General features: G+C 38.5%; 1 protein-coding gene and 1 pseudogene across 5 annotated transcripts; both read left to right on the forward strand.

Moving 5' to 3' along the window:
- Nucleotides 1-5,863: 5,863 nt before the first annotated feature.
- Nucleotides 5,864-71,490, forward strand: EDEM3 (ER degradation enhancing alpha-mannosidase like protein 3). 5 transcript variants are annotated; one of them, XM_054475158.2, is made up of 21 exons: nt 5,864-6,246; nt 11,146-11,191; nt 22,936-23,036; nt 23,582-23,621; nt 26,043-26,155; nt 27,698-27,851; nt 34,271-34,405; nt 36,810-36,915; nt 40,631-40,728; nt 42,318-42,443; nt 42,641-42,724; nt 44,260-44,343; nt 44,876-45,000; nt 49,284-49,449; nt 50,015-50,169; nt 51,350-51,506; nt 53,554-53,745; nt 55,083-55,248; nt 58,902-59,087; nt 67,511-67,939; nt 68,550-71,490. In XM_054475158.2, the coding sequence occupies exons 1-20, from the start codon at nt 6,089-6,091 to the stop codon at nt 67,918-67,920; spliced, it is 2,802 nt and encodes a 933-aa protein (XP_054331133.1). In that variant the 5' UTR covers nt 5,864-6,088; the 3' UTR covers nt 67,921-67,939; nt 68,550-71,490. The 5 variants fall into 5 exon arrangements, with proteins under 5 accessions (XP_054331133.1, XP_054331156.1, XP_054331171.1 ...); XM_054475181.2 differs by having other exon boundaries at nt 51,353-51,506; XM_054475196.2 differs by having other exon boundaries at nt 51,350-51,449; nt 67,511-71,490.
- LOC129030194 (riboflavin kinase-like) lies at nt 38,188-38,803 on the forward strand (annotated as a pseudogene).
- Nucleotides 71,491-135,152: the final 63,662 nt, after the last annotated feature.

The following is a 135,152-nucleotide window of genomic DNA, read 5'->3' on the forward strand; positions in this document are numbered from 1 at the left end:
CAGAAGTGGGAGGATCGCTTGAGTCCAGGATTTCAAGACCAACCTGGGCAACATAGTGAGACCCTGTCTCTCTTTCTCTCTCTTTTTAAAAAAATAATAATTAAAAAAGAAAAAAAGATTCAGGGCTGAAAATAAAACCAGAGCCATGGATGCTGTTGGAGCAGCTGCACTCACCCTTGAATCCTACTCTCAACAATGACGATGTTTTCTCTTTACCTCATAATCATGATATGGATACCTACTATTTATTGAGTTCCTTCAAACTGTATTAAATATTTTACACATATCATCTCATTATCTTCACAACATCCCTAAAAGGAAGGCATAACAATTAAACCATTTAATGTTTCTAAAAATGCTGTGAGGTAGGTATTATTCTTATTCTCATTTTACAAATGAGGAAACGAAAGCACAAAGAGATTTAGTCATTTGCTTAAGGAAGCCCAGCCAATAATCAGCAGAGCTGTCTCGGAGCCATTGTTCTTGGCCTGAATGGTACCTGTGCAAACTGTTGTTGAATGGCGCTCACCTAAATCCTGTGGCCACACTGTACCAATAAGTGGGAACTATGCTGATAGTGAAATGGGGATTTAAGAGAGGGAACAAACACAAAATGTACTCCCTCGAAGAGCCGTGTGACTTGGTTTTGCTTCTGATACTTGAAGTAAATGGAAAATGGCCACTAAATAAGTGACCCAACCAAATAATCATGACACAGGAGCAAACTTTCTTGCCTGAGAGAGTTGGAGCTAGTGCCAATGAGAGAAATGGGATAATAATCTGAAGCTGAAGTGATTTTGAAGATCTCAAATCAAGATTGAGAGGTGGAAAAAGCCCTGGGGACATCTTTGGGGGAGGTGAATCATCTGAATCTCTCATTCTCTTTCTTAGAATTTGAAAAAGTCAGTCCGACAGCCACGCAGGAAGTCAGTCAAAGACATTCACCGAGTATCTTTGTCATGAGGTGCTCTTTCTAAGGCCTCAAAGTCACTAATTGTGAATACAGAATAATTACTGTCTTTATTTAATGTTTGCAAGATTGGGTTCTCTAGAAGAAAACTGTTCTGTCAATTCTGCACGCTATCAGAGAATAGGAAAAGCAATTTGAAGAATGACAAAATCACCATTCCCAAATTCCATACTAGAGTTTCAGGAGTAATTAGAACTGTAGTACTAAAGAATTCAAATCATTTAGGGGCAACTGCTGTTCTACGACCAGTTTTGCACAGCTGGTTCCAGCTTCCTAGGACTATTTCTGAGCCATAATATTAAAATGGAGTCCCTCCCTGTGTTTTTGAATCCATATGGTTCCACCCAGGGCTCCTATCCCTCCCCAACTTCTGACACATCCAAGCAGGAAAGTGAGCATGCATATTTACATAAGCTACAAGGCTGTGCAAACAGATTGTTAACTGGTTAAAGGGCATTTTAGAAATGGCTGTTATTTCTTACCATTTTTAATGGGTTTTATACATCAAAAATCTTTATATCTTTAAAAGTTCTATCCTTATTCTTCTGATGTGCTTTCCACCAGTCTTTTTCCCTCTGTACAACACTAGGCTCTCTGAATTAACTCTTACGTCCTTTTTATCACTAAGTGTATAGGTTTTAAAATAACGTAAGTGAATTTTTCCTAGTGTTCATAAAGTGCCAATTAGCTAAGAATTTCCATTATTTTCATTACAGGGCTAAATATGTTTTTCTGTTTTGTTTTTGTTTTTGTTTTTGTTTTGAGACAGGGTTTTGCTCTTGTCACCCAGACTAGAGTGCAGACATGATCTTGGCTCACTGCAACCTCCGCCTCCTGGGTTCAAGCGATTCTCCTGCCTCAGCCTCCCGAGTAGCTGGGATTACAGAAGCCTGCCACCACGCCCGGCTAATTTTTGTATTTTTAGTACAGACAGGGTTTCACAATGTTGGCCAGGCTAGTTTCGAACTCCTGACTTCAAGTGATCTGCCCACCTCGGCCTCCCAAAGTGCTGGGATTACAGGTGTGAGCCACTGCACCCAGCAAAAAAAAAAAAAAAAAAAAAGTGTTCTTTTTTGAAATGCATTTTGTGAATATATTTTTCTTTTATTTCCATGGGCTCCACCTTTGATACGTTCTAGAACTTTTTAGGTCACACTAGATTTTCTACTCAAGGTTGCTGAGATCAGTGAAAAATAGACTCAATCATTGGCTAGAAATTGAGTTTCAACAAGGAAAAAAAGATACTTATTATTTAGCAGTTCGAAAAAGAATTATGTTCTGGCTTCCCATTATAATCTTTAAAAATGCAGCATTAACTTGAAAACAAACAAATATTCTAGAAAATGTTAAATATTAAAAGCCAGTACTTCTTCTTTAGTATGTTCTTAATGATAGTTCATAGTCAATTTTGACTTCCTATAAAGGGTTGGAAGATCAGGAAGGTAAAGAAAACTGTGTTATTGCTAATAATCTACTTCAAATTATTGACTTGACTATATTTCCGTATAACTGAATGTCACTGTTTTTCTATTTTATTTGTTCTTAGTTTTCAAATACCGTATGATTGGTGTTGACCTTTAGTTTGTAATGTTCTCTACGCAAGAGCCAAGACCAACTCACAGGTATTTATTTAGCTAACTTCATCACCAAGGCTGCCAAAGAGGATCCAGGATGAAACCAATGTTGGATTGCAGATCTGTCCAAAGAAAGGATAATATTAAATATTGTACAGAAGTGACCTCATGTGTTTTCATAGCATCTATGTAAGTAGATAAAACGACTATATTATTCCCACTTTTTAGATAAGGAAACTGAAAGAATACAGAAACAAGTATATTCAACATTTACTGAGCATCTACAGCAGGAGAGGCACAGTGCTAGATGTTTCAGAATATCCTTATGCTATAGTTTGAGTGTGTCCCCCAGAATTTCTGTGTTGGAAATGTGGTCCCTGGTATGGTGATCTGGGGAGATGGGGCCTTTAAGAGGTGATTAAGAGGGATTAATGCTGCTTTCTCCGGTCTGGGTTACTTCTTGCTAGAGTGGGTTTTTATTCTCTCAGGACTGGATTAGTTACCGCCAGAATGGGTTGTTATGCAGAGAGGCTGCCCCTCATGTTTCACCTCTTTCACACGTGCCTGCTTTTCCACCATGTCATGATGCAGCACGAGGCACTCGTCAGAAGCCAACCAGATGCCGGTGCCAGGTTTTTGGATTTCCCAGTCCAGAATCGTAAGAAATAAATTATTTTCTTTATAAATTACCCTTCTTTATAAATTACCCACTCTCAGGTATTCCATTATAGGTATTCCATTATAGCAACAGAAAACGGACTAAGACAACCTACAAATAAGCTAAAGTCAATACTTTTCATGTGGTTAAAATGTAGTGGGTATGCAGACTGTGAAAAACACAATAACAAAGATACAGAATACCAAGGAGGCACAGAGGGAGGATAACTTCTGCTAACTAGAAGGTTCTGGAAGGGTTTTGTGGAGATGGAATCTGAGCCCAGCCTTAACAGGTGGTGAGTGTTGTACAAAGATGATGGGGTAGCATAGGAGATGGTATGAGCAAAGGCATGGAAAGGATACAGAATAGGAATTATTTAGTTATCACATAGGATTTGAGGGCAGGGCAGACTAGAAGGAAGAAAGAAGGTATTCAGAGGGTTTGCAGATGTTCTTGAATACCAATTCTGACAGCCATGTATAGAGAAGAGTAGGGCAGCAGGGAGATAATCGGTAACTTCAACATTAATGCTGCCAAAGAGAACTAGGATGGAACCAATGTAGGATTGGAGATCCATGCAAAAAAAAAAAAAAAGGATATTAAATATTGTACGGAAATGACTTCATGTGTTTTCACAGCATCCATGTTAGTAGATAAAAGCAAGGATCCCCGAGCCTGGGGCGGTGGACTGGTACCAGTCAGTTGCCTCTCAGGAGCAGCAGGCGAGCAAGCATTACCACCTGAGCTCCACCTCCTGTCAGATCAACTGCGTTAGAGTCTCATAGGAGCATGAACCCTATTGTGCACTGCACATGCGAGGGATCTAGGTTGCACGCTCCTTATGAGACTCTAATGCCTGAAGATCTGAGATGGAACGGTGTCTCCCTCGCCCTGTGGAAAAATTGCCTTCCACGAAAGTGGTCCCTGGTGCCAAAAAAATTGGGGACTACTGGATAAAAGGACCATATTATTCCCACTTTATAGATAAGAAAACTGAAGGAATAAGGAAGCAAGTATATTTAACATTTATTGAGCCACTGCAATAGTTTAGGAGAGAGGTAACGAAAGCTTGAATGGAGCAAAAGTGGGAATAGAAAGAAAGGTAATAATCTGAAAGATAGAAGAGGTAAAATCTATATAATTTGGTAATTAATTGCACGCAGACCACGAAGGCTAAAGATGAGCTGACAATGATTCCGATGCATTAATTTGAATCAGAAAACATCTTACGTTTGAGCTACCCTTGGGCTAGACATTAGGACATTTCTATTAGGGAGGTGGAAATGTGGGTCTAATGATCAGGACAGATATTGATTTAGAAATCAACCACAGAGATATGTTGGCTGAATCCTTATGAGAAGAAATCACCAAGGAATAATTAGAGTACAGAGAGAAAAAGGACAAAAAGAAAACCTTAAGGGAACACCTGTATTTTAATATAAAGTAGCGAGAGAGTGAAGGAAAACGGGTCAGCCAGAGAAGAGGTAAGAGGTAAGAGGTTAAGAGGTAAGAGGTAAGGTGATAAAAGTCAAGGAAGAAACGTTTCCAGAAAGACGGCTGAATGCTGCTTAAAGGACACGTAAGTAATTTACTGTGGTCACAGAGATCACATCCAAGCTCCTAAACTCCGCACCTACCTATTGAATGACCACACTAGAAAAACAATGTGGTTTTTCAAGAGGAACCGACGTGTCATTTTACCAATAGTTAACCTGGGACTCAGTCATCAAAATTCATTACAAGTTCCAATCTCCTTCATTAAACCTTCTTTGCAGCCCACACAGCTCTCCCTACGTTGAGCTTTTGAGACAACTATTATTAATCATGTACGAGGACCCACGTGCTCCTTCATCCTCGTAGTACTGCGCGGTGGTTAAATGCAAGGGCTTCCGAATCAGAGGCTGGATGGATTCTAATCCAGCAGTGTGACGAGCTCTTGTTAACCAACTTTTCTAAGTCTCTGTTTTCTCGTCTGCAAAAGGGGGGTGGTGGTACTTACCCTATCAGAGTTGAGAAGAGTGCATGAGGTGATTGCGAGTAAAAACCTTAGCGCAATGCCTTCAAAGGCTCAATTCATTTTGCTGTTACTGTGTTTTGGAACTTCCCTGAGGGTAGACGACTACTCCAACACTATTCCCTAACGCAGAAGCACTGACCTGGGGACAGTGCGCCTCATTCAGCCAGCTCTCTGGGAAACAACTTTCTGAGGAAGAGAGATAAACAGCTGACGGGTTTCCCGGGACTCCGCAGCCCACCGAGACAGGGTTGACTGCAGAGCGCCGAGGAAAGGGGGAGGTGGGATCCTAGCAACCACCGGCGACCTCGGAGGACCACAAGTCCCAGGGTGCAGCGCGCCTATCCTGGGTAGAAGCGAGAGACGCGGCTCCGAGTCGGCTCGCGGGAGAGCCGGGGAGGAAGCAGTGCACACTGGGACTGGTAGTCCTCAGGCGGCAACTCCGCGGGTCGGAGGCGGGTCGAAGCGAGAGATCCCTTCCCAGTCCCGCCTTTTGTCCACGTCTCACTTCTCCTGGCCAATGCCCTCTCCAGTCGCCGGAGACAGCCCCTCTCCCATGAGGTCTCCATTGGTCCTGAGGCTCTACGGCTTCGGTCCTACCCGGAAGTAACGTTGGGGAGGCGGTTTCCTAGACTACGACACCGGAAAGCTGGGGGAGGCGCTCCGGGATACTGAGGGCGGAGGGCGGTGGCAGCGCTGGCGCTGGGGACCGGCGTGGTGGCTTCGGGAAACAGTTTGGCGCCGGCGGCCGTCCGTGTTACTCCGCATCCCGCCCCGTCTCGGCACGGCTAGCAGCCCGGTGGCCACCAGCGTCCAGCAATGTGTCTCACCGGCCGGGCGTAGCAGCTGCGCGTGCGCGGAACCGCCGGGCCATGAGCGAAGCCGGCGGCCGGGGCTGTGGGTCCCCGATCCCCCAGCGAGCGCGATGGAGCCTAGTGGCGGCGACGGCCGCGTTCTGCCTGGTGTCGGCCACCTCCGTGTGGACGGCGGGGGCCGAGCCCATGAGTAGGGAGGAGAAACAGAAACTTGGGTAAGGGTGCTGGCAGCCTGGGGTGGGTTTCTCGGTGAGGCTGACCACAGGAGGGGTGCCTGTCATTGCGACCTGGTCGCGTAGTGGCCTCTCCTGTCGCGAATGGAACGGCTCTTGCCGCGCGAGAACCCTAGAGGGGTGGACAGGGTCCGGGGAGGTGGGAACCGCCGCCCGCGACCTGACTTCGGGGGAGCTGACGGGGTGTCGCCCTGGCCGCCGGTGACATGTGCAGGCTCCTTGAAGCCAGGCGTGGTGTGTCAACGCGGCTGCCATGTCAGTGGTCCAAGAAGGGGGCTACAGCCCGCATCGCAGCGCGCTGGAGTCCTGCGGTTGGCTGCCTGTCGACCGAGGCATGGTTAGCTTTCTCGCACAAGTGAGCTTCCAGCTGGGAAAATGTTGCTGATCTCACAGTAGTTAAGGAAATGATGTTTACACCTGTTACGGAAAAGGGGGCGTTCATTGGAACTTGAACTTTACACATTTTACTATTTCCTTGCAGTGTTTTCTTGCACTGTATTTTCATAATAGAACAGAATGTTTGGGGGGAAATTATTCAAAAGTCTCAAGTATGCCTATTCAGTAGTTTTTATCCGTCTTGGAAGTGTCGTAAAATTATCAATTCTATTTACACCATTTAATTCAGAGTAATACATACACGAGGTCCTACACATGAATAAGAAAAAAGCGAAGAACCAGTAGGAAATGGGAGAAAGGCATGAACGGTTAAGCTAGAAGAGGAAATGGAAGTGGTAAATAAACATGAAAAGTTACTCAACCTCCATAAACGTAAGAGATGCGGATTAAAACGAGGAGCTAGCTGGTTTTTGCCCATCAGATTAGTAAATATAATACAAAACACAAGGATACAGTTCTGGTTAGTTAAGCAGTAGAAAAAAAAGGCTTAGTGAGAGTGTAAATTGCTGTAACTTATTGGTAGTATCTACTAAAATTTAAATTGTGCACACTCTTTGATTCATCAGTTCTATTTCTGAGAATCTACCCTAAGAAAATAAAAGCACTCTTAATGCAGAGATAGATCCAGCCTGGGCAACAAGAGCGAAACTCTGTCTCGAAAAAAAAAAAAAAAGTGCATTTTGAAAGAACAACTCTTCCTTGGAGGAAATGGTTGAATAGGGTACGTTCATATTATGGAATAATATTGAGACATTAAGAAGAAGGAAGTATGTCACTGGAAGCCTATCCAGAATATATTTCCAAAACAAAAAAAATTGCAAGTTGTAGAATAATATGTATAGTATCATCCCATGTTTTTTTTTTTAAAGAAAAAAAAATGCCTCAGCTCAGAAAAAAGTGGAACGAAGATTATCTCATGGGGTTAGGCTGGAGGGGTGGTGGAACCATCAGGTCTTACTTTATGTACTTTAAATCATTGCAAAGAGTCTTGTATTCGTTTCTAAATAGCAATAAAGATCACTTGATGGAAAAAAGTTGAAGTATCAACCATCAAAATAAAATTACCAGTAAATAAACTCTAATAAGTATCTTACATTTTCTCTCATTATGAATTTAATGTATCATTGATAAGTTTTACCAAATATCTCATTCTGTGAATACTTTACATATGTTATCTCTGTACTCCTTCCTATTTCCCAATGAATGTGATCCACATTTTGCAAATGAGGAAGTTGAGACCCAAGGTTGACTTGTTCAGCCGCAGAGCTAGTGATTGGTAGAGCCAGTATTCAAACCCAAGCCTGTCTGATCCTAGAGCCAGGCTCTCTCCAGTGTGTTGCACGTTCATTAGACTTGGAAGAGAGGTATCAAGTCTGTTAAGAACCACAAGAATCTTATTTGACTATCACTACCCTTTCTCCATTTTTTATTAAAAACTTATTTGTAAAAGAGTCATTGAATAAATCATTTTTGACCAAAATTAGTTTTTAACTGGAAAAGTTCAACCAAATTGGCTTGAAATTTCAGCTCAAATTTTGAGATCATTTATGAAAGTGAAATTACAATTATTTAGGCTTGTTAGATTGCTCTACCCTTGAGTAAGGGTAGGGTAAGAATCTAGAGCTATAAACGACAAATACACAATTATATGACTGCTTTCTCTGGGAATTTTCAGAAAACTGAACTTTGATTCATTAGATTTACCTGTACATTTTTTTAAGCCCAAATAATGATTCATGATAAAAAGCAGAAAATGCCCCACCCCTTTCCCTCCCCACCAACAAACCAAACAGATGATAAAGACTGGAATTGTCATGAATAGTAAGCAATTGCTCAATAACTTATACTTTGTGGAATTACTTAGCTGGTTATATGTAGTCTTATCCTTCATGGAATAAGCTTTTTGGTTTTTAAAATTTTGCAACAGGATATTTTGTTAATGTTATGTTTTCATTAAAGAATGAAGTAGAAAACAATCCAGTTTCTGTAGCACATGGGCAGGAGACGTAACTTTAGAAAAAGCCGACTTGGACTGGCATGATGGCTCATGCCTGTAATCCCAGCACTTTGGGAGGCTGAGGTGGGCGAATCACCTGAGGTCAGGAGTTCAAGACCAGCCTGACCAACATGGAGAAACCCCTTCTCTACTAAAAATACAAAATTAGCCAGGTGTGGTGGCGCATGCCAGTAATCCCAGCTACTCAGGAGGCTGAGGCAGGAAGAATCGCTTGAACCCGGAGGCGAAGGTTGCAGTGAGCCGAGATCGTGCCATTGCACTCCAGCCCGGGCAACAAGAGCAAAACTCTGTCTCAAAAAAAGAGAAAAAGCTGACTTAGAGAAATTACTGAAGAGTGGTGTAATTTTTTAACTGGGTCTGATTTCCAATACATTTTAATCCAGTTTTCGAATAGATAAAACATTATAGAAACTTTTTTTTCTGTTCAATATAGTAATTATTATACCATTCTGTATTTAAATGTGACTTTGTTAGGCTTCTATGTGTAAGTCAGAGAGAGCAATGATATTAAATAGCTCCACTTTGAAATATGTGTTCTAAAATTTGCTCATCATATGCTGCATAAATGTAAGGATTCTCCTTGTATGCAATCATGATTTACTTATAATCTTGAAAATTGAATGCTTGTAAAGTTGAGTTAGCAAGTTAAAGCTTATGTCATTTGTAATATACATGTCTAGGCACTACCATTGCCAATTATAGGAATTTCTACTTCTTGGTAATAATCTCGTATTCCATTTCAGGGAAAGAAAAAAAAAAAGAACTTCCATCTTCCATTCATTGATATGAATTCCTGAAAGGGACATTTTAAACTTTTTTTTTTTCTGCTTAGGACAGGATAAGAGTCTAGAGCTGTAAACCACAAATATAAAAATTATATATATATAAACATATATATGTAAATTTACAAAGAACTAGTGCTTTAGCAAAGTGATGGTAAGGTCCTTTTTTAAATAATGAAGTGTTTTTAAATGATTATTATTCATATGTTGTCAGGACTTAATTTGTTCACAAGTTTGAGTGTACTTGATTTTGCTGGTCTTCATAGTCAGGATCTGGAACTGAGGTCTTTTCTGTTTGCTAGCTCTGTTATTACCAGTATTTCATAATCTGTGATTATAGTTTTAAAAATGACAGTTGCAGTATAACAGGAGGCAAATAAAAATATAGTTAGCAATTTCTTTAACACTTTTTTCAATTCTTGCCATCAGTGATTGGAACTTTGGTAAAAGAAAAGTTAATAGGCTGGGCGTGGTGACTCACACCTGTAATCCCAGCACTTTGGGAGGCTGAGGCGGGTGGATCACCTGAGGTCAGGAGTTCGAGACCAGCCCAGCCAACATGGTAAAACCCTGTCTCTACTGAAAATGCAAAAATTAGCCAGGCATGGTGGCTGACGCCTGTAATCCCAGCTACTCGGGAGGCTGAGGCAGGAGAATCGTTTGAACCTGAGAGGTGAAGGTTGCAGTGAGCCGAGATCGTGCCACTGCACTCTAGCCTAGGTGTGACAGAGTGAGACCCTGTTTCAAAAAAAAAAAAAAAAAAAAGTTAATAAAAAATTGTTAAGCTGTGTTTTCCTTTGCTAATTATTTGGCCTTGTCTAGTCATACCAATAACTTGTACTTTTTCCTGTAGTCCTCAAGTCCCTGAACTTGAGAGTGCTTAATTGAAAGGCTGCTTCCTCAGTCGCAAGCTTACAGGTTTTGATTTAGTAAAATTCTGGTGTAGTGATCAGACATCTCCATTTAAAAAAATGGTTACGGAGATTTTGTGAAACAGAATTCGCCAAAACGCACAACTCTCTTTTTGAGCATTAGTTTTCTCATTTTTGAAGTGAATAATATTTATTTGATTTTTGACAGTTTTTTTTAGAGTAGAGCACATCATAAAAAGTATCTTTTGAAAATGTGACAAACATATTAATAAATATGTACTTAAACTAGGCATTAGTGGTTTATTCAATGTAAGTTCAAAGGCAGAGGCTTCATAAAGCGTTGTTATTTCATGTCACTACACACCCGTGTACCTCTCTCTTAGTAGAACATATAGGGGAAGCAATAAATGGCAATAATAATGGTTCTTTTTAAGGGCTGTCCAGCAAAACCCCTCCTTCAAGACAGATATGTTAAATAATTGTGTTAAGAGGTCATTGTTTTTCTGCATCAGATTTCCTTCTCTGATGATGGCATCTATCATTCATCAGTTTTCTTAGGAAAAATTATAAGATGAATTGTACATAAATTACTAGTAATCATTAAAATTTGGCTCAGCTCTGTGTGGTGAGTTCATGAAAGCTTGTCTGCTAACTGTTGTAGTTTCTGATTCTGTTTATGACCCTTTCTACCTAAATTTTTCTTTTGTTTTTATTGGTATATTTTTTTTATGAGGAAAAATTAACTTTTTGAAAGATAATAAATAGAATATACTTACCTTTTTTTTTTTTTCCATTTCTGCTCTTTTAAAATTAGGAATCAAGTACTGGAAATGTTTGATCATGCTTATGGTAACTATATGGTAAGTAGGAAGCTTATTTTTACCTACCATTTATGTGAGTTGATTATTATGTGAGCACAGTCAACTGGGAATTTTGAAACCTACAATACAATTACATTTTTTAAAAGGAAGTTTTTAAAAAACAGGACAAAAATAGTCTTTCTGGTAGTAGTTTTTAGGGAACCAGTTTATTGAACAGATAAGAATAAATTGAAATTAGATTATGAAACTTCGTTATTTAAATAGCTTCCTTGGATGCCATCAACAATTATCACTGAGTGCTTTATATAGCTAGATATTGTGGATATATACATGAAGAAGATGTTGTCTCTGGTCTTAAGGGAAATTATTATCTTAATTAAAAAAAAATTTACAATATTTATACACTGAAGAAAACCATTGCTTAAAAGAGAAACTATTACTTAGCCTCTGTCCTAATTGTATCCTCATGGACTCTGCACTGAATATATTTTGCTTTCTAGTTTGCTGATTCATATTATTTAAAAATGTTTTAGGGCTCACTTAAGATTGAATAGCAGTTTCAGTTTTACAAGATGAAAAGTTCTGGAGATCTGTTGTGCAACAATGTAGATGAAATAGCTAGCAAATTCTGGAATTCAAAAAAAATTTTGCACATAAATTGTAATTTAAAAAGAGTTTAATCATATTATCCTGAAAATTATCTCTTATAACCTTGTTTTTACATTTTAAAATATGTCAGCAGATTTTCTTCTATGATTACAACCTATAAAATGTAGTTGGGAAAGTTTGGCAGAGGACTAGCTTTAGTTCTGCTTGAAATATTTTTCAACTGATTCTGTGAATCCATTTTTTATCATATATTAACCAAATATCTTCATATACCAACATCATTGTTATCTATGAACATCTAAATCTATATAATTTATGCATTTTTAGTTTTAAAACATGTTTTATATTTGACAATCCTCATTCTCTTTTATATTGTAAATTTGGAGAGAGCATATTTTGAGTTCTTAATGTTTTTAGGATATGATTTTTTTTGGATATATTTCAACATTAAAAACACAGTTTCAAATTTATTTCTCAAGACCTCAGTCATTCCCTTAATGTTCTTTTTTTTTTGAGACAGAGTCTCGCTCTGTCGCCCAGGCTGAGGAGTGTGGTGGCACTATCTTAGCTCACTGCAGCCACCACCTCCCAGGTTCAAGTGATTCTCCTGCCTCAGCCTCCTGAGTAGCTGGGATTACAGGTGTGTGCCACCATGCCTGGCTAATTTTTGTATTTTTGGTAGAGATGGGGTTTCACCATGTTGGCCAGGCTGGTCTCGAACTTCTGACTTCAAGTGATCTGCCTATCTTGGCCTCCTAAAGTGTTGGGATTATAGGTGTGAGCCATTACACCCGTTCTGTTTTTTAATTAATTTTTTTTTGTCACCCATATGTCAACCCTTATTTCTTTCAAAATCATTTATCCCTGGTTAATTCAGTTTGGGCAAAGCATAATTTAACAAGTCTAGGCTGATGATTTTGAGATGGCCAAGTGGATCCATCCTATACCCTCAGACCTTAGCCATCTCATAAATGCATACTCATGAATGCAGTTCCAAAGTTAAATAAAATAGCATATAGCTGAATAAGTTCAGTTTCTCACAATGAATAGGATCATCTCTTTATAAAGCATGGTATCTTTAATATCTTGTTCTTTTTAGGTAGAACAGTTATATCAATGGCAGAAAGTTATATCAATACATTTTTTCTAAGTATAGAGTACACTCAGTAGGTTTGTGACAGTGCAGGTACTGAGGGCAGCTTTCAGAGGACTTTCTGGCCTGTGCCTATTGGGACCTAACTGAGTAACTTTCTGCTACAATTAACTACTTACAAGATTTAAGAGAGAGGGATTTCAGCTTCGAAGACTGGGAACTCCTGAAAGTAACATTGTCTTCTGTATTTCCAGTGGGGCCATACATGTCCACTGTAATATGTATTTTAAAATGTTCAACTATTTTACAATATGAGTGACTCTTGCTGTGTACTTCTTCTATATTCAATCTGTGTGAGGTCTGTAACCCAAGATTTAGTCTAGAATTTACACTTCCTCTTTTCAAGTTCTCAACTAATATGACACAGTTCTAAAATATTAAAGAGAATACAGTTGCCTTGTATTTGTCATTTGAAGTCAGTTGGAAATTTTTTTCCCGTCACTACACTCAGAAATACTTTTAGCTTTCTGTAGGGTAAAAGTGTATAGGTTTTGGAGTTAGAAGGGCTTGAGTTCAAATCCTGTCTCAGCTATTTACAGGTTGGACCCTAAACAGGTTATTTAACCCATCTGAGGAGTGTCTTTCTATGTAAAATGAGAATAATTGCAAAGAGTTATTGTAGACTATAGATTTTTTTTTAAAGAACAGGAACCAATTTCTTCAATTTTTAATACATTCACCTTTTTTATATGTCTTCTGCCTGGTACATAAATGCTTAGCAAATTTTTTTGAAAGAACTGAATTGACTTCTTGCGAAGATGAAGTAAAATAATGTGTATTTTTTTGCATTTGATCATTGTGATATATCTTTGTGTTTTAAATGCAAAGAAATAATAAACTTAATTAAAAATACAAGTTTAAGGTGAATTTCAGGGCCTGTAAGTCGTTTACTTTTTTGTAGTCAGTTGCCTACTATCCTAAAATATAAAATGCCTGGTACATGGCAGGCTTTTAATAAATGTTGAAAGTTTTTCCTCATTTCTCACTAGTTCTTTCTAATACTACTCTCCAGTCTGCTCTACAGTAGAACAATTCGTTTAACCTTCTTGCTTCCCAGGAAAGCAGTGGTGTTTTCCAAAGATAAGCAATATAGTATTATTAAGAGCAAGAACTCTGGACTTGAACAGGACACCCTGAGATGGCTCTGCCACCTCTCATCTGGGTTACAATGGGAAAGTTACCTAGTCTTCCTGAGCCTGTTTCTTCATCTCTGCAAAATGAAGACAATGGTTTGCCTGCCTCACAATGTTGTTAGAAAGATTAAGCAAGTTAATTTAATGAAAGTGCTTAGAACTGATGTCTGGCAAATAGGAAGCATGATGTAAGAATTTACTACTGCTACTGATAACGACTACTACTATCATTATTATTTATTTCCTGCCTAAATTGAAATTGCCCTCCTAAAATCCGCTTAGCCTGTAACTCAGAACTTGTTCTCCAGATAGTACATAGAACTTGCTTAAAGCGCAACGTTCTTTCCTGTTCTTGGCATATGCCCTTTGCATATTATTCTATTAATGCAATAGAAGGTTCTATTAATGCTATTTCTTAATGAAAATGTCCTGCCAGCTTTAGGTAGATTACTACATCTCTGCCATCTCTGGACTTAAATCTAGGGGTTTTTGGGTTTTTAACACTTATTGGCATAACTATTAATATTATAACGACTACATTTGACAAATCTCTAGCCCCAGTCAGGCTGCAGTTTACCCACAGTGAATTGCACAGATGGCTTTCTTGTTTACCAAATAACATGAATTTGATGTTTATCTTAACAGTTCTTGTGTGACCTTATTTAACCCCAGGCCACAGTCACTTTAGGGCTTCTGTTAGCATATTTTGAGTATTTGTGTTCAGTTTAGTTTGCAGATTAATTTGGGTGACAAAATGACATGTATTTGGGCCATCCAAATGTAGAACCTTTTTGGAGCTCCCAGTGTTTTTCCTGTCTGTGTTAGACAACTCAAACTGTTACAAGCAAAAACTATATTCTGGTAAGAGCCGTAAACATTAAAAATAAGCTTGGATAGAGTTGGTAAGCACAGTTTCCTTTAGTAGAATCATACCTAATAACCACTATTAAGCTTGATTTTGTGAAAGCAACAGAATAGTCTTTATTAATCAAACCAAAGGAACTGTTTTAAAGTGAACTTCCTGTGCATTTCTAGATATATGTACATTTTTTTTGGAATGCCTCTCCCCTACCCCCCAATGTTTAAAAAAAATTTTTATTGTTGTAAAATATACATAATATGAAATTTACCATTTTAACCATTTAAGTTTACAGTTTTGTGGCATTAAGTACATTCATATTGTTGTGCATTCATCTCTAGAAATTTTTTCATCTTCCCAGTCTGAAATTCTGTACTCAGTGTTTCTCTTTAATGGTTCATTCATCAGAAACAGTAATTCTGTAAACAAAGTATTTTAGGCATGGTGCTAATGGGAGTGAGGGAGATATAAATTTATATTTACCTCTTTTTGTGGAGACTGTTGTGGGACTATCATCCATGAGTCATTGTTCCTTGGCCTTTGCTTTCAAAACATCCTAAAACCCTACCAAAATTACACAAGAAATTCTATAGTATCCTCTCAAAACATTTTGTAATCACACTCTGATACTCTACATAGAATTTTAATTCAGTAGAACCAGATCGTTCAGCTAATTCATCTTTTTTAGATATAATTTACAGACAATAAAATTTCAAATTAAGTGCACAGTTGTTTTTTGACAATTGTATACAGTTGTTTAACCACCATCACAGTCATGATACAGAACATTTTCATCACCCCAAAAATTTAACTCATAGTTATTTGCAGTAAATTCCTTCTCCTCACCTCTGTCCCCTAGCAACCTTGATTTGTGTTTTGTCACTATACCTTTCTCTTTCCTAGGATTTCGTATAAATGGCATCATACAGTACATAGTCTTTTGATTTACTTTCTTTCATTTAGCATGATGCTTTTGAGATTTATCCATGTTGTTGGAGATATATTGTAATTCCTATTTATTGCTCAGTAGTGTTAGTTGATTTGATAGAACACAATGTTGGAGATATATTGTAATTCTTATTTATTACTCAGTAGTATTAGTTGATTTGATAGAACATAATTTCTTTGTCCATTCACCATTTAATGAGTATTTGACTTATTTTTGGTCTTTGGTTATTATTGTATTAATAAAGCTGCTGTCAACCTGTGAGTGCAAGTTTTTATTTGGGCATACATTTTCATATATTTCCCACCTAGGAATAGGATTACTAGGTCATATGGTAAGTGTAAGTGTAACTTAATAAGAAATGCCAATCTTTTCTAAAATGGCTATAATATTTTGCATTTCCCACCAGCAGTGTATGAGTTTTAATTATTCTGTGCCCTTCCACTTGGTATTTCCAGTCTTACTAATTTCAGCCATTCTGTTGGGTGTATAGTGGTAGTTCATTGTGATTTTAATTTGATTTTTCCTGATGATTAATGACGTTGAAAATTTTCCCATATGCTTATTTGCTATTCATATATATATATATATATATTTGTCATTTGTTCTGTTATTACTGAGTTATAAAAGTTAATATGTTCTGGATATTAGTCCCTTATAAAATATATGCTTTAGATATATTTTCTCCCAGTCTGTGCTTTACATTTTAATTTTCTTAACAGGAACTTTTGAAGCACAAATACTTTAAATTATGATGAAGTCCAGTTTATTATTTTTCTCTTATGATTCATGCCTTTTATAGCCTACCTAAAAAATATTTGCCTAGCCCAATGTCACAAATTTTTTCTTGTTTTTTTTTTCCTAGATGTTCTATAATTTTAGCTTGCTCATTAGATCTATAACCGATTTTGAGTTAATTTTTATATATGATGTGAGGTAAAGGTGGATTTATATATTTTTTTAATGTGGCTGTCTAGTTATTCCAGCACCATTTGTTGAAAATAATATCCTTTCCCTACTGAATTATTTTGAAATATGTGTAAAAAAATTGGTTTATCATATATACATGTGTGTGTTTCTAGACTCTGTATTTTGTTTTGTTGATCTATCTACCCTTATACAAATATCACATTGTCCTGATTATTGTAGTTTAATAGTGGGTCCTGAACTCAGACAGTTTAAGTCTTTCAGCTTTGTTGTTCTTTTTTAAAATTGCTGAAGTTACCAGATCTAGGAGAAAGAGTCAGTTTTTGATGCTGCTTTGACTTGAGTGGTTTAGAGCAGAAGTCTGTTACCTCAAAGCCCTAGTAAATTTAGAGTCTGATATGGAGGGTCTATTATGATTTGTTTTATTTTATTTTATTTTTGCTCTTTCAGCTAGGCACATGTCCTACTTAATTTATATAGGACTCTCTTATCATCTGAGTTTTATTTCTGAGTGATAATTATTAAATGTTTCTCATGGCTCTGAGTCATATCAGTACGAATTACTTATCCCTCAACAATAAACTGTGAAGAGAGAGGAGGTATTACTGTGCCTCAAAAAGCCAGGATGTTTGAAGCTCGATAAGGCTGTTAATTTGCCACGTATGCATTGCTCTGAATTTGTGCAAACTGTCTGTAGTTTGCTTTGTGGTTAACCCAAAGAAAAAGGTGTGGTTGTATTTTTATTCTTAATCTTGAAACAAAGAGACAAAGTATTTTTACACCTGGTTTGAAACTCCCTTATTTGATTATTCTGGGTTGCAATTGCTATTAATATTTTTATTATCTAGATTGATTTCAGGATTTGAATTTAATATTTAATTTAGAGTTTGAATTTATATTAATTTCAGACAGAGGTGTGTGTGTGTGTGTGTGTTACAAAACCCTAAAAAACAGCAGTATGAAGTTTTCTATGCAGTGTTTAAAATAGTTAGGAACTGTTTACAACCTAATTAACATTTGAATGATGTTTTACAAAGATTCTTTCAAAATACGTTAGGAACTTTAAAAAATTTTTGTAGTTCTTCTAAGTGTTGTTTATATGTGTTAAATATAAAACTATAAAGCAATAAAAATGTACATTCTGGGAAATCAGTTCTGTTGGAATTGACACATAAAAGAGTAGTCAGGAATTTGACACATGAAAAGATACATGTAAAAGTAATTAGGGGCTGGGAGTGGTGGCTCACGCCTGTAATCCCAGCACTTTGGGAGGCCGAGGCAGGTGGATCACCTGAGGTCAGGAGTTCAAAACCAGCCTGGCCAACATGGTGAAACCCCGTCTCTTCAAAAAGACAAAATTAGCCGGGTGTGGTGGCACACCTGTAATCCCAACTACTCTTGAGGCTGAGGCAGGAGACTTGTTGCACCTGGGAGGCAGAGGTTGCAGTGAGCTGAGATTGTACCACCACACTCCAGCCTGGGTGAAAGAGTGAGACTCCGTTTCAAAAAAAGTAATTAGGAATTTATGCTGAAATATTATATATAGTATTAAAATTACATGGTATTGAACTCAGAATTTAGTAGCTGTATGTGGATTCTGATGCTATCAAAACATGTGTTGCCTAGAATCCTCTACCCAGGAATGGATCATTACAGAGCACTCAATTTTCTAAATGTCTGAAAGGTTGCCATCTTCAATGCAAAGTATTCTTTAGCCTGCTTTAAAAGTTCCCCCCCGCCCTTCCTGTGTGTATTTTTTCCTTCCCTTTCCTATGTGTTTAGTGTTCCTGGCCACTAGTCTGTATTTTTGCTGCTAATTTGCTATGAGTTTAGAATCTAAATAAGTTGACTGAGAGGCAGTAGGAGAGAGTTGGACATGGAATCAGGAGTTTTTTTGCTGAATTTCAAGAATTAAGAATCGTATGGAAATTCACATAATAAAAACAAGTCATATACAAGATACAAAAGACCACTCTAGTCTTAGAAACTTTGCCATAGCAACACCCAGCAAATGCAAGAAGAGTATAGAACTGTATCTTCAAACTTCTGAAGGAAAAAAAACTGTTCCAGCCATTTTATAACCATTCAAATTTTTCTTCCAATAAGGCAAAAGACAGCCTAACCCAGGAATATCAGAGAACTACAATACCCATGATACTCTTATTTTAAAACAAATAAGCAATAAAATACCTGAGTATATCAGGCAATCAAGAGATGAACAAAGTAAAAACTAGGAAATTGGAGAAGCCTTAGAAAAATGCTGTGCATCAACTCCACTTGAGTTCTAACACTAGCAACTTGGGGAATTACGGTTCCAGGCCAGAATGTAGATGTTATAAACCTTCAAAGTCTTTGTCAAAGCATCAAAACTTTTCTTTCTGCTGGTTATAAATATAAGAGAAATGAAAAAAATAGCAAAACTGTTATTTACTATATGGTAATTAAAAATATTAGAAACATTGAAATTTAAAGTGCTTTCATTTTATTTTTTATTTTTTATTTTTATTTTTTTTGAGACGGAGTCTCACTCTTGTTGCCCAGGCTGGAGTGCAATGGCGAGATCTCAGTGCACTGCAGCCTCTGCCTCCCAGGTTCAAGCAATTCTCCTGCCTCAGCCTCCCAAGTGGCTGGGATTACAGATGCCTGCCACCACACCCAGCTAATTTTTTGTATTTTTAGTAGAGATGGGGTTTCACCATGTTGGTCAGGCTAGTCTCGAGCTCCTGACTTCAGGTGACTCACCCACCTTGGCCTCCCAAAGTGCTGGGATTACAGGCGTGAGCCACCGCACCTGGCCTTATTATTATTATTTTTTAAACAAAAAACTCATTAAGAGTAGTTTAAACAGTGCTTGCCTTGCTGCCTTCTCGTTGTATAACTTCAGTTACAGAGGAGGCATCTTTTCTGTACTTGGTGAATTGGCATACTCCTAAATTTGGATCAGCTTCAAATATTTTGTCCTTTGCTCTTTTAGTGTCACGAAATATCTCTGAGGATTTCTTTAATGGGAAGTTTTTTTGTGGGCATAGCTTTTTCTGTGACATCTTCAACCTTTATGTCACCACCACTTTCTTAATGTATGTCAATAACTTGGCCTTTATTGAGTTTCTGTGGCTGCTTATCTGTAGTCTCTTGAATGGAGAAAGTGTCGACATTCCCTTGGTCAGCTAAAATTTGTTGATAACCTCATTTATGTTCAATTCAAATTTCACTTCGTGTTGTCACCTTTTATTTCTTTGCCAAACTCTCATGTTTGTTGGCTAATTCCCCTTTGATTGTTCATTTTTGTAAACTGTTACGTAGGATTATCACGGGGTGACTAGGAGGCAACATACACTCATCTCTGTGTGAACTGAGTAAACAGAGTGATCATTCACTTGACAGACTTTGAAAGAAGTAATGTGATTGATCGCCGATCATGATGAGCATGTTATTTACGTAGTGATTTGTGGACTAAAGAGCTAGCATCAAAGTTTGTGTTTTATGTAATTACAGTTAATATATCATGATAACTGAAATTTGAACCATGTTGTTGGGTGTTTAACGAAATTGTAGTAATTGAAACTTGTGCATAGTGAGACCATACAAAGTGAGACTCCCTCTAATAACATAACTGACAAAAATCCTATATTGAGGGGGAGAATTATGAGTATGTTCATCCTATTATTCTTGGCACAGGGAATTAGTATTACCTAAAGTTGAAACGTACTTAACACGATTCTAACCTCAAAATATTTCTCATAATTATATTTTATTAATTTTAGAGAAATCTTTCAGAAACTGTCCCTTGGTGAAGGAAATATAAAGATCAGCAGGTCTTTATTGTTTTTATTCTTTTCTGTTAAGACCCGTGGCAAGTAGGTAGAAATATTCTAGTCCAGTTTCACAAAAACAACCACCCAACTTAAAGAGCCTAGCCCTGGCTCATGGCCATGTATGCAGGGCCACCAGCATCAACTCCTATGTCCTTTGGGCATTAACATAACTCCCGCTAAAATCTGTCTTTATTCCTAATCCCCATGTTGTGGTCAGTGCAGCTTTATCTTCTATACTCCACCGTTTAATTTTGGTACTTGAAAATTTCTTATTCTCAAGCTCAACTATGTATTAAAAAATAATTTATAACATTTATTTAGCATTTCATTGTGTTTGTAGTGGGTAGGGAAGGAAGATTCCTCCATGTACTTCATTACCACCTACACCAGAAATGATCTGTCATGGTCATTCTTAAAATAACAAAAATCCCAGTAATCCAAACTATAAAGTACCTATTAATAAATATTAAGAAATATGTGCAACCTATAGGATGAAACTGAATTTATAAAAGAAGATCTGAATTAATACAGTGACCTACTGTATTCTGAGAGGGGAAGACTCAATTGCTAAAGTTATCAATTCTCCCCAAATTCGGTTCTTCCAATTAAAATTTCAGTAAAATTTAAGGAAATGTCAAAGTTCTCCAGAAGAGTAAACTTAATAAAATAATTTTTATATAATAAAATAATGGTTTATTGATTTTAATGATAAAATAATTAAAATTTAATTTTAATTTTTATAATTAATTATTTAAATTATTACTTTTAATTTTAATTAATTAAAATGAATTTTATTAAAATTAAAATAATTTTAATGATAAAATAATTCAAATAATGGTTTTGGAGTAGGAATAGGCAAATAAGTCTGTAGAATGAATAAATACTACAGAAACGTGTTCGTGAAAAGTTTAGAACTAATGAACTCAATATTTCAAGCCACTGGGGAAAGGATGGATTGTTTTAAAAGTAGTATTTAGAAAATTATCTATTTTTGGGGAGCAAATGCAGTTACATTCCTATTTCATATTATAAATGAAAATAGATTCCAGATGGAGTAAATATCTAAATATAAAAAAATTATAACAGTGCTGTTTTCAGAGGCTCAGGGTATCCTTTTAAGCATGCTTGAAAGCCAGAAACCATAAGGTGAAAGCAAGATAAAGTTAAAAGCCAAACAAAAGAGAAAAATGTTTACTGTATGTGACAAACATAATGTATGAGAGTCTCGTTTGGCCAAAAAAAGCAACCAATAGAAAGATGGGCAAAAGATAAACAGACATTTCAAAAAAGAAATAGCAATGGATAATACAAAAAGATGTTTATCCTTATTAGTAATGAATCTTTAGATACCATCTTTTACCTAGGAGATTGGCAAAATGTGAACTATTGATCATTTCCTATGTTAGTGAGAAAGTAATTGAGTGTAGATTGGTGTCCTCAATTTGTAGCATTTACCAAAAATTAGTTATACATACCTTTGACCCTAATGGGTCTATTTTTAGGTATCTGATACATAGAAATACTGGCATATGTTCAAAAGATACATGCACATAGGTGTTTATTGCATCATTGTTTACATAGTAAAAAATTGAAATCAACCTCCATGTTCATCAGTAAAGGGATACTTTGAGGAATGGGCACTGCTAAGGGGATAGACTCTGGAGTCAGGGTACCTGGCTTTGAATTCTGGATCATTTACTAGATGTGTGATCTAGGCTTACTTAACTTCTCTGGGCCTCAGTTTTCTCATCCATGAATTAGAGATAATTGAATCTACTTCAGAGCATTGTGACAATTAAATTAACTGAAATATATAGATAGAATAGCGCTTAGAATATAAGTATTCATTAAATATTAGCTAATGTTATCAGTTTGTAGTTATTAGAATAGAGTACATCTGTAACATTCTAAAAACATGGGAAGAAAACTCCATGATTTAAGTAAACAAATTTTAGAGCAATGTGTGCATATGGCATGAACACCTGTTCGTAAATAAAATTTTAGAATAATATATGTGTATGTATTTGAATGTACGTGGGATAAATCTGGAAGGATAAATGCCAGTCTTATCAGTAGTTAGCTCTAGGAAGTGAGATTGGGGAGGGGAGGGGAAGCAGATTATCAGTTTTTTAAAGAAATTTTTTTGGTATTGTTTGACTTTTTTTCAAGCATGTATTACATTTATAATTAAAGATTTTTTAAAAGATTCCACAGGGTGTAAATTTAGTACAACTTTTGACTAACTTTTATTTTACTTTTTAACTGTGAAAAAGTTATGTTCTCAAAATGATGTGTGCTTTCTCTTATTTTCCTTAGTGACTTATTAAAGTTTTCCTTGCAGGAACATGCTTACCCTGCTGATGAACTCATGCCTTTAACCTGTAGAGGTCGAGTTAGAGGCCAAGAGCCAAGTCGCGGTGACGTTGATGATGCCTTGGGAAAGTGAGTATTAACACGGGGCATGGCATGGCATCTCAGAGTTCTCAAGTCTTAGACTTTTAGAGACAGTTTACATATAATAATATTTCTAGGGATTGGCTAAATTTTAAAGACTGTTTTATGTGTTACATTATGCTCCTTTATTCCCTTCTGTTATCATTTATAAAAGATTAATCAGTTTACATCTTGGATCAGAGAAAAGTTAGTTGTTAAGCTGCATATAACTTAAAATATATGTAACCTTTATGTAACTTTTAAAATGTTTATAAAGTCATTAGCACATTGGACTGTTGATGTTTTAATATTTTCATTTGTTTTCAGAGCTAGTGAATGTTTCTATGCCTCTTGAAGATACGTAGATTCATTGAACATAAATGTAAAGGCTTTTCAGTTTCTTTCAGAGCTTTATAGGTTACATTGTACTATAGATACATGGAAGTACTAATTTATAGAAACTACCAGTCAATAGAATATAGATAAGTCTACTTGTACATTCATAAACTATTTAGGATTCTAACGTTTTATATCTTGTTACACTTGTTTCTTAGATTTTCTCTGACACTGATTGATTCTTTGGACACCCTTGTGGTAGGTTTGACTCTTCTTGGATTTATTTTATTCATGGTATGCACACTTAAGTATTGTGAATATGATCATAACACAGTAAGTATGAAATAGAAGCCTTCAGAATTAAAGATATTCTGATCTTTGCTTCTAAATAAATTTTTACACTGTTGAGTTGATGAGGTCAAATGGAATTATGTAATATAACAGAGATATCCAAATAATTTATGGGAATGTCAGCTTATGTAATGGCACCTTAATTAGGAAGGTCCTTTTTTCCCCTCTTTGGACAAGGAGGTTGAAGCTATTGGAAAAAAGTAACTTTAGAAAACATCATTGATGTTGTTCCATAATGACATGCCAAAATGATATCAAAATTGTTAAATTAGAATCTTTATATTGCTGTGTTCATAAGCCAAAAATTAATTTTTCCCAGCAGTGATTTTTAGCATCAGGTGATGACTTCTTGGTACTCCTTTTCAACCTCGTATAGTACAGAAATTTATTTCTGGTTCAGGACTGTTTGTGATGACAGAGGGAAAGATTGAGTTACAGATGTCATGATTTCTAAATATAGTATCTTTTTAGTTTTTTACTCTTAGATCATTATGGTATGAAAGTAGGCTTTTGTGAGAATTTTCCTTAAGGCATAATTCTCAACTTCCAGTTAATATCCCAAGTGGTGATTAATATTTAAAAAACAAAACAAAAAACCTTTGGGGTGTCAGAAATTTTTTGGAGCTAGGCTTCTCTTCTCAATGTTGTTTTTGTATTCTTCTTTCACTGGAGTATTTTTTTTTTTAAGAACGAAAATTCTCAACTCTAAAAGCAGCTTAGGAGGATCACTTGTGATTTAAAAAAAATAGGTCCTCCTAAGTTATTCTGATTCAGTTGTTGTGGAGTGGGACTGGGCATCCCTTCCAAAGCTCTTTGGTTCAAAAAGATGTTATGGTTGAGAAAAATCACGATTGTTTAGATCTTTTTAGCTAGTCAGGGTTTGAAAGTCACAGCTTCATGTTTCGGAATGGAATATGCAAACTATATTACAGTAACTATGAGAACTATATTACAGTAACTATATTACAGTAACTATGAGAAAGAGAAAATACTGTGTGCCTTGTTTTTGGTTTATTGGCCTTAAAGAAAACATATGGAAGAGTCTGATTACAAGCTAGAAGAGTTCAAGAGGCAAAAATTCCCAGGAGATAAACCCAGGGAGAAGAATTAGATTAACAAAGTGATACTAAAATGTATATGTGTATGGAGGGTGAGGATAGTGGAACAGTTATGTCTCATTCCAAAAGTGATAGATGCACTGTATGTGCCTGCATTTATTGCTGCCCACTTGATGTGGACTTTGAGATTGAGAAGGGAGAGCCGTCAGTTTAAAATCAGTTTTCATATTATGTTTTAGTCAGGACTTACCCTAAATTTTACTTTTACTGAATTTAGGGAGATACTTTTATGGAATGTTTTATAAATTAGAATTTTTACGTATCAAATCAAGTGAAAAAGCACAACAAATTATTATCAAATGAGGAGAGATTAAACAGTTAAGTAAAGGAAAACTACTTTTAATGTACCTAGGCTCTAGGTAACATCTCATGTGCGGCCTTAATTTAGACTGAAAAATCATAGCAGCCTGTGTGATGACAGGGACTACTTTTGCTGCCCATTGCAAGAATCCACGAAGTTTTTAGTTTAGTCAGGATTCTAGATCTGCATGGTTAATAGTTGTAATTATTTTAAGCCCTTAAGTCAGACACTCTACTAAAATCATTTTACATACATTATCTTATTTAAGAAAACAACCCTATAAGAGTAGGTATTTCCTCTTTTTATAGATGAAAGAACAAGCTCAGAAATGGAAGTAAGTTGGCTGAGATAGCAAAGGTAGTGAGTGAAACAACCAGAATTCAAATCAGGGCATGACCATAACATTGTATGACCACAACATTGTATAGCCTCCTTAGTGAACAGGGCATCCATGGAGTGAAGCTAGCAGGGGATGTATAGTTTAGGACCAATTGAACATGCCTTGAAGAAAGTGCTTTCTTCTGAGAATAAAAGCAACTTTTAGAATGTATCTGGTGAATAGGATGGTTTTTAATTTTGTTTTGACTTAGAAACCAAATTCTACTGGAACTCACCTCATGTAGCCTGCCTGGGTCATGAGAACCCAGTTAACAGGTCTGATGATGGTAGCTTCAAAGTCCTCATAATATTTCAGTGTATGCAAAGAAGTGTATAAAGATGCTATATAATTAGATACTTAATTTTTTTAGTTTTAGACATTATTACATTTTTATAATATACTTAGAAATATTATTTGTGTGTGTCACTTTTTAGAGTTTTAAAGTAGACTGATTTTTAATAGCTCATTCTAAGAATGTTTCTCCTTGACTTGGTAGAAAAGAACTTTATTTCATAATTTTCTTCTCCCAGGTATTAAATAAAACTAAAGAATTTGAAGATGCAGTGAGAAAAGTTTTAAGAGATGTTAATTTAGATAACGATGTAGTCGTATCAGTCTTTGAAACAAACATCAGAGTTCTTGGGTAAGTATGAAAGACACTAAAGCTATAATTTTATTTTATTTTTATTTATTTATATATATTTTTTGAGACAGAGTCTTGCTCAGTCACCCAGGCTGGAGTGCAGTGACAATCTTGGCTCACTGCAGCCTCCGCCTCCCGGGTTCAAGCGATTCTCCTGTCTAAGCCTCCTGAGTAGCTGGGACTACAGGTGCATACCACCAAGCCCAGCTAATTTTTGTATTTTTAATAGAGATGGGGTTTCACCCTAATGGCCAGGCTGGTCCCGAATGCCTGACCTTAAGTGATCTGCCTGCCTCGGCCTCCCAGAATGCTGGGATTACAGGCGTGAGCCACCACGCCCAGTCTGTAATTTTAATATCAGAAAAGTTTAGGATATACTGTTTATTTCTTGATGGTAATCATGCAAGAAGTTTCTTGTGTTTAAAAGATGTAAGTTGGAACATTATGAAACACAGAGTCTGTGGCATTACCTTGTATTTAATCACTCGCAGACGTCTCTAGACTCAAAGGTAATATCTGTATGTTGTTAAAAAGGAAATATAGGTTGAACATTAGTCAGCTTCATCACAGGTATTTTCACCAGCTTACGTAGTTTGTTAACCATAGCCAAGCACCTCTTCAGGTAAGCCAAATGAAACTGAATTTATAAGATTACCTCTCAACAAACAGTTTGAAATGCTCTTGGGCCTTTTTTTTTTTTTTTTTGGAGACAGACTCTCACTGTGTTGCCAGGCTGGAGTGCAGTGGTACGATCTTGGCTCACTGCAACCTCCGACTCCCTGGTTCAAGTGATTCTCCTGCCTCAGCCTCCTGAGTAGCTGTGATTACAGGCACCTGCCACCATGCCCAGCTAATTTTTGTATTTTTAGTAGAGACGGGATTTCACCGTGTTGGCCAGGATGGTCTCGATCTCCTGACCTCGTGGTCCACCTGCCTTGGCCTCCCAAAGTGCTGGGATTACAGGCATGAGCCACTGCACCTGGCCAGGATATTTTAAAAAGATGAAATTACAGGATTTATTAGTTCAAGTTTCAATATTATTTAATTTTTATAGTTTTGATTAAATGTTTGTTATTGTAACTCCTCTTTGTCAAAGTGAGTCTACTCTTCAATTAAATATAAGAAATTGTTATGTGGTTTTACACAGAGTTTATTAATCTAGAGCGAGAGGTTTTTATGTTTTAAATAATATTCTAAGTTAAAGACTTCATGGTGATACAACTAAATTTTTAAATTTAAAATTTGTTAAAATATTTGTTAGATTTGTTAAATGTAGTATCTCGGATTTTAAGAAAATTTAAGCTATTTAAGAACGCAAAACACTTCACAACAGGATAGAATATCTAATTTTTAAAAAAATATATTGACTCTGTAATTGTAATGGTTTGCCATAAAATGAACAGCGTTAAGTAAATAATGTTTAAATAATTTTTGTCTTTCCTTAAATATGTTAAATTGTATAAGAAAGTACCCACACCTTTTTACATGGTAACTTCTAATTGTCTATAAGATATGGATAATGTTTCATCTCTGTGATCCTAGGGGTCTTTTGGGTGGGCACTCCCTGGCGATCATGCTGAAAGAAAAAGGTGAATATATGCAGTGGTACAATGATGAACTTCTCCAAATGGCAAAGCAGTTAGGTTACAAACTTTTACCGGCTTTCAACACTACCAGTGGCCTTCCTTATCCAAGAGTAAGTACTTCTGAAAAAATAGAGTCTTTATATACTTTCTTTGCTGTTTTACAAAACAAAGGTTTGTGATCAGAGCCATTGTTCTTCACCAGCTTGAGGCTGAAAAAAAACGCTTCAAAGCTATATAACAAATTTATATTTTCATTTCAATTAACTGATTATACTTCTAAGTTATGTGATAATTAGATTAGTTTAAGCTTTAAAAAAGTTTTATTTCTAATTTCTATGGGTACATGGTAGGTATATATTAATGGGGTACATGAGATATTTTGATACAATCATACAATGCATAATAATCACATCAGGGTAAATGGGGTGGCCATTACCTCTAGCATTTATGATTTCTTTATGTTACAAACATTCCAATTATACTCTTTTAGTTGTTTTAAAATGTATGATACATTTCTGTTGACTGTAATCGCTCTGTTGTGCTATTAAATACTGTATCTTATTCATTCTGTCTAACCTGTTTCTGTACTCATTAACCATCCCCTATTCCCCATCCCCACCACTTACCCTTCCCAGCCTCTGATAACCATTGTTCTACTCTCTAACTCCATGAGATCAATTGTTTTAAATTTTAGCTCCCACAAATGAGTAAGAACATTCAAAATTTGTCTTTCTATGCCTGGCTTATTATTTTTTTTTTTTTGGGGGGATGGAGTCTTGCACTGTCGCCTAGGCTGAAGTGCAGTGGCGCAATCTCGGCTCACTGCAACGTCTGCCTCCTGGGTTCACGCCATTCTCCTGCCTCAGCCTCCCGAGTAGCTGGGACTACAGGCGCCCGCTACCACGCCCGGCTAATTTTTTGTATTTTTAGTAGAGATGGGGTTTCACCGTGTTAGCCAGGATGGTCTTGATCTCCTGACCTTGTGATCCACCTGCCTCAGCCTCCCAAAGTGCTGGGATTACAGGCATGAGCCACCCCGCCCAGGTGCCTGGCTTATTTCATTTAACATACTGTGCTCCACTTCCATCCATGTTGTTGTAAAGGACGGGATCTCATTCTTTTTTGTGGCCAAATAGTATTCCATTGTGTATATGTATAATTTAAGCTTTAATGTGTCATTACCATTACAGATTAGATTATGCTGCAGAAGGAAAAACAGATGCTAGACCAGAACGTGGGCACAGAATTATTTGTGTAGAAGATATAATTGAAGCAGTTAGTATGTAGGTGTTAACTGTCCAAAGGAGAGGACAGAGAGAGAACTCACAGGACAGAGGGAGGGCATGAGGAGGGACAGCCAGTGGAAAGTAAGGTACACAGATTTAAGAGGAGAATCATGAAGTAGTGTAGTGTGCAGTACTATAAAATCCAAAGAAGGGAACTTCGAAAGGAGGAAATGTTCTAGAAAACTTGAGAATTGGGTGCAAACAGAGCCTTGAAGTTGTAGTGAATAAAGAGGAAAGTATTCAAAGTAGGTGAAAGTAAATAGGAATGAACCACTCATTTTAAAATTTCTTCTGTGTTGGTAGTTAAAGGAGAGTTGGCAATAAAGTCAGTTGAAGGAGTTTTATTGGTTTTCCCCTAAGAAAATTTTATATTTAAAGCAGAGGGAAAGAAGCCATTGAAGATGGAAATAGCTCTTCTGATTTATTTCTCGTTCTTTATTAACGCTATTACTCTCTCCCTCTTATCCAGGACAGATACCTCAGCCATTACCAAGCTCTGTCAGTTTTTTTCTTTTCTTATACCTGTCTTACTCTTTCTCTCTTGATTTATGCTTCAGAGCACTTGAAAAACCAGTATCACTGAAATCTAATTTTTGTCAAATTATCTTCAAAAATTTTATGGCTCTTTTTATTGTATTGAGTGTCCCTTAACTTTCAGCATTTTTTGTAGTTTGGCAGTAGACTTTCTGAAATTCTCTCTTATTTCCATATCCCAGTGAAATCATTGTTCCATTTCAGCCAGAACAATCTGTAGTGTCCCCAGAGTCTCTAAGTTTTTTTTTTTTTTTCATTCCATGCCTTTAGGCTTACCATCTCTATCACCTGGCATAACTTCTCTACAAATATAAGTCAAATCAAATAAGGCTAATTTCCTCCATCAAGAAGTCATCCTTGACTGGAGATATAGCATGATATAGGGCAATGCTTTACCTATCAATTTAGTGAGTTGTGCTAGCACTTTTTAAAAATTAAACAGACTAGAATGAAGTCTCTTCTTGTTTAAATTTCTAGTTGATATTTTAAATAGCTCTCTGTAAACATTCTTTTTGTTTGTTTTGAGATAGTCTCCCTCTATCACCCAGGCTGGAGTTCAGTGGTGTGATAATTGCTCACTGCAGCCTCCAACTCCTGGGCTCAAGTGATCCTCCCACCTCAGCCTCCTGTAGTAGCTGAGACTACAGGCACGTGCCACCATGCTCGGCTGATTTTTAAAAAAAATTTTTGTGGAGATGGGGTTCTCACTGTGTTGCCCAGGGTAGTCTCAGACTCCTGGGCTTAAGAGATCCTCCCACCTTGGCCTTCCCTGGACTCACAGATGTGAGCCATTGTGCCTGGCCTCTGTGGACATTCTGATACACATCTTTTTACACATTTTTAATTTCTTCCTTCAGATAAATTACTCGAAGAGGAAGTAATGTCACTGAGTAGGGAATGCTTTTTAAGATATCAGGTACTTGTTGCCCAGTTGCTTTTCAGAAAGATTCTTTTTTACTTCTCAGTGTTGTGTAAAAGTACATGTGTCATTTAACTGTTACTGTATATTATTATTTTGCCAACTTAATGAGGAAAAATTGAATTATATTTTAATATGGATTTCTTTGCTTATTAGTACAGTTAAATTTGTTGATCTTTTTTTACTTAGCATGTTAAAATTAAAAGCAAAGTTTTTTTAAACAATATATAAACATTTATTTAATTCAGTTTACTTTTAGTAAATACTTTTAGTTTTTATTATAAATGGAGGTGTTAGATTTTGAGGAATCTAGCATTTCTTTACTTTTGCCGTAACATGAGAAGCAGGCAAGGAATTAAAACAGAAGATACTATGAGTGTTATGGTAAAACAAAGTAACTTATATTATTTTCTTATACTCTGAAGTGTCAAGAAAATTTTTAAAATGATTTTTTTATAATAGGACAGTAGAAGAAAAATAACTGCTGTCCCATCCTTTCTTATACATGCTTAGTATGCTTTTGCCCATGAAAATTTGTGTAATCAGTCTCTCTTAGATAAGCATATGTAATTGATAGTATTTGCATTAATGGTTTTAACTCAGAAGAATGTACTGTACAGAAATGGTATTGTAAGAGTTAGTGGTCATTTTTTAAACTCATATAAACTTTAGAGCTAGTACGTACTTTGTAATGCCATTTCCTCGAAGTTAATTAAAAGCAACTTGCCAGCTTTTCAGATAAGACCTCATTACGAACGTTGAGTAGATGATTATATCCATAAAATATAAGGTTAATAAGAATTCTATTATGATTTATACATATTTTAAGGATTTTCTAGTGTAGCAAAAAGACAGTGTAAACAAGTTTAGTGTAGGTAATTTATGCCTTTACTTTGCAATAAAAAGATGTCCTTTTTAAAATTGCCTTGTGACTCTCAGGAACACAGAATTAGGAGGAACCAGATTCTAGATTGCCTCATGCTTTATTTTATTCCTACTTTCATCTCTTTTTGTCTTAAACCTCTCAAGAAAGCAGGACAATAAGCTCCTTGTTATTAATTTCTGCAGTAATAGATACTACTACCAGTGCCATCTCTAAACCCAGTCATTTGAGTCCTAGTCAGGAGGACAAGAACCTATCTACCAGCCCCTAGATCAACCAGAGGATCCCGTAAGCAAAAAAAAGCACTGAACCCTTCTTCCCTGATTTGTGGAAATGGTAGTGCCCCTTGGATGCTGAAATGCATCTTGGTTCTGCATTTAAAAGTTCTTTAATACTGGCCGGGCGCAGTGGCTCACACTTGAAATCCCAGCACTTTAGGAGGCCAAGTCGGGCGGATCACGAGGTCAAGAGATCGAGACCATCTTCGCCAACATGGTGAAACCCCATCTCTACTAAACATACAAAAATTAGCTGGATGCAATGGTGTGTGCCTGTAATCCCAGCTACTCGGGAGGCTAAGGCAGGATAATTGCTTGAACCCGGGAGGTGGAGGTTGCGGTGAGCCAAGATCGTGCCACTGCACTCCAGCCGGGTGACAGAGTGAGACTCCATCCCCCCAAAAAATTTAAAAAAAAAGTTGTTTAATACCACTTATCTTCAGGAAGGATACAAGATTTAAATGAACAGATACTATAGATAATTGTGTTAATAAATCGTCCTTTTACAAATTTTATAGCAGTCATCTTGGGGTACAGTTCAATATACAAACATCTTAAGTATTATTGTACTAAAACGTTCATGATTCAAAGTATTTCCATTTTAAGGGAAAAGATACTGAAAGTGGGATAGAGAGATGTTTATTCTTCTCTATTTTGCTTTTGCTTTCTTATGACTACTCTTAGACTTTGTCATTCTTAGCTCTCAACTACTCCCAATTCGGTGTTATTTCCTTTTCTGAAATTCACATTTTAGCACTTGTGGCTTCCATTTGTTTGGCACTTAATTTATGACTTTTCATTGTTAGTTATTTTCTCTATTTATATATCTGTCTTATTTGCTCTGTCTGGATTTTAAGCTCCTTGAGGACAAGGATCTATTCCTTTGTATATTATCATAATATCCCCCACATGGTAGGTAAGTAAGCAATAAATATTGATTAGTTGATTGTAGTAATTAATGAAATTGACCAGAAAATATTTTTCACTGTTGATTCTTGTTGCAAATATTTGTAAAATTATACTTTACCTTAGTGTAATTCATGTGATTCCATCTTTATTTTATTATTAGGTATTGCTTCATTTTAGATTAATTATTCTTAGTATCAGTTTTCAATTTTAGTTCTGTAGATAGGGATACAGGCAGCATAAGGGGGCAGGAGATACTTTTCATTCTTGTTTATGGCGCAGAACTACCTAAAACTAGCTAATCCTACAAAAGTACAAATGGTAGAGATAATTATAAGTTTGGGAGGGTATGGAGGGGTACTGCTAGACTAATAGCACATGAAAATGTCTCAAGTGGTACTTCACAAAGTAAGGTAAATGGCAGTACTGAGAACAACATTAACAGTGATCAAATCCCCATCTCTCACCTACGTTTCACATTTGTTGTTTGTTTTTTTGTTGTTGAGGGGGTGTTTGTTTAGAAATGCCTGGAATCTGTTGATTGGACACTGTTAAGGCACTAGGTATACCTACCAATTGATATTTGCAGATAAGTTGAAATATAAATTTTTTTGAGCTTCTCTTTATATAGAGTTTGAATAATAACTGGACCAAGAGTATACCCGTGATGTTTTATGTTTGATTTTTTTTGTTTATTTATTATTGGCTGAATCCTTGGCATATCCTCCTTTTTTGTTGGTTACTTGGATTGCTGAAAAATATTCTAATTTTAATCAGTGTCTGCCCAGTTTGAGTCTAGTTAATCCAGGTTCATATTGTAGTAGTAAAGGTCTTGCTCTGTCACACAGGCTGGAGTGCTGTGACGCTATCTCGGCTCACTGCAACCTCCGCCTCCCAAGTTCAAAAGATTCATGCCTCAGCCTCCCAGATAGCTGGGATTACAGGCACACGCCACCATGCCTGGCTGATTTTTGTATTTTTAGTTGAGATGGGGTTACGCCATGTTGGCGAGGCTGGTCTCAAACTTCTGGCCTCAAGTGATCCACTCGCCTTGGCCTCACAAAGTGCTGGGATTATGGGCATGAGCTACCGCCCGTGGCCTATTTGGTTGTCTTCCACTTAATAAAGAAATACCCCTTTGAAAAAATTTCCCTTGTGTTGTTAGCCTGCCAGCAAGGTGATACACTCTATGTTTCAAAACTCTTAAAACCCGTAAATGAAATTTTAATTTCCTTTCAAATGTATACCATAACAATCTGTTTTCTCTCTGTGATGAACTAGTTAATATATAATATAGACTGGTTTTTCACAAATTCTAGTCTAACCCTAATTTCTTCTAAGGCTGGTCTACTTCCCTATTCTTGTACTTACTAGTTCAAACTGTCCAGAGAACAAAATTGTTATAAAAGATACCTTCTCTGTGTAATTTCCCTTGGATTATAATCATTTCCCTTGTTTACTCCAAGGGAAGTAATTGAGTTTTGATGTCATTGAGGATGGAATGACATAAAAGCTTACTTACTTCATGAATATTATATGCTTAGAATATATTTCCCTACATGCTAATTGGAAAGTCAAAGAGATCATCAGATTGAATTTCAGTGTTTAGTTATTTTATGAATTATTTTCATGATTTTATACAAAGACTTGATTGAAAAGTAGTTTCTTATCAGAAAGTCATTGTCTTGATAACTGCTAATGACAATTTTCTAACTGTATTCAGATTAATTTAAAGTTTGGCATCAGAAAACCAGAAGCTCGGACAGGAACTGAGACAGATACCTGTACAGCTTGTGCAGGTACCTTGATCCTTGAATTTGCTGCTTTAAGTCGATTCACAGGAGCAACAATATTTGAGGTTTGCTTTTTACGGTCTTTGATATCCTGGGTATTGGGCATAACTACCTTTATATCTTCTTCATTGGTTAAATATTAGGATTATTAGTTGGAGAATTACTGTTATTTTAGTGAACTTTTTGTCTAAATTCCTTTACATGGTTTTTAATTGTCAAAAACCTAGAACATTGTGAGAGAGCTATGTTAAATCCAACTTTGCATTTTGTTCACCAACTATGAAGTATATGTTTAGGTTTAGTCTTAGAATTTTTTTAGCCATATTACTTAAATGAGTTTGATGTTTCCTTGATATCATAAATGTCTTATGAAATACTATGTCCCTGTGTTTTGTTAGACTTCCATATGGTCTATTGCACTTCTGAAAGTTCTGAAACCTTCACTAATCTTCTAAAACACAGTGAAATTTTCATACTTAAGTGTTGATTGAGACTCTAATCTGTAAATTTGTTTACTGCAAGGGAAATGTTATTCATTATCCAAAAGACTTAATATCCCCACATAGTTGTGGACTATCTGTGTCTCTCATTAAAAAACTAATTATTTAAGCATGTCATTGGAGTGCAGTGGTAACACAAAGCACTGTCTTTTTCAAGCATATGACTTAGGTTAATGTTTAAAAATCCAACAAATGGCAAACAGAACAAGCAGAAATAGGGACTGTATAGTAGCATTACAGATACTAGATCTGAATGTAAAGAAAACAAATTGACTTTGTATGTATGTATGCCTTTGAATGTATGTCTGTATGTTCACATGTCTCAAGGACAGATTTATCATGTTTGGTTGGTTAATCTTTTAAACTTAAGTTTTTGCTCTATATCTTGTTCACTAATATTTTCCCTTCATTAAAAAATTTGGACACTTTTGCATACTTTAATAACTACACTCTCAGATATTGATGCAGTTACAGGTGAGGAAAATAAGGCTCAAAGAGTATGAGAGACCTGCACAGCCAGCTGGTAGATGATGCATGGAGTTGGAATTAGAATCCATGTCTTTCTGAATTTGAAACCCATACTCTTTCCAGTGGGCTATTTTATGTTTATTAATAAATCTGTTGAAAGTCATGATTTTTTTAAAAAAAATTCTTGAATATGCAGTAATTTGTTATCAGAGAAGATGCAGTTGACAAAGCATTGATATAATACAGGGTTGGCAAACTACAGTCTGTGAGCAAAGTGCAGCCACTGCCTATTTTTATAAATAAAGCTTTTTTGGAACACAGCCATGCTCAATTGTTTGTTTTTATCTATGCCTACTTTGGTGCTACGGTGACAGAGTTGAGTAATTGTGCCATTTACTGTGTGACCCATAGCACTTAAGATACCTGATTCTTGTCAGAAAAGGTTTGCTGACCCTTGATCTAATACATATAAAGAAATCTGAATTCTCATATTATTTTTTTGTCCTGTAATTCAATTTTAAACTCTAGCTAATCTTGAATTTCACTAGGCCTGTTTTCTTAGCTGTAAAATAAGACTAGGGAAATACAATCTTTTTGAAGTTTCCTGGCTCTGAAATTCTGCCATTTAATTAAAATTATAACCTGCTTTGTGTTTAAGAGAAATCAGCATACTTTGAGTTAAGAATTATAACTATTTTACACTCTGTAATCTACCAAGTGGCAAATGGGTTTAATGACTTTTTCTTTTATAGAAGTCCTTCTGCAGTGCTAAATAGGTTCTTGCTCTGAAATTAATTTAGAAACCTGCCTGTACTTGCCCTTTGCATTTATATTTTGTGACATCTTTTCATCCAAAGCCAAAAATTTGTTCACAACTCATTTTATTTAGTGTCTAGTAGATAAAATAAATGAGAAAAAGAAAAACATGTCATAAGCTTACAAGTTTGTTGTTATCAAATATTTGGTAGCCTAGTTGATTTAATAGCTTTTTACTAATGAACTTGCATACCATTTAAAAAGTAGGATCTGAAATGACTTTCAAAGATAGCATACTACCTTTGAAATTCTCTTCCAGTTTTCTAAATAAGAGTATCTAGGGAGATTTTTACTTTGCATTTAAGTGGTAGAAATTACTTTAACAAGTATATCTAATTATGTAAGCAATTAATATAATTTAATAATACATGTGTGTGAATATGAACTTGTGCTACAAGAGTAGATGAAAGGAAGAAAAAACAAAAAGAGTAGATGAAAGTGAGCCTTCAAAGTGAGCCTTCCTCTGAGTAGTATATTCAGAGTCTTTCCTAACTACACTGATTGGTTGAAAAAGAGCCAAGCTTTGAGTTTTAAGGAAATTTGTTTTATAAATAGTTATCTTAGAAATTTAACCTAATTCTTAAAATATCCTATCAGCCTTTGAGTTTTGTTTGTTTGTTTCCTATTTGCCAAAGATACTTAGTTCTTTAAATATGCATTTATTATTATTTTTTTTTAATTACAGGAATATGCCAGAAAAGCTCTCGATTTTCTCTGGGAAAAAAGACAGCGAAGTAGTAATTTAGTGGGCGTGACTATAAATATTCATACTGGAGATTGGGTACGAAAAGGTACGTAAGTTAGGCTTTTTAAATCAAGCCTTTGCATCCTCAAAATGGTTGGGAAATAAAGAATTTTCATTTGTTAAAATAATCTTTGGGATACTATAAAGCATAGGTTCTCACACGATTGCTGGAATTTTAATTAATTTAGCCAGATTTTCTTTTTTGATGCCAAATGTGACACACACTTCTTCTACATGATTTAGTATTCTATTTCTTAATGGATATAGCATTATAGGTATAGGGTATAGATGAAACGCTATAATTTATTTGAAAACTAGAGAACCAGAGTTCCGCAGCCATCTCACATCAAGGTGTGGTTTAGTAAGAATCTGGGTTTAATAAATTCTTTTTTTTTTCCCTACCTCCAGAAATATAGTAGCTAAGAGCGTAGACTCTGGGGTCATGTTGTTGGATTCAAGCTATGTGATCCTGGGAAACTTATATAACTTCTGTGTGTCTCTCTATTCCATATCTGCAAAGTGGGCATATTAATAGTAATTAGTTGTTCTGTATGAGGATTAAATGAGTTAACCAAAGTAAAGTGCTTAGAACAGTGCCGGGCATGTACTACACTTACTACGAAGTAAGTGCCCAGTAACGAGATGTTAGTCCCTTTGATTAATAATTTTACTTCTGGGAATCTAGTCTGAGGAATAATACAAAACATAGAAAATTATTTGTTCCCAAGATGTTCCCATGCAATTATTTATAAATAGCAGAAAATTGGGTAACAGTCTAAGTAACCATCAGTAAAAAAAGCTAAGAAAATTATTTTACATCAGTGTTGGAATATTGTTATTGAAATAAATCAGAAGCATGGGAAGGAACATGTAACAATGTTATATGAACAAACAGGATATTGAATTGTACAAAGAATGTGATTTTATCTTTATAAAACACCCTGATAAGCATAGAAGAATAGAAATAAACTAGAATATTCTTAATGAAAGCATCTTTTTTATACATTCTCTATTTCTAAAAAGCTTATCTTGTTTATATGTAAAATAAAAGGTAACTGCCTAATTTAAATAAATAAAAATTATAAAATTATTAACTCAAATATATTAAAATTATTACCTTTATTCAGTATTGTATAAAATTTTTCTGTGTCATCTAAATGGTTCCTGAAACAGATCTGAATTGTGGCTTCAGAATTTTGTAATTTTTTTTTTTTTAAACCCACCTCAGACCTCAGGTGCAAGTTAACCATAATTAATTTTGAATTAAGCATAATCATTGTGTTATGACACAACAGTCTTATTAGTGGTTCATGCAAGGCCCATTTTACTTAGTCATTTCAATAATGTAATAAACACCACCTTGTGGATGCACAGACCCAGACACAGCCCATACCCCAGCAGAATGAAGCACCTGCCATACTTCTGCTGAAGCCAAGTAGTGCAGAGCTTTGGCCGTGGCTCCAAGGATCTTGGCATCCCCACAGTTAACTTTCCTGAACATGTAGTAGATAATCTTCCAGGTGATGTATTCACTAGCGTTTATTGTGGTTGGACTAGTGTTGGAAGTGGAGATTGTCCATAAGATGGTGGTGAGCATGGGATGGAATCCACACTACAGGAACACAAAAAAGTCCATGGAAACTCCCATCATGTATATCTTCAAAGAGGGCTTCTATGGGGAAATCCTCAATGTGGCCATTGTTGGCTACCTCAGACCAGAAAAGAACTTTTGACTCTTCAGAGTCAGTTATTTCAGTAATTCAGGATGATACTGAGGAAGCTAAGAAATGACTAGATTTACCAGAACATTTGAAACTCTAGACAATTTCTTCCAAGTTCCTAAAAGCAAAATATTGAATGGCCACTGATGAAAAATCATCTTATGTATTCATTCACTGTTTTCTAGTATTTCACTGCTTATAACTGTCTAGTCTCATCTTGGTTATAGTTTAAAAATAAAATATTTTCCTACGTCTGTGAATTAAATAGTACAGTGTAGTTACCATATCGTACTTCAGCTGTTAAATTAAATTCATTATGTCATAACACTAAAAAGACTCATTTAAAAATGAAGATTTAAAATAACATAATATGTTGATTTAAATGTACCACTAGAAAAATGTTGTGTCTTACAATAGAAATGAAATGTATATAAATATGGGTAAAAAGACGAGTCACTAGCTTGAGATAAGAACTAATATTTTCATGGTAACGTACCAGCATGTATGTGCTCGTATAGCATACACATAAACAGAGAAGGCTTAATGCATTTATAATGCAACTACAAATGCATTAAATAGAAGTTTGATAGTGTATTATAAACCTAAGAAGAAAAATCCAGACTTTGTATTTTTGATATTTTGTGCATCAATATATTGCTACAAACATGAAAACTGAAATTTTTTAAATCATTTCCTTGCAGTCATAGCATTGTACCATCTTCATTTTTGTCTAGAGTTGGTTCAGCTCTTAAGTGGTCTAGACTCCACCTGCCTATCGTTTTTTTTTTACTGGTTAAGACAATAAAATAGGTGGTTTTTGAATCTATAGGTTTCATTTTTGTGTTAGATAACATTTCTTCTTTTTAAGAGTAGATATTATTATTGTTCTTTAATTTTTTCTTGACTTTGGTTCTTTTTTCCTTTTTAGGAAAAAGCAAAGCAAGAGACTTGATCTTTAGATTTCCTCAAGATTTAAGTGAATTTACTATTCATTTATACATACCAATTTCTTAAAGAACACAAGATGCTTATTTTCCACCTAGTGAAACTAAGAGCTAATTAAACTATGAAATAGTTAGAAAATTATTTATTTTAAATATAATTATCTGTTCCAGGACAAATCTAAACTGGTGTAGTCATATATATGCACAATGTAATTTAATGCTAATCTAAGGAGTGCTTATAGCTTGAGGGAAAGGCATAAATAAACATTAAATAATCTATATTGTATGAATTTTTCCTCCTATTAACTGGATGATTTTTGGCTACTTGCATCTTTTGTTTATATTGGCAAAAGTTGAAGTCTTTGGAAAATAAAGAAATTAACATTACAGGTTGCTTTGGGCCCCCTCAAAGAGTATATTACATCATTGTTCACTTTAGCAACAGATTTGGTGGTGATGGAGGGATGGAGTAGAAGTATGTAGAGGTAATTTTGAAGATGATTCATTATAAATCATTTTTTTCTTACCTGCATAAATTAGAATTGATTTTAATAATAATACAAAATATATAGAAAAATGTCTGAAGCTGTTGGAGAAGAGGGAAGTATATGTAATTCAGTTGGATTGTGTTTTACTTTTTGGTATATGAATTTATGGAAGAAAATACCATTTGTGGCTTTTTCGTTTATCACAATTTTGAGTTAGAAATCCTGTACTTGAAAGAAGACTCAATTTTCAGTGGCTTTACGAAGCAAAGTTAAAAACAAACATGGAAAAAGTAAAAACATTTGTGTCTTATTTGCCACTAATTATATTCTCCTTAAGTGGTTGAAAGTTCTTTGATATTTTATTGTTACCCTTGCATGTTGTTAAATAACCATTGGTTTTGAGAATCACGTAGTGTGTTGTTTAGGGGTTAGTTAATTGTGTACATTTTCCAAAGTTTTGTATTGATTATAAGAAGTTACAGTAGTAAGTTATAGTGGTATCATTGTGATTAGTCTGAATGTTTTCAGGCCTTGAAATCTTGACTAAGCAATTTTTTTTTTTTAATTTAACAGTTGTTTAATGAAAAATCACATTTGTGTTTCCATAGATAGTGGAGTTGGAGCAGGGATTGATTCATATTATGAATATCTGTTGAAAGCCTATGTCTTGCTTGGAGATGACAGTTTTCTGGAAAGATTTAACACAGTAAGTTGATACAATTTTATATTTTATAATCAATTTCATTTGAGTCCAGATTTTTATAGAAACTCCATTACCTGAATGACATTGTAAAAATAATTTTTAAAATGTGTAGTGGTTTTGTGTCGGTATTTCCTGATGATGTTGAACAGGGACAGCGTAAAAAGTGATATACATTCCAAAAAATTAGTTGATAAAGTAGTTTTATTTTCACCTTTTATCAGAAACTTTGCAGATCTGCCAATAAGAGATGTAATAGATTTGAGTTTTACCTAATCTTGTTTGTACAAGGATAAGAATTATTGAAATATGTTACTAGTTAGCTTTTTCCTTTGTATTTCAATTCTTTTTGTAATCTTGGAAGTTTGACTTAGTCTTTGATTACACCAAGGATATAGGGCTTTGAAGACCTAGAGAAACTAGTGAGTATTCATTTCAAAAGCAAGTCTTAAGACTGGCTCAGAACCACAAGCATATGTTTTGGGAAAAGTGGGAGGATTATTGAACCCAACTGAATCACCTTTTTAACTGAAGCAAACTGAAATGAATACAGCAAACTCATCAGTTATATCACTATATTCTTACCTACCATTTCTTTGCTCACCTATCAGTTCATCCATGTTGTATGTATGAGACAGTATGACATGGTGATTAAAAGTATGGGAGATGTACTGGTTTAAATCTGATTGTACCACCTACGGGTTTTGTGACTTTGGGCAAGTAGCTAATATTATTTGCCTCTGTTTCTCATCTACAAAATGGGAGTACTAGTACAATTTATAGGGTTATTGGGAGGATTGAGTTTATGCATTCAAAGTGATTAGAGCAGTGCCTTTTACCTATGGCCAGTATTCAATAATAGTGATTAAATAATAGGTAAATTTGCAAAAAAAATTAGTAAAAGTTAATAAGTCATTAATTGAATACTTTATAAAATTATCACATAGATTGTTTATTAGATTATAACAAGAATTTCTTGAGGTGAATGGGGACAAATAACTATTTCTGTTGGCTTGTTATCACAACTCAGCCTTTTGTCAAAGCTGAGAAATATCTAGGAGAAGAAGACAAAAGAAGGGAAAAAGAGTTTTCTAAGACCATAGTAAGCTGAGATAGCAAACCATAAGAGTGGCAGCAGTGATTAGCTGCATTAGTTTAGATAGTAGTGAGTGCCAAAATATTGTTAGCCAAGAAGGGATCAAACTTCCAAGATACAGGAAAAAGCAAATTCTGTAATATAGAAGCTGATAGCTGTATTCCAAGGGGACCTATGAGCATCAGTGGGCCACAAAGACATACTTACCACGGGCTAATGCCACAGGACATAGAGATGTTCAGTTCCGTTTTTCTCAGAAGGTCCTATATTACAGATAGTCTTTAATAGTCTGCATGTGAGTTAGAGGACATAAAGGAGTACATATATATTTTAGAAAGATCTCCATCTAAAATAACTTAAATATTTATATAAATTGGTAATTATTTAGTGAATTTATATATAAATTCTAGTTTACTTTATTCACAGTGCTATTTAATGTGTTTAGAGTAGTACCTCTTTTTTCATCTAACTTTCATGAACACATATTGTGATCTTTTAGCACTATGATGCCATAATGAGGTATATTAGCCAGCCACCTCTTCTACTTGATGTGCATATCCACAAACCAATGCTGAATGCTCGGACTTGGATGGATGCTTTGCTTGCCTTCTTCCCAGGCTTGCAGGTATAAGGAATTCTGTCTTCTTAATATGAATGTAAGATGATGATGTTAATTAGGCGCATTTTGGATCTTTAAAACTGAACTACAAAACATAGTTGCAGTTCAGAATTGTATTTGTATACATTTTTCTGTTTATGTAATGATTAGAGATAAAATCAGCTCATATTTTATTAGGTAATTTTATTGTTGTTGATTTCTAGGTGTTAAAGGGGGATATTAGACCTGCTATTGAAACTCATGAAATGTTATATCAGGTGATTAAAAAACACAATTTTCTACCAGAGGTAAGCAAATAATTTTTGGAATAATCTTACACACACACACATACACACACACACACATACACATATACACTGTAAGTTGCTAATATAAAGGTAGAAAATGGCATCTTCAAGTCTTGTTGGTTCTTTTTATTTTTTTCCTATTAAATAGTTTATTTTTGGTTTGTACAGTATTATATATGTTTTTGCTTTTCTTTGTGTGTTAAGAGAAGTCTGATTTAGGGTAATGCTGACATTTTTAAAATTTTATGTAAAAAAATTCCCAGCTTAGTTCTTCTCAGCTCTTCCTAACTTATGCCATTGTAATATTCTCTCATTCTAACCTTGTATGTACCTACCAGCTAGGGAGATTTTGTCACTTTTTATTTTCTAAAGCTTGTCTTATGAAAACTGTATATATTAGATATACTTTTGTTGTTCACACATGCCCTCTGGAAATGTAGAGAATGCCATCTCTTCCTCATGCTGATTGAGAATTATTCTTCCTGATTTTTATACATCATATTAGTAATAAATATTCTTGCTAGCTTGATATGACAAGATTTTAATAGCATACTTTTTGGCTTTCCAGAAATGTACCATTAAAAATTTCCAAATGTGTGTATGGCCTTGTTCTATCCCCGCTTATTGACTACCCTCTGTGAGATATCTAAGCATTCCACCAACTTAGAAGGGTTCCTAAAGTGTTTGTTTTGGAAAGTATAGTTTTATTAGCCTTCAGGTGAGTAGGACTGTGCATTGTAGAAAATTCATATCCATACAGAATAAACTGAGGTTTCAATTAATACATCTATCACAAATGAAGTTTTTATTTAGCTCCCATAAAAGTTTTTGTTTGCTTTTATTTTTATTTTCTTTTAAAAACCAATTGATTATGTTATTGAATAAATTTCAAATAGACTAATTTTATTTATTTCTAAATAATACTCTGTCTTATTCCACAAAGGATTTGAGGCTGTTAGAAAATATAAGCTAAAATATGAAATATGTATGCTTGCACATTGCTAAGAGAGATTTTAAGTATTCTCACCACAAAAAAAGATAAGTATGTGAGATAATGCATATGTTAATTAGCTTGATTTAGCCATTTCATAGTGTATACATATATCAAAACATCATGTCGTATACCATAAATATATGTCACTTTTATTTGTCGATTTAAAAAATTTAAAAATAAATATGAGAACGAGGGAAGTAATAATTCAGAGGAAAAAGTAGAGGGAAGGATAAAAAGAAAACACAATTATGTTTACCACCAGGACCCATGTAGTGGCATTACTGAGTTTCATTACTGAGTTTTTCTGAGTTTTCTAATAGCCAGAATGATCATTGAAAAAATAATCAATTTAATTGGTAAAAATAGCAGCCTTTGCAAAATGAATTGTTATTTTAAGCAATGAAAATTGATGTTTTATTGATGAAAATGTCATGATTGCTATTTTAATTGCTTTTACCTATTTATATATATTCTATATATTCTAGAACTACTTGTTTATTTAATCACATTTTTTATGCCTTTTGTATGTTGTTTTGTTCAGGCATTTACCACAGATTTCAGAGTACACTGGGCTCAACATCCTTTAAGGCCAGAATTTGCAGAAAGTACCTACTTCTTATATAAAGTAAGAAAATATACCTCATTTTACTTAAAGTTTAGCCTCCATTCTCTGTTGGATCTTTCAGTCTTTCATAATAGTAATTGGGTTTTCAGAGTCCCCTTTTAATATTATAATGATTGGATATATCATGGTTCTTATTCATCTAGTCCATAGAATTATTGAATGATGCAAGAATTGACATGTAAGGTTTTTTTCTTTAAAAAATATTATGTAAACATTTCTTTAAAGAGAAATTTTATGTTCTAGAGCTGCTTTCCAAAGCATGTCTCTTGCCTTTCTTCAGTCAGGCAGCCTTTCTGAGCATTAGAAATTTAAAAACTAAGATTATATAGTTAAATTTTATAATTGTGTATTTAAGAAATTCTGTAAAGCAGATTCATAGCTTTTTTTCAGAACTCAGTTCTATATAATGTGCTTCAGTGCCTGGTACAGTGCCTGGCACCTAGTAGGTACTCAATAAATATTTGGTAAATGAATGGATATGTGGTAATATATAAGCTATATATATGTATACATTTATTCTCCTTTTTAATAGGCTACAGGAGATCCTTACTACCTTGAAGTAGGGAAGACACTTATTGAAAATTTAAATAAATATGCTAGAGTGCCTTGCGGATTTGCTGCCATGAAGGATGTTCGTACTGGAAGTCATGAGGACAGGTAAAACAATTGCTAACATCCCCTTTCCTCAGGGTCTCTCTGAAACAACACAAAATGCAACTACCATTTAGAATTCAAATAAGTTTAATTCTTTTACAAAGGATAGAAACCTTTGTTCCTTGTGTTTACTTTTTTAAACTCTGTTGAATACACTAATTTTAGTTTGTTTGAAAAGTGTATTTTTATCATAGTGCCTGGCATATAGTAGGTGCTCAAATGATTTTTAAATAAATGAATCAATGATTGTTAAATATCAGAACCTTGGTATCAGGACTATCTAAAATGTGGCTTTTTTTCTTCTTTGATAATAGTTTCCTTTTATATTACATAAGACATTAGAAATTACCAAGATGAGGAATGATCTGGAATATGATTTGTGTTCGGCCAAGAATTCCTCCAAAGCTGTGTGTACTCTTACACCGTTGCTGACTTGCAGTGGTGGGAAAGACCAGTGGTGTTTCTGTTTCATTAGACACTGGATAGATGTAGATGGTATGAAGTATTTAAGCTATAAAAAGTGCTCCACATGAAATTCACAAGCATTCTGCTTATTCTAAGATCGCTTGTCTGGTTATCACATCTCTAAATGAATGCTGAAGCTTGTTTGTTCATTTGGTTAGCAAATGTTCATTCCAGAAATATTTACTGAGGCCCCTTATGTGCCAGGGCTCTTACTAGTTTTTGAGGATTAAAGATATGAAGATAAGTCCTTTCTGTCTTTGAATCACTGAAGGCAGGCCAATAAGCAGACTTTTAAAACATTGTATATGTGTTATGAAATATATTAAAGGGGCATGAAGCACAAGTTGGGATGTGATAGTCAATGAAGGGTTCCTGAAGGAGCCTATGTCCTGAAGGATAACCAAGAATTAGAAGAAGAAAGATGTAAAAGAAGTTCCAGACAGTGAGACTGAAGACATGACAAACACAGCACTCATCATCTACCCATAGAGTTGTCCCTTAGTTCTTCACTTAGTGTTCGGATAATGGTTAATTAGGCTTCAAATCTCCATCCCTAACCACAGCTAATGAGAAATGGTTAGGTTCTGGAAGCAGGCATACAAATAATAACAAGAAATAAAAGCAGATACCTTGTGTATTTGCCTGTAACATTTATTGACTGTTTCCTGTACTCCAGACAGTCTTCTAAGCATTTTATGTGTTTAACTAATTTGATCCTTACAACAGCTTTCTGAAGTGTACTATTACAGTCTTCATTTTAAAGGTGAAGAAACCAAGGGAAAGAGAAGTTAAGGAACTTGCCTAAGGTCACACAGTTGGTAAGATTAAGTCAGAATTCTAATCTAGGCAGATTGGCTCTTGACAATGATGTTATACTGGCAATTCATTAAAGAACAATAATTAAGCACCTACTGTATGCCAGCCACTGCACTTAAGTGTAGGGTAGAAAGATAAAATAGAACCAGTCCCTGCACTCCCATGACTTGTAGTTAGTGAATAAGATAGGTGTGTAAAGAAATAATCACAACCATGTGATATGTTCTAAAATACAAAAGAGGTAACAAGTTGAAGAATTACAGAGGAAGACATGATTTACTGTTTAGAGTTCCATTTTTCAAAGTGTAACATCCTTCTTTTTTTCCCCCACCAAATACTCCTTTTATGACATTGTTTCTGGACCTCTTACCACTGACATTGCCCCATTCTGATTACATTCCAGTATATACAATAACTCTTAAAATATCATATCCAGAATTAACCATACTCAAGATGTGTCTGGCACAACAGCACCATAACTGTCTGTATTCAGGCAAAGGGTCACTAATGTTCTATGAGGCTGATGAGTTTCCACCCTCTATCCAGTTGAGGACCTCTGCTTCATTGAGTCACTGTTCCTCAGGGGATTGTTGCGCCTCTCAGATGTATTTAGCCAAACAAAAGGTTGAGAACTACCATTCTTCATCATATTGTGTTATTAGATGTGCTTTAGATTTTTTAGGAGCTTTATTATGTTCAGCTCACAGTGAGCTTGTGACCAACTAGTTTCACATACTTAACTGTATGGTCTGCTGACAAATGAGTGTTCTCCACCCTGCCTTTGAGCAGCCAAGTTTTCTTTTTTTAGTGTAAACTTAGAACTTTTATATTTAACTCAGCAAAATTTCTTTTTTTGTTTTGTTTCTAGATTTTGGTCTAGAGGTTGAATCTCATTAGCTGAACTACCAGTTTTCAGTGATCTATAGTTTAGATAAGCATGCCTTACATTTTTTTCATCCAAACTGTTAGGAAGACCTTTTGGTTGGACCCCAACCAGTGCCTTGTGGCATTGCACTCAAGAGCTTTCAGTTACAGGCTCTTTGCATGTGGTGGTTTATTACCCTATAGATCTAAGCACTATCACTGTCCTCCAGGTTACCATCGTCTACACAGACACAGACATAAACACATACTTTTCACAATGGAAATATCTGTATTTTCCTAATCATAATTACTAAAAAGAATGTAAATGGCAAAAAAATAGGAAAATATTTGCTAAGACACTGTCCCCTAACTGCCTAAGATTACCACTGTTAGCAATTTTATAAAGGCTTCCAGACATTTTTAATGCCTGTGTATTTTTATTTATGTATTTTTATGATTTTAAAATATAAAATAGATCATATGATCTGATGCTCAACTTGCTAGCTTTGCCCAATTCATATTGTAGTTATCTTACCATGCCTTGTTCTTTTCTAAATGTTTACAAATTGTCTGTTCTAGTATTTGCCAGTTATCAGTATCCTGCTCATCTGTCTGCAGTTCTCAAGATAGCATTTGCTCATGTAATAACTGTCAGTCCATCAGAAAAGGTTAAATTATGATAAGCGTATTGCAGATAAACAGGAAAGTGTTTTTATATTGTCTAAAAAGATTAATATCCAAAATGGCTAAACATGTTTTGAAACATTTCAGGTGAGTTTTTGTTCCAAAATAAAAAATCATATATATGTAGGAAAAATGATAGCTGTAGTTTCAATCTCATATGTATGCCAGGTGCTATGCTAAATAATTGACATTTAATATCTCAGTCTTCACACCAGTGTCATGAGTGTATTGTTATATTCCTTTTACAGAAGAATAAACTGAAGCTCATAGTCCTTATATAATAACCCCATGGTGACAGAACTAATTAGTGGAAGATCTTTCTATTTCCAAAGCCCATGTTCTTTACTTCTTTGTTCTACTCCCTCTCCAGCTCATTCTTTAATCACGCTGTTTAAACTTGCATTTAATTTAGTAAACATTTATTGAGTGCCTACTATGTGCCAGGAATTGTGCTTGGCCAGAGGCATGAAATTGTGCAACTTGTCCAGTAAACTAGAAGTTGTTTATTACTGCCAAAACCTATGATGCTTTGGGGAGTAGTGAATTAAATTTGATGTTGCTATGACTCCATCTACCAGCTATGCTTTTTTCCTGACACTTTTAATTTAAACTTTTCTTAAATTGTTAAAACATAACATTAAATCATTTGTAAAAACACATATAGTTTTACTGTCTTTATTTCTCCACATTCCCTTCTTAACAGGTAAATAAATATTTAGAATGTTATAATCGTAGCTCATGTGACTTTGCATTGTACTTTTTTCATGTAACTATTTTTTTCTTTTTTTGAGTCGGAGTCTTGCTCTGTCGCCCAGGCTGGAGTGCAGTGACACTGCACTCGGCTCACTGCAATCTCCATCTCCTGGGTTCAAGTGATTCTCCTGCTGCAGCCTCCTGAGTAGCTGGTATTACAGGTGCCTGGCACCACACCCGGCTAATTTTTGTATTTTTAGTAGAAACGGGGTTTCACCATGTTGGCCAGGAAGTTACATGCAAGTAATTTCTTTACGTTTAAAGCCTTCTTTTTAAATTACTTAAATAGCTACATAATAAATTCCATCAAATTTGTATGACTTTTTCCAGCTCTTTAATTTAGTTGAAGATTCTTATATGATTCTCACTAGTAAAATTTATCAGTTACCTCCCTGCTGTTGATTCTCTGTAGAAGAAATGGAGAATTTTCCCTCATTGAAAGGCATATAGAAAAATCTTGTCTGCATTATTCACAAGATTCAGTGTATCAGTGTGGTAGACAAACTCCTCTGGTCTTTTTCATTAACATGGAATATACTTGGAGTCAAAGTTATTCTGCCCCTGGTAGATTGATACATTCTATAGTTCTTTGAACATCTAAGTTGGTATAGACAGGATTATTAACCTTGACTCTATGGCTTTCATATAGTTGGCATTTAAATTATTTTTATCTACTTATATTTATTTGTGACTTTTTACTTTAGAATGGATTCTTTCTTCTTGGCTGAAATGTTTAAATATCTTTACCTGTTATTTGCTGATAAAGAAGACATTATTTTTGACATAGAAGATTACATCTTTACAACAGAAGCTCATCTGTTACCTCTTTGGCTCTCTACTACAAATCAAAGCATCTCTAAAAAGAACACAGTGAGTTTTTAAATTAAATGTCTTATTCTCTTTTTTATTTCTATATGTTTTATTTTTCCAAGTGAAAAGTAATCCATGACTAGAATTCAATAAATATATGTATGGTAAGAAGAAACTAAATATATACATTTTCTTATTTTTTTTTTCTTTTATTGCATCCTGTATACACTTACATATTTCATTAACTGTTTCCTTTTAAAAATTATGTTGAGTAGGCCAGGCATGGTGGCTCACGCCTGTAGTCCCAGCACTCTGGGAGGCCAAGGTAGGTGGATCACGAGGTCAGGAGATTGAGACCATCCTGGCTAACACGGTGAAACCCCGTCTCTACTAAATATACAAAAAATTAGCCGGGCGTGGTGGTGAGCGCCTGTAGTCCCAGCTACTCGGAAGGCTGAGGCAGGAGAATGGCATGAACCCAGGAGACAGAGCTTACAGTGAGTGGAGATTGCGCCACTGCACTCCAGCCTGGGTGACAGAGTGAGACTCCATCTCAAAAAAAAAAAAAAAATTATGTTAAGTAAAATAATTATTTCTGTTTACATAAAATGTTTTTATCTTGTAGACCTCGGAATATACAGAACTGGATGACAGTAACTTTGATTGGACTTGTCCAAATACTCAGATCCTCTTCCCTAATGACCCATTGTATGCTCAAAGTATTCGTGAGCCCTTGAAAAATGTGGTGGATAAGAGCTGTCCTAGAGGCATCATCAGAGTGTAAGATGTATTATTTTATATTTTCTAATATCAAAGTTGTTTCTTAGTAAATGACAGAGAACTTAGGGAGCATGTATCAACAGCCAAGAAGACATTCGCGTAGGCCGAAAATGTTGAGGTATGTAGCTATCACTGGTTAAAATAAAAATTAGTAGTATAGTTAGATAGTAAAGCTTATTTTGCAGTAATATTTTTTTATTATTTTGGAAACTTTCAATATATATTTTATTTTATGAACTAAAGTAATAATAGTGGGCAGCATGTAACAGTTTTTAACTTCTATAACTCATTTTTCATGGAATAGTTTCACCGAATATTTTCTGGCCGGGCATGGTAGCTCACGCCTGTAATCTGAGGACACTGGGAGGCCGAGGCAGGCGGATCACCTGAGGTCAGGAGTTTGAGACCAGCCTGGCCAACGTAGTGAAACTCTGTCTCTACTAAAAATACAAAAAATTAGCCAGGCATGGTGGCAGGCACCTGTAATCCCAGCTACTCGGGAAGCCGAGGCAGTAGAATCTCTTGAACCCAGGAGGTGGAGGTTGTGGTGAGCCAAGATCACGCCATTGCACTCCAGCCTGGGTGACAAGAGCGAAACTCTGTCTCAAAAAAAAAAAAAATTTCCTTTTGTCTATAGTTTCTGTGTAGTGAAAATACAGGTATTTTGATTGTTTGTTTGGATTTGATTTTTTGAGGGAGTACTTATTCTTGCTTGTTAAAATTGGCTTAATGAGTTCATTTTCTGATGAGTAGTTATGTTAGAAAGGCCATTACAAGGACTTTTTAAAAATTATTTTTACATAAGTGTTATTATTCACTGATGGAAGTATTGATTTGCTTTTAAAATATTGGGAGAAAAATCTGTGTTTTTAAAGGATAACATCAATAGTAACAAATCTCCAAGCAAACTTGTTCTGTACCTTTAAATAGTTATAGTTCTTTTGACTAATACTGCCTTATATAGATAATATACATACTTTTATAACTAGAAAATGTTATATTTTAAAGCTATACCACTTGTTAACCTAAATTATATATAAGAAAATACTTGTTTCTAGTTATTCCAGTTTCACTAGTTCTAAAACTAGCAATTTTGCAAGTAACATTATTTTTATTTGACATGTGTTTTTTGCCAATTCTAACTTATAGTTTTTTAAGCCTTGCCTGTAATTACTTTTAGCAGAGAGGAGAGTTTCAGGAGTGGAGCTAAACCCCCTCTGAGAGCCAGAGATTTCATGGCCACTAACCCTGAGCATTTAGAAATCCTGAAGAAGATGGGGGTGAGTTTGATTCACCTCAAAGATGGGAGAGTCCAGTTGGTCCAACATGCAATCCAAGTAAGACATTGCTACACTAATTAGATACCGTCTCTGCCCTGCTTTCTTTGGTCGCATGAGCTTTAATAAGACAATAGATTTCAACTTTCTAAACACTTTAAATATATTGTTTAAAGTGAGAGAATGAGAATTTTAGGACTTGGAAGTATCTTGGAAAGTCACCTAATTCAACTCCTTTATAGTATAAATCAATTAAATAAATCAGAGATAGGTTGGGTTATTTGCTGAAGTTAATATAATCAAATGCAGGACTCAAATCTAAATTTTCTGTTTCTCAGTCCATTGGCTTTCCCCTGTTACTTTTATTTACAACATAACTTCAAAAGCTAGTAATTAGTTTTAATATTCGTATCTCCATATCTCCATGTTTTACATCATTTTAGTCTCCAAAGAGCTATACTGAATCTTAAGTATTTTGTTTATCATAGGCATTTATTTGTCTGTGCCTAGGAAAAATAACATGTCTGAGGAATTTTTATTGATTTTTACTTTGAAAGTTTTTATAACACGAAGTCTTTAAATTATTTACCTTATTAGTGTATTGACTCTGAGAAAACCACAGTTTGCTGAATAATTTTTAACCTAGAACCATATTCAGGTATCCCTTAATCTCAAATTCAACCCTCCCACAACTTCATCACACCCTCAAGTTTTCATCTTATCCATATTCTTGCCACATCCTTCCTTCTTTTAAGAGTATTCTTCCTTCTTCCTTATATTTTATTTGGCCTCAGTGGGAGTGGCATCTCTTGTGACATTGCTTTTACTTAGTTAGGCTGCCAGTGGCATAATTACCGCCAAGTGGCCTCTTAATCCTTATATGATTTAACTTTTCTGTAACTATTGGCTGAACCCTTCATAAAACATTTTCCCTTCTTGGCTTCCCAGGATATTTCAGAAACAAAGTTCTTTTTCTACTTCACTGTTTATTGCTTTGTAGCTCTCCTTGGCACAACCACTCAATGTAAACAGTTTCCAAGAATCTGGATGATATTCTTTTCTCTATGTACTCTTCTTCAACAGTGTCACCTATTTCTACAAGCTTAGCTATCATCTTTATACATATGACTTCCTAGCTATATATGTGAATCCTGATTCCTAACTTTACTATTAAATTCAACTTTCATCTACCTCTCATACATCTTGCATCTCAATCTCAATCTGTCCAAACTTGAATTATCTCTTCTTGTTTACTGTCTTTCTACCCTCACCTCAACCTATGTTTCCTTCTTTGGCTCTCCATGTCAGTAAAACCTGTCATCATTCTTTAAGTCATCAAAGCTGGAAATTTCAGGATAGGTTTGAACTCTTCTTCTCTCCCAGTTCCTCTTATCCTTTTCCATCCTCTAACTTCTATCATGTCTTGTTGGTTTTTCCTGTAAAGTATCAGGAATCATCTTATTTTTTTCTATTATAGTCATTCTTCAACTTTCCCTCTGTTAAGACTCAAGTGTCATTCTAAATCTTTCCCAGGTACACACAAGCAGAATCAATTGTTCCCTCATCTGTGCCCCTTTTCCACTTTCCCACTTCAGAAGTTTTATCATAGCTAACTTTACATGTCTTTCTCCTCCAGACACAAACTTCTTAAAGGACTGTCTCTCCAATGCCTAGGCAAGTGCTGAGATGGAATAAGTGCTTGACAGATATGTTTTGAATCAAATTGAATCTGGTTGTTCACTATTTCAAGGAGGGAAAGTGTGGGTCAGGTATGAGGTTTATTTCTTCAGAGGGAAAGCCAGTGGGGAAAATAAGCAAAATGAGCATTTGGGCATTTGCTAGAAGTCCAGTTCTCAATCTGAATCGAAAGTGGTTTATAGAATAGCGAAAGTGACATTGATAAAAAATACAGATAAGTTATTTTCAGAAATACTATTTCTGAAAATATTGTTTTTGAGTACAAATAAGGTCATAAATACTTGGTGGTGACCTAAAGTGAAAGAAGAAGTTGTAGAGTAGAATACTGTAGTACAGTGTCTTTAGGAAATCAAAAAACTGGTGGAAGCTTCCAGAAAGGAAGGATAAAATGAATTTGTTTTTTTCATAGGCTGCTAGTTCAATTGACGCTGAAGATGGGTTGAGGTTCATGCAGGAGATGATTGAATTGTCAAGTCAGCAACAAAAAGAACAGCAGCTGCCTCCACGGGCTGTACAAATTGTTTCCCACCCATTTTTTGGCAGGGTAGTATTGACTGCTGGACCAGCTCAGTTTGGGCTGGATCTGTCTAAACATAAAGAGGTATGTATACTTAAAATATAGTTGTTGAAACTGAATTTAAAATATTAAGTATTGCCTTATTTCTTAGTCTCTTCTCTAATTTAGTAGTTTTAATTTATTTTAAAAACTGAATAGTCAATCTCCTGGATTTAAGTAAAGTAAAAGCATGTCTTGAAAACTTTGAGTCATAATTTATGTATATAATATGCTTATAGAATTTTAACTAAAATATTATTCAGGTTCTATTCAATTTCTTGGTCTCTTCTCTAATTTAGTACCTGTAGTTGACCTAAAAATGGTTTTCAGACTTTCTAAGAGCCACTAGAACCTTTCTTTGAACAAAAGTCTAAACCAGGAGCTTAATGTAGAAAACAGCTAAAAGCACAGAAGCTCTGGCTCAAGTGACTGGAGAAAGCCTGGGACCCTGAGGTTCCATTGGGCAAACTTTGAAGATCATTAAGCTAGTCCGTCCTCTATAGTTATAGTTATAACGTAGAAAACAAAGACTTACATAACTAAACAATTCACAAGGTTATCTAACTGATTGCAGAGCTGGGACCAGAGCCCAAGTATCGTGACAATCTAAAGCCAATGCTCTTTTCACTCTGTTACTGCTAATTTAGACTTTTTTCTCATGTGTGTTTTAAACTATGTAGAAGCTATACAGATTGATTGATTCATTCAACTGTTGATTGAGTGCCTAGTATATTCTGTGCACTGCTTGCTGTATCAGTTTACAAAACCAATGAAGATCCATGCCCTTATGGAATTTACATTTTAGTAGAGTGAAGGATATTAAAACATCTTTATAGTAACGTGTTTAAAAAAATTAGTTCCTTGGTGGATTTAATTTTTCTGGTAAAAAGAACTGCTTACAGATTCATATAGATTAAGTCCATTTTTTTCCCCTCTTTCAAAAACTTTTCTTGTTACCAATGATCATTTCAAATTGGTTCCCAGCTATTGTAAATGTAGTGAATCTGCCTACAGGTCCCAACTTTACCGCTTAGTAACATTGTGTTAACATTGTGAGCAAATTACGTAACCTGAGTCTCAATTTCCCCATATGTGAAAGGGAAATGTTATTTGTATTGTTTTGCTCAGGGTCATTATAAATAACAGATTTTGTAGTTTATATAAAAATGTTCTGTAAACTGCAAAGCACACTAGAAATATTGGTTGAGTACTGTGATATGCAAAATGTTTAAAACAAAATTTTATGGTGAATATATGTTAGATATGTTATCATTAGAAAAGAAATGAGTTCTGGTTCTCTTAAAACTCTAGATATTGAGGTTAAATGACTTGATTGCCATTTGAGAAGATTAAAGTATTTAAGTTGCTTTTATTTCTGACAGACAAGAGGATTTGTTGCAAGCAGTAAACCATACAATGGTTGTTCAGAGCTTACTAACCCAGAGGCAGTGATGGGAAAAATCGCATTGATACAAAGAGGACAGTGCATGTTTGCAGAAAAGGCACGCAACATCCAGAATGCTGGAGCCATTGGTGGCATTGTTATTGGTAAGTAATCATGCATGTCGTTGTGTTGACTGAAGGGGAGATAATTTTTAGGATTTTTTTCCTTTTATTTTCTAAAATTTTATCAAAGAGTTTGTCATAGTTTTTTTTTTAACCTCACCTAGACAACATAAAGGATAGGTAATCCAATGACTCTTAATTTCTAGATATCTAACATCTTTTTAAAAGTCTAGATTTGAGTTTCTGTATATTAATGTTAGTGAAAATACTTGGGGTTAGGTGTGAGGGTGGGGTAGGACTGAGTGGTAAAAAAATTCAGTACCATGGATAAGAAAAGGTGCCCATGAGATCCATAACCCCCAAAGGGCAAGAATTACACTGTGCCACCTCCAGTGGGGAGCCATTGAAAATTTCCATTACTCCACAAAGATGCAGGCTTTGGAGGCAGACACATGAGAGTACAATTCCTGGCTCTACCACAAAATTGCAGTGTAACCTTGGCCTAGCTTCAGTTTTTTAATTTGTAGATTAAATAGTAGAATATTTTTTGATTTGATAGTAGAATATTTTTTGAGCTCCAGTGGAAGTGATAATAAATATATTTTAGGTGATTGTAAGGTTTAAAGATAATATATATAAAATTTATTGGCATAATAGCAGACATAGGATAAGTACTACTGTAACAGGGTTTACAGTATTGCTAGCAGATCTTTATCCCCTTGGATCTTTTTCCACTGAAATGACAAATTACCACCTTTAAATCATCTTACCTATATGTCTCAACTAGTGGGTTTTGCTTTTTTATCTTTCATAGACAATCACTTATATCATGATAAACAGGCCATGACTATCAGGGGAAATGTAAATTTTTCTGTTTTAAAGTAAATAGGAGTTTACATTCAGAAAGAACTGAAAGACCTGGGGTCATATGCTGATTGTGAGTTCTTTTGTACAGCTTCTCTCACAGGGAAATTCATTTTGGATTCCCCCCTCCCCCGCCACCCAATAGTTAAGGTAAATTAAAAAAAAATAATTGTTCAGGTAAAACAGAATATTAATGCTTATTATGTTGATCTAATGGATGCATAAATTTTATTAATAAACATTAGGAGAAGTCCTGTTTAATGACTTAAATCAGCAGTTGGCAAACTACAAGACTATAGGCCAAATCCAGCTCATTGCCCATTTTTGTAAATAAAGGTTTTATTGGGACACAGTCATGCCAATTTGTTTGTGTATTGTCTATGACTGCTTTGAACTGCAGTGATGGAGTTGAGTACTTACAGGAGAGAACTGCAAAGCCTGAAATATTTATTCATCATCTAGCCAGTTACAGAAGAGATTTGCAGACCCCTGACTTAAATCATCCTCTTTATCCTTGGGTATTTCCCACACTTAGATTAGTTTTATTGCAGAATTTAGTATATTAACCATCACTATCATTTTGAACATTTCTTAACAAGACTTCAAAATGAAAATGTAAAGTATAAAGTGTAGAATTTATGCATTCATGTTTAAAAATATTTCTTTGTGTAGTATTTTGGTTTTTTATATTTTTCAGTGAAGTCTAATTCTCATGATCTTCTATAGTATGCAATAATTGTCAATTTTTGTTTTGTTTGTTTTGAGATGGAGTCTTGCTCTGTCGCCCAGGCTGGAATGCAGTGGCGTGATCTCGGCTCACTGCAACCTCCATCTCCCAGGTTCAAGCAATTCTCCCTGCCTCAGTCTCCCGAGTAGCTGGGATTACAGGTGCCTGCCACCACGCCTGGCTAATTTTTGTATTTTTTTTTTTCTTTTTAGTAGAGATGGGGTTTCTCCATGTTGGCCAGGCTGGTCTTGAACGCCTGACCTCAGGTGTTCCGCCTGCCTCGGCCTCCCACAGTGCTGGGATTACAGGCGTGAGCCACCGAGCCTGGCCCGTCAAATGTTGTTTTTGGTAGCTATTAGTTGGAAAATGCTATACTGGGTTCTGTGGATAAATAAATAAGAGATGATGATCCTTACTCTCAGAAATTTTTTTTTTTTTTTTTTTTTTTTTTTTGGAGACAGAGTCTTGCTTTGTCACCCAGGCTAGAGTGCAGTGGCATGATCTTGGCTCACTAAAACCTCTACCTCTAGGTTTAAGTAGGTCTTGTGCCTCAGCCTCCTGAGTAGCTGGGATTACAGGCGCGTGCCACCACGCCTGGCTAATTTTTGTATTTTTAGTAGAGAAGGGATATCGCCATGTTGGCCAGGTTGGTCTCAAACTCATGGCCTCAAGTGGTCTGCCTTGGCCTCCAAAAGTGCTGGGATTACAGCCATGAGCCACCGCACCCAGCCAAAAATTTAATTTTTAATGAGAAACTCTTGTGTTGACTTCTTTCTCCTAAGTTTTTTGTTTCTGACAAAGCATTTTGTTTTTATTTGTTTTAATTGTATATAAATGAATAAATTAGGAATTAGCTGTTTTTTGTTGCAAGGGTTAGAAGTACGAATTATCTTAGAAATCATGTGGCTGCAGGAGATAATTACATTGGTTTCAGAAGGGAGGTTTTTTCACTACACAGAAATTGATTATTTTTAACAAATTAAACAGTACAAATACAACTAGGATTCACCAGGTGGTAGAAGTGGGAACTAAAAATCACCAGGATCCATGATAGTGAATGTTTTTCACTTTTCTCTCTGTATCTCTACCTCTGGGTCCTTCTGAACTTTTCTTCCCTGCTTCTCTTTGCAATTCTGCCTCATTTTCCAGCTTCTCACCAGCCTGCTCTCTCTTTGTTCATCAGTTCCAAAATGGCCATTCTAGTTTGCAGCCTCAGCCCCTAAGTCTGTGTCATTCAACTGGACTATAACCCCCGGCTAACTGAAACAGTCTTTCTATGTGCCAGTTCCAGGTCCCCCAGAGAGACTCAGGGTCAGGTAGCCATCTTTGTCTAATCAATTATTACCAAGAGGATGGGTCATACATTCTGCACTTAGCAGGACCTATGAGAGTGAGCACCCTGAGACAGGACAGACAGTTTCTTCTGGGAGACTGGCATGCGAGTTGGAGGTGGTCGTGATTGTCATCTCTAGTAAAACAGCATGTTGCTGGTACTACTGCTATTAATAGTTCTACTACTATTATTTAACCAATGCAAAATAGCAATACTGTTTAGTTTAGCTTGTAGAGGAAGAAGCACTATAGTCATAACTATTCTTTGTGTGCATTATATAAAAAAGAAATGTCCATTTTTAGTTTGGTAAAACAATGTAATCATGCCAGTAGTGGAAATTTTCAACAATAAAATTCATTTATAATTCTGTCACTGTAATCTAAGTCATTGATTTTTTTCATTTCTAGGCTTTTCCATAAGCATATGAAATTTTTATAGTCATAATCATAGAATTCTGTATTCTACTTTTTAAATGGATTATTATTCTGTGTGTCCTATCAAGTAGGTCATTATAATTTACTTATAATGGTATACAGTTGTTTACAATTATAAATAGTAAAATTATTTGCGCATAGGGCTTTTTGCTTCTTTTGAATTATTTCCTTTGGATACATTTCTATGAGAATTAGTGGGTCCAAAAATTATGTTGGTTTTTATGGTTCTTGATGCATAAAATTAATTCTGTCATTGTAAAAAGTCAGTAACAATTAATAGATAGATCTTTTTAATGGCTGGATGTTTTGATGTTCGCTGTATTTATTTTCTGGCTAGATGACAATGAGGGGAGCAGCAGTGATACTGCCCCTCTGTTCCAGATGGCAGGTGATGGAAAGGATACGGATGACATCAAGATCCCCATGCTGTTCTTATTCAGCAAAGAAGGAAGTATCATACTGGATGCCATCCGGGAATATGAGGAGGTAGAAGTGCTCCTTTCTGATAAAGCAAAAGATCGAGGTAAGAGTAAAATACCATTTTTTTTTTATGCAGCTTAGTATTAATTTTGCTAGTTTGATAACAAGAATGAGTCACAAAAAATTTTTTTTGGGGGTTCACTGGGAAAACAAGTAAAACTTTTAGAAGATGATTTCAAAATATATTTTTCTTTTGGAAATAATAATAAAACATTTATTTTGCTTTCTTTTCTGAGTTAGGATGTTTTTAGACATATGTTTTTATGTGTGATTTGTAATTTTTGCCATGAGTCTGTTCAGGTGATAAAAATACAAGAGACTACTTCAGGAAAGCCATTTTAACATCTGGAAATGTTCACCATTTGATTTCACTGATACTACATCTTACATGTCTTTTATAAGGAATAAGAAGACATATATAGAATGTTGTATACAATATCATAGTAGTTGGTCTCAACAGGCCACCTATAATCAAATGACTGCTGTCTTGGTGAAGGCAATAGAAATCTAGCAGCTTCTTCCCAATGAGATCTAAGTTTATCACATGGATATAAGAGTTACAAATGGCTGTTTCTGAAAAACAAGATAGCATGTCTTAATTTATGAGAGTAGATAGTCTTCTGTAGGCCAAAATGTTCGTTAGTAATTTGAAATCTCTTTGAAACCCAAATTACAATATAAATGCAAGGCCTTACTAGTATTCTTACATAGTTTCACACCCAGGGATAGAGGAGAAATGAGGGAATATGAGCCTTCAGATCTTGCTTGGGGTAGCAGTCTTTCCTGTCTGCTGGAGAGACCTGAAGAGAGAGCTAAATTTCTCCCATACCCTTAAATAGATGAAGTTGCGTAATAGTACAGGGTTGTTACATCCCCTGGGGTGTTTGATAGATATGTAGGAAACTGATTCAATTCAATGTGACTTCCAAGTGGGACATTAAAAAAAAATGTTCAGTGATAATCATGCTAGCATAATCATGCCAGCCTAATTTTGTCTTCTTGTATTGCTTTATTCTTCTTTGAGATTCTTTGAAATGTCAATTATTTATGAGCAATGGAGTGAGCAAGTAGGTTGTTTGTATATAACAATGTATAGATGGAAACCGAACAGAATACAAAGGTTTTCTAGTCTTAAATCCTCTGTATACCTGATTTTTTTTTCCTGGGCCCTTTTCTAAACTCAGATCTTCTTGCCTACATATATGCATTTAGGCACATCTAACATAGGCAATTATTATTTCTTGTAACTCTTTATTATTTCATGTAACTCTTTAATGCATTTGCTTTTTTTCCCCCTATTTTGTGCTACCACTGGAATTTCAGCAGCAATATTAAAAGGTAAAATGATTCCAAGCTACATTATTAATAGTAGTAAGTATCTTGCATTAACAAGCCTTAAATTATATACGTATATATGTATTTGTGTGTGTGTGTACACACACACAAGTACCTATATAATTTTGTTTCAGTGGATACCATGATAATATCTTGTGTAACATAATTAGATTATTTTCATATCTAGTCAGCAGTCACATAATTTTTAATTGATCCTGTCATAACAAATTCTAATAATTATACATCCCATATAATAGATGAATTCTATGTGTATGTCCGTACAAGAGTCACTCTAACAAAGGCATTGTTGTTTTAGTATTTATTACTTTGATCACTTTTTATTTGAACACAATGTAAAATATTTAAAGTATTGACTTGTTTTAAAGGCTCGTGTGTATGTATGGTACATGGGTTAGGACTACAGGATTATGGTAAAGCATGTGCTTCCTATACTAGAGAAAGGGTATGAGACATGATTAATTCTACCAGAAAATAAAAATTCTTGGTGAACAGTATCCCCTTAAGGACCTTGCATTAAAAGGGCATTATTTAAAAGATATTTTTTGAAAAGTTTAGTCTATAAATTTATTGAACTGTGATTGTTACAGAGTGATCTTTTGATAAAAGTATTGAAAAGCCCCCTTTTTGTGTAATAGCTCTTTATAGAACTGTACAGCTATATTAATTAGCAACAAGATACAGTCTAATTGTTAATATTTATTAATGTAACAGAAATCAGTGATAATAATGTTACAAAATCAACAAATGTATTCACTTAGGATATCCTAAGAAGCTACACAGTCTGTAGTGGTTATCATTTGTCCTATACCATTACTACATACATCAGTGTTTCTCCCCTGCATCAGAATCAACAGATACACTTGTTAAAAGTGTTGGCTCCTGAGTCCTGCTGCAAATATTCAATCAGACTTTCTGATTCAGACTTTATGATTGGGAATCAGAATCTGAAACTTCAAACGAACATCCCAGGTGATTGTGTTGTAGCTGCTTCCTCAGCTACACTTTGAGAAATATTGAACAAGATTCAGAGAGCACCCCTTTTCTGTCTCTCAGCTATGTGTCAGGCCATATTGTACCATCACGGGTGCTAGTTAACAGATTATATAAGTACACTAAGTAACAACATCCTTAAAATCTGAACAATAAAATGTTCTCCAGATTGCCTTTTCTAGAAATGTCATTCCACAAATACATATTTTTCCGTATGAAGTCACACAATACTGATTAAGAAGTCCTTTTCATATTTAATACAGAAAATAGAAGCCCTTAAAAAGCCTTCACTCCTGTCTTCTTATTCTGATAAGTCCATGCCGTTAGTATAGACATATCTGAAACTGTTCTGCTAGCAGAAATTTTCTGGTCATCTTAATACACATTTAGAAGCCAAAAAGCATTAGCATTTTATCAAGTGATGTTGCTTCCTTAGGTCAAACCTGTGACACTTCTGAAAGTTAAGCTATCCACAGTCTATTGTTGAACAGAATTTTCAATATCATATCTCTCAGTGTTTCATTTTTCCAAAATTTCAGTTTGTAAAGGTACTTAATTATTCCAACCCTGTGCCCACAAACAAAAGGCAATGTTTTGTTACCTTTAGGTCCAAAGTGAAGCAGTTTACAATTAAGAGTAAATTTCCTTTTTTCAATAATATTTCTCACAGGGAAAAAACATCAGCATTTTTAAGTTCCAATACATCGTCATGCTTGCAACTTAGAGTGTAAGCCTATAGTGCCTTAAGGGCTCTAGACAAATGCTTTCAAGCGACTGTATTTGTGTCTATCTGGTAAAGAGCCAGACAGAGAAAATGGAGGAAAGAAAAAAAAAAGGTTCCATCATTTGCAATGCTCTGATTTAAGTCAGGCAGGGTCACTTTTCCTGATTATCCCCCACTGAACTTGGTTGGTGTGAATCTGTTCTACAGCTGAACTGCACACCTTAAGTTGCTGTTGGAAAGGATTTGATTCCTAGGAGAAAAATCTAGTACATATGCAGATGAACTCTACCTGGAGAGAAACATCTGAAACATTCTTCTTAGCAGAATTGATACTTAATCTTCCCTTCTCCATCCAAGACATGTTTTCTCATGCATTTTCACATTTGCACCATCTCTTCCCTTTATCTGGAAGTTCCCTATCAATCGCTTTTCCTCCCCCATGGCCCTTTTCCTCTTGGAGACCATTTAGACCTCCTAAATTTCAAATGCCACCTTCTTTATGAAATTTTTCTTATTCTCCTAGGTAAAATTTAAGGGTGTCCTTTTAATACAGTTCTACTATGATAGTTAAATAGTTCTTTACCTGCTCCTCATCTCTATATTCCTTGCTTTCAGTAAACATTTAATGTACAGATTAATGAATGAATGAATGAATGATTGGTTCTAAAACATCCAATCTCTAAGTCTTTGCCAAGATTCACTTCCTCTTTTTTTATTAAAACATACTGATTTTGTTTCTCTGTATTTTGAGATTTTCTCCATTCTTTCTGTGTTTCTGATGTACCATTCCTGAATTTAATATTGTGGTTGTTATGCTCTTAGGACTTTGATCTCACATACTGGTGAAAACAGGCACCTTAGGATCAAGATTTGTAGCAATGTGGCAGACTTTAACTCTTCTATCTTTTTGTAGTTCTCTAACTGCCATTTTTACTTTCCTGATTGTTGCTTTTATTTCTGGTTCCATAGCTCCTTCAGCTTGCGAAAACCAAAATATTTTCTTTCATGGGCATCTTCTTCAAAGTTCTTCTCTCTGTCTCTGTCTCTCTCTCTCTCTCTGCTTCTCTGCATTTAAATTTAGTTGGCCCCTGGTGACTTTCCTATAGTGCTGCATAGAATAGTTATTGGTATCTTTTTGAAAACTTTATAAAATTAAACTTGTAACAAATTAAACAATCCAGAAGTGTATTAAAAACTTTTAAATAATCTCTCATCTTTCTGAGATAACCAACCAATGTTAGCAGTTTGATGTGTAATCTTTTATATTCTTCTTAGTGCTTTATACATTTCTAAATATATGTATCATTCAGTAACTTGCCTTTTACAGTTAAAGCTATATTAAAGACATTCCTTCAAGCTAGTAGGATAGCATAACTTATTCTTTTGAAAGCTGCATTATGTTTCGTATTATGACTGTACCATAATTTATTTAACCATGTCACCATTAGGTGTCCAAATTATTTCCAGGTTTTTGTTTTGCCACTGTATACAATGATGTAGGTAACATTCTTATACATATCTTCTTAGATACGCATACTTTTTCTAGAATATTGAGATTTACTAAAATGAAACGCTGGCAGAAAGGATATGGGTCTTTTTCATTTTAATGGATGTTGCAAGTTGCATTCCAAAAAAGGTTGTAGCAATTCACATCCCTTCCAGCAAGATATGAGAGTACATGTTTCTTCCTATTTTAGTCAGCATATTTCCCTTTATAGGTATATTTTTTGTTTTTTCTCTTTATGGATTGCCTAGTCATACGTTTTGCATTTTGCCTTCTTTATATAAGATTCTGTGTCTTTTCTAGATATTTTATAGGACCTCTCTGTTTGTGTGTGTGTGCATTTCCTATATTTACATACATACTCATAAAGAAATAGAGGTTCTATAAATTATCTAGAAAAGACACACATATAGGGACAGAGGTTACACACACACACACACACACACAATTTTCCCAACATGTCATCACACAATTTTCCCAACATGTCATCTTTTCACTTTGTTTATGTAACTTTCATAACATTTTTAGGTAATAAGAAATATTAATTCCTTTAAGGCTCCTGGGTCTTCTGTCTCACTTCAGAAGATCACTCCATCCTATTTTTACATAATATTTTCCTAAATTCTTCTGGCATTTTTACCATTTTTTACATTTTGGTCTCTAAATCGTATGGAATTTTAAAATATAAGTTAGGAGTCTTTCCAATTGAGTTGTCAGTTACTAAATACCATTTATGAAGCAAACCACTCATTTCTCCTTCAGTGAAACTACCATCTTTGCTATATATCAAACATTCTTGCATAGTTGGATCTGCTTCTAGACTTACCCTTCTCTTCTACCAATCTGTTTATTCCTGTGCCAATAATAAAACAGTTTGCTGTTTTGAGTACATTTTATTATCTGATAGGGCAACTCTCCCCTCACTGATTCTTAGAATTTCTTGGCTTCTCTTTGACATATGCTGTTCCATAGAAACTTTAAATTAATTGTATCTGGTTCTAAAACGAAAACAAGAAGTACAAATGAGATTCATTTTGAAATTATATAATTGCATACTTTACATATAAATTTGGAAAATGTTAAATATTAAGACTTTTCATTTAAGAATATACCTATAGATTTAATCAAATCTTGTTTTATGTTCTCATTATGATTTTATTTAAGCAATATGGGTCTTATACCTTTTATAATAAATTTAATTCTGTGTTTTGTAGCTTTTATTTTTATTATGAAAAGGTTTAATGGTTATATTTTTAGCTATTGTTACTACAAAGGAGTTATTGGTATTTGCATAGTCTTCTTACCAAATTTTTTTATCAATTCTAATAGTATTTTTTTATTAAAGTTGCTTTGACAGTGTATGATCACAATATGAAAATACAAATAATTTGATCTTTTTCTATATTTACATTGATTATTCTACTTTCTTGTCCGATTACGTCAGCTAGATTTCCAAAATAATATTGTATATGTAACCCTAGGAGAGTTTTTGATCACAAGCACAATCTTCATTACCAGGTAAAACAACCCTACACCTTTTCCTCTCCTTCTAATCTGGAATAATACAATCTACAAAGAAACTTAGAGATTTTTCTTTTTGTTCTCTGTTGAATTTAGGGAACCTAGGATAAATAAGCTGTAAGTAGCCAGCTACCTTCTTTCTTTGGTCTGCACCATTGGTTTCCCTAATTGCCTAATTAAATTGTAGCTTTTTCACAGTTTAGAAGACAGAGATTGTGTGGAACTCCTCAATCCACCCCCCGCTGACCCTCCCCTCCAAAAAAAACCCCTAAGAATGTAAACTTTCAGAGTCAAGTAATCCCACCTAATCAGGGTGAACATATATGCATTGTAGGGGCAGAAAGGGGTGATCCCTTTCCTCCCCATCATAAAGGGTTACAGCTGACACCCCTGGTTAAAAAAAAACAAAAACAACAGGTTAACAACAGAAAAGCATAATAATTTTATTATGTGTACGTGTGTGCACAGGAGCCATACAAAATATGAAAGGGGATAGGTGGTTGAAGCTTAAATACCGTCTTCTTAGGGTAGAGGAATACTAGGGAATGAAGAGGTCCAATGCTCAGACAATGATTGGTAAAGGATTCTCTTTGCATAGTATCTAGAGAAAGTCCCCCAGTTAATCTCTCAGCTGTCCTCAGAAGAACAGAAGAAAGGTCTGTTTGGGTGTGGTGAGGACCCCTAGTCTCTGCTCTTCTCTGATGGCTCATTTTTTTCTCGTTATTTGATGAGAGTCCTAGGGAGGGATTCTTGAGACAATTGCATTTCATTTGGAAAGAAGCTTCCTTAGATAAGAAAATTCCAGAGAGAATCCCCCCAGTTGCTTCAGGAAAGAGGATCAGAGAGATAGGGAGGCAGGGGAAGGTCAGAGACAGACTTTGGTTCTGAGGCTTATTTCTGAGACCTTTCAGTTTTCCAAGCATTCATCATGCTGAAGCACCATATTTTGGGGAATTGTTTTCTGTGCCCCAACGGTACCCACCCACACCTTCCTGCATGTCTACATTTCCTTTGTTTTTTTCTGGTTTTTAAATAAATCCTTTTCCCTCCTTTGACATTATCTTATACTTTAAACCCCAGCTCAAGTGTCACTTTCTGAAGGAACTTTTTGAAGAAACTTCTCAAATCTCCTTACAGTTCTCCCTCTGTATCTGTGGGTTCTGCACCCATGGATTCAACCAATCGTGGATAGGAAATATTCAACAAGAAAAAAGCATCTATATTGAACATACAGAGACTTTTTTTCTTGTCATTAATCTCCAAACAATACAGTATACCAATGATTTGCAAAACATTTACATTGTATTAGGTATTATAAAGTAATCTAGAGATGATTTAAAGTACATGGGAGGATGTGTGTCAGTTATATGCAAATACTGTGTCATTTTACATAAGGGACTTGAGCATCCAACATCCTCATCTCTCTTTCATAACGTGTCACAGTTGAGTTTTCTATTTATTTTCCGTGATTATTTGTATAATATCTTTTTCTCCCGTTGGACTATAAGACCCATAAGAGCAGGTATAGCATTTGGTATTGCTCCTCATTTTATCCCTAGCACTATGCAAATGATGACTTGGAAGATATTCACTGGCCAACTGCATCACAGAGGCAGAGACTGAACAGGATGTAGCATGTAGGCGTCGATGCTATTTAAGCACTTTCTTGTAGGAACCCTAAATAAAATGCCTCTAGTGGTTTCACTGTATATTCATTATAAGAAGTTTAACCCACTCTTCAGCCTTCCAGTGGATTTTACAATGACTGTATCTTATAATTCATAGGCCTAAAATAATAGAATTTTATAAATAATCTCAGTTCTTGTCTTGTGAAAGTATTTCTGATCAGTCACATTAATACCCTTAGTCATTCAAAAAAATCTATGTTATCTGTATCTTTATGACTTACTGAGTAGGAATTTCACTTTTCAAAGGAATATTATTTAAAAATATAGCAATGATATATGCTGTTTAAAATTGATTCTGTTTAATATGTTCTTATGCATAAGCTTTAGGTATCTAATACATTTTAGCCATACATTGCAAATCTCTATATATTTTAATATTATTATTGGTTAGTGTACTTCTTGGCTTACTAATGTCCACTGACGTCAGTCTTAGTTATTGTCATTCCTTCCAATTTGGAAGAACGTTTATTTTCTAACACTGACACATTTTGCACAGTGAATCTATAGGAAAATGTGACTGCATAAAGACAGTCTTCATTTCAGTGCTGATGCTCACCATTCTGCATTAACATGATTCTCTTTCACGTTTTATTTCATCTTCTTGCAAAAACCAATATGCTTTGGAAAGTGTAATAGTACATTTTTTAGAGAAGTAGCATGAGGTTTGTTTCTTTCTCATACAGATCCTGAAATGGAAAATGAAGAACAACCATCCTCTGAAAATGATTCTCAGAATCAGAGTGGTGAACAGATTTCATCAAGTTCTCAGGAGGTTGATTTGGTTGATCAAGAGTCTTCTGAGGAAAATTCTCTAAACTCTCACCCAGAATCATTATCTCTAGCAAATATGGACAATGCTGCAAGCATTTCCCCTTCTGAACAGACTTCTAATCCCACAGAAAACCATGAGACTACAAATCTTAATGGTGAATGTACAGATTTAGATAACCAGCTTCAAGAACAATCAGAAACTGAGGAAGATTCCAATCCTAATGTTAGCTGGGGTAAAAAGGTCCAGCCTATAGACTCCATATTAGCAGACTGGAATGAAGATATAGAAGCATTTGAAATGATGGAGAAGGATGAGCTATGACTTGCTAAACAATCTGTTGGTAGGTATTTAAAAAGAAAAGGTAAACTGTGTGTGGTTAATAGACACCCTAATACTAAGCAGGCTTTCTAATGGGAGGCTTTAAGTATGGTGATGAACAACCACGTTCTGACTGGCGTAGTTATCGTAGGAATCTGGAGCATGCTGTGTTAGAATTGACCTTGTTTAAAACTGTCCCATCAAAAATGGAAATCCACAGTTCCCCCTTCAAATGCAGCACTGCACCACCCTGCAACACCTCAGGCCAGGGAAAGATTACTGAGCATTCCTGCGAACCAGATTTCTGTAGTCTCTGGATAGACAAGAAACAAAATTCATTTAGTAGTGGAGTGGGGAATAGGAGTTTGGATAGCCTTCTAATTAAAGGAAGCTCGCCTTTCTTGGTTTGGGGGTTAGGGGCTCTTTTGGGAAGATGCATCCGAGTATTGTGGCATTCTGATTATGCTGCCTTCACAAAACACTCTAAGTGACCTAAGTGGTTATGAAGCAAATGCATTTATGGTGAAAACAGTCTTTGCTCATCGCTTTCTCTTGTTTCATTTAGTGACAAATGATCAAGATGACTTGATTTTTTTTCCTTCTTAACAATGTCTTTTTTATTTAAACCAAAGGTGAAGCCAGTGTACTTTCTCAGTGAGTTCTCTGCATAAAGACTAATCAGTGGGACCAGGTAAAAAGGTCATATAATACATTGTGGAGATTGCTTACTTAATACTTCTGAAAAATGGAGTAAGGGAGAAACTATAATGTTGCAATATGAACCTCCCATTGGGCCTTCCATAGGGAAAGCTGTGACTACTCTGAAATGGAACCTAGCATTATATCCTTGTAGGGTAGATTATAAATCGTTTCCAGTTCATTTCTCTTAGAGGTGATTACCTCTAGCCATCAGCCTTACTCCATCCCATGTTTGGTATGCAATTTGAGCCACAAGGCTCATATCGCCAACAGCTATATACATTTTGTTCCATTTTTCTGTCTTACAGAGCCATGATAAAACTGTGGTTAGTGATTTAAAATTCCTGGAGTAACTACTGTTTTTCTCCTTTGAAACTTAGGTTTCTAAAGTTGCACCTAAGGAGTCTGTCACATTTTCTGTTGAATCATGGTTTTTGTTTTTGTTTTTAACAGATATTCCTTCTGATACAGACTTGAAAATTAGTCTATGGTGACCTGTGTTTAAAAAAAAAAAAGTACAATACAAGTACATATAGCTATATAGCTTAATGAGAACTCCCCCCCCCCTTTTTTTTTTTTTGGTTGTTGTTGTTGTTGTTGTTGTTGTAGTAGTAGTCTGGTGCTGGCCACATTTAAGTCTTAAAAATTTTTAAATTTTGTTGTTGATGTCTGTAGACAGCCCTGTAGTTGAAATCATGGCTTTATTCATTTTATTTATTTTTTAAACTTGCCTGAATTAGTTCTAAAGGAATATTTAAGAGACGTAATTTTCTTCTCTTTACCATAACATTACACAAAACTTTTTCCTAAAACACGGTTGTGAGGTACTGATGAGCTATAAGTGGAGCTGTTAAAAACAGCAGTGCTGTATTGTAGTTTTGTATATTCGTGTACAGTATGTTTAGATCCCAGGTAAATATATTCTTTTCTGAGAGGATAAATACCTGCATTCAGATATTCCAGGTAAATATAATTGAGTCAGGGAGTAGTAAATCTGATGGAGAATTCACTTTGGGGAGGGGGAAAAAGAATAGTATGCAAGACCGTTATTGGCTTTTAATTAACCAAAATGGACATTTTTAGTCTCTCTGCATGTGAGATTTGGTGTAACAAGATAGAACTATAATATATATATAGTATACGGAAGGATAGATATAGTGCTTTGTTCATTTTAATTGCAAAGCTACCGAAATAGCTGAAGCTTAATTACTTGACTTGCCTTGATTTATAGGACTGGGGCTTGAAGAAAATGAGCAGATGTTCCTCTAAGACATTGATTACAGAAGCCTTATATACATGGATTTGATTTTGTATTTGTAGCTGAAAGTCATTGTTGTCTAAAACTAACTTTTCTAAGTTATCAAAACAACCTAATTTCTTTTCCAACAAGGAGAACTTAATGGCATGAAGGATTGTGTGACACATTGGAAAAGCCAGCTTACTGCCACTCTCTTCCTTTGGCCATTAGAGGGAGGTGTTGCCTTTCATTGACACTTAGAAGCAAATTTTTCACTTGTTTAGAAAAGTAAATCCTTAAAAAAAGAAAAGGAAAAAATTTAACCAATTTTTCTTAATACCCAGAAGGAATTATACTCAATATTTCCCTAGTTAAGAAAAGAGGATATAATGTTCGTCTAAAAAACTCCAACGTTGTAATCAACTCTACATTCATTTACTTACTTGACATACTGCCACAAAGTAGTTTTTGAGTTCATTAAAAATTCCAAAGGCATTAGTTGTTTTTTTTTTTTTTTTTAGTGTTTGGTTTTTTAGTTAACTTCTATAGACATTTTAGTAACTTGCTAAAGATTCAGGGGATTCTATGAAACCCCGAATTTAGAAACATCTGGTCTACCTCAGTTAAATGTTGACTGCTTAGAAATATAGCCGAAGTGATCACCACAGCCATAAAATTGTTTAAGAAAGATTTATGTAATGTTTACAAATCTGGAATCAAGTAAGGATTTTAGCTGAAAGTTAAGAGATATTAGAGCAAGTATTTAATTCAGGTATTTTTAAGTTTTAAAACTTAACCTGTTTACCTACTAAAAATAGCTAGAGTTTTTTTCTGCATATAAAAGTTCAATTGAAATGATATGCCCTTATTTGCAATACTTTTCCCATAAAGTTTTAAGTGTGAAAGAATTGTAATTTACTAGATATGTTTGGTATGGGATATTTTGTTAGGCAAGTTTTCTTGTTTCTTCTTAAATTGCAATAGGCTTCCAAAAAGAGTATAATTGTTTCAGAACAAATTAACTCTTGGCATTATATGTCTCCCTTTTTCTTTACAGTATTAGTAAAATGAAAAATTGTACACTTTCTGATTTTAACTTCACTAATGTAATTACTCTCTCAAGAAGCTTTTAAAATTTAAATTACCATCACACAACCTTTTTATAGTAAAGCCAACATTTGTTCTCTCACCAAACCCCATGCCAAATTCATCATGAAGAGAGCTCAGCATAAGTAATTCAAATACTGCTTATAATTTTAGAGGGGGGTAGAATTTAGTAAATATTCCAGCCGGTCGTTTTATGCACAAGGCTTCAGTCAGAACATAGAAAAAAAAAAACATTCTGTGAATGAAATATTGTATGTTCAGATTTTATAAAAGACATTTTTAAAAGCCCGATTTACAGCCGTATATTTTCTTATGATGTAATTTATGAAAAAGATGTCTGTACTAACAGGTGCTGTAACACTACTGTTGTTGGATTTTATTGTTTGGTGATAAATGTATACAATATTTCTAAGGGAAACTATGTACTGTGATGTAAAAGTCTGGGCAAAATGTATATAATCCTGTATATAATTGTGTATTTGATTATAATTACTGATTGTAAAGATTTAATAAAATATGTAAATATTCCAGTTTAGTTTTAATTTGAATTTTTATAATCACTGTGCATATCTTTATACTTTTATGTCTTGATGTTTATCACTCTGTTTTCCTTTTTTTGTGTGTGTTTTTTAAACTTTCATTTTATCCTCAGGGGAGTGAATTCTGGGGACATTTTAGGCTGTAGAAACCCAAGCTTGTGGACTAAAGTAAGGATTTTGGACTTTGTTCTAAGAAATCACTGAAGGTTTTTCAACAAGTCAGTAGCATGCACAAAGGTAATGCTAAGTGAACAAAACTCTAGAATTGTATATAAATTATGATCCAGCGCTTGCTCACTCTCTCCATACACATATATACATACACATTTTATATATACACACACAAACATATATACAATGACATTGACTCATTTATTCAACAAAGACTAAGCACGTGCGTGCCTTCTGTATGCCAGGCACTATTATAGGACCTGGGGTTGTAGTGGACAAATGGACAAAATGTAGTAAAGAAGATAGAAAATAAAGTAGTAAATAAAAAGGACAATGAGCTTATGAAGAAAAAATTATGGTGAGGGGATAGAGAGTGACGGAAATCATGGAGTGAGTTAAATAGCCAAAATACTAACAGTGCTTATCTTGGATTGTAGGCAATTGCTATTTCCTTATTTGTATATGTCAGTATTTTCGTAAGTTTCCAAAATAAGCATTATGCTTTTAGAAATAAAGTAGTTTAGGTCAGCAAAAGAAGAGAACATGAAAAATACACACAAGGTGGGGCCTGGTGGTGCACACCTATAATCTCGTCTCCTCCTCAAGAAGCTGAGGTTGGGAGGATCACTTGTGCCCAGAACTTTGAGACCAGCCTGGGCAACATAGGAGACCCTGTCTCAAAAACAAAACAAAATCACCCCAGAATCCTCCTATCGTGTGTTTCTGCACGATTCAACCAATTCCATATGTACTGCACACCTACCATGGACATAAGCAGCATTTGGCTGGGACTCAAAACCTTGAGAGGATGTGAGGTTTACCAAGAAGACTGTGTGGAATAGGGAAAACCTTGAGAGGATATGAGGTTTACCAAGAAGACTGTGTGGAATAGGGAAGAGAGATCTAAAATAGAGCCCTGAGATTCCTAGAATCTGGGGACAGCAGAGGAGGAAGGACTTTTGTAGAAGGGAATGAAAAAGAGCAGTTGGAGAAGTGGGAGGAAAACAAGGCTGGAGCAGTGTATAAAAACCAAGAAAGCATTTCAAGGAGGGAGTGGCAAATAGCCTGAAACCCCTAAAAAGTAGTTTCTTGGTTTTAGCAACCTTTTCTGAAGTCCCCTACCCCACTAAATATCCACAGGAGACAGTGGGTACTTGGTGCAGGCAGACTGTTGCTATGGAAGAATGTGTGGCTCCATCTTTTAACATTTGAGAAAAACCAGAAATTCAGGTGAAGTCTTAGTTTAAGACATTGTTCAAGTTAAACAAAATATATGTGACAGCAATGGTCTCCAGTTTGCAACCTCCAAGCTGTCAGATCCCTACCTCCACATGTGTATGTACAAGGAAGACCCCATTCGTTTTTAGAGGATCATTTACCAATTTCCAGTTCCAAATTTATCATATGCACCACAGACCTCTTTCAACTGTTGAGATTTTCATATGTCTTAACGGCCCTGGTGGTGATTAAGTGGCTTTTTAAATGTAGATTATTCATTTAATCAAGTAGGTCAATGGAAAGTGGACATCCATTCACCTTCCTACAATTACTCTTTTTAAAAAATTTTTTTGAGACAGGGTCTCGCTATGTTGCCCAGGCTGGAGTGCAGTGGCTGTTCACAGGTGAGAACATAGTGCACTGCAGCATTGAACTCCTGGCCTTAAGCAGTCCTTCCACATCAGCCTCCCAAGTAACTGGGATTACAGGCACCTGCCACCACGCCTGGCTTCACCTTTCTACATTTTCTAATGTCAATCTTTGAGACCATCTTTAACCTGAGGCAATGAAAGTTTCTCTCTTGAATCCAGTTCAGGTCTTGCTTCCATCAACTGGTCTGGCCAGACTGCTGACTCAGCTTCACCCCACCTTCTTCCTTCTGTGGTTCCTGGTGGCTCACTGTCTCCAGGAGCCCCATCCAAGCCACATACTCCCCTAGGGTGTATCTGTAGGCTTCTGCTCAGCTCAACAGTGGTTCCTTCAAGTTCCAGCAACACCTCAAAGAGGACTGGTCCAGGCCAGCTCTCTAATAAGCTATATGAACACTGGTATCATCCTTGCCGTCCTAATAATAAAAAGAACCAACACTTTTTCTTTTTTTTTTTGAGACAGAGTTTTACTGTGTCATCCAGGCTGGAGTGCAGTGGTGCAATCTCGGGACACTGCAACTTTTGCCTCCCAGGTTCAAGCGGTTCTCCTGCCTCAGCCATCCTAGTAGTTGGGATTACAGGCGTGTGCCACCATAACCAGCTAATTTTTGTATTTTTAGTAGAGATAGGATTTCGCTATGTTGACCAGGTTGCTCTCGAACTCCTGACCTCAAGTGATCTGACCGCCTCAGCCTCCCAAAGTGCTGAGATTACAGGTGTGAGCTATCGCACCTAGTCAGAACCACCACTTTTTGAACCCTCACTAGGCATTAACATATACAGAGTGCTCTACATATGTGATTCCTTATCCATATGGCAACCTTGCAAAATATCTATAATTTCATTTAAGCGGCTTGCCCAAAGCCACAGAGCAAGTTAGATGGGCCTGGGATTTGAACCTGGATTAGCCTGATTTCTGTGGTACAGACTGACTCTCCTAACTATGCACAATTATCTATTTGAACCAACTGTGTATAATATGGCTGCTATGAAGGCTGACTCAGATACCCTTACAAACAACATTTACCTGCCAACCAGCCAGCTACCAAAGGGATCTGGGAGTTGAAGGTACTTAAAGGACCTGCAGTGGTTGTAGTGGACAAATGGACAAAATGTAGTAAAGAAGATAGAAAATAAAGTAAATAAAAAGGACAATGAGTTTATGAAGAAAAAATTATGGTGAGGGGCTAGAGAGTGACTCCCCAAAGGGGTGGGAATAGGAGAAAGGACTGCTTACAGCTTCTGGCCTTATGGTCTCTTGAGTCAGAGGATACTTATCAGACTTCAAAATGGTAGATACAAGAGACAAGTCTTCTTGTTTCCAAGGCAACTACCAATTTCTCTGATCTTTGGCTCCAACATTTAATCATCTGCTGTCACAATGGCCCCACCTAGGAAACATCTACAAACCACGCCAGAAACCCATGTATGTGTTTTACCAGCTTATTATTGGCTTGGGAGCCACTTGAGAAAAAGGAAAAGTTTGGCCTCGTCGCTATTGTCTCACCTCTGCCAGTGTCTAGCTCTTGAAAGGCACTCACTAAGCTCTTGTGGGGTGAACTGAATGAAACACCTGGTTCGGAATGAGTGGATGTTTTCTGTCACTTCCCCAAATCACATTTATCCTGAAAGGGCTAGGATTTGCAATCACAGAAATGTCAAAGAAACGATGTGCCAATTTTGAAGACGGTTGTATAAAGATAGCCCTAAAAATCTTTTTTTATTGGAAGTAAACATTGAAGAGAGCGCAATTCATGTGAGGGTCTCAGAATTTTAGAGCCAAAAGATTTTTTAAATTGTCACGCCATTGATTCTCCTCATTGGACAGAGAAGAAAACAGATGCCAGAGGTGGGAAGTGACTTGACCAAGGTCACACATCTCCAGAACTGATTGTGCTCTTAGGCAGCGTGAAGGTTCTGGCACAGCTGCTTCACAGTCATCCTCAGGCCTTACAGCCTGAGTTTCTCCACTCTATTCAAGTTAACATTCAGCCAGAGGGATAATTACTAACTTCAGAACTTCAGAGCTGCCCCTGAGATGCCTTGGCAAAACTCCAGGGCTCCACTGAATACAGTGTAAAAACTACTGACTTAGATAATGTATTGTTCCTCATTTAAACTTTTAGCACGTTCAAGCAAAAATGTCTTTTAATTCCCTGAAAACTGGCTATTCTGATTAGCAGCCTTTATTCTCTTCCTTTCCTGATGAGTAAACTCATTAATGAAAGAATACATCCTGTACTTTCTTTTGTGTGTTCATCTGAATTAACACAAGTGTGGGCAGAGCTCAAAATGCTGAGACCAAGATACAGATCCTTTGCCGGGTGGGCCCTCTTGTGGATCTCAAAGCCAAGGGTTCCCAAGCTTTGTGGTGATGACAAAAATGGTCCTCTTTAGACCAAAATCACTGAATGTGACATTCTAAATTTGAAATTCTGAGTAAGAGCTACGGGAAAGAATAGTAACCTGTTTATCTCTGTATTGGTAAGGCAATAATGGAAAATTCTAGGCTAACCAAGTGAGAGACATCTCATTTTAAGCCAGTACTTTCTAAACCTCTGTAAGGCTGAGCATGGTGGCTCACACCTGCAATCCCAGCACTTTGGGAGGCCAAGGCGGGCGGATCACCTGAGGCCAGGAGTTCAAGACCAGCCCGGCCGACATGGTGAAACCCTGTCTCTACAAAAATACAAAAATTAGCCGGGCATGGTGGTGGGCACCTGTAATTCCCAGCTACTCAGGAGGCTGAGGCAGGAGAATTGCTTGAACCCGGGAGGCAGAGGTTTCAGTGAGCCGAGATGGCACCACTGCACTCCAGCCTAGGCGACAGGGGTTGTGGGTGGGACAAAAACAAAATCAATCTTCTGCGAAACTCTCTACTATCTTTGTAATAATAATGCTCATTTATTGGCTGTTTACATTTATCAGGTACTTAGAACTTATGGTTTTGTAAGACCTGTGTGAGACAGATACCTTTGTTATTCCCATTTTATTGATGAGAAAACAGGCTTAGCAATGGAGTTTTAACTGAAATCAAAGAAATACGTTGGCTAAATTAAACAGGCAAGTGTGTGAGGGTAGATGCAGGAAAAAGAGAAGGCTCCTGGAGGGTTCTAGTAGTGGTACCAAGAATCTGGGGGAGGGCAATTGACATTTTCTCAACCTTTATTATGCATAACAGAAGTCACATGTATCCCATAAGTATGAAAATATCGTGTATCAATACAAGAAAAAGAGGACAGACCCTGGCGCCAGACTGCTGAGCTTAAAATCCCAGTTCCAGCCCTTACTCTGTATGACCTTGAAATGGGTCTCTCAGTTTCCTTATCTGTGAAGTGGGGATAAAAATAGAACCTGATTCAAAGGATGGCTGTATTCAAAGCAGGTGGCTCACCGCCAAACTGACTGTGAGAATGCAGCACAATTGCTACCATCAGCTATTGTATAAAGTGCCGCATGCAAATATGTTTTCAGTCCCCTCCTCCTACTGTCCCTCCGGATTGCTGTCCTTGAGTTTCACTTGTAAGTTCTGTGTGAATCAGTTCTGGGTGACTGCCTGAGGCAGTTTGGGCTGGGTGATGTATCCTTTGACTTCTGATAGGTCTGGGTAGAGATGCAGGAAGAGTATCTACCTGCTGAAACTGACCTAATTGTCTCAATCTCTCAAAAGACAGCAGAAAAATAGCGCTTGAAACAATAATGAGCTTTCAGAAGCCAGGCGTTTAGGGGGAGAAAAGATCAAGGAGTGGCCTGAATTGCTTACACAACTTTTCTGTGACTGGAGTAAGAAATTGACTCTCAGCACGAGACAAAGTGCACATGAGGGAGGGCACGTCCTCAGGACATCAGCCTGTTCTCGTGGTCACCGTCCTGAGAATCCCCAGGAGTGGGCCAGCCAAGTGGGGATGCCAGCCAGCTCTCCAGCACAGGGCCTCCAGCTGCCTCCCAATAGCGCTGGCAGAGATGGACAAGGCGACAGCCTGGGCGTCCGGCCACAGGAGAACCACCACCATGGAAAGCGTGTGCTTCAGAGTGTGTGGCACACCCAGAGCCCGAGGGACGAGGCTGCAAAGTGCCAGTGTCTTTGTACAATCTCCAAAAACCAGAAAAAGCTCAAAATGGTCAGAGGCTTATGGGAACAGAGGTAAAGAGGACTTTGAATAGAAACGACAATTATTCCAATAAAGTACTGGCTTCACAAGAAAAACAAACAAAACTGCTTTCCTGGGAATTCTAACCTCACCATCAAAAACGGACATTGCACAACTCATCCCTCTGGAACAAGTCGGGAGAGCATCTCCCTGGTGTAGGCTTGGACCACGCAGAGCCTTGTAGATTCAGAGTAGGGCATCATTTTTCCTTGGTTCTTGAGGCCTGCATCTTGTTGTTGCTTCTTTATTTTCTCCCAAATTTTCTCTCTCATGTATAAGAACCAGAATTCCTGAGGCCGTAGATACCAGAGCTTGATTAAAAAGTATTTGATCTTGTAAATGCAGAATTAGTTACTTGCTGTGTGACTTTAGCAAGTTACCTAACTTCTCTGAGACTCGGTTTTCTCCTCTATAGAATGCTAGTTTTGTCTGCCCAATATGCTTTCCTCTTTGTCCTCTGTTACTGAGCCCCACCCCAACGACCACATGAACACCACTGTAGAAATAAAGGCTATCATATACAGTTACTTCGATAGCATCCCTTGCAGTCCTGGGACAGGCTCATTGCTTAATTCTGCCAGTCATGCACATGCCCTGGACTTTGATTTGGAGCTTTGAATTCGTGGCAGGATCACACACAATCTGTTCATAAGAGAGTGGTGGTAGCCACTACATTTGGTCTCCAGAGACACAGAAACAACACCTGGGCCCTGGGAGGCTGGGGAAGAGGTGATGCTGAGAGGTCCATGGCCTGTGTGTGTGTGTGTGTGTGTGTGTTAGAGAGACAGAGACAGAGACACTTGATTCCTACACCCCGTGTTTCCACAGAGAAGGCCCTCCTTAAGGTAAACCCCTGGCTTGCCTTTCCGTCCATCAGTTACCTGATTGGTGAGTTGGGAGCCAGCCTACCTGTCTGTGGAAAACACCCTTCCTGGTACTTTTGACTTTGTAGTGAAAGCAGTCTCAGCCCTGGAGGGGAAGGAGTGTGTGGATGAGGGGAAGCCCGGGTTTTCTTGCTCTGCCAGTGCCGAGGTGGGGGTGAGGGTGTAAATCTGCCTAATGTCCGAATGAGGTGTTAGCACTCCTGTATTAGTCCATAAGTCCATCTGCTTTTTAAAATCTTCATTTTATGTCAGAAGGAAATTTTATATGACCATCGTTAATAGAAAAATGGTCTTTGTAACTTCAAGCACAGAATAATTTTTCAACACACAATTATTTTTTAAAGAACGTATTTTTCCATGTACCACTTAAAAGGATCTTCAGACCAGTGGTATATGAATTTTACTTTGGGAAATACTGTGGTACGCTCTAAATTCCCTGGTTGTTTTTGTGTTTTAACAGAGACAGCCTATTATTTGTCCTGAGGTAAGAAATAATCGACTACATTAAAATGAACCTTAAAGAGTATTTATAGAGTAACATCAAATTAGTAGGTTCTCATGGCAATTATGCAACTTTCACTTTCTCTTGATTACTGTACTTTCTAGTAAGTGTTGAAATCAGGTAGTGTGAGTCCTCCAATTTTGTTATTTTCAGGATTGTTATTTCAAGATTTGTTACTTTCCATCTTGATGCCCCTTTTCAGCCTATTATAGTTCCTTTGCATTTCCATATAAATTTTACAATAGACTTGTCAATTACTTCAAAAAAGCATAGCCAGGCATGGTGGCTTAAGCCTTTAGTTCCAGCTACCAGGGAGACTGAGGGGGGAGGATGGCTTGAAGTTGCAGTGTGCTTTTGATCACAACTCCAACCTCAGTGACAGAGCAAAACCCCATATCTTAAAGAAAAAGAAAATGCCTGATTATATTTTGATAAGAATTGTATTTAATCTAGAACAGACACTTTTTAAAACGTAGCGTCAGCTGGGCATGGTGGCTCATACCTGTAATCCCAGCACTTTGAGAGGCTGAGGTGAGTGGATCACTTGAACTCAAGAGTTTGAGACTAGCCCGGGCAATGTGGCAAACTTTGTCTCTACAAAAAGTACAACAATTAGCCAGGTATGGTTGTGTGCATCTGTGTAGTTCCAGCTACTCAGGAGGTTGAGGTGAGAGAATCACTTGAGCCTGGGGAGGTTGAGGGTTGGACCTAGGGATGGAAATGCTTGTCATAGTGTAAAATATAGGATTATTTGTATGTCTTCTTTTGGGAAATGCTTATTCAGGTCCTTTGCCCATTCTTTAATCAAATTGTTTGTTTTCTTGCTATTGAGCTATTTCAGTGAGCTATATCCTGCAGTGAGCCATGACTGTGCCACTGCACTGCAGCCTGAGTGAAAGAGAAAGACCCTGTCTCAACAAAGAAACAAATAAAAAAATGAGTCATCCATTCAATGAACATGATATGTCCGTTCATTTAATTAGGACTTTAATGTCTCTCAACAATATTTTGAAGCTTCTAATGTAGAGTTTTTGCATATCTTTTGTCATATTTATGATCACATGGAATTGTTTTTAAATTGTATTTTCAAATTATTTGTTGATAATATACAGAGCTATAATTAATTTTTTATATTGACCTATGTCATACAACTTTGTAAATTCACTTATTAGTTCTAGTAACGTTTTTGTAAATTCTTTGGGATTTTCTATGTAAAAAATTGTGCTGTCTGTCAAGAAAAGACTGTTTTACTTTTTCACTTCCAGTCTTTATTGATGACTTTATTTCTCTTTTTGGCTTCATAAAAGAGATGGCTAGGACATCTAGTACAATGTTGAATAGAGGAGGTGAGAGTGAACATTCTTGCCTTATTCATGAAACTAGGGAGAAAGTATTCAATATTTCATTATTATATATGATGTTAATTATACACTTTTCAGAGATGGCCTTTTTCAGGTTAAGTAACTTCTCTATTTCTAATTTGCTGAGAATTTGATCATAAATGGCTATTGAATTTTGTCAAATACTTTGATTCATCTATTGCATAAATTGTGTAGTTTTTCTCCTTTATACTGTTTACCATGGTGAACTACATTCACTGATTTTCAAATATTAAACCAACCTTGTATTCCTGTGTTGAGGGAAGTCAGGGACGCTGAATGGAGGGACTGGCTGGAGGCCAGTCAGAGGAACATAAATTGTGAAGATTTCATCTTAATATGGACATTTATCAGTTCCCAAATAATACTTTTATAATTTCTTATGCCTGGCTTTACTTTAATCTCTTAATCCTGTTATTTTTGTAAGCTGAGGACATATGTCACCTCAGGACCATTGTGATAATTGTGTTAACTGTACAAATTGATTGTAAAACGTGTGTTTGAACAATATGAAATCAGTGCACCTTGAAAAAGAAGAGAATAATAGTGATTTTTAGGGAACAAGGGAAGACAACTATAAGGTCTGACTGCCTGTGGGGTTGGGCAAAAAGAGCCATATTTTTCTTTTTGCAGAGAGCCTATAAATGGATGTGCAAGTAGAAGAGATATCGCTAAATTCTTTTCCTAGCAAGGAATATTAATATTAATACCCTGGGAAAGGAATGCGTTTCTGGGATGAGGTCTATAAACAGCCGCTCTGGGAATGTCTGTCTTGTGCAGTTGAGGTAAGGACTGAGATACGCCCTGGCCTCCTGCAGAACCCTCAGGCTTACTAGGGTGGGGAAAAACTCTGCCCTGGTAAATTTGCAGTCAGACCAGTTCTCTGCTCTCAAACCCTGCTCTCTGTTGTTTAAGATGTTTATCAAGACAATAAATACATGCACTGCTGAGCATAGACCCATATCAGCGGTTCTGCTTTTGCCCTTTGTCCTGTTCCCTCAGAAGCATGTGATCTTTGTTAGACCCTTATTAGTAGTTCTGCTTTTTGCCCTCAGAAGCATGTGATCTTTGTACCTACTCCCTGTTCTTACACCCCCTCCCCTTTTGAAAACCTTAATAAAAACTTGTTGGTCTGAGACTCAGGTGGGCATCACAATCCTACCGATACGTGATGTCACTCCTGGCAGCCCAGCTGTGAAATTCCTCTCTTTGTACTCTCTGTCTTTATTCTCAGCCAGCCGACACTTATGGAAAATAGAAAGAACCTATGCTGAAATATTGGGGGCGAGTTCCCCCAATATTCCTGGGATAAACCTTACTTGGTAATGATGTATTTTGGTTTTTAATATATTGCTGAATTTTAGTCACTAATATTTTTGGTCAGAATTTTTTTGTTAATATTCATATGCGATATGTTTGATTTTCTTTTCTTGTAATATCTTTATCAGTCTTTGGTATTAGGGCTATGCTGGCCTCAAAGCAAGCTGGGAAATGTCTCCTCCTCTATTTTTGGAAAGAATATAAGATTGATGTTATTTCTTCCTTAAATGTTTGATAGAATTGACTAGTGAAGTCATTTGGACCTCGAATTCTTTTTGTGGGAAAGTTTGATAACAAATTCAATTTTTAAAATAGGTAAATGGTTATTCAGATTTCCCATTTCTTTTGTCAGTTTTGGCAAGTTGTGTTTTTCAAGGAATTTGTGCATTTCATTTGAAGTGTTGAATTTATTTATATAAAGTTGCTTATAATAATTTTTTATTATCTTTTTATTGTCATAAAATCTCCAATGATACTCTTCTTTTATTTCCAAAATTGATAGGTTGTGTTTCCTCTCTTTTTCTCATCAGTTTAGCTAGGAATTTAACAATTTTTTCAAAAAACAAATTTTGGCCTTTGTTAATATTTCTTCCTACAGTTTGTTTACTACTTCATTGATTTCTGTTCTTATCTCTATTATTTCCCCCTCTACACCTTTAATTTACTTATATTTTTTTCTTTTTTTTTAAGGTAAGAGCTTTGATTATTGACTTTAAATATTTCTCTCCCAGTTTCCACCTGCTTTTAGTTGATCTCTGTTGCCTTTCAAATAATTGGGTAAAATATTTTGTGGACAGTTTACAATCATTATCTGCAGATAGTCTAATATAAGTCATTCCATTATTGGAACTGGAATTCAGAAGATTTGCCTTTTCTTCTAAGCTTTAAGCTTTAGGCTGGTGTGGTGGCTTATGCCTGCAATCCCAGCACTTTGGGAGGCCGAGGTGATGGATCACCTGAGGTCAGGAGTTCAAGACCAGCCTGGCCAACATGGTGAAATCTTCTCTCTAATAAAAATACAAAAATTAGCCAGGAGTGGTGGCGGGCACCTATAATCCCAGCTACTTTGGAGGCTGAGGCAGGTGAATCACTTGAACCCGGGAGGCAGAGGTTGCAGTGAGCCAAGATCAAACCACTGCACTCCAGCCTGGGAGACAGAGTGAGACTCCGTCTCAAAAAAAAAAATAAAAAGATAAAAAATAAAAATAAAAAATAAAATACAATAAGTTTTAAGCTTTATAAGCTTGGCTAAGTATTCTAATTTGTGTCAACCTCCTCATCTGTAAAGTGGGGGTTATGTAATAACAAATATCTTAGATGATTTTTTGTCATGGAGAGTAAATGAAATAATGCATATGGAAACACTTTTAAAGGAATAACATGATATATAAATTTTATTTGTTTTCATTAATGTGACAAAAAGAATAGCTCCCGTGGCATATGCTTGTATTTCCATTAAAAGTTAAGACACAATACTGAGTCATTTAATTTTCATAGCCTGGCAGGTGAGGAAGATAGTCCTTTATCATCTTCTAAAATATTTTAAGTAACCTTGTAATTATATGCATTCATATTCAATAGATATTGATTAAATGTCTATTACACATATATTAAGCACTTTTATGTGCAATATATTGAAAAAAACTTTTTCAATTTATTTCTCACATAAAAATAGTGCCCTTCAATTTATCAATATATAACAATAACTTAAAATTTTTTCACATCTTTATTCCACTCTTAAAAATCTATCCTAAGTAAATCATCAAAGATGGCACCCATATTTATTGTGCAAACTGCTTATTGCAGGCTTATTCATAATAACAAAATATTGAAACAACCAGAATAAATGTATACAAAGGATTAGTCAAATAAATTATCATGCATATGTAAAATGTAATACAACTCAGCTATTAGAAACATATTTTCAAAGATTATTTTATCATGTGGAAAAATGTATGCAATGTTAAGTTTAAATAAGACTACCGTTTAAATGTCATGATTATACTTTTGTTCAAAAATATGAATTAGAAAAAATACCAAAATGTTAGCACTGATTTTCTCTGGGTAGACACAATTAGAGATGAGTTTTTCTTCACATACTTTGCCAGGGTGCTACATTGTTCACAATTAATGCATAGGTTTTGCTTTTTGTTTTTCCTTTGGACTCCAGACACACTCAGAATTGAATTAATCATAATTGGTAGTTTAATAAGGAGTCTACTCGTTGGTCCATGCATAACCATTATTTATTAATTTGTTTATTATAATACATAATCATAAACCTGTTGATTAATACGAAAGCTAAGACTCACACAAAAGTGGTGGAATATATTTGGATTATATTTACATCTAGCTATGAATTCTCCTTCAGCCCATTCACCACTTTTTTCTACCCAAGGTAAACATCATCCCAAATCTTATCATTCCCTTGTTTTCCTTTTAACGAAGTTGTATCTGTTTGATATATAGTCCTAAAACACTTATTTTTTAATGTTGGTGTTTTTAACTTTAGGGAAGGCAGCATGCTATATATTAACTTCTGGATTGCACTTCTTTTCACTTGATATTGTATTGCTAAGATTCATCCCTACTGATGTATGCAACTGTAGTTCATTTATTCTGATGACTATGTAATGTTCCACTTTGTGAATATATTATTGTTTATTCTGTATTTAGGCTATTTCTGGCTTTTGCTGTTACAAACAGCACTGCTGTAAACATCCTTATACATGTGTCCCAGAGTCCCTTTGTAACAATTCCTTTTGTATATAAACCTAGGCATGAAAATGCTTGTCATAGTGTAAAAGATAGGATTATTTTGAGAATGTCTTCTTTTGAGAAATGCTTATTCAGGTCCTTTGCCTATTCTTTAACCATTTTGTTTGTTTTCTCGCTATTAAGCTATTTCAGTTCCTTATATATTTTGGATATTAACGTCTTATCAGATGTATGGTTTGCAAATATTTTCTTTTTAAAAAATTTACATATAATAATTATACGTATTCATGGGGTACATAGTGATGTTTTCATATATATTTTGTGATCAGATCAGAGTAATTAGCATAGCCATCATCTCAAACATTTATCATTTCTTTGTGTTGGGAACATCCAATATCCTCCTAGCTATTTGAAACTATATAATATATTATTATTATTATTATTAACTCTAGTCATCCTATAGTGGCATAGAACACTGGAAGTTATTCCTCCTAGCTGTAATTTTGTATCCTTTAATAAATGTCTCCCTATCCCCTCCTCCCTCCTATCCTTCCCAGCCTCTAGTATCCTCTGTTCTACATTTTATTTCTATGAGATCAACTTTTTTGAGCTTCCACATGTGAAGACAACAAGTGGTGTTTAACTTTCTGTTCTTGGCTTATTTCATTTAACATAATGTCCTCCAGTTCCACCCATGTCGTTGTGAATGACAGGATTTTATTCTTTTTATGGCTGAATTATGTTCCATTATGTATATATACCACATTTTCTTCATCCATCTGTTGTTGGACACTTAGATTGATTCCATATCTTGGCTATTGTGAATAATGCTGCAATAAACATGGAGGTAAAGATGTTTCTTTAATATCCTGATTTCCTTTCCTTTGGTTACATTCCCAGTCATGGGACTGCTGGATCATATGGTGATTCTATTTGCAGTTTTTGAGAAACTCCATACTGTTTTCCACAGGGGTTATAGTAGTTTACATTCCCACCAACAGTGTATAAGAGTTCCCATTTGCCCACATCCTCCCCAGCATCTGTTATTTTTTGTCTTTTTGGTACTGGCCATCCTAACTGGAGTGAGATATCTCATTGTGTTTTTAATTTGCATTCCCCTGATGATTAGTGTTGTTGAGATTTTGGGGTTTTTTTCTGTTTATTTGTTGGCCATTTGTATGTCTTCTTTTGAGAAATGTCTGTTCAGATCATTTGCCCTTTTTAAAATTGGATTATTTGGGGCCGGGCGTGGTGGCTCACGCCTGTAATCCCAGCACTTTGGAAGGCCGAGGCAGGCAGATTACGAGGTCAGGAAATCGAGACCATCCTGGCTAACACGGTGAAACCCTGTCTCTACTAAAAATATAAAAAATTAGCCGGGTGGTGGTGGGTGCCTGTAGTCCCAGCTACTCGGGAGGCTGAAGCAGGAGAATGGCATGAACCCAGGAGGTGGAGCTTGCAGTGAGCCGAGATCGTGCCACTGCACTCCAGCCTGGGTGACAGAGCGAGACTCCATCTCAAAAAAAAAAAAAAAGAAATTGGATTATTTGGCAGGGTGCATGGTGGCTCACGTCTGTAATCCCAGCACTTTGGGAGGACGAGGCAGGTGGATCACTTGAGGTCAAGAGTTCGTGACCAGTCTGGCCAACATGTTAAAACCCCATCTCTGCTAAAAATACAAAAATCAGCCGGGCGTGGTCGTGCACACCTGTAACCCCAGCTACTTAGGAGGCTGAGGTAGGAGAATCGTTTGATCCCAGGAGGTGGAGGTTGGGGTGAGCCGAGATCATGCCACTGCACTCTAGCCTGGGTGACAGAGCAAGACTCTATTTCAAAAAAAAAAAAAAAAAATGGATTATTTAACTTGTTCGCAGTGCTTGTATATTTGGACAGGATGATAAAATCCTGTCATTCATCTCACCTTGTCAGATAAATAGCTTACAAATATTTTCTCCCATTCTTTAGATTGTCTTTTCACCTTGCTGATTGTTTCCTTTGCTGTGCAGAGCCTTTTAGTTTGATATAATCCTACTTGTTTGTTTTTGCTTTTATTGCTTGTACTTTTGAGGTTTTATTCATAAAATCTTTTCCAGACCAATGTCCTGAAGCATTTCCCCTACATTTCCTTCTATTAGTTTTATAGTTTGGGGTCTTACATTTAGTCTTTGTTCCATTTTGAGTTGATTTTTGTATAGGATGAGAGGTGGTTTCAGTCTTCTATCCAGTTTTCCCAGAACCTTTTGTTGAAGAAATTATCCTTTCACCAATGAATGCTGTTAGTACTTTTGTCAAAAATTGGTTGGCTGTAGATATGTGAATTAATTTCTGGGTTCTCTTTTCTGTTCCATTAGTCTTTGTGTCTGTTTTTATGCCAATACCATATTATTTTGGTTACCACAGCTTTGTAGTATATTTTGAAGTCTGATAGTACAATGCTTCTAGGTTTGTTCTTTTTGCTCAGGATCGCTTTGACTATTTGGGGTCTTAAAAAAATTTTAAGATTTTTTTTTGGTCTATTTCTGTGAAGAATGTTATTTATTTATTTATTTATTTATTTATTTATTTATTTTGACAGAGTCTCACTCTGTCACCCAGGCTGGAGTGCAGTGGCATAATCTCGGCTCACTGCAGCCTCCACCTCCTGGGTTCAAATGATTCTTGTGCATCAGTCTCCTGCATAGCAGGGATTACAGGCATGCACCACACCTGGATAATTTTTTTTTTAATTTTTTTATTTTTTAGTAGAGATGGGTTTCACCATGTTGGCCAGGCTGGTCTTCTTGAACTCCTGGCTTCAAGTGATCCATCCACCTCTGCCTCCCAAAGTGCTAGGATTACAGGTGGGAGCCACCACGCCCAGCCGGTATTTTGATGGGGATTGCATTGACCCTGGATTGCTTTGGGTAGCAATAAATCTTTTCTTCCAATCCACAGTTTGTCTCTTCACTCTGCTTATTGTTTTCTTGGCTGTGCAGAATCTCTTTGGTTTGATGCAATCCCCTTAACAGATACATGAAAATATACTCAACATTACTAACTATTAGAGAAATTACAAATTAAAACCACAATATCAGCTCACACCTGTCATAATAGCTGTTATCAAAAAAGGTGAAAGATAAGTGTCGGCAAGGATGTAGAGAAAAGGGAACTTTGTATACTACTGGTAGGTTTTCCATTATGCAAAACGGTATAGAGGTTCCTTAAGAAACTAAAAATAGAACAGCCATATGATCTAGCAATTCTACTGTTGGGTATATATCCAAAAGATTTGAAATCAGTATGTTGAAAAGATGTCTGCACTCCCACGTTCATAGCAGCATTATTCGCAATAGCTAAGATATGGATTCAACCACAGTGCCCATCAACAGATGAATGGATTGTAAAATGTGGCAAATCTACACAAGGAAATACCATTCAGCTTTGAAAAAGAAGAACATTCTGTCATTTGTGACAACATGGATGGACCTGGAGGACATTACGTTAAGTGAAATAAGCCATGCAGAAAAAGACAAACATTGTATGATTGCACTTATGTGTGGAATCTAAAACAATCAAACTCAATGAAACAGAGAGTAGAATGGTTGTTACCAGAAGCTGGGGGCTGGGGAAATGGGGAGATGTTAGTCAAAAGGTACAAAGTTTCAGTTAGGAAGAATATGTTCTTTGAGATCAACTGCACCATATGGTGACTATAGTCAACATATTGTGTACTTGAAAATTGCGAAGAGAGTAGATTTTAAGTGTTCTTGTAACTGCCCAACAGGTTCACCTTGCTCGCTGCCTAGACAGAGCCGATTTATCAAGACGGGGAATTGCAACAGCAAAAAAGTAATTCATACAGAGCTGGCCATGCAGGAGACCAGAGTTTTATTATTACTCAGATCAGTATCCCAAGGGGGATCCACAGTTTTAAGGATAATTTGGTGGGTGGGAGCAGTGAGTTGGGAGTGCTGATTGGCTGGGTTGGAGATGAAGTCACAGGGAGTCGAAGCTGTCCTCTTGTGCTGAGTCAGTTCCTGGGTAGGGGGCCACAAGATCAGATGAGCCAGTTTTTCAATCTGGGTGGTGCCAGCTGATGCATCAGGTGCGGGGTCTGCAAAATATCTCAAGTACTGGTCTTAGGTTTTACAATAGGGATTTTATCCCCAGGAGCAATGTGGGGAGGGCTCAGAATCTTGTAGCCTCCAGCAGCATGACTCCTAAACCATAATTTTTGATCTTTTGACTAATTTGTTAGTCTTACAAAGGCAGTCTAGACCCCATTCAAGAAGGAGGTTTGTTTTGGGAAAGGGCTGTTGTCATTTTTGTTTTAAACTATAAACTAAGTTCCTCCCAAAGTTAGTTTGGCCTATGCCGAGGAATGAACAGGGACAGCTTGGAGGTTAGAGGCAAGATGGAGTTGTTTAGGTCAGATATCTTTCCCTGTTTCAGTTATAATTTTGTAATGGCAGTGTCATTTTCACCATTAAAAAAGTATTTGAAGTGCTGGATATATTAATTTACTTGATTTAATCATCTCACATTGTATACATATATCAGAACATCATATCATACCCCACAAATACATACAATTATGATTTGTCAATTAATAATAAAAAGAAAATGTTTTCCCAAAGTTGTTGCATTAATCAATACATAGTCCCATCAGCAATGTGTAAGAGATCCTATGTCTCCATATCCTTACCAGGCATTGTCAGATGTATTACTTTTATATTCAGAAAAAGAAGAATGCTCCTCAAAACAAACAAACAACAACAATAACAAAACTGCCTTGTCCTCTATTCCCCTAGATTCTGGGAAAGATTTGGGGCACAGGAGGTGTTATGTAAAAAAACGACTCTTCCACCAACAGCTTCTCAAAACTCTCCAGTTCTAGACAGCCTCTCCTAGCAATGGAGTGGAAACAGTGTGGGGGCGTGAGAAGGTAGGGAAACTGCAGAATTTTGTGTCACGGGGACTCTTTCCAGCAGATGGTGAAATCATACTGCAGGTCTGAATTAGAAACACCTCTCTCTCTTTCTCTCCCTCCCTCCCTCCCTCCGTCTCCCACCCTCCAGAAATACAAACACTGGACCAGCCGATTTTTATTCTGTGCAATATGTGCTCAAGCTATTCTCTTTGTAACCCTCTTTGCAAGTATCTGAGATCTGACCTGTTTATCTTTCTTTTTTACTTGACTGTGGGGTAAGAACCTGCTGTTTACACTAAGTGAGGTGTGGAGCTCTCTACACAAGCCCTGCTGAGAAAAAGAAATTCAGTCTTAACAATTCCAACCGGAAAGCCTGTTTCAACAATGGCACCTCGCTTGCCTCTCCTTTCAAAACTGAGTCCTAGTTTTTATCACTTTGCAGTAGCCTCGGACACAATACAGAGCACCAGATGGACATGAGGATGTGTGATTTTTCTCATCGATTCCGAAAAAGGTAGGCAGCCCTTTTAAAAATGTACAGAAAAACAATCAGGAACAGTGCTGATAAGTTTGAAGGCCAAATTGACTCTCAGCCCAGCCCCAGATTTATCATTCAGCCCAGAGTGTGGTCCCCCAGAGGCCAAGCTCCAGGTAAGTCAGTTCTCCAGGGGAGAGTGTTTTAAAGTAGGCTTGGCGGGGTTCTATCAGAGCTCTGGACAAAGTAGGAAACTCAGGGAGGCAGTTAGCATTCCATCCTATTTTGGATAGAAATAGAGTAGCTTCAATAAAACTGGTTTCCAAATCAATTTTCTTTTGAAGAAATAATACTGTTTTAAAGGAAATTTGGAAACCAGCAATAGTACTTTGAACCTTAATGGGAGAAAGGGTAAGAGGGTAGATCTGAAATACCTTTGGGACAGCAGAGCTGAGTAGAACGAGGTTAGATGTGGATTCTGTGTTGCCAAGAGTCGGGTCCACATGATTTCAAAAGCAATTAAATGGGAAAATAAGACTTGAATCTTCGGATAAAAAGTAAGAAGCCAAAACCCAATATTCTTGTTCCAATATGATGTAAGAGTAATGAGGGGCAGAACTGTGCAACTTTTGTTCATCATTCTATTCTCGTGCCTAGAAGAGTGCTAAAGAAAGAAAAAGGGGGATGGAGGGAGACATACCACCTGGGCAGGGCTAGGAGCTTCTTTACAAGATACTTTTGAGACTTTTCCTAAAAATAACCACACACACACACACACACACACACACACACACACACACAGAGGAAATTCCCATTTTTCACCAGAGAGCATAATGAAGAAAAATTCAGAATAATAGTTAGCAAACATTTATCTCATCTGCAGAAAAATTCTAACAACATACTTGCAACATATCACATTTAAACGGCATAGGTTTCTTTGAACCCTTCAGTGAACGTTGGTTGTGGAATGAATCTCTGTGAAATAGAATGAGCTCACCTGCTGCCTAGAGTTGTAAACAGACTAATTACATTTTTAGGAACATATGCCAAAAAATGATTTTGGCTTAGCAGTAATTCATCCTAAACCATTGTATCTCAAGGTAGAGAGGGAAAATCTTTGCTTTTGCTCTCTGACCATGGAGAGGACTAGCTTTTCCGCCCTCAAAAGCAGGAAGGGTTGGGTCGATGGAAATACAGGCATTCTTTGCAAAGATCAAAAAGGGACTGTAAATCATTAGCATACATTTTAAACAAAAGTCACAAAACAGGCTCTATTTGGCACTCCTCTGTGACTCCCTCCAAAAAATTATGTATATTTTTAAGAAAACCATATTAAACTGACCCCGGATCTGAAGGAAGTATAAAATACTGGTCCATTTATGAAGCAGGTACAGTTATTGATTGAGCTTTTATTTTGAGCATTAGCAGCTAAATCCAAAACTGGCTTTAATCCACAGAATGAAAGGTTGAGAAAAGCTCAGCACAGGACAACAGGTGATCTTGCTGTTTATTCATGAGAGATGCCTGCACAAGTTGATAAAGAGCTCTCAAGGGCTGGGCACGGTGGCTCACGCCTGTAATCCTAGCATTTTGGGAGGATGAGGTGGGTGGATCACTTGAGGTCAGGAGTTCGAGACCAGCCTGGCCAACATGGTGAAACCCCATCTCTACTAAAAATACAAAACTTAGCTGGGTGTGGTGGCACGTGCCTGTAATCCCAGCTACTTTGGAGGCTGAGGCAGGAGAATCACTTGAACCTGGGAGGCAGAGGTTGCAGTGAGCCAAGATTGAGCCACTGGACTCCAGCCTGGGCAACAGAGCAAGATTCTGTCTCAAAAAGAAGAAGCTATCATTGCACCGTGGGCCTGGAACATAACTGAGGACCACTGAATTCTCAGGCAGAATAGCTTTGGAAACCTCAGGCTGGCCCTTACAAGAAGGAAATGAGCATAGCATTTAGTTACATATCCAGTAAACTGATAAGGCGATAATTTGAAGGAGATAGACTACATTTACTGCAATTCCCAATGAGATCAAAGTGGTGAGCAAATTGCCTGAGACCCCTACCAGTCAGAGTAGACCACAAACAGATCTTCAGGGAAGAGGTCTTCATTAGGTGATTAATTTTTTTGAGGCATTAAATTACACTCAATGAGAAGACATGACCAGAATCCAAGCAGACAGGAGCCTGTGATCTACACACATTTGTTCTGTGAAAGTTGTCAGAAACAAAATGGAGTCACTAATATATTTTTTAAAATCCTGACTAATAGAGCCAGGAAAGGCAATGAAGAGATTATTCTCATGCTTGTGTGCTTGGTGACAAAAACTATCACAAAAGACTCTATAAAGTGCACAACCTTGCACAAAGGCTGTCACAACCCTACACAAAAAATACTTGTGCCAGGGAATCTGCCCAACAATGGCCTGTCCAAATTCAGATTGGTGTCACCCTTGTTATTGATCTTTGTAGCCAAGATCTCAAAACAATTACATTAATTGTCCTTGTTTTTTCCTTTAAAATGTTTGTCTTGCTTTACCTCTCTGAGTATGCACATAGTTTACTAGGGCATACATATTCCCATTGCAATGCCTTACTCATGAATAAGTATCTTTTTCTTTTGGAGAGCCTTTCTCTGTTTGTTATTTAGGTTGACATAAATGCTGTCAGAAAATGGGACCTGAAGAAAGCTCGCTCTCAGAAGAATCAGTGGTTCTTGACTTTGGCGTGCAGTCCTCACTTGAGTCCTCTGAGATCCCTGCCTCAGCGGCTGGCCTTTTTGGCCCTGGAGTCTTCTCTTAGGCCGAGCTTATCTCTTTTTGTCAGAGCATTTTTGATATTATTTGGGATCTGGTTTGGTTATGAGGCTGCCTTAAATGAAGGATCTTACATCTCTTCTGGGATGATAAAAGACTATATGTCTTTTCTGGTAAGTCCTTTCTGGTAAAAAAAAAAAAGGGGTCTTTCTGTTTGAGTGCTCTGATTTCTACAGAATTTGCAGTCTGTCTGTGAGACATGTTTTTTTTTTTTCTGGTAAATTCTCTTTTGGTCTTCATGCCTAATATTTTATTTGATTAATATGCCTGATAACTTAAACAGTGGTGACTACCCTAATGGATTTCAATTAGTCATCCTGCATCCACTATTGAGTATTTTTTGCTTCTTTGTTTTTTTGTTTTGTTTTGTTTTGCTTGGCTTTCAGAAGATTTTCAGAAACAAGCAAGGGGAAAGAGCCAAATCAGGTGCATGTCGTCCAAATGAAACTAAGACAAAAATGTTCACAAACATTTTAACCTAGGCATGTTAATCCCAGAGAAGACTACACGGCCAAAAAGGCAAGCTGCTGAGGGAGGAATCTCAGAGGACTTTACAGAAGTTTGTGTGTGTGTGTGTGTGTGTGTGTGTGTGTGTAAGATTGTGATGGCCTTTGTGCAAGGTTGTGGTTTTTGCAGGGTCTTTTGTGATAGTTTTTGTTATCAGGCACACAAGCATGCAGACCCGCTCTTCAGAGCCTTTTCCAACCCTATTTGTCAAGTTTTTTTTTTTTAATACTGGTGACTCCATTTGGATTCTGACAACTTTCACATTTCCCACCTTTGATCAAGATCTTTCTCTGAAAGCATCACTAATTATCCTGTAGTTGGATTTGACGGCCCTTGGTCCCAGTTGCTGGTCTCATCCCACCTTGTGGGGAGTGAATGGCGGCTAAGAGTCAGTGTCAAAACCCTTTCAGCCACATTTGAACAATAAGGGAGATTTGAAGAAAGTGATTCTCATGCTAATTCTACCTGGAGTCTATTATTAAGTTCAATTTTGTCTGTTCCATAGTCTTTTGTTATCATCTCAAAGTGCTGGGCTACTATTATCCTATTAGGGTCGTGTTTCTGCAAAAATTTTAATAAGTAATAGATACAAAGTTTTTGTTTGGTTTTGAGATGGGGTCTCTGTCACCCAGATTGGAGTACAGTAGTAGTGTGATCTGGGGTCACTGCAACGTCTGCCTTCCAGGCTCAAGCAGTCCTCCCACCTCAGCCCCTGGAGTAGCTGGGACCACAGGGCTTGCAGATACAAAGTTTAAAAAGGGAAAATACAAAGTAAAAATATCAAGGCTTCAGTGAGCCGTGACCCATGGTGCCACTGTACTCCAGCCTGGGTGACAGTGTGAGACCCTGTCTCAGACAACAACAACAACAGCAGCAACAAAGTAAAAATAATAGTAGTATGATATGAAAATCCCAGTTTAAATAATGGTTTTGAGCCACACACCGAGGCTTAAAGATAAACAGTTGAAGACATCAAATGATGAGAGAGAATTAAGTGAGAGCTGTTATTACCATGTGGCCTGTTTTCCTATTTAACCAATGGATATTAAAGGATCTCTTAGTCAAGTTTCCAGCAGGAGCTACTGATTATGAAATTTCAATTACATTATTATCTTGCCAAGTGAAAAAGTAGGCATTAAAAGGGGTAAGAGTCTCATGATGTGGAGTCTTTCAATGTCTTAAGAAAAGCATGAAAACGTCACCCCTCCTGGTTTGCAGTCTGAACGTCTCTGGTCATGACATTAGGCAGCATGATGGACTTCTTGTTTGGCCCATACATCAGGCATGAGACTTGTTCCTTTCTGTCTTATTTCACTAGCATTAAAGAAAAAAAACACTTGACAAATAGGATTGGGGAAGGCTATGAAGAGCGGGTTCGCTTGCTTTTGTACCTGATAACAAAAAAAATCACAAAAGACTGTAAAAACCACAACCTTGCACGAAGGCCACACAATGTTATACACACACACACACACACACACACAAACACACATACAAATACTTCTGTAAAGACATCGGCCCAGTAATTGCTTGTCCAACCTTGTACTGGCATCACCCTTTGTGTTGATCTTTGTAGCAAGGATAATTATCTCCAAACAATTATGTAATCCATCTCATTTTTCCTTTAAACATTTTTATCTTTCTTTACCTCTCTTAGTATGCACATAGTTTACTATGGCACGCATATTTCCGTTGCAATGCCTTACTCCTGAATAAATATCATTTTTATTTTAGAGAGCCCCTCTTCTGTTTGTTATTTAAGTTGACAAGTGCTGAGATTGAAGAGCTGACAAAAGAAAGATGTTAGTCTGAATTTGAACTTTCAAGTTCATATTCAACCAATTCAGACCTTGTTACGTATGTCCCAAAACCTTACCTCATTCACCATTGTAATGGCCAAACCATGAGTCTCCCATAAATAATGGAGTCTTTTGGATCCAGTAAGAAGTTTATATAAGATTTGAAGCTGATAAATCCTAAAGTGACCTCTTCCAAAATCTATTAATTCATGGCCTCTGAAGCTTAGCCAAAGTCTTTGTTACTATTACTTCCCCTACCAGGAACATGTGGGTACAGCCTACATTGACCCAGACATGAAACAGATAGAACTACTCATTCATTCGACACATATTTGTGAGTTATATCGCAGGCAGTTTTCGAGGTCCTGGGGAAACAACAATGAACAAAGTAAAGTTCTAGACCCCATATAGCCTCTCTTCCAATTTGAATCAACGATTAATTGATAGAGGCTAGAGAGAAGCCAAATGGGATCAGAAATGGTGCTTTAAAAGACATTCATTCAGCAAAAGATCACCCAAAAGTTTAGATAATCTCTTTTGCATCTCATCTCAACCACTCAATCCCAGTTGTGGCCACAAATAGGCCTAGCACAACTATAACAAGGGTTAAAGCGGGGGGGACGTTATTTATCTGAACCTACATCTTTATCTTAGATAAAGATGGATTAATTATAATATAATGCTGACACCAACTGTAGTGATAAAATTTCTCCCAGAGAGTCCCCCATTTGCAGGTACTGTTTGTTAATAGATTGTCTGTGGAGGAGGGATTTTAGCTGTAAAATTTGCAAATAAGACATTTCCCAGGGAGTGTTTCAGATTGGAAGTTTCCAGCAGTTAGTGTCTAACCATGCAAGTGGAATAGAGAGGTCTCTAAACTAAAACTGAGAAAGTATTCTTTGGGCGTTGGCCAGTAGAAGTTCACTGGTGACATAGGAAAGAACAGTTTTCGCCAAGAGCTGGAAGGAATGATACCAACACTGTCTTTGTCTTTGGTGGATTTCTAAGTCCCCAAATGGAAGTTGATGATAATCTACAGTTCTCCTTTGTGAAATGTCTCAGCAACTTGAAAGAAAGAATCTCTACATAAATCTAGCACTCTGTTGTTGCTTAGTCACTGTCAACCTGTTTTATTTTGGTGGTTTGAGTTACCTTAATGTTTCCTCATTATAAATAGATAAGTTCAACCGACATCAAGATCTCTGACTGCAGTAGGATTCTGTGGGGGATCTGGAAGCACTACCATTTAGCACATTACTAAGACGTAACACATGCCCCATCCCCTGTCAGACCTCTGACTTGTGCATCGAATCCCCAGAATCCCCAGAACAATAATAGACGTTACTCTATTATTCCTCTGGTGACACATTTATTTTAGTTCTTCTGGCAGAGCTGGAGACTCGCACGACAAATTCACTCTGACGTTGTTTTCTAATTAGGTGTCTTGACACAGCAGGCATTCCAGTCTCCAACATTTCTTTTGTTTCTCTAATGTGCCAGAAAGCTGTCTGCTTTTTAGCTGCCTGATCTTTCAGAAATGTTACCTGCCCTATAAAATGAGATAACACATGGAAGGCACCTGGCCCAGTCCGTGGCACCTGAGAGATTCTTGAGAAGTGTTCATTCCATTGCCCTGTTTCCTCTCTCCGCCTTCACACCTTCTGGTGCTTTAGCGAACCTCAAAGATAAAAATATTCCCGTTGTAAGGTTTACATTTTTCTTCATCCCAAAATAGAACTCAGTAACTCTATAAGCAGATACTATATGGATTCCACATTTCATTTCCTCTTATTCTCACAGGGTACCTTACAAGTTAGAAATTTTTATTGTCTCTGCTTTTTGGAGAAAGAAATCTTAACTTTTCTCAAGTAACCGAGGTTGCAGAGTGGGTCAATAAGGAACATGGGACAAGAACCCGCATGCGCCTCTCTCCAAAAATCTTCATCCTCAACCCCTGCACCAGACTGTCTTCCACACACGGGCTCTGAGCGGCCAGCACTGTATCTGGAGAAGCCACCACCCTGTCCTGTCCTCCAGGCAGAACGGAAGTGTGCCTGACCCCAGCTGTAAGCACCCGCTCTCTGTGGCCCCGAGAGAATCCAGTCGCAGGGCTTGGCCCTTCCCCATGCCCTCCTCTGGGCAGCCCGCGTTGAGTCCCATCTGGAACGTGGAGGAAGAAGGCCCTTTAGCAAACGCACAGCTCGACCCCCTCCCTCCCTGCCAGGCCTCCCTCGCCAACTCCATGCCCAATTTCAGCCATGAGGGGCGAGAACAGCAGGTGCTCGGGCCGCCCTCGCCCTTGGTGTTCTGGGAGCCCATTGTCTAATTTTGCTCGGGCTTGGCCTGCTTCTTTTTTAGTCCTGGGCATGTGGGCAGAGTACAAGCTAATTGGCAGGGCTGTTCCAAATCCTAAAGAACGCGGGCGCTGCCTGCTCGCCAGTGAGAGAGTCGTGTGCCCAGCTTGAGCCCTGACATTTTCCGAGGCCTGGGCGAGGCCACCTGCCTGACGAAGGCTTACCAGGGAAAATCAGGTCCTGACAGCCTGACAGGGACAACCGCCCAGAGGAGGGAGATTCATCTGCTCGCGATGCCTGGTCAGCAAGGAGGAGACTCTACCTGGGACGAAGAAGAGGCCTTGAAGGGACAGAGGAGAGCGCATCCTCCATCCCCCGGCCAGGGAGAAGCCACGCGAACCCCCAGGTTGCTGGGCGACAATGGGGGGAAGAGGAGACCACCCCCAGCTCCGCAGCGAGCGCCCTCACTTCGGGGAGACAGAGGCGTCGATCCCTCCTGCGGACGGCTGGGGGCGCTGCGCTTCAACCGAAGGCAGAGATCCTGGACGGGGGCGAGGCGACCCCTCCCGGAGGAGAGGAACTCTGAGTGGGGAAAACAGCTCTGCAGAGTGTAGGGGAGCCGGACTTTGCAGCCAGGTACCTCTGTGCAAGTCTCAGCTGTGCCTCTGAAGTAGCTAGCCGTTACCCAGCACTGTGCTAAGGTCTTTTCATCACTGTGTCATTGAAGGCTCACAGCCACCCTTTAAGGAAAACGATCTTGTCGTCATTATTTTATAAGAAATGGAAGCTCAGTGCCACCCCTAGCCCATGGACACATTCTCCAGAGAGCGGTAGTGTGTCTGGCCTGGAACTTAATGAATTCTGTCGGACAGAAGTCCATGCTCTTAACCATAAGGCCTCCCATACAAAGATACTTTGTACGGGGACTTGAGACACAGCCTAACAGCACAGAAACTCACAGAGGATGAGTTTCTTAGTTTTGTCATCTCTGAAATGGGAATAATAATATTACTGCCACCTTGCAAGGCTTTGGGAAAGATTAGAGAGAATGTAAAAAGGTCCATGTGAGAGGTCCTTCTGGGTTAAGGTGTGGGGGGAGTCCCCAGCCCCTCCCCGGGCACTCAGAGGGATGTGGGAAGACTGTGGAGCCCATGCTTATTGATGCTGTTTCTTTTCAATTAAACCTCCGTCAGAAACATCGCATGACATCAAAATGGAAGAGATGTTGAGTCTGAACGGTGAGGTCATAGATTTTGTTTTTACTTATATGTTTTCCAAATAAAAATATGTATCATGTTTTCTCATCATAATTGTAATATGTGATGATGTATCAATTATGGAAAATACAGAAATTGTAAAAGAGAAAATGAGGAAAACCTTTGCTTCTCACTGTTACAGATAACTACTGTTCAAAATTATAGATAACAACTCTGGAGGCTGAGGTAGGAGGACTGCTTGAGCCCAAGGGTTTGAGGCCGCAGTGAACTACGATTGCACCATTGCACTCCAGTCTGGGTGACCAGCAAGATCCTGTCTCTAAAAAAAATGAAAATAATAAAAATTTTAAAAATATTTAATTAAAAAATTATAATGAACAATAATTTATAGCATATTTCAAAACAACTATAAGGAAAGAATTATAATGTTCATGACACAAAAAAAGATAAATGTTTGAGGTGACAGACATCCCAATTACCCTGACTTGATCATTACATGTTGTATATATGTATCAAAATATCACATGTATCCCAAAAATATATATAACCATGATATGTCAATTAAAACATACTAAAAAAGAGAGATAACTACTCATTTTTCCTTTACTTAGAGTGTTTCATTAATACATTTACTGTTTCACAGAATTGGTATCACATTGTAAGTTACTATACTACACTTTTAAAATGTACTATTTCATAAACATTTTACCATGACATCAAATAATCTTAACGCATATAAGAATTAATGGTTGCCTTCCAATTTTCTTTGCAAAGTGGTTCATTACTTTTGTCATGGAAAAATAAATTTACACTTGAAATAACTTTATTGTGTTAAAAAAAATACTTGTAAGAGGGCTGCACTGCTTTGCCCAACAATGCAGTGTGTTATGTTTTATGTGTAGTGCAGGTCTGATGAAAGGTGATAAGCCTCCAGTAGTAACCATGATATGTGAAATGGAGATAAAGATGGTTGATTTTGTGAGGATTAAATGAGATCAGATAGGCAATGTGTCTCTAAGACAGTGTGGGCCATGGTGAATGCTGTCATGACAAAATTATGTCAGTCAAGGACAATGCTAAGAGAATAAGATGGGTGCTGGTTGGGGGTGACCTGGAGAATTGGAGGATAGCCCTGCCAGTGGCTGCTGAAGCCAGCTCCTACAGGATATCAAAAGCCAATGTTAAATACTCAGGAACTTTACAAGCTGATTGTAAAAGCCTGTGAAATTTCACTGGTAGCTTGAAATCTGTTATGGTGTGAGCATTTACACTACCAAAATTGGAAATCAGCAAATGCTATATTGTTCTCTATGTATGTATGTACTTTTCAGAGAGCTGATTTTACCAGCACACGACTAGCAGGGATAATTCAAAAGCTTTGCTGCTTCTCAAAGTGGTGGAGCCTGCAGGAAATGCTTGTGAGGGCTTGTAAAGCATTAGTAGATTTTGTTGAGATGGTGTGTGATAAACATGAGCTGAAATCTTGGTCTGATTGCTCTTGCTCTAACTGGAGGAAAGAATAGGGAAGCATAAGCTTTGGGGAAGCTAAAAGGGCAAACCAGAGGAGTTATTGTTTATGCTCCAAAAACAGAAATAGCTGGATTAGAGGATAAGACTGCAGGAGATGGGAAGCCTTGTCACTTGGGGTGACAAAGACCTATTAGTAAATGGGAAGCTCAGGGCTGAAGAGACATTCTTGGCCAAGAGAAACTTGTGGGAAGGAGTTTAATCGATGAACAAACACAGCAGTCTCTTTTGCCATAGAAGGCGGGTGGCAAGGATCAGAGTCAGAGGGTCCGTGCGTAGAAGGGTTCACAGATCACTGGTCCATCTTCTTCGTCTGACCCTGTCAATTACTTCTGAGATTCCCCACCCCCACCTCCAGGTGCTCAAGTGCAGGCTATAGTCTTCTTCTCCCACTTCTCTGTTCTGTCAGCGCACCACTGCTTCTGTGCTCTTTGCCCTTGCAGTCTGGGTTTTCCAAAGGCAGAAGCAAGGACAGCGTTCTTCAAGAGGACTTCATGGTGTTTTAGAGATCAACACCTTGGAAAGGAAGAAAAGAAAGAGAATAGGGCCTGGGAAGAGAGCTTCAATGCAGACCCAATAAAGCTTCCGGCAACCAGGTGAAGAATCTCTCTGGAGAGACCATCGCCCTTCAAATGTTCTGTGCCACCTGGGCCAGGATTTTATAAGCTGCTTTGCTCAGTCTCCATATGAGAGCTGCCCAGGAAGGGAATGTCAGGGGCAAGGAGACTGCCTACAACTGAGGCAGACCCTGGAGGGATAGAGGCGGGGGACTAACTACACTCCCACAGTGATCTGCTTTTGGGGAGGTGGCATGGCAGAGAAGACACAGCTTTCTTCCTCCTCCACAGTGAGGGAGCAGCCTCCTTCACTACCCTCAGTATTGGTGCTCTTTAGAGGAATTTTCTGAAGGGCTGGGGACATCAAAAAGGAAGTAGGACACAGTAGAGAATAGGTCATAACTAATGTTAGAGGTGGCCACTGTCAGGGCTCACAGGTCCAGGTGGGCCTATCCTTGGCCTTTGCAGAGGGTTTTGGGGCCAGGCTCCACTGGCTGGGCCTGCCCACCCCTGCATCATGACTTCCTGTCCAGACCCAACTGCCCAAGGTCAGGAGAGAAGAACATGCTCTCTGCCTCAGCCCAACTCAGGGCCTGGCTTCCCAGGCTCCATTTCTTGTGCTAGGATCTACCCTTTCTCAGCATTTTTCAAAGGGTGAATGACTGCCTCTTTCTTGGGGAATGCCATTTTACACACACAGGTGGGGAGGGGGTGGGACAGCCACCTCATGCTGGTTTCTCCTCAGCAGATTCTGGGTGGCCTAATCTTACAAAATAGTTTAGGCTGAGCTGCCCTAGGCCAGTCCATTTCTTTCTTACTGTGTCGTACATGGGATTTGGTCCTGTAGCACTTCTTTCCAGCTCTCTACATCTTGAAATTATGCTTTAAAAATCCTCATGAGTTTGATACAGGGTGCATTCTAAATTATTCAGAAAAGGAAAACATTTCTCCTATTTTTCTCTTTCCCTCCCTCCTCACCATAAAACAAACATGAAATGCTTCAGTCAGAAGAAAACATAACCCAGTCTACAGAAATCTGAGCTCTGGCACAAGCAGACACGTGTTAGCATCACCCTGCAGAACACTCAGCTTCTGAGGCAAAAATATTTCTTTTGGGAGAGGGATGATTTTACTATGTTTTTTCTGAATACACTTTATGAAACCACATGGTTTCTTCATATGGTTTTCCCAGAATAAAAGGACAGTCTACCAAAAGTGAATCTGAGTTTCAGTCTTTTCAGGAAACAGTGGCTTGCATTTTAAAATCACTGTTTTCTTCAGCTTTTAAATTAGTTAAAAATTAGTTAAAAAACAAATTAGGAAGAAAATTCTAGCTACAAGATTCCATAAGAGATACACATAACTTTGAAAATAAGAAAAAAATTCCCTATGAATAAATTGAGAATAACTTGAGTGGGAAAGCTTTGAAAAGTTTAAAACAGAAGAAAACTATCATCCAAGCATACTAATACATATTATTGCAAAAATGTTAAAGAATGAGCAAAGAGAACAATGTATCATAATAGTAATAATATTTGACCGAGGAGGGCTTATTCTAAAAATACAAGAATATAAGAATGGTTCAATATTAATAAATATATTAATGAAATTCATTATATCAGTATATTAAAGCACTGTATTAGTCAAAAAACTAAGTAAAGATGTAAATAGAAAAATATGAAAATATGATAAAGATGAACAAATATCAATAGCAAACATCATTATAAATAATGAAATGAGAATACCATTTTCATTAAAATCAAGAACAGAAAAGACATGTCCATTATTCCCAAAATTCAACATTAGTTAATTCTAGTAAATGCAAGAAGGCAAAAGTTGAAATATTTTGCATAAATATGGAAAAAGAAGAGATGAAATATCATACTTTAGTAATGTAATTTTATACCTAGAAAATTCAAGAAATATCATAATATTAGAATTAATATGAAAATTTTACAGGATATAAATATAGATCAGAAAGGCACAGGAGCCATATGAAGTTAGCTATAATATTTTATCAAATGATCTAAAGCAGGATCAGAAAAGTAATCAAAAGATATAGTATGGAAAGGAAAACTTCACACCATAAAAATGTCATTTTCCTCAATAGTAACATGTATAATTAATGGAATTTTAATTTAAGTGGAATTTAAGTAAGGTTTTTATTTAATTGGATACAGAATTTTTTAAGATTCATGTGGAAGACTATGTATGTCCAAGAATACACATAAAATAATGAGGAGAGAGTAGCAAAGGAGGACTTTACTACCAGTTCAACTACTGGAAGTCTGTTCTATAGAAATAAAGCCACCCGTATAAGGATATTCACTGCAGCATTGCTTCTGGTGGCAAACATCAAGAAACAAACTGAGAATTCATTGAAAGGGGAATGGGTAAAATCATGGCATATTCTCAACCATGTAATGTTGGGCACTATTTAAATAGAACTTTAACAATTGATTTGGAGAGATTTTCACAAAATGTTTTTAAGTGATAGAACAAACTTCAGAGAATGTATAGGAAAAAACATTTTTGTAAAACAAATATTGACAACCCTTAAATACATGTATACATGTTTTTATATTGTTACATGAACATGAGAATGTTAGAAAAACTACACACAGGGTTATTAATTGAGCATCTGACCTTACTGCATGTTCTAATTATATATATATATAGATGTTCAAACACAAAAAAGTATAGAGAAAGAGACAGATAATCTGAAATCCCACTACCTGGAGATAATTACCATGAGTATCTTAGAGTTCATCTTTCATACATCTCTTTGTGCATATTCACAATTTTACGTGGACAGAGTGAATGCTGTTTTTTAAATCATGAATTCCTTTACATATAAAGAAAATAAAATAAATCTAGTTTCATTTGGGGGAGTAAATTCCAATAAACTCTCACATTGAGTGAGATTCTACTATGTGAGTAGAATTCTGGAGTAAAAGGAGATGCTGAGAAGTGATGGCTCTTGTCAGTTAATTACGTACATTTGAGCAAGTCATTTCAATGCTCTGGGCTCCCATTCCTCCCGTAAAATGAAGGTGAAGTGGATGAGCTCTTAGCTTCCTTTCTGTTCCATCCAATACAGGAATATCTGATGCTCCTATATTGTTAGCTGTGAGAAAATCAGAATGATGGACAGGAGGGAAAACACAGGCTCTAGAATCAGCACTGAGGTGAAATACTGAGTTTGTTATGACTGCACATCCTTGGGCTAGAGAGGTAAATTCTCTAATGTGGCTCTTTGCTTCAAAAATGGAGAACTAACAATTGCATTATAGAATTGTAAGGATTGACTGGAAAATATACATAAAGGATTAAGCATATATTATATATATATCATGCTTAGTGCTTTATGTATATGTTCCATGCTTAGTGCTTTATTTATATATGCACATATATACGTGTGTGTATATATGCACATATATACGTGTGTGTATATATGCACATATATACGTGTGTGTATATATGCACATATATACGTGTGTGTATATATGTAAATATACATAACATATAAACATTTATATATAAGTATTATATATTATCTGAGTTATATAATATATAATGTACAATGCTTACATATTACATGCATAGCAAGAAATATACATAACATATATGTACATATGTCTGTACATATGTAAATAAACATAGCAGCACTCTTTTGGATCTAATACTAATTAAGAGACAAAATAATTTTTAATAAACAAATTAAAATAATAGACTTTATATATAATTTCCAAAGGGCTGCTTTGTCACTTAAGGTGAAACATAGTTTAAAAATAGGACACGAAATTCCATGGGGGGAAAATAAGCAAGGATGAAACAGCAGAATAACTTTGCAGCTCCTTCAGCAGGCTCATTTCTGAGCACGGTCTATTTCCTAAACAGTTTACTAATGGAACATTTCTATTTTGGAGATGCTTGTTGAAGTCCACCCAAACAGGTGCTACTGAATAAAGCCTTCCTGGGTTTAAGCAAAATGAAAAGAGGCTGCATTTTCTTCCCTGTGAGAATGTTTCACATTTTCCATAAAATCAAAAGGGAAAAAAAAGTTGTGAGTGAAATTTCATTAACCAGGACATTTTAGAAATGCAGAACCTGGACTTTTGATTGCACACCATAGATAAAAATGCAGGAAACCATAGTTTCCAACTCATGGCACCATAATTTTGTATCTTTGGGGCTATATCTTGCCCTGGGAAGAGCTATTTCATTTCTCAACAATTCTAACACTTCCTCTGAGGAATCCCAGTTACCACTGAGCATGATCCAAGAACTTCCTTCAATGTTAAGTCAGTGATCCAGCCAGAATCAGAAATATTCTTTCAGAGTAAAACAATCATTAGAAAGTTTCAGGCTGGGCGTGGTGGCTCACGCCTGTAATCCCAGCACTTTGGGAGGCCAAGGCGGGTGGATCACCTGAGGTCAAGAGTTTGAGACCAGCCTGGCCAACACAGTGAAACCCTGTCTCTATTAAAAGTACAAAATTTAGCCAGGCCTGGTGGTGCAGGCCTGTAATCCCAGCTACTTGGGAAGCTGAGACACGAGAATCACTTGAACCTGGGAGGCGGAGGTTGCAGTGAGCCAAGATGGTGCCACTGCACTCCAGCCTGGGCGACAGAGTGAGACTGTCTCAAAAAAAAAAAAAAAAGTTTCATCACGCAGACTCCATATTGGACCTTTAGCTTCACTGTATCATGAAAGATACAATTCTTTCAAAATTAGAAACACTCTTTCAAAATTAGAAATCTTTCAAAATTAGAAACCTTTCAAATGAAAGGTTTCTTTGAACTGGCTGAGTGGGAGAGTCATGGCTTGGGTAAAGTCCAAAGAGGAAAAAAGCAAATGGGGTGGAAGAATTTGGGGAGTGATCTTTTCTCATGACATAAATTTATATTATTTATTATGCGCAGAAGACAGGAAGGTGTTGTCTGGGCTGGAATCACTTTATCTCATCAGCTACCAGACTCAGAAGTAAAAAAGAAGCATTTTATTCAGAAAGAGAGCTGTTCTGGATGGATTGGGATGTTTTCTGGTCCCTAAAGAGTTGTGTCTTAGGACTGTCTGTATGGCATTTGCTGTACTGGAATTCGGCTTTCTCCAATGAATTTCTCCTCTCTTAGTCTCCTTTTGTCTTGTGCTGTTTTTAATTTGACCACTAGCTTTTGGCACTGAATGAAAAGCTTCAAACTCATTCAACCAGAGGTTTGCTGTGTAGAAGAACAAACCATTTGTTTGGTTTTAATTTATTTCTCTTCCCGACCCAAATACTAAATTGAAATGACATTGAAAGTATCAATCTGAAGGATGGGAAAGAGAATTCAAGGGATTTGCTCCATTTGGAAAATGTGTGTCATTACTACAAAGTCTAAGGGCAAGCAGAGCTATGGCGAGCCCCGAACAGATAACCAGGTGATTAAAACCTTTTCAGGTTTGACTTCTGGTTTTGTTGTGTTTTTAATTTACAATAGTAATAGCTGACTCATATGCCAAGTTATAATTTATACATTGTTTCAGAGTGCATATATTACCTAATTTGATTCTCAAAGCAGCATAATGATAGAGACACCATCATTATCTCCATTTTACAGATAAGAAGACCAAGGCTCTGAGAGAGTAAATGATGTTTTTTTAACTCAGGTTTTCCAGCTAACCAGGGGCAGAGATTGAAATTGAGCTTAGGTGTTCTGCCTTTTCATTCCTTGTTCTTACTGTTGCTTTTTTTTTTTTAAAGAAGAACTAAAACTATGGACTCCTTGAACTGAAAGAGACCTTAAAGATCTTTTAGGTCAGCATTTGCTAGTGCTGCAGGATGTAAACACATGCTTCAACAATACAAAGTTTGGGCAATGCCAGATGAAAGGATGTTAAATAGATTTCTTGACTACAGAATGTCCCAGGGCCTTTATTATGCTAATAGATCTTGGTGGCCTTTCTGATCTTATTTGGCTATGGACTTCTTTTTCGGGAGCGTCCATCTAAGAACCACATCCTTGGCTCCCAGGCCACTGAGATGCCTTTGTAGTCTTTTGTGTGAGCCCCAGAGCTAGCACAACTAGGACAACACTACTGTTTTAGACAAAACGATGAGAGGTAATGGGGGTTTCCTCTGGCTCTTGAGACCCTTCTCGTTTCTGCTGCTTGTCATCCTGGGGCTCCTCAATTAACACAGGCCACCGTCCAGCAGGCCCTGCTGAAGAGCCTCATCCCTGCCTTCCAGGTGTCCTCACTCACCTCCACTTGCGTCTCAGTCCCCAGTATTCCAGGCTCACAGTGAAAACTTTCAGAGGACAGACTCTAGATTGCCCAGATTTAGATCCAGACTCTTCTGCTCACAATCTGTGTGATACAGAGTCTCTGTGTGTCACTTTCCCCCTCTGAAAGTGGGGTTAATTATTGTATTAATCTCACAGGATATTGTCAAGATTGAATTAGACCATGCATGGAGAGCATCAAGTTTATTGCCTGATCCCTAGTAAGTGTTCAAAAAATGCATACTATTGTTCTTACCATCTTAATTTGGATACTAGGTAGGTATTACCAAAAGACATGTGTAGGCTGTCTTCCATGCACTCTTCTAGATATGCCAAGCAGACGTGACCCCTTGCAGAATTGCCATTATCGAGTGGTAGCTTTGAGATCATGTCCTCTGAATGCTCATAGGGTGCCATAGGCTTTAAAAAAAATAGTGATTATAGCTCCCCTAGGGACAGTCTTACATCTTTCTGTGTGTTTTATGGTGACTTTCTCATGAGACATTCCCTTTAGAATCAAGCTCTAGAAAAAGTACTTAGTATCTCCTTGTGACCCTGATCATGGTTCTCTGTTCATTTTGGCTTAGAGCCCAAAATTTTGTCTCAAATTATTTTTATTTTCCTCCTCACTTTAGTCTTTTTTCTCCTTTGATTTGTGCTTTGCATATTCCTGGGTTTCTGTTTGTTTTTCATAGCATACTTTAAAATTTTTTCTTTCTTTCTTTCCTTTCCTTTTCTTTTTCTTTTTTTAAGATAACATCTTGTTCTGTCACCAAGGCTGGAGTGCAGTGGCACAATCATAGCTCATGGTAACCTTGAATTCCTGGGTTCAAGTGATCCTCCCACTTCAGCCTTCCACTAGGACTACAGATGCACACCACCATGCTTGACTACTTAATTCTGTAGAGATGGGGTCTTACTATGTTGTCCAGGCTGGTCTCAAATTCCTCGGCTTAAGTGGTCCTCCCACCTTGGCCTTTTAAAGTGTTGGTATTACAGGCGTGAGCCACTGCACATGGCCATAACATTTTGTTTCCAATGACTTTATTCTGCAATTTGTTAAAAAAATAGATATGGAGTCTTGCAATATTACCCAGGCTGGGCTTGAGTTCCTGGGTTCAAGGGATCCACTTGCTTCAGCCTCCTGGGTAGCTGAGACTACAGGCACACACTACAACACCCAGCTGAGACTGGTATTTTTTTTGGACACAGGGTCTTGCTCTGTTGTCCAGGGTGGAGTGCAGTGATGCAATCATAGCTCACTGTAGCCTCAAACTGGGCTCAGGTGATCCTTCTACCTCAGCCTTCCATGTAGCTGGAGCTACGGTACTTGCACCATGCCCAGCTAATTTTTGTATTTTTTGTGGAGATGAGGGCTCCCTACGTTGTCCAGGTTGGTCTTGAATTCCTGGACACAAGCAATCCTCCCGCCTTAGCCTCTCAAAGTGCTGGGATTATAGGTGTGAGCCACCATGACTGGCTGCAATTGGTATTTTTGTAAGCCATTTAAATGTTATTGGAGAACTAGGGGCACAGTGTACACACACACACACACACACACACACGTACACAAAAATATCCCAGATGGATAAGCTGAGTATCAAACCAAAATTACTATATTAGATAAACATCTACTGCCATTTATATGGCATATCTTAAGTAATACTCTTTAGTAGTTTATCCATTTTCCTACATTGTACAGTATACCCATTTATAATTCTTCAAAAATTAAGGATTCACAGAGGTGTCATGGCACAATTTAATAAGATCTACCATTTCTTGAGTATTTATTGTGTGCCCAGAGAGATTGACATGGATTTTCTCTATTTCTCGTAGTATTTCAGCAAAATGAGGAACATTATCTCCATCTTAAAAAAGGGAAAACTGAAGCCCAGAGAAGGTAAACATCTTTGAATTCATGCAGATGTTAAGTGATGGGTTTGAGATGTGAGTCCTGGAATGTCTAATTCTTCATCCAGGATCTCCTCAGTGCATCATGTTTCCTCTTACACAGAACCTCTCTGCCTGGTAATGGCTATTGCACATATTTCTCCTGCTGAGACCACTTTCTTCACATTAGCTGGTGTGCTGCTTTTAAAATATGTCTACAAATTCTTTAATTCTCCTTCCTTTAAGAGGTGGAGCTAAATTTTTCTTCACTTGAATATGGCTTGAAATTAGCAACTCACTTGCAACAAATAGAACATAGTGGAAGAGACTGTTTGACTTCTGAGACGAGGCCATAAAGGCATTGAGGCTTCCCTTTTGCTCACTCTCTCTTGGATCACTTGCTCTGGGGGAAGCCAGCTGTCATGTCATAAAGACCCTCAAGTGGCCTTATGGAGAGGCCCTGGTGGTGAGGAGAACAAGTGAGAAACTGTCAGCAGGCACGTGAGTGAGCCACCTTGACTCTCCAGCCCCAGTCAAGCCTTTGGATGACAGCAGCCCTGGCCAATATCTTGACATCAACCTTGTGAGAGACCCTGAGCCAGAACCACCCAGCTAAGCTGCTCTCAAATTCCTGACCCATGGAGACTATGGGATGATACATGTTCGTCATTTTAAGCTGCTAAGCTTTGGGGATAATTTGTTACGCAGCAAAAGATAACTAATACAGATTATATATCATACAGCTATAGAATTTTAAGGCATTACAGATTATAGAATTTAAAGCATTATTCCAGGAACTTGTGTGAGCTCCAGACAGTGTTCAGAGTTCTCTTACAGGAGGCACTGGCTCTGCCTGTAGTTACTCCAGCTGTCCTTGTTCCTGCTGAAGTTAGTTCTCTTTTTCGGAGGATGAGGCTGTAAATCCAGCTCTTAAGCATCTGCAGGTGAGTGGCACTTTGCCTTGTTGTCTGGTAGCTAAACCAGAAGGTTCACATTTTAAGCAGTCTTGAAGAGCTGTACTTGGAGTAATTGCTGGGAAGTCCAGTTAAGAGCAGACCCTGAGTGAAAGAAGACTTGCCAAATCTCACTTAGGCTCCCAATGTTTGAGACAGATGACAGACCCAGGAACTTGTTAATGCAACCCATTTATAGATCCTCCACATTCTATCCCCATATGAAATTGTATTATAAGAAATCAAAGTACCTGGAACATGTTATATCATACTCATCAGAGAGTCTTCATAATTACAGGAGTCTTCTTTTAAAACAGTGTTTCTGTCACTTCCAAAAATCCTGCTTGAAAATGTCCTTGATTCACAATTCAGCTAATATATATTTAATGCTTGTTAGATACCAAGTGCTATTCTAGGACCTGGGAATACAGCAATGAACCAGACAAAATCCATGCCCTCATGAGGCTTATAGTCTAGTGAAGGAGACAGAAAACAAGCAGACAAACACATAAGTAAAGGACTTGGATGAGTGGAGTGTAAATGCAATGGAGAGAAATAAAGGAAGGCAAAGTGTGGTTCGAGTGTGGTGCTAGGAGTGGATGCTGGGGTCAGGATGGCTGCTCCGAAGGGACACCTGAGCAGAGAGGCGAATGTCAAGAAGCTCTGCCAAACATTCCAGGAGATGGACAAGTCCTGTGGCAGAAGTCAGTGTGGCTTATTTGAGGAACAGCTAAATGACACTTTAGGACAGGGGTGTCCAATCTTTTGACTTCCCTGGGCTACACTGGAAGAAGAAGAATTGTCTTGGGCCACACATAAAATACACTAACAATAGCCGAAATTGCAAAAGAACTCCTAATGTTTTAAGAAAGTTTACAAATTTATGTTGGGCCACATTCAAAGCCATCCTGGGCTGCATGCGACCCGTGAGCCGTGGGTTGGACAAGCTTGCTTTAGGATTTCTGGTTTTTTTCTTTTTTCTTTTTTTTTTTGAGACACAGTCTTGCTGTATCGCCCAGGCTGGATGGAGTGCAGTGGCGCCATCTCGGCTCATTGCAACCTCCACCTCCCAGGTTCAAGTGATTCTTCTGCCTCAGCCTCCTGAGTAGCTGGGAATACAGGCGCCCACCACCATGTCCAGCTAATTGCTTTAGGATTTCAGTGTAAGGATTCACATACCAAATCACTCTTGAGTTAGAGAGTTTTGGAAAAACTTTGTCTCTGCAGACTGACTTGTGATCTTTTGGCTGAGTAAATGAAAACCATGTTGCCTACAGTGTCTTCCTTTTGGCCTGGGCTTCCAGGAAGCTCAGAGCCAAAATCTGTGCCTGCTGATGGTGGGTAATCAATTTATCTCGGGGTCTGGGAGCAGCTGCCCACTCTGCTTCTTTACAGAAAGAGATGATGGAATAAATGTTTATTTATAAACTTTATACTTTCTCCATGTAAACTGTTTTCACCCACATGCTACCTCTAGTTGACTTGGAAGGGGCAGAAGGATTAATTGTCATTAAACAGGTTTGCCATTTCAAATAAGGAAGTTGTAACAAGTGGCAGATGTCATTGCCTTGCTGTTGGTTCATTGCACAAACATTTATTAAGTGCCCAGAGATTCCAGCTGGGCGGGGACCTGTGTAGAAAGATGGAGAGGATGGTTCCTGCCCTCTAGAATGTGTTCCCTCACATTCTAGAATACAGTGCAATAAAAAATCAAATAATTACAAACATCTGATGTAAACCGGCACAGGAGGGGAGCCCAAAGAGAGGGACAGCTAGTCCTGGGAGGTTTTGATGGAGGAGGAGGGGACTGGTGCATGGAACCCCCTTCTGTCTGCGTGGTAGGAGAAAGGCCACATCAGCCCCTACACACAGCACCCATCTGAGGACGGTGGTGACCAGCTTCCCAGCCTGCCCTCCCCACCTTCCAGAATCCATCCCAGCCCCAAGGCACCCAGGTCTGAGCTATGCAGCAAGAGTTTTCCAGACAGAAAGAAAAAATAGGTTAAAAATACCTGAGCCCCACATGTCCTATTTTTAATTGATTTGCACACAGACTCTTCAATCACAGTATTAATGTTTAATTGTCCTGTCAGGTCAGACAGTTAAAAATGGCTTGGGACAGAGGAGGAAATGAGGGGCTGGGGTGGCATGAAATGAGGAAAGTGAGGCGCCTGCCCTGAGGGGATTAGGCTCTGAGGGACAAAGAGGAGCAGACCCTGGCTCTAGGGTCCTGGGAGAAATAACATCTCACTTGTTTTCTCTCTGTCCCGGTCCCCTCATTACACACATGTGGAAGTACAACAGCATTCCCCCAAAAAGCCGTTAAAGAAACCATGTAAGAGTTGAGACAACACCAAGGTCTGTGGAGACAATGAGGTGCTTCTTCAAGGAGATGCCAGGAGGCTGGTCTCTGGGTGAGAGTCCAGAGGATGAAGCATTCATGCCCTCAGTGTTTTAAGTTTGTGAGGGGCTGATTGGTGTTTTGACTCTGGGCCCCGGCCCAGCCCGCCCAGGTGAAACCTGATTTACATGCATGTCTCTTCTTTGAGAAACGGCGCCTGTGTTGGCTGCCCCAGCATCACAGCAGCATAGAAACATGGCTTGGGAACTATTTTGGGTAAAAGCACTCCCAGAGACAGCCAATAAATGTCTCAATGTGACTCATTCAAAGAGGCTATTAATAGACAGGAGATGTGAGGGACAGGAGAACTGAATTTCATTCAGTTTCAGCCTCTTGCTTTATTTGTTCTTCCTTTTTAAAAACAGAAATTAAGAAGCGAAGTTTGTCTTGTTGGGTTTGAGTGGAGTGGGGAAGAAGGGCTTGTCTGCCGAGCAGCTATCTACCTCTTCCTCTTCTCCCAGGGTCCAGAGAGGGAAAAGCCAACGGGACACTCACCTCGGAGGCTACTACAGTCTTTTCTGTTCATTCCTGACTCCTTTGCTGAAGAAAAAGCCCAACAAGTCTGGACAGTCACAGGAAATCATGTTGAGGTGATGTCTCACTATCTTTGAGGTCTGAGGAAAATCTTGGAGTCCTACTCAATATTCCCATTCACCTCTCTGTGTGTCTTCTTGGTTTGGTGCAGTGATTCTCATTGGGAAAGCATCTGTGGGGGTGAATTTGATTGTCTTAATGGTTGAGTTGGGATGGTCTCGCCATTTAATGGGAAAAGGCAGAAATGCTAGACAGCCTGCAATGCTCTGGGTGAGGCTCCCAACGAAGAACTGCTCCTGTCCTGCGTAATGGCTGGGTGCCAACTGTGCATTCTTTTTTTTTTTAGACAGAGTCTTGCTCTATCGCCCAGGCTGGAGTGCGGAGGCATGATCTCAGCTCACTGCAACCTCCACCTCCCTGGTTCAAGCGATTCCCCCACCTCAGCCTCCCAAGTAGCTGTAGCTGGGATTATAGCTGCACACCACCATGTCTGGCTAATTTTTTTTTTGTATTTTTAGTAGAGATGGGGTTTCACCATGTTGGCCAGATGGGTCTCTAACTCCGAACACTTGACCTCAGGCAATCTGCCCGCCTCAGCCTCCCACAGTGTTGAGATTACAGGCGTGAGCCACCGCACCCAGCCCACTGTGCATTCTTGAGTGGAGAACATGTTTAGAATAATCTGAGCCTAAAATCAAACTCCATTTGACTCATGACCATGGAGTATTAGTTGCATATTTTTAAATGTGTGAAGTTTTTCCAGGAATGCAACTGTTGTGAGAATCAAGGATAAACTAGATTTTGTGTTGTTCACCTTTTGGAAAAATCACATCCCTAATGCCAATGCCACTTGTGGTATTTGAGTTACCCAAACCACACACACCTGTACCAATCTGCATTTGCAGCTGTCAGATTTGCGGTGGTGCTTTTTCTGCAAGCAAGCATCTGACTGTTTCCTGCTGGCTGCTAAGGTAGTTGAACCAAACTTTAACATATTGAAACACATATGTTGTCATCATAAATGACTTTTATTTCTCTTTTATATTTCAATTAGGGCATTATACTGATTTTTAAAATTGTGTGTGTAGGTGGGTAATATTAATTTAATTTCAGGGATGTAAAGGGGACACACAGAATATTTGTTAGGCACTGGGTCTGATCTAGGTCCTAAACCAGGATTGAAATAACTGATGTGGGTGTTTTCTGTTGTTTTGTTGTTTTGTTTTTTCTTTTGAGACAGTCTTGCTCTGTCACCCAGGCTGGAGTGCAGTGGTGTGATTTTGGCTCACTGCAACCTCCGTCTCCCAGGTTCAAGCAGTTCTCCTGCCTCAGCCTCCAGAGTAGCTGGGATTACAGGCATGCGCCACCACGCCCGGCTAATTTTTGTATTTTTCGTAGAGACGGGGTTTCACCATGTTGGCCAGGCTGGTCTTGAACTCCTGGCCTCAAGTGATCTGCCGGCTTGGCCTCCCAAAGTGCTGGGATTATAGGCGTAAGCCACTGTGCCAAGCCTAGGTATGGGTTTTTAAGTGGCACAAAGTCCTGAGAGAAGAGCCAGGCAAGAGGTTCACCAGCAGTTGGATTCCCTGAGTCATGTTCTACTCAGAGGCTCAAATGCTTCAAATAAACTGCAGGGCTGTTTTTAAATTACAGTTGTCTGCAAGAATTAGTCAGTTTATAGAAAAGGGTGAAGGATCAGAAAAGCAACAGTTCAAGGGCTGTGGCAGGGACACCAGACCTCAGATCACCAGGCACGGCTGGGTCTGTGGCAAACTGACTCAGTGCCTGCTGACTGCTGCCCTGCAGGACTGTGGACGTAGTGTTGCTAGATCTTTCACTTTTTTGGTGGATGCTGGAAATCTGAAATCTGACACGTTGGCAACTGTATTCATTGAGATAAGCCTGTGCTGCCCTGCCAACAATACAGTGGCTAAAGGGACCAGGACAGTTGTGTCTTTTGCATGTCTTGGTCATAATACGAAAGGTCATGATCAAGGCTGGGTCACCACCTGCCCAGGTGTCAGCCGGGGGAATAGAGGAAAGGGCGGTGAGTGGGGGCACGTGCAGCATTGTGAAAGCCCAGCCTTGGAAGTGGCCCACCTCAGCTTCACGCATGTCCTATGACTGGTGAGGAAATGTCATCCTTAGTGGGGCAGCCATAGCCTGGCTACAGCCCTGACAGTCTCTGCCAGAGCACCTGATTCAAACATTTAAAATACATCATGTGGGCCCATCCTGTGTTGACCATGGGGCTGGACTTGGCTGAAGGACTGCTGGTCCTGCCCTGCTGGAGTTTCAGTCCCACACATGGAGAAAGGATTCAGAACTGAGGACTGGGAGGAAGGCAAGTGGGCAGGGTGTTTAAGTTGGCTAAGGATTGCCTTACTCAGAGCCAACACTCAGAGTGGGGGCAGCTTGGAGGAAAAGGGGCCTAGACCTTGAGTGCAGACAAGGGAGTTTCTGCCCAGATTAGCTGTCCCACCCCAGGAAACCTTTCCCCGCCCAGGTGAGGTGCTCATGGTCTACACCTCCCTAACACCCCTACATACTTCCTAGGACAGCGCTCATCACATCACTGTTTTGCTCGCCTGTGTGGCTCTTCCCATCTACATTGCGATTCGATTCTGCTCACGGCTGTATCCTCAGGATCTTGCAGAGTAATTGGTATATGGTAGGTCCTCAACAAGTACTTGATGAATGACTGAAAGAATCCTATGAACAGCAGAAAATTAATGGCTGTTTTTGAGTCAGTACAGGGCACAATCACAGTGCTTTGTTAGGAAGATGAATCTGGTTCCCATGTGCAGAAGACCAGAGTAAGCAGCAAAAAGACAGGCAGGGTTGCTTATGAAATCCTCTGCAAGTGAGGGAGGAGAGATCCTGCAAGAAAGAATGGGCTCAGAAAGTGTGATGGATTGCAGGGTTCTGGGTGGGGAGAGGAGAATCAAAGACCCTGGCTCTGGGACATTTCAGACCACATCTAGTCAAGTGCTAACAGAGTTAGCTGCCGTACCAGTGGCTGAGAGAAGTCTGGCCATTAGGAGACAACTGTGAGCAGTCAGCTCTCATGGTTCTCTGTGCCACTAATTTAATTAAAATAGAAATTGTAGGAGGGGCTTCCTGAATGAGGGAGCATTTATCATGGGCTTTGAGGCATGGGGAAAGTGAGTGTTCTAGAAAAGCATGTCAGCTTCTTTAATGTTCCAAAAATATAGTGAAATCCAGTAAATTTTTTGTTTGTTTGTTTGTTTTGTTTGTTTTTGTTTTTGTTTTTTCAAGATGGAGTCTGGCTCTGTCGCCCAAGCCGGAGTGCAGTGGCGCAATCTCGGCTCACTGCAACCTCTGCCTCCAGAGTTCAAGTGATTCTTCTGCCTCAGTACCCTGAGTAGCTGAGACTACAGGCGTGCACCACCACGCTCGCCTAATTTTTGTATTTTTAGTAGAGACGGGATTTCATCATATTGGCCAGGATGGTCTTGATCTCCTGACTTCATGATCCACCCACCTCAGCCTCCCAAAGTGCTGGGATTACAGGCATGAGCCACTGCTCTCGACCTCCAATATATATATATATGTATATATATATGTGTGTGTGTATACATATATATGTGTGTGTGTATATATATGTGTATATATGTGTGTATATATATGTGTGTGTATATATATGTGTATATATATATACACATATATATACACACACATATATATATATTTTTTGAGACAGAGTCTCGCTCTGTTGCCCAGGCTGGAGTGCAGTGGCGTGATCTTGGCTCACTGCAAGCTCTGCCTCCCAGGTTCACGTCATTCTCCTGCCTCAGCCTCCCGAGTAGCTGGGACTACAAGCGCCCACCACCACAGCCGGCTAATTTTTTGTATTTTTAGCAGAGACGCAGTTTTGCTGTGTTAGCCAGGATGGTCTCGATCTCTTGACCTCATGATCCGCCCGCCTTGGCCTCCCAAAATGGTGGCATTACAGGCATGAGCCACCGTGCCTGGCCTCCAGTAAATATTTTTATGAGTGAAAGAATACAAGAAGAAATGGCTTGCTGGATATGGTTTGTACTAGACTATTTGGGAAAATGATCAGGAAGACAATTGAAGTTCTTCTCAAGTTAGGTTTTGTTCACCATGTCAGGCCTTAGCCACTCAAGCCCATCAAAGAAAGCTGTGATCTCTGAGGAACAGGGTTCCTTTGGAGGGGTGGCAGGGGGTTTGGGGAGAAGTTGAGTCACTTGCTACTTGAGCCAGTGATCTAAGATATACCACGCAGGTGCTGCCTCTGCAGCCCAGAATCCTACCAGCTGCAGAACTCGTGAGTCATGCCAGCTGGGCTCTGAAGACTCCCTCAGCCCCCGGGGCCAGTGGACAGCGCCCACATCCTCTGTGGCCCCCTCACAGCTGTAGAAGACAGGCACAGGTCTTCCGTTGTGTGCAGGTGAGTGGGGCTGTGGGCGTGGGCCTCAGACAGCTGAAGGGTATGAGGGGAGGCAGTCTCCACCGTCAAACAAAGGCTTGGTCATGTTAGATGGTCCCTCAGGGAGTCAAACATTTAGATTATTGGGCTTGGATTAAGGAAAGGGCATTCTCTGCAAATAGCATAGGTGCCTGGAAGTCACAGTGCCAACTCAAGATGCTTGTGGGAGGCAAGATTGAAAGGTTCAGTGAGGCCAGTGGCCAGGGTCATGACATTATCAACAAGCCTTGGGAGCTGGGTGAGGGAGGGTTGGGGCTTGGTTCTGGGACTGGGAGAAGGAGGCTTTGAATGTGGTTGGAGGGGAAGGGGAGACAGGATGATTATATCGAAGGGGAACTAAACTGGAATTCGGAATGCTTGGATTTCATATTCTAGCATGACCAACTAGCGGTTAACTATGAGTACATCATAGTCCTTATTTGTGCCCTGTTTTCTGGATCTGTCCTGCTTCTGGCCAGGGTTTTTGGGGGTGCAGGAGCAGATGGATGTGCTTGGACAAGGCACAGAGTCCCACAGCACTGTGAATGGCTAATGGATCAGTGTTTCTGATTTCTCTGCACTTTACAAGGACATCACAGTGCTCAGTAAATATAAAATAACAACAGTAGTTTCAGGCTTACAGACACTAACCTGAAATAGTCTCTACTAAAGTCAAGTGGGTTTCAAATAACCTTAAGGAGGAATGATTTCCCTTTCCATAGCTCCCAGGATCAATTCAAAATAATAAAATCTGGGGCCCAAGAATTAAAAATTGGGATGGATCTAAAGTACTTCATCTCAAATATCTCATTCTTCCAAAGCGGATAATCCAAATTACCTGATTCTGAATGAGACAAAAAAAATTTACTTTGGGAAAGAGATTGGATTCCTTTGCTGAACTTACATCCAGTGTTTTTGAAATGACTAAGAACAAGAAAGATAAAATATCCAAGCTTACCTCATGAATTAATCAATCAAGGAAACAGACATTTCCATTATCCAAGATAAGTTAGCAAGCCTTGAAATGTGAACTTCTGAGAAATACCAGACTGTCCTATTTGGAAGGGACTTTTAAAGATGAATTTAGCCCAGCATACTCACTTTACAGATGAAGAAACTGAGCCCCAGAGAAGAGGCTAGTGTAAGACAAAAAGTACGTATACAAAGCTTACCTCTTCCTCTGCTGAATGAGGATAGCTGGACATGACTACAATGTGTCCCAACATGGCACCTGGCTTCTTGGGACGTGTGCATGGCTGATGTGGTGGGATCGGTGGTTTTATTTTTCCCCAGCATCTCTTCCTTCGGGGGAACACTCCTCTCTTTCTCTTGAGTCTGTCAGTCATGGTGCTGTCCATCATGGGAAGGCACATGACCCAGGCTGGCTAATATTTGCAGAGATTGATCTGGAGTGGGCATATGATCAACCAGAACCAATCAAAATCCTCTCCTGGGCTTTTTTTTTTTTTTTTTTTTTTGGTGACAGAGTCTCGCTCTGTCACCCAGGCTGGAGTGCAGTGGTGTGATCTTGGCTCACTGCAACCTCTGCCTCCCAGGTTCAAGCGATTCTCATGCCTCAGCCTCCCAAGTAGCTGGGATTACAGGTGCACACCACCACACCTGGCTAATTTTTGTATTTTTAGTAGAGATGGGGTTCCACCATATTGACCAGGCTGGTCTCGAACTCCTGACCTCAAGTGATCTGGTTGCCTCAGCCTCCCAAGATGTTGGGATTACAGGCTGAACCTCTACATACTGCCCTCTCCTAGTATTTTTCTTTGGATGTTATATGAGTGCTTCTAACACTGTGGGGGCCATGCAAACCTGTTCCCCTGGTTGCAAAGAAGAAGCTGTTTAAGTGGGAGAGAATGAGGTTACTTCAGAAGGAAGTAAACTCAAGATTAGAGAGCGATAGATATAAATACAGACATACACACATGTGTACATAGAAACATAGATAAATAGCAAGAACCATCTCCGACACCTGCTTACTTTTTAGCTTGAGGAGTTTGAAGTTTCTGTTGCTTGCAAACAAAAAGATTGAGGTTAATATGGTGGAAATATGAAGTCCCTGTGACTTTGTTAATGATCTAAAGGAGATAAGATGATGATAGAAGGGAAAGAAGTGAGAAAAGCTAGGTTGTCCTCTGCCGCTTTCCTGTAAATCTTCGATTAAACTCATTTTTCAGATAGAATGTTGGGCCACTTCCAACAAGCCACTGTTTCCTGGAAGCTCCACACTTTCTTCTGCCTTTGCAAATGCCATCCTCTGTGCTCTTGGGATTGCTTGCCCCTTTCCTTTTTTGTTTTGTTTCTGGTTAACTCCTCTTCATCTTTCAAAGCATTGTGCAAGTCATTCATTCATTCATTCATTCATTCATTATTCATTCATTTTTTAGCAAGAATTTCTTGATTTAAAGGCTGTTCTAGGAGCTGGGGATATGACAAGGAAGATGACATTTATTTATTCATTCAAGAGATATCTTGAATGCCTGGTATGTACAAGAGGAGGGAATCCAGTGGTGAGTGAGCAAGACAAGGTCCCTACCCAGTGGGGGTTATTCTGTTGGGAGATAAAAGAATAATTTAGGAGTGGGATGTGTATTCTGCAACTTATCTCAATCCTCCTCAATAGCTATTTCTTGCATTTTTAAAGAAACTATGAGAAACGTGAGGAGAGAGACTGTGTCCTTCATCTCCTGTCTCCACAAGTGGCACAGGTCCAAGGAAAGGTGGCCTGGTTTGAGGCCAGCAGGGCTTCATTATTCATAGAGGTTGCTGCCCAGTTTTGGCAGGGAGGAGGGGCTGCTTATGGGAGGAGGGACTGGGCTTCCCAGAGGCCTGGTGGACTCCTCTCCAGCAGTGGGTGGGAAGAGGAATTTAATGAGCTTTTAAAGAAGACAATAAAGAAGATCCAAAGACCTGGCCATCTGGACTTCTGCTCTTAATGAGAAAGTAATCCTGGCTCCAGAAAACAGCTGGTTAAACTTAGAAGAGAAGCCAAGTACATTTAATTTCCATTGAAAGCTGTTTGGTAGGCTCCATGGGCAAGGCTGTGACAGTGCCACTTAATGAGGCTGCCATGGGCTTCTCCAGCTCAGGGAGAGGGAAGTCAGGGGACCAGGGAGGTAGGTTCAGGGCAGAGAAAATGCTAGAGGCCCTCAGAGGTGATTCCCTGGGTGCAGAGATGGGGCCGACTCCTATGGTCAGGAGACCTATGGTGCCCTTAGAATCAGAGCTGAAGGAACTGTGGAGTTCATCTGGTCCAACCCTTTTATTAGATTAGAAAGCCAAGGCCCATAGAGGTTAGACAGCCTGATCAAGGTCAGACAGCTAGGTGGTGACAAAGCCAGGAGTTAGCCCTGAGTTCTCCTGACTCAGCAGGAAGCCAAGCCCCCTCAAGAAGGATATGGGAAACTTGGCTGCTACCCTATCGGGGGACCTGCCCCGATAATCACGTAGGTTCTTTTCTATTTTCCTAAGCGTCGGCTGGCTTGAGAAATAAAGGGACAGAGTACAAAAGAGAGAAATTTTAAAGCTGGGCATCCGGGGGAGACATCACACGTTGGTAGGATCCGTGATGCCCCACAAGCCACAAAAACCAGCAAGTTTTTATTAGGGACTTTCAAAAGGGGAGGGAGTATACGAATAGGTGTGGGTGACAGACATCAAGTACTTAACAGGGTAATAGAATATCACAAGGCAAGTGGAGACAGGGCGAGATCACAGACCACAGGACCGAAGCGAAATTAAAATTGCTAATGAAGTTTCGGGCACCATTGTCATTGATAACATCTTATCAGGAGACAGTGTTTTGAGATCAACCAGTCTGACCAAAATTTATTAGGCGGGAATTTCCTCTTCCTAATAAGCCTGGGAGCACTATGGGAGACTGGAGTTTATTTCACCTCTGCAATCTCGACCATAAGAGACAGGTACGCCCCGGGGCGGGGCAGTTCAGAGACCTACCCCTAGGTGCGCATTCTCTTTCTCAGGGACGTTCCATGCTGAGAAAAAGAATTCAGCGATATATCTCCCATTTGCTTTTGAAAGAAGAGAAATATGGCTCTGTTCTACCCAGCTCACCGGCAGTCAGAGTTTAAGGTTATCTCTCTTATTCCCTGAACAATTGCTGTTATCCTGTTCTTTTTTCAGGGTGCCCACATTTCATATTGCTCAAACACACATGCTGTACAATTTGTGTAGTTAACGCAATTATTACAGGGTCCTGAGACGATATACATCCTTCTCGGCTGACAGGATTAAGAGATTAAAGCAAAGACAGGCATAGGAAATCACAAGGGTATTGAATGGGGAAGTGATAAGTGTCCATGAAATCTTTACAATTTATGTTTAGAGACTGCAGTAAAGACAGGCATAAGAAATTACAAAAGTATTAATTTGGGGAACTAATAAACGTCCATAAAATCTTCACAATCCACATTCTTCTGCCATGGTTTCAGCCGGTCTCTCTGTTTGGGGTCCCTGACTTCCCACAACACTACCCCACCATATACAGACATGTTTCAAGATTAGTATCTGGTCCTCCATCCTTTCTCTCTCCCTCTCAAGAAGAACTGAATGCCTGCATTCTCCAGGGACTGGGATAGGTGCTGAGGAGAGAGACGTCCAGGTATGGTTGCAGCCCTGAGGAGGTCACAGGCTACCGGGGAGGAAGACATAATAACAGCTAGGCAATTGCAGTTTGGTGTGGTCACACAGGACACTTAATGACCTTTAAGTGCACAGGGCCCTCCTGGCTGAGCCTGGGAACTTCAGGAACCACCTTCTGGAGGACAGGATGCCTGTGCTGAGTCTTGAAGAATGAGAGGGATTCCAGCATGGGACAGGCTTTGAGAAGGCAAAGGAGATCCCGAGAATTTCACTTCAGACAAGTGACTGGTAATGGTGTGAAGGGTGAATCTAAGAGGAGCAGAGGCTGGCAGGGGAGACCTGTGAGAAGGCAGTCATCTAAGGAAGAAATTATGAGGTCATACGGTTGCAAGTGGTAGGCAGGAAGGAAATGATTTAAGAATACATAAAAGGTAGCATCAGCAAACCTGCCAATTGGTGAAGAGGGGGAGTGAGGCAGAAGGAGGAGCCAGGTTGAGTCCTCAGGCTCTCCTTCCCCAGCCAGAGTCCTGATGGCTCCCTTCCACAGCTCCAGGCTGCTGGCTGGACATCTATCTCCATGCACACAGCCTTCTGGCCTCTCAAACCCAAAGCTCCACTGGATTCTGCACAAAATCATCTCCACCTCTTCATTTTCTGGTTTCAGTCAATGGTCCCCTACTCTCCTTTCCATCAAGTCCCATTTCCAGCTTTTTGCTCCCCTTGTCACCAGGGCCACCCTGTCCTTACCTTGGCTGAGCAGAGGACACCTCTCAGAGCAGCCCAGTGCGCCTGGCTCTCCCAGAAGCTGAGTTTGAAATGTGCATTTAATCACTTGCCGAAGTGGCTGCCTTTTACTCTGAGCAGTTGATTTATCTAAAATTTAGTTCTAAGTCCAAAACACATTTACCAAAAATTCACTATTTGCAGAGCCCTCAGAATCTAAAGATGAGCACGAGGTCAGTTTCTGCCCTCCAGGAAATGCTCAGAATATAAAGAGATCCTTCTCCACTTCTAAACTGCAAGACCCTCAACTCCAGGTTGCTTTCTTCACCTGGCTTTGGTAGAATGGCAAAAAAAAAAAAAAAAAATTAAATCTGATGTAAAAAACAAAATAAATGAACAACACAAATCCCCCGCCCCCCGCCCCCCTTTTTTTTTTGAGACGGAGTCTTGCTCCATTGTCCGGGCTAGAGTGCATTGGCGCGATCTTGGCTCACTGCAAGCTCCGCCTCCCGGGTTCACGCCATTCTCCTGCCTCAGCCTCCCGAGTAGCTGGGACTACAGGCGTCCGCCACCACGCCCGGCTAATTTTTTGCATTTTTTAGTAGAGACGGGATTTCACTGTGTTAGCCAGGATGGTCTCGATCTCCTGACCTTGTGATCCACCTGCCTCGGCTTCCCAAAGTGCTGGGATTACAGGCATGAGCCACTGCGCCCGGCCAAGCCCCTTTGTTTTAATGGGCTACAGGTTAGAACAATTTAGTATATAGTGATAAATCTGTCTGAGAGAAAAAAATTTTGGCTTTTGGCTTTATTATAGGTGCTTGATAAATATTTGCAGAATGAATGAACATCGCGACTAACACAGCATTCATTGCACAGGTCCTGTAAGACCTGCCTGAGAGCAGGGCCGGGAGCCATCCCTTGGCATACTCTACACCTGTCACTGGGCCCAGCAATCACAGAACTCAGGGCATGGTGGGTGGGTAAGCTCTCAGTTCTTATGATCACATTCACAGTTTGTAAAAATCACTGATATTTATTTGCCCTGGAAAATAGCTGGATATTTAAAGTAGGTCTCTGCATCCTGAAATCTTTAATTATTCAAATCAATTCAACATTTACTAAGTAAGCACAGTGCAGGTTGTTCAGAGACATGAGAGAACCAGTTTTGAGCCCCTGAGAATTGCAATCTAGGTGGTGGGGGGCTGGGGGTAGAGCATGTGGCAGAAGTGTGAGCTCTGGGTGTCAGACAGGCCTGTGTCTCACCCCAGGTTGCCCCCCCAGCCACTGCAGTTCGGGCAGGCTACTGACACTCTCAGAGCTTTGGGCTTTTTTCCCCTGCCTATCTCACCTTAGTGTGTTGGGAGGAATGTAAGAGACTGTATCAGGGCTGGATTAGGGCTGCCATAACAAAATACTGCAGACCGAGGAGCGTAAACAACAGATACTTATTTCCTCACACTTTTGGAGGGCAGACGTCCAAGATCAAGGTGTTGGCAGGGTTGATTTCCTCTGAGGCCTCTTTCCTGGGGTTGCAGATGGCCATCTTCTCACTGTGTCTTCATATAGTCCTTCCCCCGTGCACCCCTGGTGTCTCTTTTTGTGCTCTAATTGCGCCTTTTAAGGACACCAGTTAGACTGGATTAGACCCACCCTAACAATCTTATTTTATCCTAATCACCTCTTTAAAGGCCTTGATCTCCAAATACTGTTCTATTCTAAGGTACTGGGGGTTAGGACTTCAACATATACATTTTGGGGAACACAATTTTGTCCATAACAAAGACCAGATAAAATCAGTATACCAAACCACACCATACTGTACCATACCATACTGTACGGTACTATATCCTACTATACTAGATTGTGCTATAGTACAAAATGCCCAGTATGATGCCGGCCTGGTACATAGTAATTTGAATCTTTCTCCTCCTTCCCCTAGTGGGATAATAAAACTTCACAGTAGGCTAGGCGCAGTGGCTCATGCCTGTAATCCCAGCACTTTGGGAGGCCAAGGTGGGCAGATCACCTGAGGTAAGGAGTTCGAGACCAGCCTGGTCAACATGGTGAAACCCCGTCTCTACTAAAAATACAAAATTAGCCAGGCATGGTGGTGGGTGCCTATGATCCAAGCTACTCAGGAGGCTGAGGCACAAGAATCACTTGAACCTGGGAGATGGAGGTTGCAGTGAGTCAAAATCACGCCACTGCACACCATCCTGGGCAACAGAGTGAGACTCTGTCTCCAAAAAGAAAAAAAGAAAAACTTAACAATAACGATTTTTGGATAGAGGAAATGTAAAATTTGGCCCCTGTGGGTATAAATTGTCACTAAAATATGAATAAAGGGAATCCAAATTAATGAATTTCCATTATCCAAGCTAGTTTGGAGATTCATTTTTTTTGAAAGTTAGATTTATTGAGGTATAATTACATATCATAGAATTCACCCCTTTAAAGTGTTCAATTTGTTCAAGGAGTTTTAACAAATGTGGATAGTCATGTAACTACGACACAATCAAGAGGAGCCTTCATGTTCTTTTGCAATTTCCTTCCCACTCTTGGCCTTTTGCAACATTGGTCTGTTTTCTGTCCCTACAGTTTTGACTTTTCCACCATGTCATTATAAATGGAATTATATGGGACACAGTCATTTGTAATTAACTTCTTTCATTGAGCAAAATACTTTTGAGATTCATCCATGTTGCTGCATCTGTGAGTTGGTTATCACTTGTATCGTTTTTGTTATCAAGTAGTATTCCATTATACGGATATACCACAATTTGTTAAATAATTTGCTGGTTGATGAACATTTGAGTGGTTTCTACTTTTTGATTATTATGAACAGAGCTGTTATGAATATTAAAATACAAGTCTTTTGTGGACATATGTTTTCCTTTGTCTTGGATAAATATCTAAGAATTGTGTTGCTGGTTGACTAAGGAAATGCTGAACTTTTTCACAAACTGACAACTGTATACCATTTTTGCACCTGCCATTGGCAAAATATGAACGTTCCAATAGTTCCACACCCTTGCACTTAGTACTTTTAGTCTTTTTTAGTGTTAGCCATTCTAGTGAGTGTGGAGTGGTATTTCACTGTGGTTTGGCTTATATTTCCCTAAGGGCTAATGATGTTGGGCATACTTATCAAATATGTGCAAACATATATACGCCTATGTCAGATATATGCTTTGCACATGTCTTATCACAGTCTGTAAAATTTTTCTCAACAGTGTCTTTGAAGAGCAGAAGTTTTAAGTTTTGGCGAAGCCTAATTTGTTAATTTTTACTTCTATGATTCATGATTTTTGTCTGCTATCTAAACATCTTTACTTAATCCAGGGTCACAAAGGCTTTGTCTTCTGTGTTTTCTTCCAGAAATTTTAGATTTTAGTCTTTACATTTAGTACTATGATCCATTTCAGGTTAATTTTTGTGTGTGGTTTGAGGTAAGGGTCAAGGTTCACTTTATACATATGAATGTCCAATTATACCAGCAGAATTTTTTAAAAAGGCCATCCTTTCCCTCACTGAATTACTTTGACACTTTTGTCTAAAATCAGGTGACCATATATGTGTGGGCCTATTTCTGGATGCTTATTCTGTTCCACTAATTTGTCTATACCGATTGTAACATTATATTATCTTGATTGTTGTAGGCTTGTAGTAAGTCTTCAAATCAGGTAGTGCCAGTCTTCCAAATTTGTTCTTTTTCAAAATTGTTCTTGCCATTCTCGTTCCTTTTCATTTCTCCATAAATTCTAGAATCAGTTTGCCAATTCCTACACAAAACCAATCAGGATTTTTATTGGGATTACTTGTTATCTATGAGGAAATTCAGTTTTCATAAATTAGATGAATGCCATTCCAAATTGTGGATAATCTTTGAAAACAAGCTTTTGGTATTTCAGTAAACTGGTTATTTTTAATTAGGTTGAATATTTACAAACCTATGATTGACACCTTCCCTTTTGATCCTAGGATGCAATGAAATAAATAAAACCTCTGTCATTCTCTGGTGCTGACAACATCCTGGAATGTATCTACAGTTCCAGGGATGCCATTTTGTCCTGAGAGGAAGCCAGCTTCCTCCCTCAGGTGAACTCTGTGTATGTTTGTGATGGTGAGGGAAAACCTAACAACTCAGGCCCAGGAGAATCTGTCTGAGGCCCTCCCAAATACTCACCCTTCTCTCATTTGTCCAGAGCAAAGTTCATACGGTTTATGAAAAGTGGTGTCCCTCACAGCACAAGAACACCGCAGGCCCCCGGAGGAAAGTCTTCTGGGAAGAGGTTAAGGAGAGGCTGAGAAAAAGCCAGGACAAAGGCATGATATTCTGGAATCATTGCCACCACCAGTGCAGGGTCTTCCAGAGTAGGAGCCAGAATTGCCACACAGCCAGCTCCCCTGGGGCTACTCTCAGAAAGCCGGCATTTCGGCAGCAGAATTGTTGCCTGTTTTTCATACTGTGAATTGTTAGCAGGTTCTAAATAGACCATTCATGTTTTCCCTTTAGCACAGAAGGGGCTTACAACTCCAAATACCGCCATGGGTCTGACTGTTTCAAGTCAAAACATGCCCCAAACCACAGCCCTTGGGTGAGAGGAAGGGCTGGCCGAGGGCTTTGGAGGAAAAATCACCACCCACCAGCCTGGAAATTAGGGGGTTCACAGGAGGCTGAGTTGCCTTGCTCACAGATGCTGTGAGACTGAGGATTTTTACCCATCAGAGTTAATCTGACAGTCACCTTCCCAACCAGTGCCTGCCTCCACCTCCCTTTTGCTCCAGGAAGGAAACCCAGGCCAAGAGGATGGAATGGTTACTCATGTCATGCGTGCTCAGTGGCTGCCCATCTCAGCATCAGCGGTATGAACAGAGCACTCTGGAGGGGCAGGGAGAGGTGGCTTTGTGGGTAGTGGGATGCCACCTTCACTGTCCTTCAGTCCAATAGGACATGTAGCAAATGTAAATAAATCCAGTGACAACACATGAACAAGTCTTTGGCAAACGAAGTTCCTTTGACACAAAGCAGGAGGCTGCTGAGAGCTGTGGGAAGTCCTGGGCTGATGGGCCGGGATGCCATAGTGACTCATGGGAACAGGTATCTCTGGAGTGGCTTGGAGAGAAAAGGGCAGAACTCATGACCAATAGGGACTATCTCCAGGTCATCTGGGTGACGACTAGAAAAGCTCCAGAAGATAGCAGAAAGCTTGAGAAGGCAGCGTGGGAGAAAGAAGAAGGAGGAAGGATCTCCACGTGGTAGCTGCTGGGAGGAAGGTCTGCCTGGGTCCAGGCTGGCCAGGGGCAGGGACTGGCTGCTTCTGCTCACACTCTCGGCAGTGCTCTTCCACTAGTGAGAGGTTGTTGGTGAGATTTGGTCGAGGAGGGACAAATTTAGGACAGATGTTTTGGTCGAACAAAGGAAGGCTAGGACATACTGGATGGGAGGTGGAGAAGGTGGCAGTGGTGACGCTGGCAAAGGGTGTAACCAAAGTGTGATGATGATGGCATGGTGACCCAAGGCACATGTGTGAGTGACACCGAATGGTTATGTGCCTGGGGACCTGAGTTGGTATTATGGCTCCATCGCTTCCTGCTGTGTGACCTTGGGGACGATACTCAACCTCTCTGAGGCTGTTTCTCCAGCCATAAATGAGTGATCAGCACCCATTTATAAGGGATTGTCAGGATTACATCAGAGAACATTTAGTCACTGCTCAATAAGTAGCAGAGACTGTTATGAGAATGGATCGTTGGGGACCCAGCAATGGCCTTGATGCCACATTTCACCTGAAGGATGAGGACTTTGCCACAGTTTGGTAGACTTGGCTTCTGCTAAGAAGACCATCTCACTGGTAACTTGAGGGCAGGAACTCAGGGCTGACCATGTTTCAATGTGGGAAGAGGCCTCAGTGTGCCCTGGAGTCTTCTTACTTATCCTGAGGACTCTATTTCTATTTTGGAGGCTACTCAAGCTTTTCTTTTCCAATTACGTCTAAAGGGGGAAGGGGGAGACAGGTGTTTGAAGCCACTTCTGTGGCTTGTAGCAGGAATCAGAGAGGGCCCAGGGCACCCAAATCCCACTGTATTGGCAGAAACACAAATACACAAATACCAGATGGATAATCTCAAGGATAAAAGAGGATTTAGGGTGACCTGATTTAAAGCTTCCCTTTTTCCTTTTTTGGGCAAAGCCTGGGAGTAGGGGGTGGGAACTCAAGACAGAGACTTGTTAGAGTCTTGAATTTTCACTTGTAGAGTGATGGAGCTTTGGGAAGGGGTTTCTCCTTCATGTTTGATGGCATCACATGCTATCAAACCTGATCTTTACATCTAAAACCCCATTTGTATTCCGGTCTGATCATGGGAGACTTGCTTGCCTGTGGGCCCCAGCTTGAGTTTGTGATTGACAAGAAATGTCCAGAGGAGTCTTCAGTGGACACAAAAAGCCTCTGGGAAATCAGCCAGCACTCCGCCCAGCATCCCCACCCCCTAGATGGGCCACTAGGGAGCAGGATGGTGGCAGATCAGTCTCTACAATGGCTTTTTATTGGATTTTCTCTGTTGGTTGTATTCCAAGCTATCAGTCCATGATAGGACAGCAAGCCATGAGAACCTAGCGTCAAGTCGATGGCCAAGTGCCGAGCATACCAATGACCAGAACTCTGCAAACAATTGGAGCAAGTGCTTGAAATTCCAGCCATGAGCCTGGCCGCTCCACATAAGAGGATGCATATGTCTTGGGTAACATACCAGTTGGCAATTACCAAACTCACCGGGATGATCTTTTACCAGGAATCCAACCACTGCAGCCCCCATTATAGTAACAACCTCTAATCCCCCTTCCAAAGGCATCAGATGTGTAAGTCCTGCTTTTCTGTTTATTCAGTGGAGGGGACCCTGCAGAGAGGACAAGCAGCTACTGTCCTCAGCCCCTTTAAGCCAGGGATCCCTCCTTCATACAAAGGCGTTCCTGGGGATTTGCTTTCCTTGTAGTTTGTTGGTCATGTCTTATAGGGAAGGGGCTCATTGCCTGGATGCCTGTTGTGCCTCCCACAGCCGGCGTGTTCTGAGGGATGGGGGGCAGCTGGTTCAGGAAAGAGTAGGACAGGAGCAGGTCTGGGCTGTTGCCTGAGGTTAGCTCAGAGGGATAAAACTCTTGCACAGTAAAGGAGTTCTCAGCAGAGGTTAGCAGGTCCCCTGTCAAGACAGCTTCAAGAATTCTTTCTTCAGAATGGCTTGAGCAAAAGCAAAAAAAGAAGATGAATTGAGGCCTTTCCCTAGCCTGAACTCTTGGTCTTGTAGGGGTTGGTTCACTCTCTTGTCCCATTTCAACAAGAGGGACGCTCCTTCATGCATCACCGGGGAGTCCCTGCACATAACCTACTCATTCGTGGCTGCCCATTCTCACCACCTTCTCCTGAAGGATTCTTTTGAGTTCCTTTCCCGGGCTCTTGCAGCCCGTTGGAGTACGTGTTTGCAAACCTGCACCCTACCATCCCCAAGTTCTTCAGAGGCAGGCTTTAGTCTGTTCAGCTTTGTTTGCCGGTGCCCAACTCAGTGGCATGCAGGGTGGACAAGTTGTTCTCAAACACTCCCTGTGGCTCGGTTGCCTGAGGTGAGATGATATTTACAATGCCAATGCCGGGCCCCATGCCCAGGGATTCTGACTCAACTGACCTGAGGTCTGGACATGGGCCGTCTAAGCTCCCCAGGTGATTCTAGTGTGCAGCCATGACAGAGGCCCATAGGAGACCATCAATGAATCAATAAGGTGGCTCTGACCAAGTGACACCTCCTTTTTTATTTCTCTTTCTGGTGGTGAGGAAGCAGATTCTCAACCTCTGTTCATCCTTAGCATTTATCCATGGTTAATACCATTTGTTTGAGCCATACAACTCTTGGAGAACCACGTTCTGGAGGGAGAGCTATTGGCAGGCATGTCTGGAACTGCACTGAAGAACTCACTTAATCTTATGAAATCCCTGTCTGCAACAGACTGTGTGCTCTCATTCTCCTCCAGCTCTACTCTGTACCTGCCACTGTTTACTACACTGTAGATCCTGGTTCCCAAACTTGGTACTTGTCAGAATCCCCCACTCCAGTAATTACAAATCAGACCTTTTGAGGGGTCAGATGTCAGAGGTGGTGGGTGTGTGTGTGTGTGTGTGTGTGTGCATGCACGTGTATGTGTGTATTTAAAGCCTCCTCAGTGATTCTTCTTATGCATTTGCAGAGTGGGACCTGCTGTCCCAGGTCATCTCAGCCAGTCAATGTTGCTCAGAACTCTGGGGGGTGCTCTCCCCTGAGGGACTCTGAGTCCTTGTGGAAAGAGCTGTGGCAAGTCCAAAAGGGCTGTGTGTGAGGGTCTGGTGGGTGGGGGGCAGGCAGCCCTGGGGGGAACATACATGTGGACAAGATGTTTTGTGCCAAATTGTAACACACCCAAGAAGACTGAATAGAGCCTCATCCAGGGCAAAGATGATGAGTGAGATCTGATCCGAAAGCAATTGTTGAGGTCCGGTCCCACATGCGGCATACTAAAGCTGTGGGACTTCAGAGGAAGAGACAGTCTGGGACTTTGGATTAGTAACATGATGTGAGCGGAGGAAGTTAAAACTTTGTCTCCTTCTTCCCATGTCATCTACATAGGAAAACTAGAGACAAGGACATAGAAATAGGAGATGAAGCAGATTTGAAAAGCCACCAGAGCTCTGAGAGGAGTGGTGCCCAATCCCTGTCACACCATCACCGTTCTCACCTGTGGCTGACTGCAGCACCCAAAGCTCAACCAGCTGCAGTCTGTCACCAACATGAAGTTGCCCCTAGAGCACTGTTTGTTCCTTTAAAAATGATAAAATAGTACAAGCATGCAGGAATATAGAGAATATTGTCCCTACGTCTCCATATTTGCTTCAGCTGATGTTTTAAAAGACTAGAACATTGTTAACCCTCACGTGTGCCATTTCCTGCCTTCTCCCTGCTCTTCTGAAATTGGTATTTGTTTCCCATGTATGTTTTTATACTTTTACTATACATGTAAGTATTCATACATAATAGATATGGTTTTGCAAGCTTTCAAACTTTATATAAATGGTGTCATACTGTATCCTTTGCATGTTTTTCATTCACTATTGTGTTTCTGAGGTTTATCCCTGTTGATACAAGATCAACTTCATTATTATTTATTCATTCTTTTTCTGATGGGTGCTAAGATTGTGTCCCATTTTTTACTGTTAGAAATAATGCTACAATATTATTTACAATGTATGTTCTGTAGCCATGTCCTTAAACACAGGTGTTCCACTCTCTGTGATCATCGCGGCTCTCAGACCTGCTCCTCGCCTTGACTAGGCTCTGCTCTGGGGTCACCCTTCCTCAGCATGGCAACTTGGCTCTTGAAGACCAAGTTGCCCTTGAAGACCAGGTCTTACTCACTAGAATTCTCCCTGGATCATCCTTGTCAGGGATTCCTACCCCATCTTGCCACCCACACCCAGCCCCTCCTAAAGGGAATGTTCTTTGGCAGGAACGAAGGGCATATGTTAGGTCATAGGGTGAGGAGACTTCGTGTGAGTGCTCAATCTTAACTGGAACTCAGAGGAGGCTTGGTTCCCAGTGGGAAGGAGAAATGGGAGAGTTTTCTTGGCGAAGGGACAGGAAGAGCCAGCATAGGCAAAGGAACGTGGCAGTGTCAGGAGAGGACCAGGCAAAGAGCTGGCCAGCAGACGGAAGCTGAGTGCTGCTGGAGAGTAGGAGGCTGGATTAGTAATGTGATGTGAACTGAGGAAGTTAAAGGTTTGTGTCGTCCACCAGATTACTGCATTTCAGCTTTGTAGAAGGAAGTGGCAGGTTGGGCAGTGCCAGTGGCAGGGGTGATGGTGGCCTGGAGACCCCTGAGGGACAGAAACGGTGGCTTACTCCTGTGCTTCTGCGGTCTGTTTCCTCACTTTTCCCCATCCATCAAGTGTTGAGGCTCGGTGGAGTTGAGCTTCCTTTACCCTCCATCACTCACATCCCACTTCCCATCACCTGCTTCCAAGCAAGAGAACTCCAGGTTACTGGCCTCCGGCAGCAGTCCAGCTGTTACCAGTAAACTGGAAGCTGACGTCACTAACAAGCATTCAGGGAGCACCAAGAAGCAGAACAGAGGTCTCCTAAGCTTGACTCCTCTTCGGCATGAGACTAAGGAAGCTCCCCAAGTTCCAGTCAGAGGTGTGGGAGACCAGCTTTGTGTGTGTGTGTGTGAGAGAGAGAGACAGGGGAAGGTAGGTGGAGTTAGGGAGCTCTTTCAGCTTGGCTGGCCTTTGTGATTTCAAGTGAGCCTCTGCTGGGAGAAACAGGTTTGTTGTTACTGAAAGAACAAGTTTGGGTCCCAAGTTTCCTTTTGCCTTATTTGACAGCTCATAAAACTCAGCAGCAAATCTGAACTTCCAGCTCCATGGCTTGGAAGAAGAAGCCTAGGAACAGTTATCAACTCCTTCCCCTGTCCTTGGCTTGACCTCCCTCCCTCCCTCGTTCTCACCACACCAGTTGGAAATCATGAAGACAATCTGTTCTCAAGAGCAAGGGTGGAGGGCAGAAGGCTGGCTGGGCTGATGGGACCAACGCTTGTCAGAAATTAACAGGCTCATGCGACAGTGAAGACAGAGTAGAGGGAAACAGCTTTTGGCTTCATGCTTTGACAAAGTGCCCTGAGACTGTGTGTTCATGTGTGTGTGTATCTGTGTTTGGTAAATCCTGGAAGGCCAGTGCAGGGGGAGAATCCATGTGTTTTCAGCCTCTAAAACGTGCCAGGTAGTTATAATTGATGGTGGGGTATGTGAGAAACTATATGGTACTGGCCTCATTCTTCATGCTGCCACTCTGGCCTTTGACCTTGGAGTGGTGAATTCCTTAAATTCACACATCCCTGAGCCCCTTTGTGAGTGACCCAGGCCCTGGCATACACTGTGCAATTAACAAATGTCAGCTGAATGAGTAGAATGAATAAACAAAAAAGAGTCATTGTGTAACAGAAGGTTGTTCATTAAGCGCTTCCCGTGGGATCTCCTCAAGTCAAACTCATGAGAAAATGATTGTTTTTAGTAGGCTCCGGAAGGTTAAATGACTTTTCCAAGGTCTCATAGACAGGACTGTGTGTGTGCACATGGCGTGTGTGTGCGTGTCCGTGTGTGGTGGGGAGTGAGCAGGAGAGAAGGTTCATGGCGTTATTTTATGCATTGCCCATTCTTGCACCTTCATCAAGTCTGAATTTGTGAATTTGCTGAGGCTGATAGGACAGTGTGGGCTGTCCCTGGAAGTTGGAGGAGGTGACAACAAGGTTGGGGGCCTTCCATATGGGTGCCTGCTGTACCACATATCCAGTAAAAGCAGAACATTTATGAATGTAAGAGAAGCCGTTATGTACACGAAATAGGGAAGTCAAAAGAGAGGAGGGACAAGGACACCAACAGGGTCTTTTGCAGATATTTACAATGGCCTCCTCCATGAGAAAGGAAAGAAGAAAGACATAAAAGAGAACAAAGCCAGGCCAACTCTTAAAAATTATTTAATAGAAAGTCCAATGTCAAAATGTAACAATAAACAAAAATACACATGTATAAATATGTATATATAATTAGACCTGTACACTTTCTCAGACCCTTTTCAAAATGGAATAGAATCATCATTACATCTTGGTGGTCAAATCAAAAATAATATTCAAGCGACATGGGCCCACTGCTACGTGGGGGGTAGTACTGCTGGAGCACTTCGAGGGTTCAAAGAATTCCAATCAGGAGAGAGCTGGGGATATTGCCAGTGTCCTTTTCTGGAGACCCAGAGAGGGAAGATGAACAATCGCATGGCTCTGTCCAGTGTACCTGACCTTTGCTTAGCACCTGTAGCCACTACTGTCTAGGGACAGCTCTCCTTTAGGGTTTTGAATTATTTACATTTATGTTGTTTGTGAGTGAGTTTTCTTGCCTCATCTCCCAGATTTGAAGTTCCTGAGGATTCTGCCTTAGGACTTTCTTATTCTGCAGGCCAAATGTTGCAAAGTGGTTTGGGATGCTATTTAGGCGTGCTGATTTGCACTAAAGCAAGGGTGTTCAAAGTGGGGTGTGCACATACCAGGAGGTACCCAAGGTCCCCCTCAGGAGTTCAGAGAGAAAATGCCAGAACCTCTGTTTATAATATTTTGTGTCTTATTCATTTAAAGTTTCTATGCTGTATACTTTTTATAATGTGCCTAATATAGTAGTACAAAAGTAAAGGGATATATGCTTTAAATAAATTAATAAACACACAGAGAGAGTGCATCTCACGAAGTTTTTGCTGACAGGCATGTGTAATTGAAACAGATGGGGGTCCACTGCTTTGGAGAATTCATGTGCAGGCAGAGTGGTTAGGGAGGCCACCCTTCCGGGCTCCCACACTCACCTGAGGAAGTCTCTGCAGGTGTTCAGAAGAGCAATGCCCCAAGATACCTCCCAGTCCTGATTGAGAGGTGATGCCTCGTAATCTTGATGCTAGATTTTCCTTGAATATAAGGCCATGTTCCTAAGTAAAATGCAAATACCCTTGGGAAGGGCAAACATGCAGCCATTAACAACTGGCATGGAGGCATTTTGATCCCTTCCTGGCAATGAGGTGGAGGTGAGTGGGAAGTGGTCCAGGGCAGAAAATGGGGAGAGGTACCCTAAGGCAAACTTGGCTTATATTCCATGAACACATGGCCCTAAGGGGACCTGCCAGGGGCTCTAGTTTTTAAATGGGTGAATGTGAGGCCAAATATTTGCTGGTTTCCAGCATCAGGATTACCGCTGGACAAATTCTAATCTAAACACCTGGGCCTGTGGAATATCCGAGTGGGAATCGCTAGCCTCAGAATTATAAATTCCTCAGTGAAGAGCAAGAGGAAGATCTGGAAAAAGTGGGTGTTTGAGCTAACCTCTTTCCA

The sequence above is a fragment of the Pongo pygmaeus genome, chromosome 1 (genome assembly GCF_028885625.2).
Source record: "Pongo pygmaeus isolate AG05252 chromosome 1, NHGRI_mPonPyg2-v2.0_pri, whole genome shotgun sequence".
NCBI classification, from domain to species: domain Eukaryota; kingdom Metazoa; phylum Chordata; class Mammalia; order Primates; family Hominidae; genus Pongo; species Pongo pygmaeus.

What these genes read in the sequence shown, in the direction of transcription:
- EDEM3 (XM_054475158.2), top strand. Translation starts at nt 6,089, where the DNA reads ATGAGCGAAGCCGGCGGCCGGGGCTGTGGGTCCCCGATCCCCCAGCGA. An exon ending in GAGGAGAAACAGAAACTTGG is followed by an intron (nt 6,247 to 11,145) that starts GTAAGGGTGCTG and finishes TTTTAAAATTAG; the next exon opens with GAATCAAGTACTGGAAATGT. An exon ending in TGGTCCAACATGCAATCCAA is followed by an intron (nt 51,507 to 53,553) that starts GTAAGACATTGC and finishes TTTTTTTCATAG; the next exon opens with GCTGCTAGTTCAATTGACGC.